Source organism: Oncorhynchus mykiss, chromosome 14 (assembly GCF_057628025.1).
Source record: "Oncorhynchus mykiss isolate SJ-2025 chromosome 14, ASM5762802v1, whole genome shotgun sequence".
NCBI classification, from domain to species: domain Eukaryota; kingdom Metazoa; phylum Chordata; class Actinopteri; order Salmoniformes; family Salmonidae; genus Oncorhynchus; species Oncorhynchus mykiss.
This window is the reverse complement of record NC_143035.1, coordinates 5,574,073-5,705,980: the sequence shown is the minus strand read 5'-3', so window position 1 is coordinate 5,705,980 and position 131,908 is coordinate 5,574,073. Positions and strand designations below refer to the sequence as shown.

The following is a 131,908-nucleotide window of genomic DNA, read 5'->3' as shown; positions in this document are numbered from 1 at the left end:
CTGGCCTGACTTAGACGTCACCGTGTCAATTGACACTCAGTTCCCCTTCTCATGTGGCGACAGGTCAAAAATCTTGCTGCTGTGGTTGCACACTGTGGTATTTCACCCAATAGATATGGTAGTTTCTTTATCTCAGTCAATCTGTTTCTACTTCCGTTTGTTTATCTCTCTTTCCCCTCCCCCTTTCTCTCTCCCACACTCTCTTGGTTTATGGCACCTGTCCATGCTAATGCTGTGGGATGCAGTGAACCAAGTGTCAGTCGCATTTAACAGTGTGAGAAGAGTGATGGTGGTCAGTCACCCCACAGTTTAGCCCAGGCCATTCAGCTGATCTATGGAGAGTACTCACACGCACGCACGCTCACACAGAGCATACTCAGAACCAGTGGGCAGCTACCAACCTACCTTACAGGAAACGAATCATAGTCTCACAACTCCTAGACTGTAGCTAGAGTACACAGTGGGAGAGGGAGAATTTAGACTGAGAGGTTGGCTCACTGTATAGTGAAAGTGTGATAACCTCTTCTTATTTTACAGTTTGTTTAACCACAGAGAGAGATGGAGGTTGGAGACAGAGGCAGGGAGATACAGCTTCCCTATTCTGAGTCACTTAAACATTGGCAAAGAGAAACATTTAATTAGAGCTGAAAGCTTTTAGTAAAGTTTGTGTTTAATGCACCTTACTCACTGCAGGCTAGAGAGCTGACTTCTGGAGGTAAGCCATAGCCACACACACACACACACACACACACACACACACACACACACACACACAGAGATGTTGCTATTGAACATTTGACCACCAGATGGGGCTATTAGCTATTTTATATGGTAAGTGTGTTTTCAATGGGTGGTGTACCTTGTCATCAGCAAAAATGTAACAGGCAGGAATTGCTTCCATCATCTTCCAAACCTTATCTGAATCATAGTATCCTTTTTCTAGCACTGTACATGAAATGTAGGTGCTCGGTTTGTTTCTTTTTTTTTAAATCCATGAATGGTTGATAGGACCCTACTTGTCCAATGAAGGACAAAGAGCTATCAGGACACATTCTCTCTTTAACCACCAGCTTCTGCCTTCCCTCCGATTTAGGGTTAAAACACGGTTTCCAGCATCAGATCACAGCTATCGATCCAGTATTGATCAGTGATCCAGTGTTAGATCCTCCTCTGCTTCAGCTGCAGGGCAGGAACAACCCAGTCTTTATCAGGGACACTGATCCTAGATCACAGGAAACAGCCATATAATGGATCTATATTTTCCCTTAACTCACCTCAGCTCAACTCAGGTCAGGTCAGCTGTAATGATCAGATAATTTGCAGTGCAGTGCAGTAGTGAGAGGAATCATGGGTGGACTAGAATGCTTTATAGAATTAGGACTTTGGAATAGATCTGCAAGATTCTATCGATGTGGCTATGGGATAGATGGGATCTACTTTGGAGTCTCCTCAGTAATTTAGTCAACTTGTGTTGTTCCTTGGTAGAACTGTAGACTTATCTGTCCTATGTAAATTACCCTTTGGCCTGCACATCGAAGCATAGTCTTCAGTCACTTCAATTACTGTAGAAAAACAGAGGGGATACATTCTGGTCTTGGTGGCTCAGCTCAGAGTCCAGCAAAGCACATAGCCCTGTCCAAGGTTCTGAACTGGCCTGTCACTTAGAGACCAGCGACTTCGGAAGGAAACGTGCAGCTAGAATGACAGAAATGTTAATCTTAACCCTTATCACTGCTTCTGACATGTCTTTTAAACAATATTTAAAGCTGACCTCTCTTCTTTAACCTCTTATTCAGAGGCCAGTGACTTCTTTATGAAGATGGAAAGTTCAGCCCTGCAGAGGTTAACCTCTCTCCGAGGCCCTCGAGCACCTCCTCAACCCGTCCTCCTGCTCCTTACATCTACGCAGTTGTTTGTAGCCATGACGACTAAGGGGCCTCTATGGCAAATCGGATCCTCGTGTTTTAAATAATAAAGCGTCAGGGTGGGGGGGAGGGGAGAGCTCAGTGGTTAGTGCAGACTGTTGCTTGATGGAGTGTGATTGAGGAGGGCTCTTGTTAGCATGGAAGCAGGCCCTGTTAACGCAAGAGGCCTTGGAGGGAGAGAGGAGACGTATTCTGTAAGAGCTGTCTGGGCATCTTTCTACTGAGTAGCATATAGAGAAGAACCGTACTGTAGCTAGGGAAAACCATATGAGGTGATTTACCGCAGCTGCAGCTCCTTCCACAGGATAGAGAGAGAGAAGGGTAGAAAGAGAGGGTGAGTGAGAAGAGAAGGCGATCAAACGCAGTGAGAGAGACTTGTGTGTGATTATGATATGTATGTCTATGCACGGTTACATTTCTGCTAGATTACACCCCCCCCCCCCCACCACCTCTTCTGCTGTTTCCTCTTTAGCCTGTGTACCCTGATGTGCCGTTCTGTATTGTAGCAGCAGATTCCATTGAATTCCCCCCAGTTCTGTTTACTCATGTTTTATTAAGCCTTTCTGTCCATTTGAAGATTCCTCTGAATACTTCTCATCCTAGAAATGAAAGCTCAACGGGGTTTTCAGGCTGCATCCTTTGACGTCAGAAATGTGGCTTTCTATTCACAAGGCTTTTAGAGTTCTAGGTAGAGAGAGGCCTATCACCAATGTCAGTCAGACATAAAGCGTCAACCGATAATACCATCCACAGTATAGGAAGTGTTATTTGTCACTGTTGTGCCATATGCCGCTGTGCCAAACCTTATCTGCTGGGTTTCTGTTGACTGTCATCCAAACCTTATCTAGAGTGTTCATTGTCGGGAAACAAAAAAATATCATCCTTCACTCTTCACACAGGATTATCCCTCAGAACAAGACATCCCCTGTCAGAGCGTTGGCATGAATGCACACACATACACACAAACACGCACGCACACACACACGGGATGTGGTATATGCATTGTAGGAGATATGAGTTATGCTTCCCCATGTGTGGGTAGCTGCTTATTATCACGCCGTAGGTTAATTAGATTAGCAGCTAGATTCAACACTGCTTATAGATACATCCGTAGGTGTCTCTCCAGTATGATATAAATAAACCATATATTTCTGTGTCACTTTGCATTTAGAATTGATCAGTATTTCATTATTATCTCTTGAGATTATAGCGTTCCTTTGTCCTAATGTAAAAAGGTATTTTTAAAAAAATACATTTTCGTTACGTTTTTATTTGTTTTAAGTTATAAAACATGCATCTGACAGTATAGTGACAGATCCGGCTGTGTTACCATGGGAACATCTTTTAGAAAGAATATGATTGGCGACTGGGGAATAGAGAAATTCCGACCTGGTGCTTTAAGCGAATGTAATCTGTATTCCTGACAGGTTTGACATCTTACTCAAATTAGCACATCACTGAACATGACTGAATGAGACGTTCATCTTATATAAGAAAGAGAGAGCATTAAATGGAATTCCTATAGCTGGAATTCCCAGGGCCGGATTATTATTATTTTTATATAAAAAATGCATTTCATGCAATTCTACAAAATTTAAATGATAGAAGGCATTAGCTGAATCTCTTTTAATACCACACAAATTATAGAATTGAGTGGCTACTGACACTGACATACTGAGATCAATCTTCTCTTGAATTCAAACAAACAATAGCGCAGGCCAATGAAGCGACACACAGATGGTATTATATTAGGAGGCAATATATATACTGTTGAAGTTGGAAGTTTACATGCACCTCAGCCAAAAACATTTAAACTCAGTTTTTCACAATTCCTGACATTTAATCCTAGTAATAATTCCTTGTCTTAGGTCAGTTAGGATCACCACTTTATTTTAAGAATGTGAAATGTCAGAATAGTGGTAGAGAGAATGATTTATTTCAGCTTTTGTTTCTTTCATCACATTCCCAGTGGGTCAGAAGTTTACATGCTAGCAAATACTAATTGAGTGTATTGCCTTTAAATTGTTTAACTTGGGTCAAATGTTTTGGGTATCCTTCCACAAGCTTCCCACAATAAGTTGAGTGAATTTTGGCCCATTCCTCCTGACAGAGCTGGTGTAACTGAGTCAGGTTTGTAGGCCTCCTTGCTCGCAAACACTTTCAGTTCTGCCCACAAATTTTCTATAGAATTGAGGTCAAGACTTTGTGATGGCCACTCCAATACCTTAACTTTGTTGTCCTTAAGCCCTTTTGCTACAACTTTGGAAGTATGCTTATTGTCATTGTCCATTTGGAAGACCCATTTGCAACCAAGCTTTAAATTCCTGACTAATGTCTTGAGATGTTGCATCAATATATCCACGTAATTTTCCTGCCTCATGATGCCATCTATTTTGTGAAGTGCACCAGTCCCTCCTGCAGCAAAGCACCCCCACAACATAATGCTGCCACCCCCGTGCTTCACGGTTGGGATGGTGTTCTTCGGCTTGCAAGCATCCCCCTTTTTCCTCCAAACATAATGATAGTCATTATGGCCAAAAAGTTATATTTTTGTTTCATCAGACCAAAGGACATTTCTCCAAAAATGATGATTATTGTCCCCATGTGCAGTTGCAAACTGTAGTCTGGCTTTTTTTATGGCGATTTTGGAGCAGTGGCTTCTTCCTTGCTGAGCGGCCTTTCAGGTTATGTCGATGTAGGACTCGTTTTACTGTGGATACAGATACCTTTGTACCGGTTTCCTCCAGCATCTTCACAAGGTCCTTTGCTGTTGTTCTGTGATTGATTTTCACTTTCCGCACCAAAGTACGTTCATCTCTAGGAGACAGAACACATCTCCTTCCTGAGTGGTATGATGGCTGCGTGGTCCCATGGTGTTCATACTTGCATACTATTGTTTGGACAGATGAACGTGGTACCTTCAGCCATTTGGAAATTGCTCCCAAGGATGAACCAGATTTGTGGAGGTCTACAATTGTTTTTCTGAGGTCTTGGCTGATTTCTTTTGATTTTCCCATGATGTCAAGCAAAGAGGCACTGAGTTTGAAGGTAGGCCTTGAAATACATCCACAGGTGCACCTCCAATTGACTCAAATTATGTCAATTAGCCTATCAGAAGCTTCTAAAGCCATGACGTCATTTTCTGGAATTTTCCAAGCTGTTTAAAGGCACAGTCAACATACACTATGTAAACTTCTGACGCACTGGAATTGTGATACAGTGATAATAAGTGAACTAATCTGTCTGTAAACAATTGTTGGAAAAATGACTTGTGTCATGCGCAAAGAAGATGTCCTAAACGACTTACAAAAACTATAGTTTGTTAACAAGAAATTTGTGGAGTGGTTGAAAAATGAGTTTTAATGACTCCAACCTAAGTGTATGTAAACTTCCGACTTCAACTGTGTACAGTTCATTCTGAAAGTATTCAGACCTCTTTACTTCTTCCACACTTTGTTACATTACAGCCTTATTCTAAAATGGATTAAATAGCTTTTTTTCCTCCCACCAATCTACACACAATGCCACAGAATGAAAAAGCAAAAACTGTTTTTTAGACATTTTTGGAAATGTATTAAAAATAAAAAACTGAGATATCACATTAACATAAGTATTCAGAAAATTGACTCAGTACTTTACTCAGTACACCTTTGGAAGTGATGACAGCCTCGTCTTCTGGGTATGACGCTATAAGCTTGACACACATGTATAGACAGGTGTGTGCCTTTCCAAATCATGTCCAATCAATTGATTGGAGTCCATCTCAAGGATGATCAGTGGAAACAGGATGCACCTGAGCTCAATTTTGAGTCTCAAAACAAAGGGTCTGAATGCTTATTTACATAAGATTTTGAAAATAAAAACAGAAATATCTTATTTACATAAGCATTCAGACCCTTTGCTTGAAAACTCAAAATTGAGCTCAGGTGCATCATGTTTCCATATTATGTAAGAGCTGTCTGGGCATCTTTCTACTGAATAGCATATAGAGAAGAACCATACTGTAGCTAGGAAAACCATATGAGGTGATTTACCGCAGCTGCAGCTCCTTCCACAGGATAGAGAGAGAGAAATGCAGAAAGAGAGAGTGAGTGAGTGAGAAGAGAAGGCGATCAACGCCAGTGAGAGAGGTTTGGACACACCTACTCATTCGAGGGTCTTTCTTTATTTTTTTGAATTTTCTTCATTGTACAATAATAGTGAAGACATTAAAACTATGAAATAATACATACGGAATCATGCAGTCACCAAAAAAGTGTTCAACAAATCAAAATATATCTTGTATTTGAGCTTCTTTAAAGTACCCACCCTTTGCCTTGATGACAGCTTTGCACACTCTTGGCCTTCTCTCAACCAGCTTCACTTCAAGACTGTTGCTTTTCCAACTGTCTTGAAGGAGTTCCCACATATGCTGAGCACTTGTTGGCTGCTTTTCCTTCACTCTGCGGTCCAACTCATCCCAAACCATCTCAATTGGGTTGAGGTTGGGTGATTGTGAAGGCCAGGTCATCTGATGCAGTACTCCATCACTCTCCTTCTTGGTCAAATAGCCCTTACACAACCTGGAGGTGTGTTGGGTCATTGTCCTGTTGACAAACAAATTATACTCCCACTAAGCACAAACCAGATTGGATTGTGTATCGCTACAGAATGCTGTGGTAGCCATGCTGGTTAAGTGTCCCTCTACATTTGGACTCATCAGACCAAAGGACAGATTTCCAATGTCCATTGCTCGTGTTTCTTGGCCCAAACAAGTCTCTTCTTCTAATTGGTGTCCTTTAGTAGTGGTTTCTTTGCATCAAATTGACCATGAAGGCCATTTCTCTCTGCTTATTTGAGCTGTTCTTGCCATAATATGGACTTGGTCTTTTACCAAATAGGGCTATCTTCTGTGTACTACCCCTACCTTGTCACAACACAACTGATTGGCTCAAATGCATTAAGACAGAAAGAAATTCCACAAATTAACTTTTAACAAGGCACACTGTAATTGAAATGCATTCCAAGTGACTGCCTCATGAAGCTGGTTGAGAGAATGCCAAGAGTGTGCAAAGCTATCATCAAGGCAAAGGGTGGGTACTTTGAAGAAGCTCAAATACAAGATATATTTAGATTTGTTTAACACTTTTTGGGTTACTAAAGTTTTCAATTTGTGTTATACATTGTTTTGATGTCTTCACTATTATTCTACAATGTAGAAAATAGTAAAAATAAAGTAAACCCTTTGAAAACACTCAACCTTTGTCTGGTACTGTGTATTATAGGAAACAGCAGACTACTAAATAATATTTCCAGTGGCACACTGACTCACCTAATAATGAAGATGAAGCCATAGGCAAGGCACACTGTGTTGGCTGATGCACGTGTCTTGGCAATAGACTTCCTCAAGATGAGCCCCTTTGAAAAACAATGCTGCTGTTCACAAAAAATTGGGAGTCGTCAGGGTAAGATGTTTCATAACCCTTCTATGGATATGTCTACGGCCACAGTTCAACAAGCTGTATGTTTGGCGTGCATGTTGGCCAAATTGCGGCCTTACCAACTGTCAGTGGTGTAAAGTACTTAAGTAAAAATACTTTAAAGTACCATTTAAGTCGTTTTTTGGGGTATCTGTACTTGACTTTACTATTTATATTATTGACTACTTTTACTTTACTACATTCCTTAAGAAAATATTGTACTTTTTACTCCATACATTTTCCTTGACACCCAAAAGTACTCGTCACATTTTAAATGCTTAGCAGGACAGGGAAATAGTCCAATTCACAAACTTATCATCCCTACTGCCTCTGATCTGGCGGACTCACTAAACACACATGCTTCGTTTGTAAATGATGTCTGAATGTTGGAGTGTGTCTGTGGCTTTCCCTAAATAAATACATAACTAGAAAATGGTGCCATCTGGTTTGCTTAATATGAGGAATTTGAAATGATTTATTATTTTTTACTTTTAATACTTAAGTTTGTTTTAAACCAAATACTTTTAGACTTTTACTCAAGTAGAATTTTACTGGGTGACTTTTCTGTTAACGTACTTTTACTCTTATTCAAGGTATGACAGTTGGGTACTTTTTCAACCACTGCCAACACCCGGCAAATTAAAGGAAACACTTGAGTAAATGGGGGAAACAAATCAAACGTTATGGTGTAGGGTGCATTTTCCTGGCATGGTTTAGGTCCACTTGTAGAATCTATGCCAAGGTGCATTGAAGCTGTTCTGGCACCTTGTGGTGGCCAAACACACCTTTTCAAACCTTTTACTGCAGTTGGCTAAACCAGGGTCAAACTACGTTTTTATTGGTAGTGTTAAACAAATCTACTTTGAAAAAAAAAAGTATACACCTCACGCACATGGTTATGAACAGAAAAAAGAAGACATGTACCATGTCAGATATAGAGTTGAAATATATTCAATTTTGAGTTTGCACTCCAATTTGACACTTTTTATACATCACAGAAGACGGAAATATAACAAAACAATTGACAGAGAAACACCAGATTTTCTGCTTTTTAAAATAATAATGTTTACGAATTATGAAATTGTGAAAAAGATTCATAACGTTCCACCCATGAGGCCACTAGAGGGTGCTTTGGGCATTTGACTGCCAGTGCAGGAAAGGGTTCATTTATTTTGGCAGTTACCTGTATACTTGTGATATGATTGATCTGTGGCTAGATGATGCTTTCTGGTGTATTTTGAACATTGAGATCTGTCTCCTATGGTTGTATATAAAAAGGGCGTAGCACCTGACTCACACAATTGACCAGTCACATTTATTTATTATGCAGTTTCTTTTTTCTTTTTTCTTAATCAATTACCCAAACAAGACAGGCCCCGAACCCCAGTTACCAAAATGTGCCCCCTACTTCCTCTGTTATTGGTGTGTCCAGCAATCGGGAGAATAACTTCCCAATGAGACCAGGGAATGTTCCAGATGAAGAACTCTAGGAGACACACGGGGGAGACCAATTATAACACATACCCTGGACAGAGAGAAGGGAGAGAAGGGTTGAAAGAAGGAGCATGAGAAACAACAAGGTAGAGAGAGAGAAAAAGAAAGTGAGAGAGAGAGAGAGAGAGAGACCCTGGCCGTGCCCCACTTTCCGAGGGTGCCTCGGGGAGAGTTGTGATTTGCAAAAAACACATTTCCAATTCATGCATGCGTACAATACACACTTGTACATGTGTGAAATAGGACATACAGTTGAATTCAGAAGTTTACATACACTTAGGCTGGAGTCATTAAAACTTGTTTTTCAACCACTCCACAAATTTCTTGTTAATTAACAAACGATAGTTTTGGCAAGTCAGTTAGGACATCTACTTTGTGCATGACACAAGTCATTTTTCCAACAATTGTTTATTTCACTTATAATTCACTGTATAACACTTCCAGTGGGTCAGAAGTTAACATACACTAAGTTGACTGTGCCTTTATAACTTGGAAAATTACAGAAAATTATGTCATGGATTTTGAAACATCTGTTATGCTAATTTACATTTTAGTCATTTGGAGTTGTACCTATGGATGTATTTCAAGGCCTACCTTCAAACTCATTGCCTCTTTGCTTGATATCATGGGAAAACAGCCAAGACCTCGGAAAAAATGTAGACCTGTGTCATCCTTGGAAGCAATTTCCAAATGCCTGAAGGTACCACGTTCATCTGTCCAAACAATAGTATGCAAGTATGAACACCATGGGACCACGCAGCCGTCATACCACTCAGGAAGGAGACGCGTTCTTTCTCCTAGAGATGAACGTACTTTGGTGCGAAAAGTGCAAATCAATCCCAGAACAACAGCAAAGGACCTGGTGAAGATGCTGGAGGTAACAGGTACAAAAGTATCTAACTCAGCAAAAAAAGATATTTTCTTTTTCAGGACCCTGTCTTTCAAAGATAATTCCTAAAAATCCAAATAACTGTCCTTCCAATGGCACATGTTCAAAGTGGATGGCCCTTGATAATGTCTCTCACCTGAGCCACCACTGTCCTTTACAGTCCATTATGTCTTGTCCATTTTCCTACAAGTACACCAGCAAGTTTGGATGGGATCTTTCTCCATGCTCACTCCAAGTGGACCCGTGTCTCACTCCTGAGAGAAAAGGCAGTTGATCGCTTCGACTGGATGCTGTGTACATGCTGGCTCGGACTCAGGTCTCAACGGTAGAAGTGGTGAAGGACCAAACTGAACACCATTGCTTCAGCTGGTTAGTGGGGATGAAGTTCACACTGTTCTTGGTCAAATTATCCCTTCCATGCATCTAGACACCATCTGTGGTCACTTTCGCCATAGAGAGAGGAGAGACCAGAAAGACAGTTTAGTTTAGGGCATTTCTGATTCAGGAAATCCAGACACAATAAATAATTTATGATAAACTATTACTGCTACCAATATTCTTAATACAGATTTCTTAAACAAAGGTCAGAGAATAACAACACAGTTGAAACCATTATATATAAACTCAGCATAAAAATAAACTTCCCTTTTTCAGGACCCTGTCTTTCTAAGATAATTAGAAAGAATCCAAATAACTTCACAGATCTTCATTGTAAAGGGTTTAAACATTGTTTCCCATACTTGTTCAACGAACCATAAACAATTAATGAACATGCACATGTGGAAGGGTCATTAAGAACTGCTTACAGAAATTTAGGTCACAGTTATGAAAACTTAGAACACTAAAGAGGCATTTCTACTGACTCTGAAAGAAACTAAAAGAAAGATGCCCAGGGTCCCTGCTCATCTGAGCGAACGTGCCTTAGGCATGCTGCAAGGAAGCATTAGGACTGCAGATGTGGCCAGGGCAATACTGGACTGAGGGCTTGTAGGCCTGTTGTAAGGCAGGTCCTCACCAGACATCACTGGCAGCAACGTTGCCTATTGGCCTGTTGTATGTCTGGTCTCTGGACCAGACAGAACTGGCAAAAAGTGCTCTTCACTGACGAGTTGTGGTTTTGTCTCACCAGGGGTGATGGTCGGATTCGCGTTTATCGCCAAAGGAATGAGCGTTACACCGAGGCCTGTACTCTGGAGCGGGATCAATTTGGAGGTTGAGGGTCCGTCATGGTCTGGGGCAGTGTGTCACAGCATCATCGGACTGAGCTTGTTGTCATTGCCTGCAATATCAACACTGTGCGTTACAGGGAAGACATCCTCCTCCCTCATGTGGTACCCTTCCTGCAGGCTCATCCTGACATGACCCTCCAGCATGACAATGCCACCAGCCATACTGCTCGTTCTGTGGGTGATTTCCGGCAAGACAGGAATGTCAGTGTTTTGCCATGGCCAGCGAAGAGCCCGGATATCAATCCCATTGAGCACATCTGTTACCTGTTGGATCAGAGGGTGAGGGCTAGGGTCATTCCCCCCAGAAATGTCTGGGAACTTGCAGTTGCCTTGGTGGAAGAGTGGGGTAACATCTCACAACAAAAACTGCCAAATATGGTGCAGTCCATGAGGAGGAGATGCACTGCAGTACTTAATGCAGCTGGTGGCCACACCAGATACTGACTGTTACTTTTGATTTTGACCTCCCTTTGTTCAGGGACACATTATTCAATTTCTGTTAGTCACATGTCTGTGGAACTTGTTCAATTTATGTCTCAGTTGTTGAATCGTGAATTGTGAACAACTGAGTTGAAATGTATTTGGCTAAGGTGTATGTAAACTTCCAACTTCAACTGTATAAACACCCATCAAGTTATTCTGAATTATTATTAGATAGAGAAAGTGGGAAGTGGAGATGCACAAGGACCGAGCCAGCGAAATAAAAAGCCAAGTGCTCTCTCTCCCGTTCTCTCTTTGAAACAGGCTGTGTATGAATTTGAGGTGCTGTCTGCTGTTCTGCTCTGTTCTAGTCTGCTCTATTCTAGTCTGCTCTGCTATATTCTAGTCTGCTCTGTTCTATTCTAGTCTGCTCTGTTCTATTCTAGTCTGCTCTATTCTAGTCTGCTCCATTCTTTATTAGTCTGCTCTATTATTTTCTAGTCTGCTCTGCTCTGCTCTAGTCGGCTCTGCTCTGCTCTAGTCGGCTCTGCTCTGCTCTAGTCGGCTCTGCTCTGCTCTAGTCGGCTCTGCTCTGCTCTAGTCGGCTCTGTTCTGCTCTAGTCGACTCTGCTCTGCTCTAGTCGGCTCTGCTCTGCTCTAGTCGGCTCTGCTCTGTTCTAGTCGGCTCTGCTCTGCTCTAGTCGGCTCTGCTCTGTTCTAGTTGGCTCTGTTCTTTTCTAGTCGGCTCTGTTCTTTTCTAGTCTGCTCTGATGTAGTCTGATCTGCTCTGATGTAGTCTGCTCTGTTCTGATGTAGTATGCTCTGTTCTGATGTAGTCTGTTCTGATGTAGTCTGCTCTGTTCTGATGTAGTCTGCTCTGTTCTGATGTAGTCCGCTCTGTTCTGATGTAGTCTGCTCTGTTCTAGTCTGCTCTGCTCTGTTCTAGTCTATTATGTTCTGTTCTATTCTGCTCCAGGCTGCTCTGCTCTGTTCCAATCTGCTCTGTATTTTCTAGTAGGCTCTGTTCTGCTCTGTTCTAGTCTGCTCTAGTCTGGTCTGTTTTAGTCGGCTCTGTTCTAGTCGGCTCTGTTAAGTCTGTTCTAGCCTGCTCTGTTCTGTTCTAGTCTGCTCTGTTTAGTCTGTTCTGTTCTAGTCTGCTTTGTTCTAGTTGGCTCTGTTAAGTCTGTTCTAGCCTGCTCTGTTCTGTTCTAGTCTGCTCTGTTTAGTCTGTTCTGTTCTAGTCTGTTCTGTTCTAGTCGGCTCTGTTCTAGTCTGCTCTGCTTTGCACTGTTCTTCTCTGTTCTTCTCTGTTCTGCTCTGTTTTGCTCTGATCTGCACTGCTCTGCCATCTGAAGGGAAGGAGAAGTGGAGCTGATATACAGACTCCCCTCTACTTCACAGCACACTAGGCAGCACTCAACAGTAAGAGCCAGAGCACAAAGACACTATCAACTCTAGTTACTTTGGGCTATCACTGATCTATCACGCTGGGCGGATAAAAGGAGGGAAGGAAAAAAGAATGAAACAGAAGAACGAAATAACAATAAACAAAGAAGGAAAATGGAAGGAAGGAAACTGTATTTTGGATCTGTCTTTTGAATTCAGGCTCCCATACTGTCAGTGTGTGTGGTTAAGCATATTTGAAACCTGGCCAATTTTATTTGCCCATAACTGCACTGTCTGAGCTGTGGTTGCCAACCGAGACAGACCCGGGATTGTTGATTGACTCTGGGAAAGTAAACACAGTGCTGTGATAAACGATGCGATTGGCCACTGCTCAGGTTAGGGGTCAGCTGTGTGTATTACATATCTGAGAGGTATCGCCTTCCCCAATCTCCACAGCTCCACACACACACACGCATAAATGAAAACACCATCAGCAAGCAGTCATGTCCTCCCCCAACCCTGTTCCTGGCCGACTGCAGTGTGTGTAGCTACTGTACTTATAATTGAGTCATTATATGTATGTAGAACATTATAGACAAGGATAAATCTGGAGCTCATATTTATTTATACTGTAGATATCCATTGAGACACTGGGCTCTATGCATTCTAAAGGAACAAACAAAGATGTGTGTATCGATGAGGATGTAAGGTGGTTTGTGAGTGTATTATAAAGAGGGTTGGCGGGTTTTTATGGAAGGTAGAGACTTTAGCGTATCTCACAGAGTGATAATGGAACTGTGTGTATGATATATTTACATTGTATTTCAGGCCTGGGACAGGAAGAGGATAAAGGGGGATTTGGGGACAATGAGAGTGGTGCTGCTGAATGTGCTATTGTGCAGTTGTGTATATATTGTCCCCAGAATAGACTAATCCCATCTCCCAGTGAGAGACAGTAGGTCAGGACATTACTCTGTGTTTACACTGTACACAGAACCAGACCACAATCTATATGTCAGTATTGACACAGGGACAGAGAACTCGGATGATCTCACACATCCAACACACAGACCCAAATCTTCTCTCACAGGGAGACAAATATGCTAGAGAATGTGAGAAGGAGGAATAGGTGGATAGTAGAAAAGAAAGTGAAAAAGAGTAAATGAGGGAGGGAGAGAACAAGAGCGAGAGTGTGGGAGGGGGATGGAGTGTGTGTGTGTGTGTGTGTGTGTGTGTGTGTGTGTGTGTGTGTGTGTGTGTGTGTGTGTGTGTGTGTGTGTGTGTGTGTGTGTGTGTGTGTGTGTATGTAAGAGAGATAGTGTAGGCCCTCTATCTGGGAGGTGAGCAAGGCCACGTCAGCACAAAACAAACCTGCAAAGAGGGAGAGGGAGAGTGTAACGCTCATCTTCGGTGGAAAGAAGAGTGGACCAAAGCGTGGAAAGTGTTCATGATATTATTACAAGAAACACTCAAACAAAAATAACAAATCCGGCCGCGAGCAGTTCCATCAGGCACAGACACTAAACAGAAAATAAGATCCCACGAAACCCAAAAGGAAAATTACAACTTATATGTGATCCCCAATCAGAGACACGATAGACAGCTGCCTCTTATTGGGAACCACACACACACATACACACACACACACATACACACACACACACACACACACACGGCCAAAAACAAAGAAATAGAAAACTTAGACTTTCCCACCCAAGTCACACTCTGACCTAACCAAACATAGAGAATAAAAAGGATCTCTAAGGTCAGGGCGTGACAGAGAGAGAGAGAGGTCATATTTATAATTTAATATCACACATGCGGCCGTTAATAAGACTATGCAATTAATATGAATAAAATCTATTAAAATTTGTATCTGACTCCATAACGATGATTTAGCAGTGTGGAATCAGGACTATTGTTGAGTTACAGGAGCAAAACAAGAAAGGTCTAAAGAGTGGAATACTAAAAGCAAATAGATTCCATCTCTTTGTAAAATGAACGCTTCACATTATACAAGGTTTACATTACAGGGCAATACTTCTATTAACAAAGCATTCATAATCTAGGCATGATCAGAGAGGGAGAGAGAGAGAGACGTTTCTAGCCATGTCCCAAAACTCTTGGGAGTGGAGGGAAAGAGACAGAGAGAGTGTCGGTATCGCACTAGAGCAGGTCAGGACCAAAAGAAAAAGACAAAATGACTCGGAGACCCTTGTCTAACATCTGACTGTTTAGATTCAAAATCTGAGTTGTTAACCAATAGAATAGTGTAAAAATGAACTTCCAATCTCATCATCATACCTACAGGATGTCATCACAACAGCAGCTACGGCGTCACAGATGTGACAGAAAGGGGGTGGGGAGAACAACACAGCGAAGGTTGCATTCCTGAGAAGACAATAAAACCTTTTGCATTGAGCATTAACAAAGGTGACACTGGGGGTTGGGCCGGCCTACATAATCCTCCCTTTTTATGATGCAAACTGTATTAGACAGGAGTGTTCAAAACCGGACTGGACAGCCAGCACTCTCGACACTGTCGGCATCTTCAGACCAGCAGTTCATTGTCCCAGCAGCATCACCTCCAGGAGTGTCCTTTCGGGGGTAGCATTGTAATTCTGCTTTAGACATGCAAATGCCCTTAGGTAACACCTTTCTGCGAGCAAGCCAGAAAGGAACGCTCCATTCCCCTTTGTAAGAGCAAAACACAGAGATTGAAGGAAATGACGACATCACGGATTACTTCAACATTTCACTGAACACAAAATAATCTGTTGAACTGATTGGTCAATAGCAACAGATGTGGTTTTATTATGTGGGTCAGATGAATACAGAAAAGATCAATGCGTCATAAAATACAGTATATTTTAAATAAAGCTCTCCTCCCTTTGAGAGAAAATGGATTCACCCCCCCCCCTCCAAAAAAACAAAAACATTTTTGAAATAATCAAGAAAAATGCTTGAAGATAAATCAAAAGCAAGTTTCAAGCTACAAAAAATGTTGAAGATACACGTTGAATAGCCACACATTTTCTACTCCTACCCTATGTGTGAAAGTTACTCAATGTAGGCTAAGAGTGGTTTCAAGCCATTTGAAAATGAGGTTTATTAACATTCCAGTTTACAGCACCCAACAGTAGCAGACCAATGGTGAAGTCTCTAATGCCATTTTGTAAGAAATGAGGCAATTACTTTACTCATAGCACACCCACGTCTATAAATTCAGATGGACTTATGCCTTATGGAGCACACATAGGAAAACAAATTATTCTTGGTGCAACAGGAGTCATTTGTCTAGCAATCTGTATACAAAGTACACACATTCACAAATGTAACATAGCCATCACGAATGGATATAGTAACCATTTTGTTGTAAAGGCAAGAAATAGTTACCTGTGTTTTCAGCAGAAAGCTCCAAATTTAACTGGATAGTCGGTCCTACTCTGTGGGCCGTCAGGCTGCCTGAAATACGCAGGAGGGTTGCCTCTGCCAAGGTTCTAATAGCGCCTGACGGTATGCCCTTCCCTTTTACAGAAATCACAACAACGCTTTGTGGGCTGTTTGGGATTAGCCTCTGTACCTGTTCCAATGGCGGCAATGTGGGCTTGGCCTGCCCACACACACTAGAAGAGGAGCGTGGTGCACACCACACCCGTAGGTGGGATTGATTGTGCGCCCATCCCGCTATCTGTGTCTGAGTCAGTGTGCAAGCCGGAGAGTATTTTAACTTTTTGTATTGTTTGTTGGTTTGGTAATGCCACTGTCAGCCAGAAAAAAATATACTGAGAATAATGATCACCTACAGTGTGATTAACCTATAGTTTATATGGCCATGACACAAGTCAAACAGCCCTCGGTTCACTAAATGATTTCACACTTTCCAGTACAGAGTACAGAATGTTTAACACCCGTTTACAGTATATAGGGCATTGGTGTGTGCAATATATTGTAAATGAGTTCAGTACTTTTGAAGGTAGAGTGGGATATTGTTGCGCTGTAGAGTTCCGCCTGCTGCAGTGTAGATGTTGTTTCTCACTGCGATGCCTCTGGCTTTAGCTCAGCTTCCATGTAAAACTGCTGTTATACACAGAGATGTGAACGCATTGTAGACAGCAACACTTTATGCCCAGGAGGTCGATGGTACAAACGGTAAGACCTTATGCCTCCCTTCTCCTCCCATCCCCTCTCTCCACACAAGCAGAGCCCAGAAATAGCAGAATGCTTCCATCCTTATTATGCCTCAGACCCACTTTATCAAACGTGTTTGCAGCACTGTAGCTGGAGGGGGAAGCAGCCTCAGTTTGGTGATTTTGAGAACCTGAGAAGCATACTAATCAACCTAGATCTCTTCCCAGAGTGGCCAAAGCACTCAGTGTCGATGCATAAGGATCTCAACTCCTCTGAATGCAAATTCAAATGTTTACTTTCATACCACCAGATAAGATGTATTTTTTTCCACTGGCACGTTACGTAATGTGGCATTCATGTATGCTTTGAATTCTGGTTGTGATTCCTGGTGGGATGTGTTCAGTTTGTATCTCGCCCTCCCACTGACTCTGACTCACTTTGAAAGACGGCGAGAACAAGAAAAAGACGAGGGAAAAGATGGGGGATAGAAAGGTAAAGGGAAGACTGGCTCGAGGCAGAGCGGGTGAGAGGAACACAAGATGCCCAGAGGCTGCGTTCGCTGTGTGTCTGTGATTTAACACTCACACTCACACACACATGAACTCTCTCTCTCTCTCTCTCTCTCTCTCTCTCTTTCTCTCTCTCTCTCTCTCTCTCTCTCTCCCCCCCTCTCTCTCTCTCTATCTCTCTCTCTCTATCTCTCTCTCTCTCTCTCTCTCTCTCTCTCTCTCTCTCTCTCTCTCTCTCTCTCTCTCTCTTTCTCTCTCTCACGCGCGCGCCTTTTTGGCAATGAGATGCTGAACCTCTCCTCAATATTATTCCACACCTTCTTATTTAAGCTTCAGGCCCAGAGCTACTATATCCATGGGCCTAAGCAAAGATCCACAGTTGATTTCTAACTCAGAGATACCCTACTCTGCCCAGTCTGGAGGATGTCATTTGCATATACAGAATGTAGGGGAAGATAAAGAGATAGGAGCAAGGCACATCTAAAGATATTTCCAATCTGCCTTTTTATCACTTGCATGTTCCAGTAGTCATCCAAGGTCTCCTTTCCACCTTCCCTTTTCATTCAAACTGATCAGGCATGATTCGGTAAGTGGAAGCAACATGCTGGAAACCCATTCAGTCCTTACTCTCATTAGTGGTTCGAAAGTAGAGGGGACAAGTAGAGGAAGCCATTTGAAAAGTGTTTGACAGTGTCCTTTCTTCCCACGCTAGCTGGCTCTGTAGTGGCTGAGAGGAATCTTCCTCTGACGATCTGAGAACCAGCTCTATTCACTCAAACAAAGACAGGGAGATTGGCTGTAACACACACACACACACACACACACAATGTGTGTCTGTTTAATACTGTATTTCTGCTCAATTGTATATCGCCCTTAAAAAAATTATCTCTCTCCCCCTCTTTTTTCACTTTCCTTTGATGCTCTGAGAGGGCTGTTTGAAGATGTAGACATTTCATTTCCATTGGAGAATCTGTCAGATATTACAATTGAAACATGAAGCAGTATCAATTCTACATGAACACGACGAAGAAGAACATACGAGTAAGATCCGTTGATCAGTTGGAGGAACGTAGTAGAATCGCTCAGATTTGTGACCCTTCTCTGTCATAAGGGAGAGACTGAACCAAGATTGATAGACATCTTTAATCTATTTTTAGTTTTGTGTGTCCTCGTTTTTCTTACAGAGAGGCATTGTTCCATAAAGTGGTGCAGTGACAGGAGAAATGGAACACTTAAAGTGTGTTCCAATTCACATCTGTTTCTATACAATGATTTCGACTCTACGCTCACAATTTGCTCTGCACATTAGAATAACCTACCAATACTAAGACAACCCTTTGCTCGCATTCCACTGAAATTCATTCAACGGGGGTGTCCGTAGGGCCACATTCAGAACACTTTCTTTAAAGCACATTGTAATACTTTACTAAGCCACGACCACGTCTTTCCTTTAATAGACTTTAAGCTCTCTGGTTTCCGCTGGGTTGTTACAGGGGCTAACTCATAATCATTAGAAACGTGTGAAGGCACACACTGCGAATTCTCTTCAAACCCTTTGGGTATTACTCTACATAAACCTTTCCTCATTCGGACTCATCCAGTCTCAATCCCCGTACACTCCTCACTTCAGCGATAGCATCATCTGTCGGGAGGCTTGTTTTAACCGATCTGTGGAGGTATTTTTGTTTCCTTGAATGTAATTCTCTCTCTCGCTCTCACTCTCTCTCTCTCTCTCTCTCTCCACCCCTTTAATCGAGGCCCTTGTTAGAGGGTGAGGCAACACCCATTTGAGTGAGCCAAGCCCCATAATGACTATTCCCCCAGATCTTTTTAGGCCTGCGTTGCTACGCCGTATCCAGGAAATCAAATAGAAGAGACTTAGAAGAGATTAGAAGAGACTCTCACCAGTTAAAGGAGCAGCGTTGTCATTATTCATTATTTAGCCATTAGACTACAATCCACAGACACACAGAGAGAGAGAGAGAGAGAGAGAGAGAGAGAGAGAGAGAGAGAGAGAGAGAGAGAGAGAGAGAGAGAGAGAGAGAGAGAGAGAGAGAGAGAGAGAGAGAGAGAGAGAGAGAGAGAGAGAGAGAGAGAGAGAGAGAGAGAGAGAGAGAGAGAGAGAGAGAGAGAGAGAGAGAGAGAGAGAGAGACTGTACATGCATTTGGACCACATCTGTCACCAAAGGTTCCTGTCATTTTAGGGAAGGCTATGTTATTTGCATCCTTGCTATCTCAAAGGGTAAGGCAGCAGGCTTAACTATGATGTCATATTTAAATTTAGATTAATATCTTTTATATCCACCGATTAACCCATATTCAGACGGATATATCCCCCACATATCCCAGCATGAGAATATGTGTGAATATCAAAATGTGGCTCGCCACATCATTTCTAAATAACTCTTGATTTGATTTCCTCTGTCTCAAAATTCATCTTATTTTACAGACAAAGATGGAACCTCCCCTCTCCCGTCGCTCCTTGCTCATCCCTTCTCCCCCGCCCCGCCCCAAAGTCATTTTTCATCTTTCCATTAAGTTGACCAAATGGATGCCTGGAGGAGGAAAGGAGGAGAGGAAAAGGTTTCCACTCTGTTAAAGGGATTTACTCTTAGAGATGGAGGGCGTCTGAGGGAGGGAGAGAGAGAGAGAGAGAGAGAGAGAGAGAGAGAGAGAGAGAGAGAGAGTGAGAGAGAGAGAGAGAGAGAGGTATTCTCGTGAGAGTGGCAGAGAGACGGGGCGACAGACAAAAAGGGGAAGGATGGGAAGAAAGAAGAGATGAGCAGAGAGAGGGGGAAGGAGAGACGTCTATCTATATAGTAAAATTAGATGTACTAAAGCCCTGTATGCCGTGACCTACTTTAAGCAAGTCAGCCATTACTTCCTCTTCCTCTCTTATTTCCCCTGCACTGGTCACTCATTAAATCTCTGTCTGTCCCATTGCTCATCATTATATGAGGAAGAGACACCAATCAATCAAAGTAGGAACAAAGAATGGATTTTCTTGGTGTAATAGATAGTGTGGATGCCCTTTCAGTGGAACCAATAGACTTTTTGTGGGAGGTGTGTGGATTGTATGAGAGGGATGTGTGTTTGGGGTTAGTTTAAGTACAGGAGATGCTTCCCTCCGCAGCAGGAAGTGAATTTACAGATCAGTCACACCTCAGAAACTGGGCCGCACGCCACCGCAGTGCTCTGTGGGTATTCTATGCAGCTCAAACGGCCATTACCCATGGGAAGAAGCGAAGATGTGACATCTAATGCTATCTAATGGAGAAACAGGGTTGACACACGTACACACACACAAACGCTCTCTTAGTTACGCTAACACTAACAGACATAGACACTCCCACGTGGCTCATGAAGAATCATACATAGTTTCCCAAAACACACACACTCTCCCACACACACTGTGTTGATATTTATTTGTTATTTCAATAAGCAGCCAGGTCGATAAGATTGACGTCTAAATTGCATGTAATCCAACACGTAATGACTTCTGTAATATCCCAGTCATTGACACAGTTATTATTATTTATTTTTTTACCGTATCATAAACCTTAACCCTTACCTTAAAGCCAGACTCAGTAAGTCCCAAATAAAATATTAGTTACTTTAATATATCTCAAAATGTACAGATGAAAGGTGAATTTGCCATTTGGATCAATTCAAAGTGATACAAATGAAGGTTTTACGAATTATAAGTACAGCAGCTTTGCAGGTCAGATTTCTCTAAGTAATTATGATGCATAGGCCTATTGATAATTTCTCTCATGCACGTTCTATCTGTCCCTCTGATCAATCCATGACTACAGCAATACATCAACAACACATACCTACAGTACCAGTCAAAAGTTTGGACACACCTTCTCATTCAAGGGTTTTCCTTTATTTTTACTATTTTCTACATTGTGTAATAATAGTGAAGATATCAAAACTATGAAATAAAACATATGGAATCATGTTGTAACCAAAAAAGTGATAAACAAATCAAAATATATTTTATATTTTAGACCGCAAAGTGAAGGAAAAGCAGCCAATAAGTGCTCAGCATATGTGGGAACTCCTTCAAGAGGGTTGGAAAAAGTGTTCCAGGTGGTTGAGAAAATGCCAAGAGTGTGCAAGGCTGTCAAGGCAAAGGGTGGCCACTTTGAATAATCTCAACAACAAAAAAATATATATCGCTATTATTCTACAACGAAGAAAATAGGAAATATAAATAAAAACCCTGGAATGAGTAGGTGTGTCAACTTTTAACTGGTACCATATATCCCTCTCAATACAAACGAGACTCATCAATGAGAGTTGAGTGATGCAGAATAAACGTGTAATTTAGCTGCCAAATGCATGTCGTAAATACGGTTATTTAACATCGGCTCCTAGCTGTCAGTCCGTCAGTGCGTCTGCCTGTCTGTGCGACAGCTGACGATGTGCAGGAGAGCAAATTTGAAAACACTTGTGAGTCTGTCGTTACAAAGTTTCTTTGATATTGCTAGCTCTTGAATGAAAACTTTAGTTGTGGGCAATTTTCATTCAGCAAGGGATTAAGAATATCTTCCTCGAGCAACAATTGCTAGTTGGCCCATATTTCAGACTTCTCAGCATGACCAGTGCCTGCAGCATGCTGGACACTATGGATAATAATCATTAAAGCCAGCTTTGTCTACTGGTAAGTGAAGTAAGCTGGCTAGCTCATTTAGCTGGCTAGCAAACAGTTAGATCCACTCACACATTGCTTGCAAATCTGGATAGCCTACCGGTGGGTGATTAACCTACAGCCAAATAAACGCTCATTCACATGCAAGCTTTGGCTGGAGTTGCTAGCCAGCTAATCATTTTCCTCTTGGATGTTGAGTTTACTATTGCAACGTTTTAATAGCAAATGTATTCAACCCTATAGTTGTTGCTGTCCGACTTTTCCAGGCAAGTGTTTGTACTGCAAGAGATCAAGCACACAACGGCGCTACCGTTGCACTCCAGTAGGTGGCCTATGTTGTTGAATTACATTTCACTGCTATAACATTCATAGCTGACTCCACTTGTAGTGTAACCTACATGCTTGTTGTAGGCTACAAGCAAACATGAACACCAGCTGTCTGATACTGACTGATCGACAGGTGGGTGGCCCAGCAGCGCTTGAGAACTCTCAGATAGAGCACGTGACATGACATCTTGCCTGGGTTTGTTTTGTCGTCCCGACAATTTGGTATTTCATAATCACAAATGATGTAAATGCAGTGGTGGGAAAAGTATCCAATTGTCATACCTGAGTAAAAGTAAAGAAGCTTAGTAGAAAATGACACATGTAAAAGTCACCCAGTAAAATTCTACTAAAGTATTTGGTTTAAAATATACTTAAATATCAAATGTAAATGTAATTGCTAAAATGTACTTGAGTATCAAAAGTAAAAGAAAAAGTATAAATTATTTCCAATTCCATATTTTAAGCAAACCAGATGGCACTATTTTCTTGTTTTTTAAATTTACGTAAAGCCAGGGGCACACTCCAACATTCAGACATCATTAACAAATGAAGCATATGTGTTTAGTGAGTCTACCAGCTCAGAGGCAGTAGGGATTACCAGGGATGTTCGGTTGATAAGTGTGTGAATTTCACTATTTTCCTGTAACGAGTACTTTAGGATGTCAAGGAAAATTTTTGCTAGCACAGACTGGAACATGTTCCAGGATTCTTCCTATGGCTTTGAAGAGTGCACCAAATCAGTCACTGGCTTCATCAATAAGTGCCTTGATGACGTTGTCTCCACAGTGACTGTACGTACATACCCCAACCAGAAGCCATGGATTATAGGCAACATCCGCACTGAACTAAAGGGTAAAGCTTCCGCTTTCAAGGAGTGGGACTTAGAAGAAGCTTAGAAGAAATCCCACTATGCCCTCTGACAAACCATCAAACAGGCAAAGCGTGAATACAGGACTATGATCGAATCATACTACACCGGCTCTGACGCTCGTCGGATGTGGCAGGGCTTGCAAACTACTACAGACTACAAAGGGGCGGACAGTCGAGAGCTGTCCAGTGACACGAGCCTACCAGACGAGCTAAATAACTTCTATGCCCACTTCGAGGCAAGTAACACTGAAATATGCATGAGAATATCAGCTGCTCCAGACGACTGTGTGATCACACTCTCCGAAGCTGATGTGAGCTGATGTGAGTAAGATCTTTAAACAGGTCAACATTCACAAGTGCGCAGTGCCAGATGGATTACCAGGACGTGTACTCCGAGCATGCGCTGAACAACTGGCAAGTGTCTTCACTGACATTTTCAACCTCTCCCTGTCTGAGTCTGTAATACCAACATGTTTCAAGCAGACCACCATAGTCCCTGTGCCCAAGAACACTAAGGTAACCTGCCTAAATGGCTACCGAACCGTAGCACTCACGTCTGTAGCCATGAAATGCTTTGAAAGGCTGGTCATGGCTCACATCAACATCATTATTCCAGAAACCCTAGACCCACTCCAATCTGCATACCGCCCTAACAGATTCACAGATGATGATTCTCTATTGCACTCCCCACTGCCCTTTCACACCTAGACAAAAGGACCACCTATGTGAGAATGCTATTCATTGATTACAGCTGAGCATTCAACACCATAGTGCCCTCAAAGCTCATCACTAAGCTAAGGACCCTGGGACTAAACACCTCCCTCTGCAACTAGATCCTGGACTTCCTGACGAGCCACCCCCAGGTGTTAAGGGTAACAACACATCAGCCACGCTGATCCTCAACACGGGGGCCCCTCAGGGGTGTGTGCTCAGTCCCCTCCTGTACTCCCTGTTTACTCATGACTGCACGGCCAGGCACAACTCAAACACCATCATTAAGTTTGCTTAGGACACAACCGTGGTAGGACTGATCACCGACAATGATGAGACAGCCTATAGGGTGGAGGTCAGAGACCTGACCGTGTGGTGCAAGGATAACAGCCTCTCACTCAACTTGATCAAGACAAAGGAGATGATTGTGGACTACAGGAAAAGGAGGACTGAGCACGCCCCCATTCTCATCGACGGGGCTGTAGTGGAGCAGGTTGAGAGCTTCAAGTTTCTTGGCATCCACATCACCAACAAAATAACTTGGTCGAAGCACACCAAGACAGTCGTGAAGAGGACACAACCAAACCTATTCCCCCTCAGGAGACTGAAAAGATTTCTCATGGGTCCTCAGATCCTCAAATGGTTTTACAGCTGCACCATCGAGAGCATACTGACGGGTTGCATCACTGCCTGGTATGGCAGCTGCTACTCTCTGTTATTATCTATGCATAGTCACTTTAATAACTCTACCTACATGTACATATTACCTCAATTACCTCGACACCGGTGCCCCCGCACAGTGACTCTGTACCGGTACCCCCTGTATGTAGCCCCGCTATTGTTATTTACTGCTGCTCTTTAATTACTCTTACTTTTTTAGGTATTTTCTTAAAACTGCATTGTTGGTTAAGGGCTTGTAAGTAGGCATTTCACCGTAAGGTCTATACCCATTGCATTCAGCGCATGTGACAAATACAATTTGAGTAAAAATATTTTCTTAAGGAATGTATGGAAGCAAAAGTAAAAGTTGCCAAAAATATAAATAGTAATGTAAAGTACAGATACCTAAAAATATTACTTAAGTAGTACTTTAAAGAATTTTATCTTAAGTACTTTACACCACTGCATAAATGAGACTTACTGAGTATGGCTTTAACCATTTGAAATGAGTGCCTAAACTTAACCCTTAACTTTGAAATGTGATGTTTGAGAAATTGGACGATACAGAGCAGCAGGAGCAACAAAAACACTATGAAATTTGACGTTTGGAGAACGTGGAATCAATGTCTAATTCTGCAGTGAGACTGTGAGAGCTTGTTGATATGAGAGCATCTATGGTTGTCTCCAGCCGGGATGATAGCTCTCTCGTGGCGGGCTGCCAGACAGACAGATAGACCTATTGCCCTGGGTCCAGGTCTGGACCTGAACATTGTCTAGCTTAGAATATGGATGTGGATCTAGAAATGGACTGGCCTTCAGTGTACTCTGAGAGATGAGCCCTCACCCACCTCTTTCTTCAAATAGAAATAATAGAATGCAAATAATGCAAAGTACATAAAGACAAAATGTCAAGCACACAGCCACACCTTGCCCCTGCTCTGTGAGAAAGAGTTGCTATGGCAACAGCCTACATAGTTGAGGGCCTATTGAACGAAGGGCATTTTCAGTTTGCCTTATTCAAAGGAACACAATGTGACAAACAGACACAGATTCAGACTGAAGCCTTGGGTAAAGTATGTTTGTGCCCCAAATAACAGGTTTGACTCACTTCAGATTTGGAAAAGAATGCCAGAAAATGGCTTTGGCTGTACTGTATATGTTAGCCGTACTGATGAAATGCTGAATTAGTGCACGTTAACTTGTGAATTTGGATGTACTGTATTCTGTGTGTGACAGAGGGATGGGGAGGGAAGGGAATAATGGGTTACAATAGAATAGGCGGGAAGGCCATATCAATCAATATAGTAAGGAGAGATAAGAGTCAGCAGACCCCATGTGCATTTCTCCATGTTCTAATAATTACAACATGCTCTGTGGGACCACTGTAACATATGAGACTCTACTTCATTTCCCATCTGACTTTTTATTGTTTATTCTAGTAGCTGATGAATGACTGTGTGTGTTCCTGTGTGTGTCGGCTCCCGTGTGTATAGCGTGCATGAAAGTGTGTGTATGTGTGTTCTGTATAGAATCGCCACAAAATCAGAATCTGGGGAACATAAAGGTTAAGCCTGAGGATATTGACCTGTTCTGTAACAGGATCTCCTGGATTAGAAATCCCCCATCCCTCTTTCACACTTCGATTATCTCACATCTGCTGTCTTTATTACAGCAATAACTTGCCAAATGATCATAGACACGTGCTCAGTTCTCTCCATTGTTGAAGGAAGAAGTTGTTGTTGAGGCTAGGGATATGGTTGAACCGAGATGTGAACATGAAGCTAGGCTTAGGGTTAAAGTTGTGGTTTGGCATTCTGAGCAGGTCTTTCATTGTTAATTCTGTGTGGCTGGCTGAGTCTGTAGCAACTGATTGTTCCAAGAGCAGAGGATCTAATGAGCTTTAAGTCATTCTGGTGAATGGCCAGAGACAGCCTGCTTAATGACTAGTAGCTTTTTACACACACACGTCAGCTTTAGCACGAAGGCTAATTCATCAAGTGGCACACTGACATTTCCATAGCCATGGGCTAAAGCTAAGCTAAAATAAGCTAAGGGTATTTACACACACAAGTCAGCTTTAGCACGAAGGCTAATTCATCAAGTGGCACACTGACATTTCCATAGCCACGGGCTAAAGCTAAGCTAAAATAAGCTAAGGGTATTTACACACACAAGTCAGCTTTAGCATGAAGGCTAATTCATCAAGTGTCACACTGACATTTCCATTTCCATTTCCATAGTCAAGGGCTAAAACTAAGCTAAGATAAACATCCCTATGGCACTTTGAAGCCATGTCTGGTCCAGTTGTGTATATGGAAAGAGGTGTATCACTAAGACAGACACACTATTTTTCTGTGGCGTCTGCATCATAAACAATGGGAGATCTACGCTGATGCCATCCTGCTCTAGGCAGTGTGTCTATGACCACACACCGGTAATTTCTCCCTAATAAACCCCCTAGTCGGATTATGACTGATGACGAACCACAACAAGACCCCAGAAATGAGATTACTGATGCATTATGGGTGAAGTCATTGCCCAGACAGGGGAGGTGTAGGTGACTAGAGAGGAAGTCCATTATGGACTGTGATGGCTTAACACACACACACACACACACACACACACACACACACACACACACACACACACACACACACACACACACACACACACACACACACACACACACACACACACACACACACACACACACACACACACACACACACACACACCCAAGTGCCTCAGCTATTGTAACGCTAATCATACGCTACATCAGGTACAGAGCATCAACAGAAAACACACTGGATTTATTCCATTAGCAAAAACAATTGATTTATTTCAATCTATTTAATACAACCACTGGACAGAAACCCTCCCTCTAACAATACATGATAAACAATTATCTTTGTATAATGTACTTTTCATCTACTGTGCCCAAGACATCAAATAAAGAATGAGAAAAGCATAGAAACACTAAACAGTAGAAAACTCAAAAGCAAATGCTATTTAGTGGCAATGATACTGCAAAAAAATAAAATAATACATTGATAAAAGAGTAGTCGTTCGTTGTCCTCTGTTGTACTCATGTATGATTTATTCCATGGCTTTGTGTTTCCCTTGCCCAGTTAAGGGGATTCCTACTCAGTGCTCTGGGTGGAGGGATGGAGTCGTTTCTCACACTGGAGACCTTTGCAATTCCCTCCGATGGGGGAGACCTTGTAGAGCAGAACATGGAATTAATCACATAGGACCACAATCAGCCTAAAACACAGGCTATAAATCACACACACACACACACACACACACACACACACACACACACACACACACACACACACACACACACAGACACACACACACACACACACACACACACACACACACACACACACACACACACACACACACACACACACACACACACACACACACACACACACACACACACACACACACACACACACACACACAGTTACATGAGGGCTTTTTCTGGTCAATAATGGAGGGCCTGAGTATAACAGGCATGTAGAGTGAGCTCCATATATCACCCACTGCAGTCTGCCAGGGACAAGCCTGGGGTGTATGCTTGCTGCTGGCCTTGTGTTTTCATGTATGTGTGTGTGCGTGTGTGTTTGATGTTTCTCTGTCGGAGTCTGTGTGATGCATCTCATGAGAGTAGTCTCAGTGTGCTCAAATTTGTCTCTGTATGCACTTGCTCAATTTTGTGCATGTGTGTATATACAGTATATATGCATATGTTTGTGTGTATTTGCATGTGTGTATGTGTGCGGTGTGTAGCCTATGTGTTCTTGCTGATGCATTGGTTTGAATGGGTCAGTGCTATCAGTCCTATGGGGCTATCTGAATGTCCCTTCCCATATTGAATAGGGGTTACCCTAATGAAATGGCTTTCTCATTTAACAAGATAGAGAATGGGCTGGGCTGCAGTGGTAGAAACTGGGGAGGAATCACTCATACCCTATTCCCAGAGCCCTGGTCAAAAGTAGTGCATTATGAAGGGAATAGGGTGCCATTTGGGACGCAGTCCAAGCTTTAGTGATGAGGGATCCTGTGTAGGGCGCTGAACATGCTAGAACTAATCTCTTACTCTAATAGAGCACTAAGAACACAGCTGCCTCCCTCTTAAATCCTGCTTCTGTCAATGACAACAGATGATAGTCAACTGCTATGATCAGCAGCTACTGGGAATTCATTTTAGGAGCACAGGCGTGTTTGTAAGTGTGTATGTGTGTGCGTGCATGCGGGTGTGTGTAGCCTAATGTACTCTTATACTGTATACTCGTCTCTATCAGCAACAGAGCAATGATAGAGAAGAGTATTTTTTCCTGTTTTCACAGATCATTTCCCTTGAACTGCAGTTCAGTTTTGGAAAAAAAAGGATCTGGTAAAATTGTTGTGCAACACAATGCAACACAAAACCAGCCAGGTCACCTGTGATACAAGTCAGTATTCGACGTCAATCCATGTCTGAGGACGTCGGGAGATGACCAAGAAACCGGCCACTACACTATCCCGAACCTTAACCACTTGGAGTTAAGGCTTAACCTTAAAAAAATCGGAGTGAACGCCTAAACTTAACCTTAAACACTTCAAGATGTGACGTTTGGAACAACTTCTAGATTTGATGTTTGAGAAACATGGATAAACGTCTAATTCTGACGAGAGGCTGTGAGAGCTGGTAGCACAAAACACCTGGCATTGAATGGAATGTTGAATGTGACTGGAATGTTGAATAGCAAGTTGCATAGATCCAACTCTAGACTGCAGTTGTCTGTTTACTTCTCTACAGTAAGACGGCTGCTCCAGTGTCTGTTGGCTGAAGAGATTCCAGTGGTACCTGTCTTGGGAAGTGCTGGATTGTTTCTCTCCCACTCCCAAATTCCAACTGGAGAAGTCTGACAGGCAGGACACAGTGGATAAGATGGTGCAGACTTACGGCGCTGATGATGCTGTGAAAATCCCACTAGAGATGAACCTGAACCATCTCAGAGATGACCTTCATAACAGACCTTCCCAACCTACCACAGCTTTAACTCGAGCCTAGGAGATGTAATCCTTGATCACTGTGAAATGATAGACAGACAGATGGCGAATGCAGCAAGATGTATTTCATCACAATATGACATCTAGCTCACGCTACACCCAAACACAGTCCACAGGTTGCTCTCTCGGTCTGAAGTCAACAGAATGGTGGCGCGCGGGACAGTAGCCCTACCACACCCTAAACATCCAGAGAGATTCAGTAACAGGAAATATGTGCTATGTGGAGACGGTCTGACCGGGCGCTGTTACTGGGAGGCAGAGTGGACTGCATCAGTATTCGTAGGACTGACCTATAAAAGAATCAGGAGAAACGGATGGGATGGGCTTTCAAAATTGGGTGATAATCACCTATCCTGGAGTATTCACTGTGCAGAAAACAAGCAGGCCTGAGAAATCCGCTTCATTTCAGTGCACAATAAGAGAAAGACCTACATTGTTTTTCCCTTTCTTTGCTCCTGCACAGTAGGAGTGCATCTGGACTGGCTGGCACTGAGTCCTTCTACAGTGTCTCCTCTGACACACTGACCCACCTTCCACGCCACCTTCACTGAGCCTCTCTACCCAGGGTTTGGAGTCTTGGGTACAGTCAGATTGTGTCAGCTGTCCATCAGAAATGCCGAGTCCAGTTTTAGAATATGACATAGTGTATAATATAAACGTATATAGGACTAATCTCTCACTCTAATACAGTACTAAGAACATAGCTGCCTCCCTCCCAAATCCTGCTCCTGGCAATGAAAACAGCTGATCAGCGGCTATTGGGAATTGTGTGTGTGTTGTGACGGCCCTGATCAAAACCGTTACAGTGTGTGTGTGTGCGTGCGTGTGTGTGAGCGTGCGTGTGCGCGTGCGTGTGTGTGTGCATCCTAATGTTCTGTATCAACAGAGCAATGAAAGAGAGGAGTATTCCCTCCTGTTTTCACAGACCATTTCCCTTGAGCTGCAGTTTAGCTTTGATAAAAAAAGGTCTGGACAAATTGTTGCGCAATAAAATATAACACCAGGCATTTAATAGAACGTTTAATGTCAATGCAAGGTTTAATGGCACGATGCACAGATCCAGATCCTGTAAGATGGCCGCTCCAGTATCTCTGTTGGCCATTCTAGATGGCATGGTCGTGGATAAGCTGAAGAGATTCCAGTGGTGCCTGTCTTGGGAAGTACTGGATGGTTTCTCTCCCATTCCCAAATGCCAACTGCCCAAAATATGTTTCTGTTTTGTTTTCTCAATTGTTTTTCACTGCCATATGAACGTATGTTTACATACACTGAGTATACCAAATATTAAGAACACCTGCTCTTTCCATGACAGACTGACTAGTTGAATCCAGGTGAAAGCCATGATCCCTTATAGACGAAGGGGAGGAGACAGGCTAAAGAAGGTATTTCTAAGCCTTCAGACAATTGAGACAAGGATTGTGTATGAGTGCCATTCAAAGGTTGAATGGGAAAGACAAAAGATTGGGGGGGGGGGGGGGGGGCGGGGGGGGGGGGACTCAATGTTAGAAAGGTGTTCCTAATGTTTGGTATACTCATATGTGTGCATATATTTACATTATTATCTTATTTTGCTACAGGAAATACAGTGTATTATAAGCCCATGTGGGCTTGGCATGCTGATACAGGAAACTATAATAATACAATTCATCAAATCAAATCATGGAGAAGTCTGGCGGACAGGACACAGTCCAGTTTCAGGATATTACAGAGTATTTAATATAAACATGTATAATAACGTGTTGTGTAGACTTACATATATTTAGAAAAACTACCTGTACATTACATATTTTCTAGAACTTCTAGAATACAGTCGTGGCCTAAAGTTTTGAGAATGACACAAATATTACTTTTCACAAAGCCTCAAGTCTTTAGATATTATTGTCAGATGTTACTATGGAATACTGAAGCATAATTACAGGCATTTCATAAGTGTCAAAGGCTTTTATTGACAATTACATTGATGCAAAGTGTCAATATTTGCAGTGTTGACCCTTCTTTTTCAAGACCTCTGCAATCGGCCCTGGCCTGCTGTCAATTAACTTCTGGGCCACATCCTAACTGATTGCAGCCCATTCTTGCATAATCAAAGCTTGGAGCTTGTCAGAATTTGTGGGGTTTTGTTTGTCCACCCGCCTCTTGAGGATTGACCACAAGTTCTCAATGGGATTAAGGTCTAGGGAGTTTCCTGGCCATGGACCCAAAAAATTGATGTCTTGTTCCCCAAGCCACTTAGTTATCACTTTTGCCTTATGACAAGGTGCTCCATCATGCTGGAAAAGGCATTGTTGCTGGATGGTTGGGAGAAGTTGCTCTCTGAGGATGTGTTGGTACCATTCTTTATTCATGGCTGTGTTATTAGGCAAAATTGTGAGTGAGCCCACTCCCTTGGCTGAGAAGCAACCCCACACATGAATGGTCTCAGGATGCTTTACTGTTGGCATGACACATTACTGATGGTAGCACTCACCTTGTCTTCTCCGGACAAGCTTTTTTCCCGGATGCCCCAAACAATCGGAAAGGGGATTCATCAGAGAAAATGACTTTACCCCAGTCATCATCAGTCCAATCCCTGTACCTTTTGCAGAATATCAGTACGTCCCTGATGTTTTTCCTGGAGAGAAGTGGCTTCTTTGCTGCCCTTCTTGACACCAGGTCATCCTCCAAAAGTCTTCACCTCACTGTGTGTGCAGATGCACTCACACCTGCCTGCTGCCATTCCTGAGCAAGCTCTGTACTGGTGTTGCCCCAATCCCGCAACTGAATCAACTTTAGGAGACAGCACTTGCTGGACTTTCTTGGGTGCCCTGAAGCCTTCTTCACAAGAATTGAACCGCTCTCCTTGAAGTTCTTGATGATCCGATAAATGGTTGATTTAGGTGCAATCTTACTGGCAGCAATATCCTTGCCTGTGAAGCCCTTTTTGTGCAAAGCAATGATGACGGCACGTGTTTCCTTGCAGGTAACTATGGTTGACAGAAGAAGAACAATGATTCCAAGCACCACCCTCCTTTTGAAGCTTCCAGTCTGTTATTCGAACTCAATCAGCATGACAGAGTGATCTCCAGCCTTGTCCTCGTCAACACTCACACCTGTGTTAATGAGAGAATTAATGACATGATGTCAACTGGTCCTTTTGTGGCAGGGCTGAAATGCAGTGGAAATGTATTTTTAGCGATTCAGTTGATTTGCATGGCAAAGAGGGACTTTGCAATTAATTGCAATTCATCTGATCACTCTTCTTAACATTCTGGAGTATATGCAAATTGCCATCATACAAACTGAGGCAGCAGACTTTGTGAAAATGAATAGTTGTGTCATTCTCAAAACTTTTGGCCATGACTGTACAAAGAGAAGTAAAGGTGAATATGACCTGACCAAAAGCAATGGTTTTTGGTATTTGTCTTAGAGTTGACCCAAGTGACATTTCATGTCATTTTCATATTTTGCTGACTCATAGTAGATTGGCTGATAGCAGAGAGTATGCTTTGATCCAGTGCCCCTGCCCATTCCCTTCCTGCATCACAGTTCTCCTCTTTCACAGCCTCAAATCAAATAGAGCAGCAGACAGGGAACAACACAAAAGCAATTTTGCTCCCAGTTAGCTGTGGAAGTGGTGAGCTATCATCAAATAACTGGCTCTGGAACAATCTGACACCTCAGAGCCTGTTCACTGCAGCAGCACTGTCACACACACATGCACACGTGTAGACATGCACCTACGCACACACACGCAGTCACGTGGACATGAACACACGCATGCGCACACACACGCACACACAAACACACCTCGACGACTGCAGTTTTGGAAGTCTTCTACTTCCCCTGAACCCTTGCATATCTTGATCTTGCACCTTCATAGGCCCTTGAGTTGAATTGACTGACTATAAGGTGGACATGTTCATATATCTCAAATCATAGGATTTGCTGTTGTATTGAGATTGAGTGGGAGTGAAGAGGAAGTCACCAGAGTGGAAATCTAAGCCCTTGGATTCCACCCACCCACATACTCTACATTATATTATAGTTACATAAGTACTAACATGGGAAGAGACTGTCAGAATGTTCAGCTATGGATATGCAGACATCTCTATATACTGTACATAGTCGACCCTCTCCCTCTTAACCCTACAGGCCTATACACAGTGACTCACTCTCAGCCCAATAAATAGTCATTATTGTGTCCAAAAGAAACACATACAGTGCCTTCAGAAAGTATTCAGATCACTTGACTTTTCCCACATTTTGTTGTTACATCCTGAATTTCAAATGGATTAAATTGAGATTGTGTGTCATTGGCCTACACACAATACCCCATGATGTCAAAGTGGAATTATGTTTTTAGAAATGTTTACAAAAAAAATGAAAAGCTGAAATGTCTTGAGTATTCAACAAATGTGCTTAACAAGTCATATAAAAAGTTACATGGATTCACTCTGTGTGCAATAATAGTGTTTAACATGATTTTTGAATGACAACCTCATCTCTGTAACCCCACACATACAATTTTCTGCACGGTCTCTCAGTCGAGTGGTGAATTTCGAACCCAGATTCAACCACAAAGATCAGGGAGGTTTTCCAATGCCTTGCAAAGAAGGGCACCTATTGGTAGATGGATAAAACATTAAAAAAAGCAGGCATTGAATATCCTTTGAGCATGGTGACGTTATTCATTACACTTTGGATGATGTGTCAATGTGGGGAGGCAGGTAGCCTAGTGTTGGGCCAGTAACCGAAAGGTTGCTGAATCGAATCCCCAAGCTGTTGTTCTTCCCCTGAACAAGGAAGCCACGGTTCCCTGGTAGGCTGTCATTGTAAAGAATAATTTGTTCTTAACTGATTTGCCTAGTTAAATAAAGGTAACATTTAAAATTTAAAAATCAATACATCCAGTCACTACAAAGATACAGGTGTCCTTACTAATTCAGTTGCCGGCAAGGAAGGAAACCACTCAGTGGTATCACCATGAGGCAAGGGTTAATCAGCTATTGTAATGAGGAGCACAGTACACATCCTCTCTCTCCACCGTCTCTGTGTTTAATTATACATTTGGTTTGCTAAGTGCTGATCCTCTTGTCTGTGTGAATCCCGAGGGTGGCAGACCACTGTAGCTCTTTGTGTTTCTCTCTCAGCGAGAGCAGCTGCATCACCACATAGCGCATGTTAGCATACAGTATCTTCACAGGTCTCAGAACAACGCATCACCTCTGAGTTTCACACGTTCTTACACATCATCTGACATCTCACACCTTGTATGAATTTAGATTGTACAGCTGGGACAGAGAGAGAGCAAGAAGAGAAATATGGAGAGAGAGAGAGAACATTCAAGATGAAAAAGAGTCAATAATTCAATGAATGACTGGGTAATTTGAGAAGGTGAAATGTGTAGAATCTGTGTCGACTGTCAATACATGTCATGGTAGCCCTTTCTTGCAGTCAAATGACCTAGTGGCCCCATGGGTGGAATGTTCTACATATTTTTCATAATTTCATATTAATAAACATCACTTTAAAAACGTGTTTAAATCTGGTGTTTCTATGTTAAACAGTTTTGTTATTTTTCAGTCTTCTGTGATATTTGGATGCAAACTAAAAGGGAATACATTTCAATATCTGACATCTCCTCCTCTATGTGAATTTCTTTTACCTTTATTTAACGAGGCAAGTCAGTTAAGAACAAATTCTTATTTTCAATGACGGCCTAGGAACAGTGGGTTAACTTCCTTGTTCAGGACGATAGATTTTTACCTTGTCAGCTCGGGGATTCGATTTTGCAACCTTTCGGTTACTTGTCCAACACTCTAACCACTAGGCTACCTGCTGTACATGTCAAACCATCAGGCCATCAGAGCAGGAGAGTAGCCTATATTGTACAGCCTAATGAGATTGTGTCTTATCGTTCAACACAGTGGGAGTAGATTACAGTTGATCAAATGTTCTTTAAACTGGATAAGTTAATTGAGAACAAATTCTCATTTACAATACATTTGCATGCATGTTTGTCATTTAGCAGACACTCTTATCCAGAGCGACTTACAGTAGTGATTGCATACATTTTTCAGTTTTTTTCATACTGGTCCCCTGTGGTAAAAGAACCCACAAACTTCCTCTCCCCTTCCTCTAGCCACACGGGTCAATAACGACATCACCTAGACAACAATGTTTCTCCCATGATTGTTTAGATTAGGTTTGAGAGGAGGGTGAGTTGATCATGTGTTAGCTGTTGTGTCTCGCACAGAGCAATTTCCCCAGAGGATATGAGTCTTTCAAATATCGGATGTGTCTTACAGCGGGGTAGCTATGACAACAGCTGGACACACCACATGTGCTGTGACACAGACAAGGTGACAGTATAGACACACACACACACACACGTACATACAGTATAGACGAGCACACAGGCACATCCACACTACCTTGAAGAAATCTCCTTTGAAGAATGTCTTTCACAGCTGTATTAGATGTCCCTGCTAGAGCATTGACTTGGTGATGGTGCAGTACAGAGCAGAGCAGAGTCCAGAGCCCTGCAGTGATGTAAAGCTACAGTTGTGTCAGAGAAGACACGAAGGCCTGGGAGAACTGCTAATGGGCCTCTACATCTTCATGACATGTATTAGATATAATGACTTTAATGGAGTGTGTGTGGTGTGTAAGGGTGTGTGTGTGCGTGCGTGCGTGTGTGTGTGTTTTAGCATGTCAGAATATAGCTCTATTGCACGTATGAATGAATAAATTGCCTGATTGTCCCCCATGATGAAATCGGGCACACGGCTGTGGATCGGTCTCTTTAGTACCTACATACGTTAATCACGCGCAAAATCTCAGACAGCACCAACCCGATTCTGATGAAACTTGGGCGAATGCTACGTCTTGCCATAGAGATCCGGCATTTACAAAATTACACTGATTGACCGAAGGCAGGGGATTTAGTAATTAACTGAAAATGTGCGAGTCACACCAGACAGGAAGAGGCAAAGCGAGAGGGATAACTGGGACCCAAATCTGTCTAATCCATCACGTGGCGTTTTTTGTTGTTTTTTGCTCATCAAGTAAGGACTTTTTGTATGGAGGTCAATCGCTCAAACGCGTATTTGCCCTCTCATTGGCTAGAATGGTCCCACCTGATCTTGCCTCATCTCGACCGCCTTCCATTGTTGAAGACATTTCGTTTCATTGTTAGAGCAGACACTTGAGTACCTGGTCAATATAATGGACAATCTGTGGTCACACACGATAACTGAATTTTGTTAGTCACACGTGATATCTCAATTGGTCCAAGGGAGGGGCGCTGCATCGTTCGTGGGGGGCGACATTTTTACTGTTGCCTTGTTTTTGTGTGTAAGTGCATGTATCATTTTGAGTGTACGTGTGTGTGGGTTGCAAACATTTCTATTGGATCGTGACAATACCGATCCACATTTTCTGTGCAAAGCACACATTTCTGCCAAGCCTACGGAATGAGATGTTCACAGTGTTACTGGTGTGATATGTTATCTTGACAAGGGGCAACATGAAAGCTCATCCGTTGGGTGAGTGGGTTGGTAGTTCTTCTGGATGTACTAAAGCAACCTCCATGCTTCCCACAACTTCCTTCCTCCATAATGCAGTGTTCCTCCTCACATGGCCGGGGGTTGGTCCCTGTCTGAATCTTTTCCAGGCCTTGCAGCCAAATGTCTATGAGGATGAAGAAGACGCCGATACAGAGAGCATAATCTTCCACACTCCCACATTAACAATGATAAATTCCTTACATAAACCATGATTCACACGTCTGTGTGAATGTGTGTGTGTGTGTGTGTGCGGAGAGAGCGAAAAAGAAAGAAAGAAAAAAAAGAAAAAGAAAGATGAAAAAAAGAAAAGAAAGAAAGGACAAAAGAAAGGGAGTGAGTATATATCTGAGAGTGTGTCTGGCTGACCTCCTGTGACTAATCTCTGTTCTGTCTGTCTCACACCTGTCTCTTCCCACAGGGAAGGAAGGTAATACTTACCTCAGAGTTACTAATACACTTTCACTCCACCTATCAGAGGAGAAGGGGGAGAGGAGGAGAGAGAGAATGGGAAAAAAAGAGAGAACAAGATGGAAGTGATATAGTGGAAGAAAGAGATAGAGATAAGGAGGGAGAGAAAGAGGGACTGACAGAATAAAAGAGAGCGAGGGCAGAGAGAACAATGAAAGGGAGAACGAGAAAGAGTGACTGAGGGAAATGGAGGTGGAAAGAGAGGGGGAGGGTAGAAAGCAAAGAAGAGAGAAACAGCTTTTGGCTAGTGTTGTGTGCATGTTGCATGTCACAGTGCTGGTCGTCACCTGCAGCCAGAGTTCAGCGGTAATGGGGGCTGTCGCACACACACAACTAGTTCTATCCTGTCCCCTGTGGTCCAATCATCAACAGCTGTAGTTATGTTTGAGTCACACAGGAGGTCACAACCTCTCACTTACCAGTGAACTCGGCAGGGAGGGGGAATGATAAATACTGTACTGTGTGTGTGTGTGTGTGTGTGTGTGTGTGTGTGTGTGTGTGTGTGTGTGTGTGTGTGTGTGTGTGTGTGTGTGTGTGTGTGTGTGTGTGTGTGTGTGCGTACATTCGTGTGCATGCGTGAATTATTTTGTTCATTTGTGTGTGTGCCTTGCATAAGTCTACTTTGTTTTGTCTGTTTCATTATTTGGAGATTTCCAACACACTCCATGGGAACTCTCTCCACTTTCCATGAATCTTTTAAACGTTTTCTATATCTTTCTTTTAGTGGAACAACTCCCCCTTTCAAAGGCAGGCAGAATCAATGTTGCCTTTACTGTACTAAACATGTCGTGCTGAGGGGGAAATTTGGTAATTGGCTACATAAGATCGGAAACACTAATCCACACTGAGCTATTAGCGTAAAACCCACGCACACACACACGCCCACACGTCCCCTCTATCTGTGTAATATCAACAAAGTAAGATCTCCTCTCCATGCACGGTCCCGCTCTGTTTAGCACTGGTGACTGCCTCGCCCTGGCATCATATCCCAGGATACAGACACAAACACACACGTGTGACTAGTTCTATCCTGTCCCCTGTGGACCAGTCATCAACAGCTGCAGTTAGGATTGAGTCTCACAGGAGGTCTCAGGAGGTCTCCAACCTGGCCTCCAGCCTGGCCTCAAGGGTAAACGTAACATAGTAAACGAAAATACGTGAAGCTCAAATTAGTATGTTACGTTTGGTATGGTATGTATTCATTTGTGGATGGCCATCATCCAATTCTTATGAGATGTTACAAAATGCAATTCATATGATATGTTACGAACTACAATTTGGATGATATGTTTAAGAATTGCAATTTGTACAATATGCTAGGAATTTACAATATGTATGATATGTTACGAATTTGCAATACGTATGATATGTTACAATTATAATTTGTTGTGGTTAATATTAGCTTGGTGGCTAACATCAGCACCATCATCTCAGAAACCCTAGACCCACTCCAATTTGCATACTGCCCCAAAACATCTACAGATGACGCAATCTCAATCGCACTCCACACTGCCCTTTCCCATATGGACAAAAGAAACACCTATGTGAGAATGCTATTCACAGCTCAGCGTTCAACACCATAGTGCCCTCAAAGCTCATCACTAAGCTAAGGACCCTGGGACTAAACACCTCCCTCTGCAACTGGATCCTGGACTTTCTGATGGGACACCCCCAGGTGGTAAGGGTAGGCAACAACACTTCTGCCACGCTGATCCTAAACACTGTGGCCCCTCAGGGATGCGTACTTAGTCCCTTCATGTACTCCCTGTTCACCCAAGACTGCGTGGCCAAGCACGACTCCAACACCATCATTAAGTTTGCTGACGACACAACACTGATCACCGACAACAATGAGACAGCCTATAGGGAGGAGGTCAGAGACATGGCATTGTCGTGCCAGGGCAACAACCTCTCCCTCAACGTAAGCAAGACAAAGGAGATGATCGTGGACTACAGGAAAAGGAGGACCGAGCATGCCCCATTCACATCGACGGGGCTGTAGTGGGCAAGATTGAGAGTTTCTTGTTCCTTGGTATCAACATCACCAACAAACGATCATGGTCCAAACACACCAAGACAGTGGTGAAGAGGGCACTGTCCCCCTCAGGAGACTGAAAATATTTGTCATGGGTCCCCAGATCCTCAAAAGTTATACGTCTGGTATGGCAACTGCTCGGCATCCGACCGTAAGGTGCTACAGAGGGTAGTGCGTACGACCCAGTACATCACTGGGGCCAGGCTTCCTGCCATCCAGGACCTATATAATAGGCGGTGTCAGAGGAAGGCCCAAAATACTCCAGTCACCCAAGTCATAGACTGTTCTCTTCGAAACTGCACGGCAAGTGGTACCAGAACACCAAGTCTAGGTCCAAAAGTCTCCTTAATAACAGCTTCTACTCCTAAGCCATAAGACTGCTGAACAATGAATCAAATGGCCACCAGGATTATTTACAGTGAACCCCCCCCCCCCCCCCCTTGATTTTACACTGTTGCCAATTGGTGTTTGTTATGTTTATTATATATGCATAGTCACTTTACCCCCACCGACATGTACAAATTACCTCAACGAACCTGTACTCCCACACATTGACCCTGTATTTATTTGTATTTATGTATTTAACCTGTATTTAACAGTATACAGCCTCAGTATTGTTATTTTATTGTGTTACTTTTATTGAACTGCATTGTTGGATAAGGGCTTGTAAGTAAGCATTTCACTGTAAGGTCTACACATGTTGTATTCGTGCATGTGTCAAATAACATTTTATTTGATATCATACTAATGTGATTGTCTATGATTTTAGTACGTCTAGTCTATGAGACTGGGCTGCAACCTCTCACTTGCCAGTGATCTCAGCATGAAGGAGAATGATAAATACTGTACTACTGTGTGTGTGTGCGTGCGTGTGTGTGTGAGTTTGTGTGTGTGCGCTGCAACAAGCTCTCAGTCTCAGTTAGACGTTTGGTCCACGTTTCTCCAAATGTCAAATTTTGAAGTTGCTCTAACCATCAAATTTCGAAATGTTTGTTGACACCGCACTGCCTATCACTAGAATTGAACACGCGACCCTCCATGCAATCTCACAGCCAGACCCAAACCTGACTACAGACACTTGCTAGAAGACAGCGCTCTGTGGGTTACTCTTAATTAACCTAGCTGTGTGTGTGTGTGTGTGTGTGTGTGTGTGTGTATTTTCCTACTAGCACTGACTTTGCTAATACCTGAGGGAAAATTACTTGCTAAGATTGTGATATGTTGTTGTCTCACCCAGCTATCTTAAGATGAATGCACTAATTGTAAGTCACTCTGGTTAAGAGCATCTGCTAAAGTACTCAAATGTAAAAAATAAAATACAAAAAATGTGTGCATGTGTGCTCGCGAGTGTGTGTGCGAATGAAACGTGTTCGGGTTTGAGTCATTCTCTACACACCTGGTTCTGAGTACATGTGTTAGATATGTACAGATGTGTAAGGACAATTAAGATTGCTATACTTACTCTTACGGACTCAGACATGATGTAATTGAATCCATACTAATGATGTCAATGATGTCATCGTTTCAGTGCCTCTGGTTAGGTTGACTCAAAAGCTGATGTCGTTGATGCACAGCATATTATGTCATCAACTGGAAGCTTAGAATGTAATTATGTCAATGCTGGGGATATCATAGTCTGTCTATGGTTATCATCCTGATTGAAGGACCGTCAACCATGTATGATGTCATCTCCTGTGATGTCATGTCATTGGGAGCTAATGAGCCTAATGTTTCATAAGTACTGCGTGTCTGAGTGATGAGTTTTGCTAATAGCATCACACTAAATGTGATGAGTGAGAGAAAGAGGAGAGAGAGGGAAGGAAAGCATGGCAAAGAAAAAGACAGAGAAGAGACACAGACAATTGTTGTTGTTTTTTTAACACCCATGACCTCATTCCCAGAACCATCTTTTGGCCCTTGAAGCACATGGCCCTTAGCCATTGTGCCTAATTATCCCCCTCCTCCGCTCCACTCCTTCTCTGCTACTTAGCAGAAGAAAGATATCCCACTGGGCACAGACGTCAGTTCAACATCTAGTTTTGATTTACATTTGAGTTGTCAAACGATGTGAATTTGGATTTAGGTAAAACGTTAGGTGGAAAAAAAATACGAAATACACTTATGTTGATGACTTTTTGCAAGATCCAATCAGTTTTCCACATCGATTCAACATCACCACATAGATTTTGGGGGGGTTGTAATTGATTCAACCAGTTTTAGCCCAGTGGGATGGGTCTCTTTTGATACAGTCGCTATAGTTCTGATATTGTTCTATGAAAGCTTCCTGGATGTTACTAGAGGAAGGTGTCTCCAGTCTAAACATTGTCAGAGCCGGAGGGAGGAGGTGGATGTTTGTGTTGTCAGTGACGAGTCCATACAGGCCCTAACCTGGCGCTCTCTCTCTCTCTCTCTCTCTCTCTCTCTCTCTCTCTCTCTCTCTCTCTCTCTCTCTCTCTCTCTCTCTCTCTCTCTCTCTCTCTCTCTCTCTCTCTCTCTCTCTCTCTCTCTCTCTCTCTCTCTCTCTCTCTCTCTCTCTCTCTCTCTCTCTCTCTCTCTCTCTCTCTCTCTCTCTCTCTCATATATATACAGTGCCTTGCGAAAGTATTCGGCCCCCTTGAACTTTGCGACCTTTTGCCACATGTCAGGCTTCAAACATAAAGATATAAAACTGTATTTTTTTGTGAAGAATCAACAACAAGTGGGACACAATCATGAAATGGAACGACATTTATTGGATATTTCAAACTTTATTAACAAATAAAAACAGAAAAATTGGGCGTGCAAAATTATTCAGCCCCTTTACTTTCAGTGCAGCAAACTCTCTCCAGAAGTTCAGTGAGGATCTCTGAATGATCCAATGTTGACCTAAATGACTAAATTATGATAAATACAATCCACCTGTGTGTAATCAAGTCTCCGTATAAATGCACCTGCACTGTGATAGTCTCAGAGGTCCGTTAAAAGCGCAGAGAGCATCACGAAGAACAAGGAACACACCAGGCAAGTCCGAGATACTGTTGTGAAGAAGTTTAAAGCCGGATTTGGATACAAAAAGATTTCCCAAGCTTTAAACATCCCAAGGAGCATTGTGCAAGCGATAATATTGAAATGGAAGGAGTATCAGACCACTGCAAATCTACCAAGACCTGGCCGTCCCTCTAAACTTTCAGCTCATACAAGGAGAAGACTGATCAGAGATGCAGCCAAGAGGCCCATGATCACTCTGGATGAACTGCAGAGATCTACAGCTGAGGTGGGAGACTCTGTCCATAGGACAACAATCAGTCGTATATTGCACAAATCTGGCCTTTATGGAAGAGTGGCAAGAAGAAAGCCATTTCTTAAAGATATCCATAAAAAGTGTCGTTTAAAGTTTGCCACAAGCCACCTGGGAGACACACCAAACATGTGGAAGAAGGTGCTCTGGTCAGATGAAACCAAAATTGAACTTTTTGGCAACAATGCAAAACGTTATGTTTGGCGTAAAAGCAACACAGCTCATCACCCTGAACACACCATCCCCACTGTCAAACATGGTGGTGGCAGCATCATGGTTTGGGCCTGCTTTTCTTCAGCAGGGACAGGGAAGATGGTTAAAATTTATGGGAAGATGGATGGAGCCAAATACAGGACCATTCTGGAAGAAGACCTGAGACTGTCTTCCAACAAGACAATGATCCAAAACATAAAGCAAAATCTACAATGGAATGGTTCAAAAATAAACATATCCAGGTGTTAGAATGGCCAAGTCAAAGTCCAGACCTGAATCCAATCGAGAATCTGTGGAAAGAACTGAAAACTGCTGTTCACAAATCCAACTCTCAACGCTCTCCATCCAACCTCACTGAGCTCGAGCTGTTTTGCAAGGAGGAATGGGAAAAAATTCTCTCGATGTGCAAAACTGATAGAGACATACCCCAAGCGACTTACAGCTGTAATCACAGCAAAAGGTGGCGCTACAAAGTATTAACTTAAGGGGGCTGAATAATTTTGCACGCCCAATTTTTCAGTTTTTGATTTGTTAAAAAAAGTTTGAAATATCCAATAAATGTCGTTCCACTTCATGATTGTGTCCCACTTGTTGTTGATTCTTCACAAAAAAATACAGTTTTATATCTTTATGTTTGAAGCCTGACATGTGGCAAAAGGTCGCAAAGTTCAAGGGGGCCGAATACTTTCGCAAGGCACTGTGTATAGCTTTCGCTCTCTCTCTGCCACTGAGAGGTGACGGAGATGGAGACTGAACATTTCAGCAGAGAGAACCCATCCGTCACCCTGGCAACCGGTAGGTGGGGGGACCATATCCAGCAAGAACAGAGAACAAGACTGTCACTCAAACTCTCTCTCCTGCAGTCTCTCATGGAGAGGTGAGAGAGAGGTGCAAGAGAGCAAGAGTACACACAGGGCAGAGAGAACAGAGAAGACAGAGGACAGAGAGGTCAGCGGAAGAGAGGAGGTAGCTGGGAAGGATGGAGAACCGAGAGATTGAGGTGGGAGGAATCAATGGAGGAGAGGCAAAGGAGCCAGTAAGAGAGGAGAGAGAAAGAGGAAAGATGGAGAAAATAGAGATTGAGGTGAGAGGATTAATGAATAGGGGAAGTATGGAAATTAGAGAGGCAGAGGACTGAGAGGAGGTAAAGAGAGGAAACAAAGAGGGTAGAGGGAGACAGAGAGGAGAGATACAGTATGAATAAACAAATAGAGAAGAGGGATAGAGAGGAGAGTCTGAGCAAAGGAGTCGCCGTCCAGCCCAATGATTGGAAGAGCTAGAAGAAATTGCCATCATGCAGTATGATAGAAGAGGAGGATGGAGAAAACTATATATATGGAGGGATGATGAAGTGCAGGAGTGAACAAGTGAACGAGTGAGACATTGATGGAGCATGGCATGAAGGGGTGAATAATGAATAACACCCCTACTGAGAGGCAGACATTAAATGAGAGACATGATAGCTTTTAGATCAACACTAGTCTCTCACATTTAATAAGCAACTCTCTTTCTGAAGACCTCTTCCTCTGACAGCCTATAGAGACAGCACTTAACCTGGGTAGACCTCTCTGGATCACACAAATAAAAAATGAACAAAAGATAACTACGCCGTCTCTCAAATGATACCCTATTCCCTATAGAATGGCTTTTGACCTGAGCCCCTAGGGCCCAGTGCAATACTTGACCAAAGCCCATACCCTGGCCTACGGTCTAGTGTACTTCTTTTGACTAGAGCCCATACCCTGGCCTATAGTCTAGTATACTTATTTTGACCAGAGCCCCATGTGGATTGAAAGGGGATCGGCATTGAAAAAAACAAAGCTGTCAATGCTTATTCCTAGAAGGTCACAGAAACTGTGCATGAACCTGCCATCACGTAGCCCATCTCTACTTATCAGTTTCATGACTGAAGACATGACATTGACGGATGTCATGAGATGTCAAACCCAACAATGTCATCTGATGATCATGGAATTCTGCTCTCTCTCATTGTTTCCATCTCTGTCCAATGTAATATATTTATGTTGTTGGATTAGAAATCAGACATAATAAATATTACATCATGAATATGCATACTTGCGTGCCTGAGTGTGTGCATGCTTGCACGTATGTGTGCACTCTGAGACACAGATGTAGCACATGTAGACATTAACAGAGGCCATATCTTATGGGACAGGGATACCGTCTGCAGACGAGTCCATCTGAGATTCCAGTCTGCATTCCAATCTAATGGCCATTTAATTTCCTAATTCTATAATTCTATAATTCCATAATTCCGGCCCTCTCCAAGCCTCTTCGAAGGCCTTGGGAACAAATCCTAAAACCCAATCCTGACTGCGTCCTTGAGTGGGGAGCACAGCAACAGTCTGTGTGACTGTGTAATCCCCTATCCTGCTGTGTGGAGCTCAACAGGGGGAGCAGCGGAGGCCTGTTGCCCAGCACAAGAGCCTAATCCTGGGCAGACTAATCGCAGACAGACCCCACCTCCCTGGGTGTCCTATGGCAGACAAGAAGAGGGTGGAGCCAGTGGGGAGAGTGGGAATTCTATCAGGCTTCTGATCTTGGTGTAAAATCCAAATTGATATGAGAAAAGAGAGAAAGAGGCAGGGTATTGTACACAACAGTGTTTAAAGATGAAGAACAGTAGGCTCATTTTTACGTGTGACAAAATTGAATCTGCTGGGCATGATTAGGTCTGTGGCGGTCATGAAATTTAGTCAGCCGGTGATTGTCAAGCAAATAACTGTCGGTCTCACAGTAATTGACCGCAAGTTAGCATAAACACATTAAGCATCTCCTGGCTTCCACACATACAATCCACTGATAAAGACCTTTGGAACATCTACATTTTAAAAAGTCACAATAAATACATGATGTATTTTAGACAGGTCTAAAGAAGCATGACATGAAGAAAATGTGGTCTATTTCAGAAGAACAGAAGAGCATACTCTGACTTGTCCTGATGTTGGGTCCTGATCGGGCTATGCCAAATGGCTGTGGGCTACACTAGTTCATTTAGCAGACAAGATTTGCTTAGCATTCCGTGGCATTATTTTATAGTATGAAGAATACAATTGAACAAAGCGGAATAAAATAGAAAGGAAATTTCCTCCAAACAATTTGAGGGAGTGCGCACATATGGCTATTCGGTGATGAGAGGTTAACAATGAAATAGATATTCCTATAAGCTTAATTTAGAGTTATTAATGTAACTTTAGTTGTTCTACAAACATTGGGCTATATGTTTTGATTTTTAATAAATTGTAAGGCTGCATGATGCAACTCTAATGATGATTTGAAAAAAGTTGCTGGAAAGGCTTTGTTTTTTGCTCAGCCTGTACACACTACATCAGTCACTCATTCACAATTTGACAAGCACTTATAAATGTCTAGAATTTCACGTCGGCATTCCCTTTGTGTGGCCGTAATGCACCTCAGAAAAATCCATGCGTTTTGAGGCCAGTGGCCATAGAGTGCTCCCAATCACCTCTCACTCATGACTCTCCATCACTTGATCGGGTCTTTCTCACAGGCTACAAGTGAAGACATATCGGGGATGCAACTGCGAGCTTCCTTATCCAATTCCGAGGCGCATATTGAAGATATTGGAAGAACTGTCCACATTTACTTTTTGTCAGCCAACAAGATGAGCAGGCCTAAAGAACAGCACTAGCCTATGTGAATCTACTATCCCCCATAGTCAGGGTTGGGGAGTAACAGATTAAATGTAATTTTATACATGTAAGGGATTACAAAAAACGGTAACTGTAATCTGTTACGTTACCAGCAAAAATATTGTAATCAGATTACAGATACTTTTGAAACACTAGAAAGGATGTTTTCAAAAAAACATCTTTGATACTTCACTGTTTTCTCAATGACATTCAAATCAGCATTCAAAAAAGTTGCAAGTTTAAGTTTGTTCCACCTGAGTGGGTCTGACCACAAGTCAGAGACCACTATGATGACACACAAAATGTGTTTGATGGATCGCGGGAAAAAATAAGGAATAGGCTTTTGTAGGCTACAGTCCAAGCTATTTCTTCCAATGGTGCGACTGCTGTCGGCATCTAAAGATAATCCAATTTGAATAAACACTTGGAGGTAAGGATGACAGCAGTGGTGTAGTCTACGACGATACGGATATCACTTATTTATGATATCTACAGTTGAAGTTGGAAGTTTACATACACTTAGGATGGAGTCATTAAAAATAGTTTTTCAACCACTCCACAAATTTCTTGTTAAGAAACTATAGTTTTAGCAAGTCAATTAGGACATCTACTTTGTGCATGACACAAGTAATTTTTCCAACAAATATTTACAGACAGATTATTTCACTCATAATTCACTGTATCACAATTCCAGTGGGTCAGAAGTTAACATACACAAAGTTGACTGTGCCTTTAAACAGCTTGGAAAATTCCAGAAAATCAATGTTGTGGCTTTAGAAGCTTCTGATAGGCTAATTGACATCATTTGAGTCAATTGGAGGTGTACCTATGGATGTATTTTAAGGCCTACCTTCAAACTCAGTACCTCTTTGCTTGATATCATGGGAAAATCAAAAGAAATCAGCCAAGACCTCATTAAAAAAGTTGAAGACCTTCACAAGTCTGGATCATCCTTGTTAGCAATTTATAAATGCCTGAAGGTACCACGTTCATCTGTGCAAACAATAGTATGCAAGTATAAACACCATGGGACCATGCATCTGTCATACCGCTGAGGAAGGAGACGAGTTCTGTCTCCTAGAGATGAACGTTCTTTGGTGTGAAAAGTGCAAATCAATCCCAGAACAGGACCTTGTGAAGATGCTGGAGGAAACAGTTACAAAAGTATCTGTATCCACAGTAAAACATGTCCTATATCGACATAACCTGAAAGACCGCTCAGCAAGGAAGAAGCCACTGCTCCAAAACCACCATAAAAAAAGCCAGACTACAGTTTGCAACTGCACATGGGGACAATAATCATACTTTTTGGAGAAATGTTCTCTGGTCTGACGAAACAAAAATAGAACTGTTTGGCCATAATGACTATCATTATGTTTGGAGGAAAAATGGAGAGGCTTGCAAGCCGAAGAACACCATCCCAACCGTGAAGCACGGGGGTGGCAGCATCATGTTGTGGGGGTGCTTTTCTGCAGGAGGGACTGGTGCACTTTACAAAATAGATGGCATCATGAGGGAGGAAAATTACGTGGATATATTGAAGCAACATCTCAAGACATCAGTCAGGAAGTTAAAGCTTGGTTGCGAATGTGTCCTCCAAACGGACAATGACCCCAAGCATACTTCCAAAGTTGTTACAAAATGGCTTAAGGACAACAAAGTCAAGGTATTGGAGTGGCCATCACAAAGCCCTGACCTCAATCCAATAGAACATTTGTGGGCAGAACTGAAAAAGCGTGTGCGAGCAAGGAGGCTCCAAACCTGATTCAGTTACACCAGCTCTGTCAGGAGGACTGGGCCCAAATTCACCCAACTTATTGTGGGAAGCTTGTGGAAGGCTACCTGAAACGTTTGACCCAAGTTAAACAATTTAAAGGCAATGCTATCAAATACTAATTCAGTGTATGTAAACTTCTGATCCACTGGGAATGTGATGAAAGAAATAAAAACTGAAATAAATCATTCTCTCTACCATTATTCTGGCATTTCACATTCTTAAAATAAAGTGGTGATCCTAACTGACCTTAGACAGGGAATTTTTACTAGGATTAATTGTCAGGAATTGTGAAAAACTGAGTTTAAATGTATTTGGCTGAGGTGTTTGTAGAATACCTGCTGTTAACTTTTAAATGATTGGAATGAATTATCCAAAGAGAGTGTAAAGATTTTCAAACTTCTGACTTCAACTGTATATAGCGCATTGATGTGAAACACGCTGCTGTTCTCTCAATTAGCCATTTGCGCCTTATGGATTGTGGTTGCTGTGGATGGCTGTTCAGAAATCTAAATGTGTATTTGAACCCATTAATGGTTGAATTCGAGAAGTTTAAGCTGCCTATCAATAATTGTTTTTGAAACTAGTGGATAGCCAGTTAAAAATGCCCTCTTGCAACAGCTGCGTAGTGTAGATCCAAGCCTAATGGAATAAAAGTGGGGCTTTAATTGCTCAATCTAATTCACGCTGATAAAAAAAAGTCATAGGTCTAATGGACACATGCTCAAACTTGCATACTTTTGATAGACTTAAAAGGAACAATCTGTAGTTGCTACATTCATAAATGATAAAAATACACACACACACACTGTTCAAAAGTTTGCGGTCACTTAGAAATGTCCTTGTTTTTGAAAGAAAAGCACATTAATTCCATTTAAATAACAGCAAATTAATCAGAAATACAGTGTAGACATTGTTATTCAACGGTAGTTTGAGAAACAGATGCCTCAAAAGTTCTCAACTGGCAGCTTTATTAAATAGTACCCGCAAAACACCAGTTCAACGTCAACAGTGAAGAGGCGAGTCTGGAATGCTGGCCTTTTAGGCAGAGTTCCTCTGTGCAGTCTGGGTTATTTTGCCCATCTTAATCTTTTATTTTTATTGGCCAGTCTGAGATATGGCTTTTTCTTAGGAACTATTCCCAGAAGGCCAGCATCCCAGAGTCGCCTCTTCACGGTTGACATTGAGACTGGTGTTTTGTGGGTAATATCTAATGAAGCTGCCAGTTGAGGACTTGTAAGGCGTCTGTTTCTCAAACTAGACACTCTAACATACTTGTTCTCTTGCTCAGTTGTGCACCGGGGCCTCCCACTCCTCTTTCTATTCCTCTTTCTGTTCTGTGAAGGGAGTAGTACACAGCGTTGTACGAGATCTTCAGGTTCTTGGCAATATCTCGCAAAGAAGAGCCTTCATTTCTCAGAACAAGAATAGACTGATGAGTTTCAGAAGAAAGATCTTTGTTTCCCACAAATGCTGAAGCTCCAGATACTCAACTAGTCTGTTGAAGGACAGTTTTATTGCTTCTTTGATCAGAACAACAGTTTTCAGCTGTGCTAACATGATTGCAAAAGGGTTTACAAATGATCAATTAGCCTTTTAAAATGATAAACTTGGATTAGCTAACACAAAGTGCCATTGGAACACAGGTGTGATGGTTGCTGACAATGGGCCTCTGTACGCCTATGTTGATATTCCATAAAAAAATGTAAATGTTTCCAGCTACAATAGTCATTTACAACATTAACAATGTCTACACTGTATTTATGATCAATTTGATGTTATTTTAATAGATAGAAATGTCCTTGTTTTTGAAAGAAAAACACATTTTTTAAGTGACCCCAAACTTTTGAACGGTAGTGTGTGTGTGTGTGTGTATGTGTGTGTGTGTGTGTGTGTGTGTGTGTGTGTGTGTGTGTGTGTGTGTGTGTGTGTGTGTACGTGTTTAATATTTATGCAGGTGCAACCCAACAGGCAGAAAATGTACTTGGCAGCAACTAAAGATGAAATATAAAAATATACTTCAAACAGGTAAGGTACAATTTCATTACAAGCTATTGTGGTGTTGTTTATCCACCCTACCTAATTAAACAGCATTCAGTGGTTACATTCAACACGTGATATATTTAAGTGGTAACTGAACATTTTTAAGCAAAAAAAGTACATTTTTCAGCCTTCCCAACACTGCCAGTATTTAATAGTGTCTATTTGAAAGTAACACCTAAATTCGTTTATACATACTATTCTTACTGGAGATATTTGGCCATATTTTCAACTTATTTTCAACTTGGCACACTGATTGTCTTGTAGCGGTACAATTCTTTGTAATTGACTGCTGTTACTTTTTCAGATTCTAAGTTGTCCTTCAGACATGATCATCTATTTTAAGGTGACTCAGAGTTATATATTTGAAACATTTGATGTGGCCTGCACACCTTTGTAAAAACAAAATTCAAATTAGGTGGGGCACTTTTCTGGATAAAGGTATAATTCATCTGTCTGATCTTAATCTTCTACCAGTTACTGATGGTGTAATCTGTTGGTGGAGCCTTCTGCTATAACAAACCTCCATGCAGGTAGGTGTTAGTACTCTTAATACTCCAGATATTTCATAATGGGTTAGAGTAGAACACCAAAATTGTACATTTTCATCACAGGAAGATGATGAAGACAGCTTGTCAGCTGCCACAGAGAGGGACGTTACAGAGAGGGACGTTACAGAGAGGAAAGTTACAGAGAGGGACGTTACAGAGAGGGAAGTTACAGAGAGGGACGTTACAGAGAGGGACGTTACAGAGGGAAGTTACAGAGAGGGAAGTTACAGAGAGGGACGTTACAGAGAGGGACGTTACAGAGAGGGACGTTACAGAGAGGGACGTTACAGAGGGACGTTACAGAGAGGGAAGTTACAGAGAGGAACATTACAGAGAGGGACGTTACAGAGAGGGAAGTTACAGAGAGGGACGTTACAGAGAGGGACGTTACAGAGAGGGAAGTTACAGAGAGTGACGTTACAGAGAGGGACGTTACAGAGAGGGACGTTACAGAGAGGGGACGTTACAGAGAGGGACGTTACAGAGAGACCTATTGAGGTTCACACCTTAAAAATAACATCTAGCAGTTGATGATAGTGTTGCACCATAATAAAACTTGCACTTTATTTTTCTCTGGCAGATCAATGCTGGAAATTACGAGGAAGAGGGTCCATCCACCTCCACAGCACAACTTACCTCAGTAAGATGTTGTTCAGCATTGGCCCATGAAACTAAGTAGACCTGGCACTATGAAATGAAATGTCTTTTTTTTTGTTCCTATAGCTCCCTGTGAAACAGCTGTACAAGGTGTACTTAGAGAAACACATTGAAGAATGTCATTTAGACATTGACCACATAAGGCTGCAGATGCAAAAGATAAAATAGAAATACAACTGCTAGAACATCACTTAAAAGGTGGGTGAGGTGCCCACAGGTAGAACATCACTTAAAGGTGGGTGAGGTGCCCTCAGGTAGAACATCACTTAAAGGTGGGTGAGGTGCCCACAGGTAGAACATCACTTAAAGGTGGGTGAGGTGCCCACAGGTAGAACATCACTTAAAGGTGGGTGAGGTGCCCTCAGGTAGAACATCACTTAAAGGTGGGTGAGGTGCCCACAGGTAGAACATCACTTAAAGGTGGGTGAGGTGCCCTCAGGTGGATGATTTTACTTGTTTGAACAACATAACCAATATGAACGACTGTACTGATTTGTACTTGCAGGAAATAAAGAAGACTTCATAAAAAGAAAGGCATATTGTCTCTATTTGACACTGGGGAGGTAATAGGTCAATCAGAAATGATGGTAGCATATTATGTCTCTGACTGTTCTTCCATCTCTGTTTAGGGCCAAATAGCATTCTAGTTTGCTCAGTTTTTTTTGTTAATTCTATCTAATGTGTCATGTAATTATCTTTTTGTTTTCTAATGATTTGGTTGGGTCTAATTGTGTTGCTGTCTTGGAGTTCTGTGGGGTCTGTGAACAAAACCCCAGGACCAGCTTGCTTAGGGGACTCTCTCTCTGTTTTTTTTTCTCTCTCTCTCTTTCTTTCTCTCTCTCTCTCTCTCTGTGTGTGTGCTGAAAACACTACTCTCTGGCAATCCTCAAATCCATCAAGACTTTTGTCTCTGTGCTCTGATCAGCTTGGAGTCTCTCCCAGACAAGCCAATACTCTTTACTCTCTGTCCAGTGAACAGAACATTGGTCAAGGCCTGACGCCTACAGCGCTGTGCCAGAGAGGTCTGTCTGTACTGCCTGTACTCTGCAGTCACTTCTCTCCACAAAGAGAACTCTTGTTTTCCTCTGCTCTCTCTGGTTGTTCCCCCTCTTCTCTATGAGGGCTGAGGGGTGCAGACTCATCGATTCCGCAGAGGGGAGAAGACAGAGAGGCGCCTGGGGGAAACATTGGAACACTGGTCGGGTCAGGAGGATGACGAGAGCCTGGCAGGGGCACAAATCCCTCATAGCTGACCCCCATGCCTCTACCCCTGTACCCCTGCCATCACCAGCTCCCAGCCATTACGTTGACCAATACGGTGTGACAGCTAGTCCTCACGAATGTGGACCCTCCCAGAATCATGTGTCAAGTAATTATCTTTTTGTTTTCACATGATTTGGTTGGGTCTAATTGTGTCGCTGTCCTGGAGTTCTGTGGGGTCTTTTGGTGTTTGTAAACAAAGTCCCAGGACCAGCTTGCTTAAGTGACTCTTCTCCAGGTTCATCTCTCTCTCTCATCTTCCCCCAAATCCCAGTGCTGAAAACACTACTCCCTGACAATCCTCAAATCCATCAAGACTTTTGTCTCTGTGCTCTGATCAGCTTGGAGTCTCTCCCAGACAAACCAATACTCTTTACTCTCTGTCCAGTGAACAGAACATTGGTCAAGGCCTGATGCCTACAGCGCTCTGCCAGAGGTCTGTCTGTACCCTTCAGACACTTTTCTCCACAAAGAGAACTCTTGTTTTCCTCTGCTCTCTCTGGTTGTTCCCCCTCTTCTCTATAAGGGTTGAGGGGTGCAGACTCATCGATTCCGCAGAGGGGAGAAGACAGAGAGGCGCCTGGGGGAAACATTGGAACACTGGTCGGGTCAGGAGGATGACGAGAGCCTGGCAGGGGCACAAACCCCTCATAGCTGAGCCCCATGCCTCTACCCCTGTACCCCTGCCATCAACACCTCCCGGCCATTACGCTGACCAATGCTGTGTGACAGCTAGTCTTCACAAATGAGGACCCCCCCCCAGAATCTGTTATCCTAAGCTGTCTTGGACTCTGCCCATTCTCTTGTCTGACAGGGTAGGCATTGTGTGGTGTAGTATAGCTTTCTGTAGTAGTTGCTGTGCATCTCACGAGTGGGTGCTACACATTAGTAAAGGATGGAGTAAAATACCTAGAAGTGCTTTGAGACTATAAATTCAACCCATTATCAACACGCTTAGAATGATGTCATAGACTCAGTCACAGATACACAAAAGGAAGGAGTGAGTCTACTGCAGTCAAACCAAGGCCAAGGGCATCAATAAGGAGGAGAAAATGGCTGCCCTTGGAAGAGGGGAATTCAAGTGAGAAAGTCAAAGTCCATTTAGAAAGCACTAGGCCGGGAATTGTGCTGCCTGGAGAAGACTTAGTGATGGGGAAAATCTCTCTCTGAGGTCACCTCTAGGACTGTGTCCCAAAATGGCACCCTGCACAGGAATCCATGTGTATTTGTGTGGTTGTAAAATGGTTGTGCAGTTCTGTCTGTCAGAAAAGCAGTGATATTTGTATGGTCGTAAAATGAAATGATTGTGGTGGTGGTTGTGTTTGGGAAAGTAGCACTCATTCTGATTAAATTGGTTACTTCCTATGACAATGTCAAGCTTATTCACAACACATAGAGCAATCTGTAAGACTGTACATGGCACAGTATTTACAAGTATAGATCTAGATGAATGTGCTAAATGCCAATGTGACATTGTAGTACAAAACATTGTATGTCAAGCTTGAAATTACTGAAAACGTAAATCTATGAATATGGATCAGATAATGATCATAGCGTACAATATGCGCCACCCAGTTCGATTCATTTCTTTATGACATTCATATCAACGCTGTTCCTAAAACCTAGTGACACTGTCAGGTGATGATGTGGCCAAATAGAGCTGTCGGCAGCAATGACACAACTGTGAATCTGCCTTCTTCTGCTATTTTCAACACGCTATATGGAAAGAGCGAGGAGAGCCCTGTCATGTTGAGATGGGGAGAGTGAGAGAGGAGAGTAAGAAAGAAAGAAGGAGAGTGAAAGAGAGAGCGAGAGAGAAAGTGAAAGAGAGAGAGAGAGAGAGAGGGAAGGATAGAGAAAGAAAGAAAAAAGAAAGAACGTGAAAGAGAGAGAAATGTTGTACTTTAACCATTTGTACATCGTTACAAACACTTAAATACATAATATGGCATTTGTAATGTCTTTATTATTTTGTAACTTCTGTGAGTGTGATGTTTACTGTTCATTTGTATTGTTTATTTCACTTTTGTATATGATCTACTTCACTTGCTTTGGCAATGAAGCCCCTTAGAGAGAGAGAGAGAGAGTCGTGTTGTGTAATCAGCATTTTTGCCTCTCCTTTTTTACAGGGAGACTGACAGACAGACACACACACACACACACACACTAACACACACACACTGAGATAGGGAAGTGGCAGTGAGCTGGGTTCAGAATGCTGATGCAGGGAGGAATAACAGGGTTGTAACTGTGATAGACATGCTAACCGTCAAAACAATATATTTCAACAAGCCTCACCAACCATTACTTAAATGCTGACAGAGAGATACATTAGACAGATAGACAGACACAATGCATGTGCACAAGCAATCGAGGGAGTGTGGCTCTGTTTTTGTGCTCAAATCTTTCAAATGTCAGACATGCACTCCTCTGGCCCAACCAATAGCCCCAGAAGTCCAGAGCTTTAAAACTCCTGAGAGAGCATCTCAATCCAATGACTGTGTTCTCACCCTGCCTGTGTCCTCCGTTACAACAGCAAGGACCTTTTCATGGATAGCTATTGTTTTAATTACAGTCTCTGTCCTCTTCTCCCCCAAGCCATTAGACTGCTGAACAGCTAATCAAATGGCTACCTGGACTATTTGCATTGACCCCCCCCCCCCTTTTTTTTACGCTGCTGCTACTTGCTGTTTATTATCTATTATCTATGCATAGTCCCTTTACCCCTACCTACATGTACATATTACCTTGACTAACCTGTAGCCCCGCACATTGACTCGGTACCGGTACCCTTGTATATAGCCTCGTTATTGTTATTTTATTGATGCTCTTTCATTTTTTTGTTTAGTAAATATTTTTCTTAACTTATTTTTCTTAAAACTTCATTGTTGGTTAAGGGCTTGTAAGTAAGCATTTCACGGTAAGTCTACACCTGTTGTATTCGGCGCATGTGACAAATCTAATTTGATTTGATTTCTTTATTTTCCATCTGTGCCTCCTTCCCTTGTTCTCTCCTTCCCTCCCTCCTCCCCTCCTCTCTCTCTCTCTATGGTTAAATGAAAACAATCAGAAGTAAAAGTGCCTCCCTCTCTCCCTCTGCTCCTTAATATTCTGGAAACATGCCCCAACTTGTGTGTCTCAAACTTGCTAAAATCAGTTCCAATGGCATCAATAGAGATCGCCAACTTGTAGTCCTAAACACTGGAGATGAATTACCTCTGGTTCGTTCAGCCATTTCTATGGCGAAAATTAATGGGAAAAGGATAGCGTTTTGGGAGGAATGCCAAAAATAAGGTCTGAAGGGCCTTCCGAGTGGCGCAGCAGTAGAAGGCACTGCATTGCAGTGTTGTGGTATCACTACAACCTGGGGTGCGATCCCATAAATAGGCGCACAATTGGCCCATCGTCGTCCGGGTTAGGAGAGGGTTTGACCGGGGGGGCTTTACTTGGCTCATCAAGCTTTAGTGACTCAGTCGTCAGTCGAAAGGTGTTTCTTCCGACACATTGGTGCAGCTTGACTTAACCTTAGCCTTTCCCAAGCCCGTTGGGAAGTTGCAGCGATGAGACAAGATCGTAATCACGTTAAAGGGGGTAAAAAATTCAACAAAAAGGTCTGAGGTTAACACAGGCTTAGGGGATATTTTACGTTAAGCTCTATGAGATAGTATCAGTCAGTTAACAAGGCTGTTACAATAAAGCTGTTTACCACAGCCTTATTTTTGGTGTTTATTCAAAAACCCGACAAAGATTCCATTCATTTCCCCATAGGCTTTTTATAACGAACCATGGCATAGTTATTTTTATTTCACCTTTATTTAACCAGGTAGGCTAGTTGAGAACAAGTTCTCATTTGCAACTGCAACCTGGCCAAGATAAAGCATAGCAGTTTGACATATACAACACCACAGAGTTACAATGGAATAAATAAAACATACAGTCAGTAATACAGTAGAAGAAAAAAATCTATATACAGTAAGTGCAAATGAGGTAAGAAAGGATTTAAGGCAATAAATAGGCCATGGTGGCGAAGCAATAACAATATTGCAATTAAACACTGGAATGGTAGTTGTGCAGAAGATGAATGTGCAAGTAGAGAAACTGGGGTGCAAAGGAGCAAGATAAATAAATAAATAAATACAGTATGGGGATGAGGTAGTTGGATGGGCTGTTTACAGATTGGCCAATTACAGGTGCAGTGATCTGCTCTGACAGCTGGTGCTTAAAGCTAGTGAGGGAGATATGGGTCTCCAGCTTCAGTCATTTTTGCAGTTCGTTCCAGTCATTGGCATCAGAGAACTGGAAGGAAAGGCGGCCAAAGTATGAATTGGCTTTGGAGGTGACCAGTGAGATATACCTGCTGGAGCGCGTGCTACGTGTGGGTGCTGCTATGGTGACCTGTGAGCTGAGGTAAGGCGGAGCTTTACCTAGCAGGAACTTGTAGATGACCTGGAGCCAATGGGGTTGGCGACGAGAGTGAATCGAGGGCCAGCCAACGAGAGCGTACAGGTCACAGTGGTTGGGTAGTATATGGGGCTTTGGTGACAAAACGGATGGCACTGTGATAGACTGCATCCAATTTGTTGAGTAGAGTATTGGAGGCTATTTTGTAAATGACATCGCCGAAGTCGGAGATCGGTAGGATGGTCAGTTTTACGAGGGTATGTTTGGCAGCATGAGTGAAGGATACTTTGTTGCGAAATAGGAAGCCAATTCTAGATTTAATTTTGGATTGGAGATGCTTAATGTGAGTCTGGAAGGAGGGTTTCAGTCTAACCAGACACCTAGGTATTTGTAGTTATCCACATATTCTAAGTCAGAGCCGTCCTGAGTAGTGATGCTGGACGGGTGGGCAGGTGCGGGCAGTGATCGGTTGAAGAGCATGCATTTAGTTTTACTTGCATTTAAGAGCGGTTGGAGGCCAGGGAAGAAGAGTTGTATGGCATTGAAGCTCGTCTGGAGGTTAGTTAACACAGTGTCCAACAAAGGGCCAGAAGTATACAGAATGGTATCGTCTGCGTAGAGGTGGATCAGAGAATCACCAGCAGCAGGAGCGACATCATTGATGTATACAGAGAAGAGAGTCGGCCCGAGAATTGAACCCTTCGGCACCCCCATAGAGACTGCCAGAGGTCCGGACAACAGGCCCTCCAATTTGACACACTGAATTCTATCAGAGAAGTAGTTGGTAGACCAGGCGAGGCAATCATTTGAGAAACCAAGACTGTTGAGTCTGCCAATAAGAACGTGGTGATTGACAGAGACTAAAGCCTAGGCCAGGTCGATGAATACGGCTGCACAGTAATGTCTCTTATCGATGGCGGTTATGATATCATTTAGGACCTTGAGCGTGGCTGAGGTGCACCCATGACCAGCTCTGAAACCAGATTGCATAGCGGAGAAGGTACGGTGGGATTCGAAATGGTCGGTAATCTGTTAACTTGGCTTTCGAAGACCTTAGAAAGGCAGGGTAGGATAGATATAGGTCTGTAGCAGTTTGGGTCTTAGAAAGAGGGGGTCCAGATTGTCTAGCCCAGCTGATTTGTAGGGTTGTCCAGATTTTGCAGCTCTTTCAGAACTTATCTGGATTTGGGTGAAGTAGAAATCGGGGAGGCTTGGGTGAGGGTGAGTTGCTGTGGGGAGTGCAGGGCTGTTGACCGGGGTAGGGGTAGCCAGGTGGAACGCATGGACAGCCGTAGAAAAATGCTTATTGAAATTCTCAATTATAGTTGATTTATCAGTGGTGACAGTGTTTCCTAGCCTCAGTGCAGTGGGCAGCTGGGAGGAGGTGCTCATATTCTCCATGGACTTTACAGTGTCCCAAAAACATTTTTGAGTTTGTGCTATAGGATTCACATTTCTGCTTGAAAAAGCTAGCCTTAGTTTTCCTAACTTCCCTGAAAAGTTGTATATCACGGGGGCTATTCAATGCTAATGCAGAATGCCACAGGATGTTTTTGTGCTGGTCAAGGGCAGACAGGTCTGGAGAGAACCAAGGGCTATATCTGTTCCTGGTTCTAAATGTTTTGAAAGGGGCATGCTTATTTAAGATGGTGAGGAAGGCACTTTTAAAGAATGATCAGGCATCCTCTACTGACCGGATGAGGTCAATATCCTTCCAGGATACCCGGACCAGGTCGATTAGAAAGGCCTGCTCGCTGAAGTGTTTTAGGGAGCGTTTGATAGTCATGAGGGGTGGATGCAGGCAATGAGGCAGTGATCGCTGAGATCTTGGTTGAAAACAGCAGAGGTGTATTTGGGGGGCAAGTTGGTTAGGATGATATCTATGAGGGTGCCCATCTTAATAGATTTGGGGTTGTTCCTGGTAGGTTCATTGATAATTTGTGTGAGATTGAGGGCATCAAGCCCCCTAGATTGTAGGATGGCCGGGGTGTTAAGCATGTCCCAGTTTAGGTCACCTAGCAGCACGAGCTCTGAAGATAGATGAGGGGCAATCAGTTCACATATGGTGTCCAGGGCACAGCTGGGGGCAGAGGGTGGCTTATAGCAAGTGGCAACGGTGAGAGACTTGTTTCTGGAAAGGTGGATTTTTAAAAGTAGACACTTGAATTGTTTGGGAACAGACCTGGATAGTAAGACAGAACTCTGCAGGCTATATCTGCAGTAGATTGCAACTGCACCCCCCTTTGACAGTTCTATCTTGTCGGAAAACGTTATAGTTAGGAATAGAAATGTCAGGAGTTTTGGTAGTCTTCCTGAGCCAGGATTCAGACACTGCTAGGACATCCGGGTTGGCAGACTGTGCTAGGGCAGTGAATAAAACAAACTTAGGGAGGAGGCTTCTAATGTTAACATGCATGAAACCAAGGCTTTTACGGTTACAGAAGTCAACAAATGATAGCGCCTGGGGAATGGGAGTGGAGCTAGGCACTGCAGGGCCTGGGTTAACCTCCACATCACCAGAGGAACAGAGGAGTAGGATAAGGGTACGGCTAAAGGCTAAAAGAACTGGACGCCTAGTACGTTCAGAACAGAGAGTAAAAGGAACAGATTTCTGGGCACAGTAGAAAAGATTCAAGGCATAATGTACAGACAAAGGTATGGTAGGATGTGAATACATTGGGGGTAAACCTGTGCATAGAGTGACGATGAAAGAGTTATTGTCTCTAGGAATATCATTTAAACCAGGTGATGTCACCGAATGTGTTGGAGGTGGAATTAAAGTGTTCACTAGAGGCTCTAAAGTGAAATAAGGCAATAAATACTAACCAAAACAGCAATGGACAAGGCATATTGACGTTAGGGAGAGGCATGCGTAGCCGAGTAATCACCGGAGTCCAGTGAGTGGCTTCGGGCAGCTAAAGGGCCGGGGCTAGCAGCAGAGCCTTAGAACGACATCGCGACGGAAGAAAGTTTGTTGTGGCCCCCTCGTGCTGAGTATGTCGGCAGACGGATCAGCAGGGCTCCGGGTGGTAAACCAGGCCAACTGGCAAATAGGAATAGTGGCCGAAGTATTTGTCCGAAGGGCCTCTTAAGCCAACAGTCCGGTGTGCTCTAGACAGCTAACGTTAGCGGGCCGCAGCTAGCGGTGCCACAGAGCCAGTTTGAGTACCCCCTCGAGCAGATTTCGTCAGTAGTCCAGTTGTGAAGGATCAACAGGGTTCCGTGCCCCGTACCTGCAGTAGAAGGGGGTCAAGGCCAGTTGGCAAAAAGGTGTCATAGCCTAGGAGTGGCTGTTGGGCTTCTTCTGCTAGCCGGGATATGGGCCTAGCTCCAGGCTAATTGATGCTAGCTTTGGGACAGGGACGTGATGTTAAACCAGGAATAGTCACTCAGGTTGCAGCTAGCTAGCTGTGGTAATCCAGGTGAAAAGGTTCCGAGCTTGCGGTAGGAATCCAGGGATATGGAGAGAAGATAGGTCCGGTATGCTCTGTTTTGAATAGCGTTGTACAAACTGGCTAGAGCTTTCCAAGCTAAAGGTTAGCTGATGACCGCTAGCAGTGGTTAGATGACTAATTAGCTAGTAGCTAGTTAGCTGGTTAGCTTCTGTTGGGGAATACCGGTTCGGAGGTGGATAAGAATACTTTAGAAGAGACAGATCCACACTACATTGGATTAGGTGGGTTGCATGAGAGTATTTAGAAGTTGAGGTTTGGAAAAATATAAAAGATATGCAAAGAAAAAAGAAAAATATAAAACAAGATATATACAAGACGAAGAACAAAGATGTCTGACTGCTACGCCATCTTTGTTTTGATCTGTTACAGTGCATTCGGAAAGTATTCAGACCTCTTCCCTTTTTTCTAATTATTTTACATTACCAACTTGTTCTAAAATGGATTCAATTCAATGTTTTCCTCAGCAATCTACTCACAATGCCCCATGATGACAAAGCAAAAACAGAAATACCTTAATTACATAACTATTCAGAGCCTTTGCTATGAGACTTGAGCTCTGGTGCATTCTGTTTCCATTGCTCATCCTTGAGATGTTTCTACAACTTGATTGGAGTCCACCTGTGGTAAATACAATTGATTGGACATGATTTGGAAAGGTACACACCTGTCTATATAAGGTCCCATAGTTGACAGTGCATGTCAGAGCAAAAACCAAGCCATGAGGTTGAAGGAATTGTACGTAGAGCTCCGAGACAGGACTGTGTCGAGGCACAGATCTGGAGAAGGGTACCAAAAAAATGTCTGCAGCACTGAAGGTCTCCAAGAACACAGAATCCCCCATCATTCTTAAATGAAAGAAGTTTGGAACCACCAAACCGCCTGGCAAAACGGAGCAATCGGGGGAGAAGGGCCTTGGTCAGGGAGGTGACCAAGAACCTGATCAAACATCTCTGGAGAGACCTGAAAATACAGTTGAAGTCGGAAGTTTACAAGCACCTTAGACAAATACATTTAAACTCAGTTTTTCACAATTCCTCACATTTAACCCTCGTAAATATTCTCTGTCTTAGGTCAGTTAGGAACACCACTTTATTTGAAGAATGTGAAATGTCAGAATAATAGTAGAGAGAATGATTTAATTCAGCTTTTATTTCTTTCATCACATTCCCAGTGGGTCAGAAGTTTACATACACTCAATTAGTATTTGGTAGCATTGCCTTTAAATTATTTAACTTGGGTCAAACGTTACGCATAGCCTTCCACAAGCTTCCCAAAATAAGTTGGGTGAAATTTGGCCCACTCCTCCTGACAGGGCTGGTGTAACTGAGTCTGGGTTGTAGGCCTCCTTGCTCGCACACGCTTTTTCAGTTCTGCCCACAAATGTTCTATAGGAATTGAGGTCAGGGCTTTGTCATGGCCACTCCAATACCTTGACTTTGTTGTCCTTAAGCCATTTTGCCACAACTCTGGAAGTATGCTTGGGGTCATTGTCCATTTGGAAGACCCATTAGCGACCAAGCTTTAACTTCCTGTCTGATGTCTTGAGATGTTGCTTCAATATATCCCCAACATTTTCCTACCTCATGATGCCATCTATTTTGTGAAGTGCACCAGTCCCTCCTGCAGCAAAACACCCCCACAACATGATGCTGCCAACCCCATGCTTCACGGATGGGATGGTGTTCTTCGGCTTGCAAGCCTCCCATTTTTCCTCCAAACATAACATTGGTCATTATGGCCAAACAGTTTTATTTTTGTTTCATCAGACCAGAGGACATTTCTCCAAAAAGTATGATCATTGTCCTCATGCAAACCGTAGTCTGGTTTTGGAGCAGTGGCATCTACCTTGCTGATCGGCCTTTCAGGTTATGTCGATATAGGACTCGTTTTACTGTGGATGTAGACATTTTTGGACCGGTTTCCTCCAGCATCTTCACAAGGTCCTTTGCTGTTGTTCTGGGATTGATTTGCACTTTTCGCACCAAAGTATGTTCATTTCGCGTCTCCTTCCAGAGTGGTATGATGGCTGCGTGGTCCCATGGTTTTATACTTGCGTATTATTGTTTGTACAGATGAACGTGGGATGAACGTGGGACCTTCAGGCGTTTGGAAATTGCTCCCAAGGATGAATCAGACTTGTGGAGGTCAACAATTTTTTCCCTGAGGTCTTTCCGGATTTCATTTGATTTTCCAATGATGTCAAGCAAAGAGGCACAGAGTTTGAAGGTAGGCCTTCAAATACATCCACAGGTACTTCTCCAATTGACTCAAATGATGTCAATTATCCTATCAGAAGCTTCTAAAGCCATGACATCGATTTTCTGGAATTTTCCAAGCTGTTTAAAGGCACAGTCAACTTAGTGTATGTAAACTTCTGACCCACTGGAATTGTGATAGAGTGAATTATTACTGAAATAATCTGCCTGCAAACTATTTTTGGAAAAATTACTTGTGCCATTGTCAGAGTCGTGTGTATAAGTGGCAGGGAAGTCAGGCGCAGGAGAATCAAACTTAGTGGAATGGAGATGTTTAATTACTTGAAAACAAACATAACTCCAAAACCATGAATACAATAAAACAACGTGGGACGAGGACCCGTCGCGCACGAATACTGAACAAACAATCTCTTACAAGGACATGAGGGGAAACAGAGGGTTAAATACACAACAGGTAATGAATGGGATTGAAACCAGGTGTGTAGGAAGACAAGAAAAAACCAATGGAACATGAAAAATGGATCAATGATGGCTAGAAGGCCGGTGACGTCGACCGCCGAGCACCGCCCGAACAAGGAGAGGCATCGACTTCGGCATAAGTCGTGACAGTCATGCACAAAGTAGATGTCCTAACCGACTTGCCAAAACTATAGTTTATTCACAAGAAGTTTGTGGAGTGGTTGAAAAACAAGTTTTAATTTCTCCAACCTAAGTGTATGTAAACTTCAGACTTCAACTGTAGCTGTGCAGAAAAGCCTGCTCATCCAACCTGACAGAGCTTGAGAGAATCTGCAGAGAAGAATGGGAGAAACTCCCCAAATACAGGTGTGACAATACAGGTGTGCCAAGCAGACTCAATGCTGTAACCGCTGCCAAAGGTGCTTCAACGAAGTACTGAGTAAACAGTCTGAATATTGACGTAAATGTGATATTTCTGTTTTTTATTTTAATAATTTTGCACAAAATTTAGAAAACCTGTATTTGCTTTGTCATTATGGGGTATTGAGTGTCGATTAATGAGGGGGGATTATTTTATTTTTATTTTAGAATAAGGCTGTAACATAACATGTAGAAAAATTCAAGGGGTCTGAACACTTTTTGATGTTACTGTAGTGCCTACAAAAAGATACCATTACTATTGCTCTCTATGACAACATCCAACAATACCATTACAACCAAACCCAAGCCCTGGCACAGGAGAGGGGTTTTAACCATCATACATACCGTTGTCATCCATAATTGGGTTAATGTTATTAATTAACTTTTCCTTTCTCAGCAGCATCTTTAAATGTCAAAGGCATATTAACATATTAAGGAGCTAGCATAGTGGGCTTCTCTGAGGGGTCATGGGTAGAGAGCTATGTATTAATTAATTGCACTGAGCCCTGCTCTGCTCTGCCATTGACATGGGAGTCGATGATGATTAGGAGAGGCCATCTTTTTATATATTAGAACATTAGTCTGGGATAACCTTGTTGACTTGTAGTCTGAACTCAAAGATAAGCATGAAACAGAAGATATTGAAATAGTAGTACTGCTTTTCTCGCACTTGCTCTCTCTCTCTCTTCAATAGGCTAGATGTGGAGGCTTATTTTACGTGACTTATTGGAGAGAAACAATGCCCTCTATTGAATCTTTTCCTCTTTATTATTGGGTGTTTTTTTTCTACTGACTCAGTGGCAATATCAACACACTCATGAACTCAATTTGACAACAGTTAATAATTGTCGAATCTGTAAATGATTCACGTGAAAATTAATTGTCAGTAATTTATTAAAATAACTGTTCACAAATACAATGACAAACTAATATTAAAGTGAATGTTTTTTTATTAATGTGTTATGGTACATTTGAATTACAAAAATATATTGAATTTGACCTATCCAATAGCATAATGCACAATATCAAGAGGATGAAAGAATTTGCTTTAGGCTGCATAGGCTACTGTAAAGAGAGGCGGAGATGAGGACTGGAGCATGTGGGTGTGTGTATTGAAAGAGAAAGACAGAGCGAGAGAGAGAGAGAGAGAGACTTGCAGGCGACTTGTTTGCTGAGGATATTAGATTTCTCTATTCATCGTCGTTAGTTCTTTCTCCTCTCTTCCAGCTCTCAGAGGACGTCTGATGTGCTGTCAATCCCCGTTGTAGCCTCTCACTCTCGTTTTGTATGGCCGTGGACACCGACTGGACAGCCGTGATCTGTTCGAAACGGGGCCGGTACATTACCACACCTTTATTGTACGTTGAAGCCACTGTCTGAATAGCGAAGGGACTACCCGCGAACCGAATTATTTCTGAATGGTTCAGTTGGGACTGTTTTTTTACGAGTATTTTCGTTCGTATTTTTATGTTCGGCATTTTGCTCCAGAATAAGTATGTTTTAGAAGATCAAGACAAGTGAATGGCTATACCAATATCAGTGGTACTGTAAACCAAGTCATAGCCCAGAGGAGACCCTAACATCATTCGATTGTGGCTTTCTTGGACCTTACTTTTTGTGAGTAGATTGTGGGATAATATATTTTTTTTCCCACGGATCTTTGGATTAGCAGAACTGTTGAATTGAAACAGGCTAATACACGTAATACTCACCAAGAAGAAAGATGGGGAAGAGTGTCTAGTATCGGTAAGTGAAACGAGGTTACTACACCATAAGCAGAATAATCGATTGAAATTTCACTCACGCCCACGTGCGTCTGTGCCTCATTGCGCGCGTGCGTGTGTTTGATAATGACTTCACCTGAGTAAAAATAGCTTTTGACATATTTCAATCTTTATGTTTATCCAATCATCGAATGAGCATTAAAAACGTCAACATGCTGTCCGATTGTTTAAACATTTTATTGACGGAAGCTTAAATCCACTTGTCATTGTTGGTTGTAGGCTAATCTATATTGTTCATCTCCACACACAAACCCATGGTCATATAATTGTATTTGTAGGATTATGTAAATTACAAGTTATTCTATAACCTACAGAACTATATTTTCTGTAGAGTGCTGTAAAAAGTTTACCAAAGGGGATATCGTTCTAAGCAGCATCCCATTGGAGGTAGGTTTCACTGGTCACGTTGCCTCTACTACGATATGGGCTTAAAAAACCCCTGACAGCATGAGTCAGCGGTGTGTTTTAGCCAGAACCAGTGGGGCTATAAGGCCAGAACTCAGGAAAAACCTTGGTACAGGCTTATATGCTTACAAAACCAGCCTACTAGGGGGATTTTAGGGGCTTTATTGCGCCAAATTTAGTCAGCTGTCATATGCTAATCTAACCCAACTCCAACGTGCGCACCATACTAATTCAGAGAGAGAGAGTTAGGCAGGCGACACAGGCCAGGCATGAAACCAACCAGGATTCTGTGTCGCAGTCAGGAATACACAGCTATCCTAAATAATATAAATTAATTCCATTTAAATTACATGGCTTGTAGGCTAAATTTAACTTTCTTATCTAGCCTTTGTGTAATCATTAACCCACATGGGGAATGTAGACTCAGGACAGGACTACTTCCCCAAACAGGGTGTTGCTGTTTTTCTCTCTCTTGTTTCACAGCCTGGATATGCACTAGTAGTAGGCTAAATGCTAAGTGCCAGTTCCTGGACTGACATGATTATTTAGTTCGAATTATAGTCTTTCAGTGTAGTGCAATGGGTTTGAGGTCTGTTCTAGTGATGTGCGGGTTGAGAGTCATGAAATATTGTGTGGATGATATGGTGGATTGAATAAAAAGAAAACAGTGCATAAAAAAAATCTATAAATGTATAATTTTTGTGCAATTCATATCTATAGGCTACATTGAGGTTTTTCTTTCATTATTGGCCCCCACAATGAAAATGGGGGGGGGGGGGGGGGGGGGGGGGGACTGTGGATGTCCATTAGTTCATACCGTCACATGCGATATCTCAGAAAGCACTGGCCGATTTTGAGGAAATTTAGGTGAATGATGCGTCTTGCCATAGAGATCCGGCATTTACAAAATTACACTGACTGGCCCAAGGCAGGAGCTTGAGTAATTATCAAACATTTGTGAGTCACACTAGAGAGGAAAAGGCGAAGCGAGAGGGATCTTCTCCAGCAGGTGCTGTTATTTGTTGTTGTTTTTGTATGGAGGTCAATCAGAATGTCGAATTTGGTTAACAACAAATGTCTTATTTCCTACGTGTGGCTTATTTGTTTGAATAGAAGTTTTGTAATACTTAGATTATTACAAGTGTACTGATATGTTGGACACGTGACATCCCGGCAACAAAACAAAACAAAAAATGTATATCGGAGTTGGGCCTGTTGTTCACATGCGTATCTGCCCTCATTGGCTAGACTGGTCCCACCTAGAGCTGTCATAGTGTCTGTATTACTGCCACACTGGTGGTCACGAGTCATGACGGCAGTCAAATTCCACGTGACCATTTAGCCACGGTAACTAGGTTTCTCCAAGCTCTGAGGCCATTCATGGTCATCAGTATACTATCAAACTTGCTAACTGCCTGGTACCTCACCCTATATTGTCCCTCTAATCAAACTGACATCAATGCAAACATAATCGAAAATCTAATCAAACACTTAATGAGAGCCGATGAGCTGATGTTGCGCAACATTTCTATAGGCAATGCAATTGCGTGAGAAAACAGAGTGATGGCTTCTATTAAAAAGAGGAGGATCCCATCAGCTTTCTATAGGCTAGGCCTACTATATTTAGTTCTCAACTTTCCTAATATTAAGCACATTGCTTCTCTTTAAAACAGGACTGTAGCCTACCTGGTTGCCATGAAAATGAACCACGGAAAAGCGTCCTCCATTCGCTATTTAAGTGCAAAGATGACATGTATTTTTTTCCGCTGCCCCTGTTTCGAAACAGGTCCATTCTAAAATAAAAACAAATTTCACACATATATTATTTAGTATATGTAAAGACAAGATTAAATTAAGAATAGTGTGATAGTATTAGCCTATCATTTGTGAATTGTATATTAAAACCGAATGATGCTCAGCTTAAGGGCAAACAGCGCATGCTTTTTTTTCACACCTCATGTAGCCTAGCCCATAGGCCTACATGTTTTGATAAGGTTTGTATTACAACTAAAGTGGACAAATAACTTCTTAAAATGAAGCACATTAATCCTCTTTACAATGGGTGTAGAGCCTAACTGGTATACAGTACATACGCAGCGCAGGAATTTCAAGTTTGGGGAAATAATTTTCACCATAGAAAAGCACCTTTATAATAAAAGCATTACATGCATAATCACATTTGTGGTCCCTTTTGTTTTGGGAATGATGTTTTCCTGCTAATGGAACATACGTGCTTATAGCCTACTGCCTTGTGCACATTGCTGTGCTTATAATGTGAAGAAATTGCCTAATATTTTATCAACATTTTAAGCTAAACGTTCTCATCTGTTGGACCAGGCTCATTGCTTTAACAGGTTTTTGGTTGCTAGTGGTTATATTAATTTGGGATCTATCGTATCCCACATCTATCTCAGAATATGTTTGGTATCTATACTATGAGGGATAGTAGAGTTACATAGGCTAGTGCTTTTGCTGTTCTTCAGGTCTACTCATCTTGTTGGCAAATTAAATGTAAATGTGGACAGTTCTTCCAATATCTTCAATATGCGCCTCGGAATTGGAGAAAGACTCGTGCAGTTGCGTCCCAGATGTATCGGTCTTCACTTGTAGGCTGTGAGAAAGACCAGATCAGGTGACTGAGAGGTGGTTCGGCATGCAGCCGGGAGAAGGGAATTCCTAATTATTATATTCAGTCCAAGGGCACAACGGCCACAAAAGTCATGGATTATTTTAGGGGGCATTACCTTCACACAGAGAGAGACTGATGAAGTGTGTACAGCATTGCGCAAAAAAACAAAGCAGAGTTTATGCCTTTCATGCAACTTTTTTCAAATCATCATTAGAGTCATATCATGTAACCTTAGAAAGTATTACAAACCGAAAACATAGAGCCTAACATTTGTATCACAACTAAAGTTACATAAATAACTTAAAATTAAGCATATAGGAGAACCTATTTCTTTGTTAACCGCTCAACACAGAATAGCCGCATGTGCGCACTCCCTCAAATTGTTTGGAGAAAATACCCTTTCTATTTTATTCAGCTATGTTCAATTGCATTCTTCATACTAGAAAATAATATAAAATAATGCCATGTAATTCTAAGAAATTTGTTTCTACTAAATGAACTAGTGCAGCCCACAGCCATATGGCATAGCCAGATCAGGGCCTAACATAAGGACAACTCAAGAGTATGCTATTCTGTTCTTCTGAAAAAAACTACATCTTCTTCATATCATGTTTCTTTAGACGTGTCTAAAATAAATAATGGGTTTATTGTTATGGTGTAGGCTATATTACATGGATTTATTAGGCCTTTTCAAATCTAGATGTTCCGTAGGTCTGCATCAGTGCCTTGTAGGCTATGCGTGGAAGCCAGGAGATGCTACCGGCAGTTATTTGCTAGACAATCACCTGCTGACAAAATTTCATGACCGCCACAGCCCTAGACTCCACCTAATCTTGCCTCCTCCCGACTTCCTTCTAGTCTGAGTACCAGTCTCTTTAGCTAACATTCCACTCCTTGACTCTCCTTGTCATTATGGAGTACAGGGAGAGAATTAGCTAAACAGACTGGTACCTAGGCTAACTGCCTTCCATTTTTATAGACATTTATTTTCACTTCAGTATCTGGTCAATGTAATGTATAATATGTGGTCACACACAATAATTGAAATGTGTTAGTCACATGCAATATCTCAATTGGCCCGGGGGGGTGGGGGGGCTGCATAATTTGTGCTGGACGACATGTTTACTGTTGCCTTGTTTTTATTTGGCATTTGTGCATAAGCCTAAACTTTAGGGCCTTACTGTACATGCGCCCATGGCCGGATTAAAAAATGTTTGTTTTTTTACTCACGGTGATGGCCGTTGCACTCGTCGTGGCAATCTATATCAAGATGAGCTACTTGGAAAAACAGTGATGCTGTTAGCTACAAATTGGGAGTTGTTGAGAAAAAAAAATGTATTGGTGCTACAGACCGATTACTCTTCTCTTTCCAGTAGTAGTAGGCATTTGTTTTCCAAACTACGTTTTTCCCGCAATTGTATTTTGAAATCCGCAATATGCAAATAAGAACAGTCTCTGAATGTCCTTGCGTGGCCCAGCCAGAGCCCAGACTTGAACCCACTCTAACGTCTCTGGAGAGACCTGAAAATAGCTGTGCAGAGATACTCGGCATCCAACCTGACAGAGGATCTGCAGAAAAGAATAGGAGAAACTTCCCAAATACAGTTGTGCCAAGCTTGTAGCATCTTACCCAAGAAGACTCGAGGCTGTAATCGCTGCCAAAGGTACTTCAACAAAGTACTGAGTAAATTTCCCAAAACTTGTTTTTGCTTTGTCATTATAGGGCATTGCATATAGATTGATGAAGAAAAAAAACAATTTAATCTATTTTAGAATAAGGCTGTAATGTAATAACATAAGGAAAATTCAAGGGGTTTGAATACTTTCCAAATGCACTGTATATACAGTATACAGTATATTTTCTTCATATTGTTTGTAATTATTATATATTTTTTCTATATATATTTGTTTTTGCTGCCTCTTGGACCCCCCCAGGCTCTGGGCCCAGTGGCGTCAGCCCCGGTAATCCCCTGCGTTATCCTGCGCCCTGCACGCACTGACTGAAACATGGCACATCAGATGCTATTCGGTTTCTTAACACAGTGCTGCAAAAGAAAGGAAGACAAAGTAGGCAATTATAGCTTCATAACTGGACAGTGGGTACTTTGATTTTCCAAATGTTGTCTTATTGTCTATTATTATTGTTTTCTATGTCTATTTTTTATTTAATTTGATTCTTTGTTATTCATCTGAAAGCATAGGCTATTAGCCCACACAGGCCGTTGTCCTACAAGATGTCCATTTATTGGGGCGGCAGGGTAGCCTAGCGGTTAGAGCATTGGACTAGTAACCGAAAGGTTGCAAGTTCAAATCCCCGAGCTGACAAGGTACAAATCTGTCGTTCTGCCCCTGAACAGGCAGTTAACCCACTGTTCCTAGGCCGTCATTGAAAATAAGAATGTGTTCTTAACTGACTTGCCTAGTAAAATAAAGGTAAAAAAAAAAATTGTTTGTCATTTTGTTTCATTTCAGCAAAGTCAATAAGCCTTTTCAAATGAATAGGCCTAAATGCTCAAGAAAAACATAGTTGTTCAATTAATTGTTCAAGGGAAAGGTAGCCTAATTGTAGAGCGCAATTTCACAAAAGCATGTGCATGGTGTAACGGTCGTCGTGGGAAGAAGGTGAGGACCAATGTGCAGCGTGGTACGTGTTCATCTTTTTAATAAAGTAAACTTTACACTGAATAACAAAACAAGAAAGAAACACCCGAAACAGTTCTGTCTGGTGCAGACACACAAAGACAGAAAACAACCACCCACAAAACACAATAGAAAACAGGCTACCTAAATATGGTTCTCAATCAGGGACAACGATTGACAGCTGCCTTTGATTGAGAACCATACCAGGCCAAACACAGAAATAGAAAATCATAGAAAAACTAACATAGACAACCCACCCAACTCACGTCCTGACCATACTAAAACAAAGACATAACAAAAGAACTAAGGTCAGAACGTGACACATGGGGTCAATTTAGGCTATTGTTTTACAATTTCTGTTCAAGCAAAATATCAGGCTTCTATTCAATTGGCTTAAATATTTAATGAATAAATGTTGACGAAAAATTAACATGTTCGATAAATTTTTTTAAACCGCACAGCATATTTTCTAAATTTGCGGATTAGGATCAGGTCCGGGTTCTCAGATTTCCACTTTATCACATATCGTCGGATGGTTGCGGACGGGTTATTAGCAAGCGGGTGAACAAACAGCTGACCCGCACATCAGTAGTCTGTGGATCATCCTATCATCTTCATCCTGAAGATTCCGTAGCGAGCTTCCTAGGGACGTGTGTATCCCAGCTAGGCTATTCTATTCTCGTATCTCATTATCTTGATGGTCATAAATCAACCTTATTTAATATTCAGACAAAAACTGAGAGTCGTAAAGCGAGAAACATAGTGGAGGTGGTGTGGCACCATTTTGCAGCGAATGTGTTCCTTAACAATTTGATTTCAGTGTGAATGCAAACAGTATCCCAACCTTTGACTCTGTAAACAAACAGTACCCCAGCACATTATCTGTCACAATCTATAAATGATAGATTCCTTGTTACAAGAGTTTGCAGTGCATGATGGTTCCGCCATGAGGTAGTCTGATGATAGTAGGCTCTTGGGAAACCTCTTAGGTGGGCAGAGAGACACTCAAGACATTGTGGCTGCTGCAACTTTCCCACTTTCCCCTCAGCTCCAGTCCCCTCCTCACTCACTGATCCTTCGAACTCCCCATGATCTGAGGAGGGGCTCAGATTTCCCACCCCACCTACCCACTACTCCAGCCTCAGAGATCCTTCCCAGTGGGCCTAATCCTAGCTGCTCCTTTCACAGAGATGCAGCCTTCACTAACCACCAGACACCTGCATGCAGCCCTAAGCTTTTTCTGTGCTCACTCACTCAATCTCTCTCTTTCTCTCTAATGACACCTTGGGAAAAGGACTGAAGCCCAACATCTGTGTCCCCTTTCACACTGGTTCACGTTTACTGAAGAACGTGCTGCTGTGTACCTAGCGGGGTGAAAAACAAACTTTCTTCCACTCCACGGTTAAGGGTGACATCATGGGGAATGGGAAAATACTGTATGTCTTCTGAGGCTCGTCTCCTTTCATTCCCTAGAACTTGAGCTTAATTTCATTGAAATGACGTGGAGACAACATTGATTCAACCAGTGTGTGCCCAGTGGGAATGCACTCTCTACAGATCTACTGGTGCAACAAGCCTAGTTCCCATGGGCACACTGGTGATACAGTTGTCAAGTGAAACCTGGGCATATCCACAAAGCGTCTCAGAGTAAGAATATAATGAAAAAGATTATATGGACAGATTCTAGATCTGTCTTCCTACTCTGAGAAGCTTTGTGGATCAGGACGCTCGCTCAAGAGTGACTTTGAAATTGGACGTCTATCCATTTTGGGGCAGCAGGTAGCCTAGTGGTTAGAGCGTTGGGCTAGTAACCGAAAGGTTGCAAGATCAAATCCCCGAGCTGACAAGGTAAAAATTTTTGGCCATCATTGAAAATAAGAATTTGTTCTTAACTGACTTGCCTAGTTAAATACAAATAAAAATGTCCTAAGGACATCGGGAGATGCCTTCCAAACCGGCCACTAGGAGCAACAATGAGGGTTATTACCGTCAAGTAGGCTTGGGTTTCGCTAGGGCATGGCGCTAATCCCATGACTCTGGATCAGAAGGTTGTGTGTTTATAAAAATAATTGTATTAATCCTATCCCAAACCCTATCCCAAATTCCAAACCCTTAAATTTCAAAATTTGACGTTTTGAGGAACTTCTACATTTTATGTTTGAAGAAACGGAACAATACTGAGCAGGAAGAGTCATTCTAGGGTGTCAAAACACTTGACGTTTGGAATAACTTCGGAATTTGATGTTTAGAGAAAAGCTTTGTAGTGTGGATAAGGGCTCTGAGGGCTCAAGTTCCTCTTAGATAAGAGTTGCTGTGAGTCACCAATGCAAGGGCAGTCATTCAACCTCTCCCATGTGCCCCAATCCAGGCCCAGCCTAGAGAGAGAAACAGGTGTGCGTTTTAACAAGGGCATCATTTATGTTGACATGGAGTGAAATGGAAAGGGGCATCTCACAGCCTAGAACATGAGGTCACGGTGGGTAGTAGTGTACACTCAGGGTCTGAGTGTGTGTCTGAGGGGTAACAGTCTGGCTGCTATGACAGGTTTAGCACCTCTGAATGTTTATGGGTCTGTGTTGCCCTGTGTTGATGTCATGGCAATTTGGATGGTTCAGTCTTCAGAGAACAACTTCTAGACAGGTTTTTTTTTAATTTGACAAACATGTTTTCAGATAAACAATCGTGGATTGAAATTGAAAAAGACAATGTGATGGTGTTGAAGGTTTTCATACATGACAGATCTACCCATCCCCTCAGGGGGGCCTCGGGACAAGTCCACCAGAATCCTATACTCGGATGATTGTCGTTTTAGTAGCGACCGTCCAAATATATGTCATGAGTGAATCTTAAAGGACACCCAATTCTACATTCGTGCACTACATGGGGAGTATTTGTGATTTGGCGATACGGACATGGTCCTGCAGTGGAATACGAACGTAATGGCCGTGAATGTTCTGCGTCCAGAGAAAGAGTGAAGAGAGGAAAGAAAGAAAGAAAAATAAAGAAAGACAAGAGGGATGGAGTAATGATAGTAAGGTAATGACGGAGGAAGAGTGTGTCACTGTCGGGAATCAACAGACTTTTTGAATTACCTCACAACAAGTTAGACAGGACACCATGGCAACGCTCGGCACTCCACACTCTTCAATTTAGCTCTCTCGGATTCCACACGGGTGTCGTGGTGTCATTCAAGCAGAGCTTGTAAAACGTGATAGTTGCCTGTAGGTTACATTCAAGAAGTACTACACAAGGCTACGCCTGGTTAGATGTAGGTATTTACATCCTACATGTTCATAAAGTTCTATGAATTGGCCCAATTCAATTCATACCTAATCACATACATACTTCCCCTATGGTTACCATAAAACAAAAAGCAAGCCTTCCCGAAAGGCCATAGCTGTATATGCAGAGCTCCTATCTGTCTGCCTGTCTCTGATCCTGTCACAACACATGACGCATGATATCACAGTAGACAGAGCCAAGGCCTAAGAAAAGTTATTATCTCACCCTTCCTTCTTCAGTAACAATGACAGATCATGTATCTGTCTCTCCGTACAGTAGGGGTAATAAAGGATGCTGTAATATATATTCAAAATCGTAACAGCCATTATGAAATTAGTAATGCAGTGATATTACATTTGCATCGGTTACCAATCACTCGTAACTGATTGGGTTGTATGTCAATTATGTCGCATGGTCGTGCAAAATCAATGCAACGTAAAGGACATTTGACAAGCCTGTTTGAATCGCGCCTAAAGAGCTCGTATTAACTAGAAAGGTCACCTATTGCCATTGGGTAGAATCTGGTTGAATCAACGTTGTTCCCATGTCATTTCCCCCAAAAATAATCTACGTGTAAAACTGATTGAATTTGAAATAAAATCATCAACGTAAGGGAATTTAGTTTATTTTTCACATAACTTTTAACCTAAATCAATGACATGGTGATTTGTTTAGTTGATTTCACGTTTAATTCACAACTCAACCAAATGTGAATCAAAACTAGATGTTGAACTGACATCTGTGCCCAGTAGGTTTATTCAAATCATTTCAGTGACATTTGATTCATCCGTTCTATTATCCCTTCCCTCCCTCCATTTGATACATTTCTGAGTATCGTCTTCCAACCACCTTTTTAAAAGATGATAATTCCCCTGTAAGTGCCTCCTTAGAATGATGTCTGTTCGGAGAAAACCTCTCCCCCTCCCTTCTCTTCAGTGCACCATTGCATCATGTGGCCGTGATGAATCTGAATGTATGAATAATTCAACACTTTTTTAAAGTAACATGACCCTTCTGAATGACAGATTGAGGGCATGTGTAGCTCAGGCATGTGCCGGTGCCGTTCATTCGGAGAGCCATTTTGTATACTCCCCTCCAATTACCTCTAAGTAACACCAGAGAGTACCTATTCATCTCAATGATGGATTACCAGGACGTGTACTCCAAGCATGCGCTGAACTGGCAGGTGTCTTCACTGACATTTTCAACCTGTCCCTGACTGAGTCTCACTCAACACTGCCCTTTCCCACCTGGACAACATGAACACTTGTAGTTGAAGTCATTCAAACTAGTTTTTCAACCACTCCACAGATTTCTTGTTAACAAACTAGTTTTGGCAATTCGGTTAGGACATCTACTTTGTGCATGACACAAGTAATTTTTCCAGCAGTTGTTTACAGACAGATTATTTCACTTATAATTCACTGTATCCCACTTCCAGTGGGTCAGGAGTTTACATACACGAAGTTGACTGTGTCTTTAAACAGCTTGGAAAATTCCTGTTAATTATGTCATGGCTTTAGAAGCTTCTGATAGGCTAATTGATATCATTTGAGTCAATTGGAGGTGTACCTGTGGATGTATTTCAAGGCCTACCTTCAAACTCAGTTCATCTTGGCTTGACAGCATGGGAAAATCAAAATAAATCAGCCAAGACTGCTGAAAAAAATTTGAAGACCTCCACAAGTCTGGTTCATCCTTGGGAGCAATTTGGGAGCAATTTCCAAATGCCTGAAGGTATCTGTACAAACAATAGTATGCAAGTACAAACACCATGGAACCATGCAGCCATCATTCCGCTCAGGAAGGAGACGCGTTCTGTCTCCTATAGATTAACTTACTTTGGTGCGAAAAGTGCAAATCAATCACAGAACAACAGCAAAGAACCTTGTGAAGATGTTGGAGAAAACAGGTACAAAAGTATCTATATCCACAGTAAAATGAGTCCTATATCGACATTAGCAAGGAAGAAGCCACTGCTCCAAAACGGCCATAAAAAAGCCAGACTACGGTTTGCAACTGCACATGAGGACAATGATCGTACTTTTTGGAGAAATGTCCTCTGGTCTGATGAAACAAAAATAGAACTGTTTGGCCATAATGACCATCGTTATGTTTGGAGGAAAAGGGGGATGCTTGCAAGCCGAAGAACACCATCCCAACCGTGAAGCACGAGGGTGGCAGCATCATGTTGTGGGGGTGCTTTTCTGCAGGAGGGACTGGTGCACTTCACAAAATAGATGGCATCATGAGGATGGAACATTATGTGGATGTATTGAAGCAACATCTCAAGACAGTAGTCCGGAAGTTAAAGCTTGGTCGCAAATGGCTCTTCCAAATGGACAATGACCCCAAGCATACTTCCAAAGTTGTGGCAAAATGGCTTAAGGACAACAAGGTCAAGGTTTTTGAGTGGCCATCACAAAGCCCTGGCCTCAATCCCATAGAAAAAATTGTGGGCAGAACTGAAAAAATGTGTGCGAGCAAGGAGGCCTACAAACCAGCCCTAATCAGGAGGAATGGGCCGAAATTCACCCAAGTTATTGTGGGACCCACTGGGAATGTGATGAAAGAAATAAAATATGAAATAAATCATTCTCTCTACCATTATTCTGACATTTCACATTCTTAAAATAAAGTGGTGATCCTAACTGACCTAAAACAGGGAATTTTTACTAGGATTAAATGTCAGGATTTGTGAAAAACTGAGTTTAAAACTATTTGGCTAAGGTGTATCTAAACTTCTGACTTCAACTGTATGTGAGAATGCTATTCATTGACTACAGCTCAGCGTTCAACACCATTGTGCCCCCAAAGCTCATCAGCAAGCGAAGGACCCTGGGACTAAACACCTCCCTCTGCAAATGGATCCTGGATTTCCTGACGGGCCGCCTCAGGTGGTAAAGTTAGGGAACAACACATCTGCCCCGCTGATACTCAACACGGGGGCCCATCAGGGGTGCGTGCTCAGTCACCTCCTGTACTCCCTATTATTTCATGACTGCATGGCCAGGCATGACTCCAACACCATCATCAAGTTTGCTTTTGACACAACAGTGGTAGGCCTGATCACCGTCAACAATGAGACAGCCTATAGGAGGAGGTCAGAGACCTGGTCGTGTGGTGCCAGGACAACAACCTATCCCTCAACGTGATCAAGGCAAAGGAGATGATTATGGACTATAGGAAAAGGAGGACCGAGCACGCCCCCATTCTCATCGACTGGGCTGTTGTGGGACAGGTTGAGAGCTTCAAGTTCCTTGGTGTCCACATCACCAACAAACTCTCATGGTCCAAACACATTTAAGACAGTCGTGAAGAGGGTACGACAAAGCCTATTCCCCCTCAGGAGACTGAAAAGATTTTGCATGGGTCCTCAGATCCTCAAAAAGTTCTACAGCTGCACCATCGAGAGCATCCTGACCGGTTGCATCACTGCCTGGTATGGCAACTGCTCGGCCTCCAACCGCAAGGCACGACAGAGGGTAGTGCGTACAACCCAGTACATCACTGGGGCCAAGCTTCCTGCCATCCATGACCTATATATCAGGCACTGTCAGAGGAAGGCCCTAAAACTTGTCAAAGACTCCAACCACCCTAGTCATAGGCTGTTCTCTCTGCTACCGCACAGCAAGCGGTACCGGAGCTCCAAGTCTAGGTCCAAAAGGCTTAACAGCTTCTACTCCCAAGCCATAAGACTCCTCATCGGCTAATCAAATGGCTACCCAGAGCCCCCTTTTACACTGCTGCTACTCTCTGTTTATAATCTATGCATAGTCACTTTAACTCAACCTACCAACATGTTACCTCAATTACATCGACTAACCGGTGACCCTGCACATTGACTCTGTACCGGTATCCCCTGTGTATAGCCTCGCTTGTTATTTTACTGCTGCTGTTTAATTATTTGTTACTTTTATTTTCTATTTTCTACATGTCTATTTTTTACTTAACACTTATTATTATTTTTCTTAACTTCTTCGAGCATTGTATGTTAAGGGCTTGTAAGTAAGCATTTCACTGTAAGGTCTACCTACACCTGTTGTTTTCGGCGCATGTGACAAATAACATTTGATTTGATTTGTGTCGTGGTGGAACTCAAGTGCAAGCTAATGTTTCTTCCTCTTTCAACCTAGACATGTATTTTGGTATATATTTATAATGTAAACGTTGTCAGCTTTTACTAGTTGCTTAAGTAAAATAATATGTTTTTAATGGTGAGCAAGCATTGTGCCTTTTCCTTTTCAATTATGTAAAAGTGGGAGAATTGGTGTAAAATGTGGTGTGTTGCAGGAGACGATGTTAACCACCCTACGACCATCCTTTTTAACTAATCCTTTTTAACTAAAGCTACATCTGATAAGAAGCTGTAGGTGTAATGTGTCACGTCCTGACCTCAGTTCCTTTTTTATGTCTCTGTTTTAGTTTGGTCAGGGCGTGAGTTGGGGTGGGCATTCTATGTTTTGTAGTCTAGGTTTTGTATTTCTATGTGTTTGGCCTGGTATGGTTCCCAATCAGAGGCAGCTGGCAATTGTTGTCTCTGATTGAGGACCATACTTAGGCAGCCTGTTTTCCCACTATGGGGGTTGGTAGTTGTTTTCTGTTTTGTGTGTCTGCACCAGCCAGAACTGTTTTGGTCGTTGGCGTTGTTATTTTTGTGATTTCAGTGTTCATGAAATAAATATGGACACATACCACGCTGCACCTTGGTCCTCTTCTTCCAACAGCCGTTACATAATGGGAGTGAACGAGAGAATAAACTGGAAAATTAATACTCTACACAGAGTGTGTTTGATAGACACTAAGGTTTCACTGTGTGACCTTATGCTTTGCAAGTTGATCATTTCTTGAAACATTCATCTTGAATTAATCTAAATGTAAATTATAATAAAGTGGTAGTGTGGGCCGTGGAGCGTTTCTTTACAGATTGAGAGAGTGTGCTGCTTTTGTCCTCCCAAGAGCCTTTCTCTCCCTCTCCTTCATCCCTCTCCCTCCACCTCTCTCTCTCCTTCGTCCTGCTCTCTCTCTGTCCCTCTGTCCCTCTCTCTCCTTTGTCTCCCTCTCTCCCTCGTTCCTCTCTCTTTCCCTCTCCTTCGTCCCTCCTTCATCCGTCTCTCTGTCCTTCGTTCCTCTCTCCCCTTCTCCCCTCTCTGTCTCTCACTCTCTCTGGCTGATAGACAGGGCCTATGGGAATACAACCACACCTCTTGCTGATGAGAGAACTACTTTGTTTTCTCCTCTCTGGGATGACTTCATTGGGCTCCGCTGTGTCGAGGCAGTCAACAGCCTCAGTCCCCTCACTCACTCACACACACACACACACGTACGCTCACACACACAATGTCCAAACTCGCTCAGGAATGAGGCCGGCTGGCTGCCGCTCACACACACACTCCCAGGATAGGGTGTGTTTATCGGCAGATAATTCCCAAAGAGGTTTACGTTGGGGATTGATGAAGCTGATCCGGCATGGGAACAGGTGCCGGGATATGATTCAAACACTGTCCATATGCCATGGTGGTGGCTGTTCAACAGAGGGATTTAGGGTACATGTTCATGTTTAGCTTGAAAGTCTCTGCCTCTCCTCTCTCACTGTCATGCCATACCACAGAAAGAGGGTGGAGTATGGATGGAGAAATGGAAAACCGCAATGGTAACTCGATAGTCGGTGTGTGTGTGTGTGCGCGTGCATGAGCTTGTGTGTGTGTGTGCCTGCACGTGTGAATGTGTGTAACACAATGCACTCATTTGTTTGCAACTGAACCCCCCCCCCCCCACACACACACACACACACATACACACACGCACCACAAACAAAGAAAGGCGGTTTACGGTTTGTTAGAAAGCATGCTGAGACATATGATTGCTATTTTTCACATTCTGTTGGAATTGACTCCACTCAGCTTGGCAGAAGCGACCCTAGCCTTGCTCTTTTTCCTCGGGCATAGTGCTGGACGCCAGTAGACTTTTGGGGTCCTGTTGTGACTGGGGAGGGTGGAAAGCCAAAAGGGCTCCTATGCCAGCAGTCCCCACTGGGATGACAGGCTGTTGCAGGGCCATCTGTATAGGCATCCTGACATAGTGGGTTGGGAAGTAGGGCGTGGGCTCGTGGAGAGGAATGGATGGACTAGTGGAGGGGAAAGAGGAGAGGTAATGGATACATTTTTGTTTAATTGTGAGGATCAATAACTACTGTGCTCAGGTGACATCTGATTTCAAAGACACTTTTATCCTGGGCTCAAATTGAGATAAAGCCCACAGAATCATTACAAAGCAAACAGCTTTCAAAGTATATCTCCAATATAGGCCAGCAGTGCTACAACTCTGTGAAGTCTCAGTCTCAGTCTCATTACACCCAAAACAGTGTCAGCACTAAAAATACATCAATGTTTTTTTAGAGCAGTTCCTAAAAATGGAAAAGGCACTAAAATAAAGAGCTTCCTAATAGAGTTCAAAAGCAGAGCTGGAGGAGAGGAGGGGAGTGGAGGAGAGAGGAGAAGTTTCTAGTTCAGTCCGAGACAGAGAAGAGTTTGTCTGCCCTCTGCCCTTGGTTGGAATATCTCCTCCTCACCCTTTCTCACCCACCAAAGGCATGGTAAGGGTCACATTTGACCTCTCCTTGTCCTGGGAGAGTGACCCTGAATGACCTTTGAACCAGGAAATGAAAACAACACCAAAAACAACGCCTACTGACATACCCATGAACTATGTTTAAAAACCAGGCGTTAAGTGTCAACTGGATTTTTAGTGTCACCGTTGGCATCTGAGAGGAGACTCTCACAACCCACTTGCATATAAGGATATTGTCCATCCAATTGGCTGTCAGTAATACATACAGTCTCTATAACTTCCCTCAATCAAACTCGGCTGTTCTTAGGATGCTGATATGGCAGGCTATATAATAAATTCTCTGTCCCCTCCCTGGTAGATACTGTGTTCCAGCCAGAGGATAACAGCTAGGATCTCTGCCTGCTGTACAGACACACAACTGGTCTTGTCCTCGTGTTACTGACTTTGGGAGGGATAAATTGACAAGGAGAACATAGGCTAGTGAATTAATCACTGTAAAACAGTCCAGGTGTTTTTGTGCTGCCTCAGTCTATTGTTATGTTCAGCCACTCTAGGCTTTTCTAAAGCCTCCACAGTCTCTGAATAAGACCCACTAAAACATCCTGGCCCAGGCTGAATAAAAGAGGTGGAAGAGGGGCTCTGATACTTAGATTGACCCTGGTGTAAACAAAGCCCTGGCTGTACTCAGGAAGCACTGGATCTAACCCCCTGAACTCTAACCCCTGACCCCTGTGTCTGAGAGTTCAGACAGAGATTTTCTACCTCACCGATCCGTCTGACTCTCCCCCTCTCCTCTTCAGCCTCATTGTGGATCCTCAATGGCCCTGAATCCTGCCCCCTTAACCCTTTAACCCTAATAGACTCATTAATCCTGTATGTCTGGGAAGTCAGACAGAGATTTGCTACTTCACTGATTCAGCCAGCTGCTCCCACTCCTCTCCCCACTACACTACAGTCTGATTTTAGTGTTGTCTCCAATGCCCCTGACCTCTAACCCCTGTCTCTGAGAGAGCAGACTAGTAGCTGTGTCTCTCCATCCCTTCCTTTCTGCCTCACTGACAGCCAAGCAAATGTGAGTAATCCAGGTTTATCCCTGTGTAAACGAGACAAAGCAAGAAAGACGGATAGAGAACAGGTAAAGGAGAGAACGAGATGTAGTCTGACAGCTTCAGCACCCCAGTCATGCTAACAATGGCTTTGTTTCATCGCCACGGTGACAATGCTCTCCAAGCTCTCCCTTCACACACACACACACACACACACTGTGTGTTAATCCTGGCAGAACAAAGCAAGCAGATCCGCTTGATGGTAACGATACCATAGCAGCCCCACAGGAACAAAAGGCAGTGTGCACAACCAGTGTTTAATTTCAGCTGGATCCTGCCTGAACAGGATCCTGCACCTCTCCATTTTGGCTGGATCCGGTACCTCTCATGGAATGAAAAATAATTTTCATAATAATAAAAGCCATGAACGTTCATTTGAGTTCTCCTGCCCTGGTTTTTTGGGGGGGATATGCTAACATTAAAGTTCTGCTTTCTGTTAATTCAGAATAGGCTACTACACTATGAGTAGGCCTATAAATTAGCCACAGAGGATCTATAATGATTTTTTTTGCCTAGCTGTGGATTGATTGTGTGTAGCCCAATAACAAGGCCTAGCCTACGGTCGGGAGCGCGTGGCAAATCTGTCAGTGAACACTATGCAGGCAAATCCTTTTTTTCTCCTCCAACAATTGTATTTGAAGACACAGGTTGGAAAGCAAATAGCTCCTGCTGAAAAGAGAAGCCTAATCTGTCTTCTGTAGGCTACCAAAATATTTGATCCACTTCCAAATATTGTTTTGCAAAGAAGTAGCACTTTGTGACATCTGGTGATGTAAAAAAAGGCTTTTATAAGTACATTTGATTGATAGACTTTCGACACTAATGCATCGAACATCGCCGGCGAGCGAGTCATTGGGTGAGTAAGTGTAAGACTATAATTTCCTCAAATTGTAGCCTACAACACACCTAGGCCTAGGCTATTGATGGATTCAAGACAATGTTGTTTTTATTGACCTCAGATTCTCAGTGCCATTTCAATCATTTGTTTATTTATTTATTTTTTACCCCCATTTATCCCCAATTCCGTCCAATCCAATTGGTAGTTACAGTCTTGCCCCATTGCTGCAACTACCATCTAGACTCTCGGGAGAGGCGAAGGTCGAGAGCCGTGCGTCCTCCGAAACACAACCCCGCCAATCCGCACTTCTTCTTGACACAATGCTCGCTTAACCCAGAAGCCAGCCGCACTAACGTGTCGTAGGAACACCGGTACACCTTGTCAGCGTGCATGCGCCCGGCCCGCCACAGGAGTCGCTAGAGCGAGATGGGACACAGCTGGCCAAACCCTCCCTATCCCGGACGACGCTGGGCCAATTGTGCGTCGCCTGCGACACAGCCAGGTATCGAACCAGGATCTGTAGTAACGCAGCTAGAACTTCGATGCAGTGCCTTAGACCGCTGCGCCACTCAGGAGGCCCCATTTCGATCATTTGTGCGGTATTAAAAAAAGATTCTGCTAAAGTCTCCAGTCTTGTAAAATTACATAGAATTGCATGAAATGCGTTTATAAAAGGACACATTTCACCCGGACCCTAGGCTACTAAAAATGTTCTCCATGTGTGCAACCTCTGTTAGTGCCTCTACTCTACTGCTCTATGAAACTACCAAATGCGATGATATGCATGCAATGCTTTATTATAAAGGTGATTATTTTTTTGGTACCTCTGAGTTCCCCAGGTTACCCCCCTCTCACGCTCATTTTTCGTTCCAGCACCTCCTGATTTACCAACAATAGCAGCTGAAACCCCTAGCTGTGTGTCTTGACAGATGTGTGACTAGTGTCATTGTGTAAGAGAGCATGCAGACAGCCACCTACAGTTTGACAGTGTGTGTGTGCTTTGTATATCAAGATTTGTAAATTAAGCACACACACATTTGTAAATTAAGCACACACTGTCAAACTGTAGGTGACTGTCTGCGTGCTCTCTTACACAATTACACGAGTCACACATCTGTCAAGACACACAGCCAGGGGTTTCAGCTGCTATTGTTGGTCTCGGGCAAGTAGTTTGATAAACATCACCTACTATGTTTTAGTTGATGTGATGATCAAGGCTCTATACTAGGAAAGGGAATGTGGGTGAAGAAAACCTGATCGTACAGAAGGTTACGGCTTATGGGTGTGTCTGCATTGCAACTAGATCTCACACCTATGTCACACGAAATCCTGCCCATAATCCTGCATTGCAGCATAATTCACCATCATTTTTGTGCAACCTCAGCTAAACGTGTCTGATACTGTTGGTTGACGTAAGCACTACCGTAATACACAGGCTGAGACAGGATGTCTATATTATTGTTTCCTGACCGCTCTATTCTTCTTGACCATGATGCATTAACTGATGATGATGATGATGATGATGATGGTGTGTGTGTGTGTGTGTGTGTGTGTGTGTGTGTGTGTGTGTGTGTGTGTGTGTGTGTGAAGGGGGGATACAACTAGAGTGAAAGCGGAAGCAAATCACACGTGTGTGTGTGTGAATGAGCGAGGTACCCACTGGGTACACACACGCTCATCCGTCTCTGGAGTAGTGCAGGGGCTTAGAGTGTGTGTACACACAGAGTGGTGACTCATGGTTGAACTCAAATGTTCTCCCAGACTCACCATGGCCCTAGAGCTGTACAGCCTTAACTACACAGCCAGTCAGCCAGTAGCCAGCCAATCAGCCAGTAAGTCAGCAAGACAGTCAGCCAGTAAGTCAGCCAGTCATCCAGTCAACCAACCAGTCAACCAACTAATCAGTCAGCCAGTAAGTCAGCCAGACAGTCAGCCAGTAAGTCAGCCAGTCAACCAACCAGTCAACCAACTAATCAGTCAGCCAGTAAGTCAGCCAGTAAGTCAGCCAGACAGTCAACCAGTAAGTCAGCCAGTCAGCCAGTCAACCAACCAGTCAGCCAGCCAGTCAGCCAGCCAGTCATCCAACCAATCAGTCAGCCAGTCAGCCCTGCCTTACAGAGGAAATGCTTCCTTTAGGAATCCCTGTGTACTGTATCTCTAGGACAGCATCATAGATGTGGCAGTGCCAGAGTAATCTACACCACAGCAGGGGTATTACAAGGACACACTGGGCTTTCCCTAACATTGTCACATCTAGACCATTATATACAGTGCCTTGCGAAAGTATTCGGCCCCCTTGAACTTTGCGACCTTTTGCCACATTTCAGGCTTCAAACATAAAGATATAAAACTGTATTTTTTTGTGAAGAATCAACAACAAGTGGGACACAATCATGAAGTGGAACGACATTTATTGGATATTTCAAACTTTTTTAACAAATCAAAAACTGAAAAATTGGGCGTGCAAAATTATTCAGCCCCCTTAAGTTAATACTTTGTAGCGCCACCTTTTGCTGCGATTACAGCTGTAAGTCGCTTGGGGTATGTCTCTATCAGTTTTGCACATCGAGAGACTGAAATTTTTTCCCATTCCTCCTTGCAAAACAGCTCGAGCTCAGTGAGGTTCGATGGAGAGCATTTGTGAACAGCAGTTTTCAGTTCTTTCCACAGATTCTCGATTGGATTCAGGTCTGGACTTTGACTTGGCCATTCTAACACCTGGATATGTTTATTTTTGAACCATTCCATTGTAGATTTTGCTTTATGTTTTGGATCATTGTCATGTTGGAAGACAAATCTCCGTCCTAGTCTCAGGTCTTTTGCAGACTCCATCAGGTTTTCTTCCAGAATGGTCCTGTATTTGGCTCCATCCATCTTCCCATCAATTTTAACCATCTTCCCTGTCCCTGCTGAAGAAAAGCAGGCCCAAACCATGATGCTGCCACCACCATGTTTGACAGTGGGGATGGTGTGTTCAGGGTGATGAGCTGTGTTGCTTTTACGCCAAACATAACGTTTTGCATTGTTGCCAAAAAGTTCAATTTTGGTTTCATCTGACCAGAGCACCTTCTTCCACATGTTTGGTGTGTCTCCCAGGTGGCTTGTGGCAAACTTTAAACACTTTTTATGGATATCTTTAAGAAATGGCTTTCTTCTTGCCACTCTTCCATAAAGGCCAGATTTGTGCAATATACGACTGATTGTTGTCCTATGGACAGAGTCTCCCACCTCAGCTGTAGATCTCTGCAGTTCATCCAGAGTGATCATGGGCCTCTTGGCTGCATCTCTGATCAGTCTTCTCCTTGTATGAGCTGAAAGTTTAGAGGGACGGCCAGGTCTTGGTAGATTTGCAGTGGTCTGATACTCCTTCCATTTCAATATTATCGCTTGCACAGTGCTCCTTGGGATGTTTAAAGCTTGGGAAATCTTTTTGTATCCAAATCCGGCTTTAAACTTCTTCACAACAGTATCTCGGACTTGCCTGGTGTGTTCCTTGTTCTTCGTGATGCTCTCTGCGCTTTTAACGGACCTCTGAGACTATCACAGTGCAGGTGCATTTATACGGAGACTTGATTACACACAGGTGGATTGTATTTATCATCATTAGTCATTTAGGTCAACATTGGATCATTCAGAGATCCTCACTGAACTTCTGGAGAGAGTTTGCTGCACTGAAAGTAAAGGGGCTGAATAATTTTGCACGCCCAATTTTTCAGTTTTTGATTTGTTAAAAAAGTTTGAAATATCCAATAAATGTCGTTCCACTTCATGATTGTGTCCCACTTGTTGTTGATTCTTCACAAAAAAATACAGTTTTATATCTTTATGTTTGAAGCCTGAAATGTGGCAAAAGGTCGCAAAGTTCAAGGGGGCCGAATACTTTCGCAAGGCACTGTACATAAGAAACTGAGTGAAATAAATGGCTTCTTATTATGTACATTCTCATTATAATTGTCACGTTCTGACCTCTATTTCCGTTGTTTTGTATTTATTTAGTATGGTCAGGGCGTGAGTTGGGTGGGCAGTCTGTTTGTTTTTCTATGTTTTCGGCCTAGTATGGTTCTCAATCAGAGGCAGGTGTCATTAGTTGTCTCTGATTGAGAATCATACTTAGGTAGCCTGGGTTGCACTGTTTGTTTGTGGGTGATTGTCTATGTTGATGGCTTGTTTCAGCACAGTCCATATGATTAGCGTCACAGTTGTTATTTTGTTTACTGGTTTTGTATAGTGTTCAGTGTTCACTACTTTCTTTATTTAAGATTGACCATGGACACTTACCACACCGCGTATTGGTCCTCAGATCCATCTCGCCTCTCCTCTTCAGATGAAGAGGAGGACGGCCGTGACAATAATAGAATCAAACCTCACAATACATGTTTTGTTTAATTCAATTTGATTCACCTTGTTTGCTCAGTCCAGCTGCTTTTTCATCAAATTAGTCGCCAAACAATCAAAAAGGTCGGAGACTGAAGTGGTGACAGTGGCGGTCACAGTGTGTGTGTGTGTGTGTGTGCGTGCATTCATGTGTGTGCTCGTTTCTGCGTGCGTGCCCGCATATGTGTGTGAGTGTACATGCTGTGAAATAGACGCATCCCTGTCAGAGGAGGTGAGTTATGGCATTAGAGGACTAAAATGTTTTCTGTCTGGTCAGGTCTTAGACAGTATAAGTGGACTGTGACAGCGTAATGAAAGGACCGGGGTGTTAACTACTGTGCTAAATGCTTAATATCTCCTCTCGATGGATACTGTTATTTATGTGACTGTGTCACAGTTGGATCACACTGGCCTGCTATGACAACCAAAGACAAGGAAATGTCATCTGCTTTCCAGCTGTTTTTTTTTATCACAGATGTAGCTCGACAGCTGCTGAGGGTGTAACGGTTTTCTGTATGTGAAGGAGAGTCGGACCAAAATGCGGCGTGTCTATTGCAATCCATGTTTAATGAAGAAACACACTAAACACAAACACTACCAAAACAATAAACTTAACGAAAACCGAAACAGCCTATACTTGTGTAACCTAACACAGAACAATGACATCAGGACACTAAGGACAATCACCCACGACAAACTCAAAGAATATGGCTGCCTAAATATGGTTCCCAATCAGAGACAACGATAAACACCTGCCTCTGATTGAGAACCACTTCAGACAGCCATAGACTTAGCTAGAACACCCCACTAGCTACAATCCCCATACATACACACCACATACAAAAACCCATGCCACACCCTGGCCTGACCAAATAAATAAAGATAAACACAAAATACTTTGACCAGGGTGTGACAGAACCCCCCCCCCCCCCCTAAGGTGCGGACTCCCGAACGCACCTCAAAACAATAGGGAGGGTCCGGGTGGGCGTCTGTCCATGGTGGCGGCTCCGGCGCGGGACGTGGACCCCACTCAATCAATGTCTTAGTCCCTTCTCCTCGCGTCCCTGGATAGTCCACCCTCGCCGCCGACCATGGCCTAGTAGTCCTCACCCAGAACCCCACTGGACTGAGGAGCAGATCGGGACTGAGGGGCAGCTCGGGACTGAGGCAGCTCGGAACTGAGGGGAAGCTCAGGAGTGAGAGGAAGCTCAGGAGTGAGAGGAAGCTCAGGAGTGAGAGGAAGCTCAGGAGTGAGAGGAAGCTCAGGAGTGAGAGGAAGCTCAGGCAGGTTGATGAATCTACCAGATCCTGGCTGGCTGGTGGTTTCGGCAGATCCTGGCTGACTGGCAGATCTGGAAGAGTCTGGTCGACTGGCAGATCTGGAAGAGTCTGGTCGACTGGCAGATCTGGAAGAGTCTGGTCGACTGGCAGATCTGGAAGAGTCTGGTCGACTGGCAGATCTGGAAGAGTCTGGTCGACTGGCAGATCTGGAAGAGTCTGGTCGACTGGCAGATCTGGAAGAGTCTGGTCGACTGGCAGATCTGGAAGAGTCTGGTCGACTGGCAGATCTGGAAGAGTCTGGTCGACTGGCAGATCTGGAAGAGTCTGGTCGACTGGCAGATCTGGAAGAGTCTGGTCGACTGGCAGATCTGGAAGAGTCTGGTCGACTGGCAGATCTGGAAGAGTCTGGTCGACTGGCAGCTCTGGCTGCTCCATGCTGACTGGCTGCTCCATGCTGACTGACAGCTCTGGCTGCTCCATGCTGACTGGCAGCTCTGGCTGCTCCATGCTGACTGGCAGCTCTGGCTGCTCCATGCTGACTGGCAGCTCTGGCTGCTCCATGCTGACTGGCAGCTCTGGCTGCTCCATGCTGACTGGCTGCTCTGGCTGCTCCATGCTGACTGGCTGCTCTGGCTGCTCCATTCTGACTGGCTGCTCCATGCTGACTGGCTGCTCCATGCTGACTGGCAGCTCTGGCTGCTCCATGCTGACTGACTGCCCTGGCTGCTCCATGCTGACTGGCGGCCCTGGCTGCTCCATGCTGACTGGCGGCCCTGGCTGCTCCATGCTGACTGGCGGCCCTGGCTGCTCCATGCTGACTGGCGGCTCTGGCTGCTCCATGCTAATTGGCAGCTCTGGCGGCTCCTTGCAGACTGGCAGCTCTGGCGGCTCCTTGCAGACTGGCAGCTCTGGCGGCTCCTTGCAGACTGGCAGCTTTGGCGGCTCCTTGCAGACTGGCAGCTCCTTGCAGACTGGCAGCTCCTTGCAGACTGGCAGCTCCTTGCAGACTGGCAGCTCCTTGCAGACTGGCAGCTCCTTGCAGACTGGCAGCTCTATGCAGACTGGCAGCTCCTTGCAAACTGGCAGCTCTATGCAGACTGGCAGTTCTGAACAGGCGGGAGACTCCGGCAGCGCTGTAGAGAAGGAAGGCTCTAACAGCGCTAAACAGGCGGGAGACTCCGACAGCGCTGGAGAGGCGAGGCGCACTGTAGGCCTGATGCGTGGTGCTGGCACTGGTGGTACTGGGACGAGGACACGCACAGGAAGCCTGGTGCGGGGAGCTGCTACCGGAGGGCTGGGGTGTGGAGGTGGCACAGGATGGGTTAGACCGTGAAGGCGTACTGGAGATCTTGAGAGCGGTGCTGGCACAGGACGTGCAAGGCTAGGGAGGTGCACAGGAGGCCTGGTACGTGAGACTGGCACCATCTTCACCAGCCGACTAACACGCACCTCAGGACGAGTATGGAGCGCTGACCCAGGTGCCATCAAATCCCCGACACGCTCCGTCGGGCGAATTCCATGTTTAAAACACCAACACAGCAACTCCCTCATTTCTCTCTCCCCCAATTTCCCCATTAACAGTCTGTTTCGCTCACCTCCAACACCGGCTCTGGTTCTTGTCTCCTCCATGGCTCCTCACGATAAACAGGGAGAGTTGGCTCAGGTCTGGCTCCTGACTCTGCCACACTCTCCCTGAGCCCCCCCCCCCAAGAAATTTTTGGGGCTGACTCTGGGGCCTCCGTCCGCGCCGCCTTGCTTGCTTCGCAAACTCCATTCTCCTATATCCTTCCGCGCACTGCTCCATCGAATCCCAGGCGGGCTCCGGCACTCTCCCTGGGTCGACCGCCCACCTGTCTATCTCCTCCCAAGAAGTATAGTCCATACTGTACTCCACTTTGGGCTGTTCCTGCCTGTTGACACGCTGCTTGGTCCCTTTGTGGTGGGTGATTCTGTAACGGTTTTCTGTATGTGAAGGAGAGTCGGACCAAAATGCGGCGTGTCTATTGCAATCCATGTTTAATGAAGAAACACACTAAACACAAACACTACCAAAACAATAAACTTAACGAAAACCGAAACAGCCTATACTTGTGTAACCTAACACAGAACAATGACATCAGGACACTAAGGACAATCACCCACGACAAACTCAAAGAATATGGCTGCCTAAATATGGTTCCCAATCAGAGACAACGATAAACACCTGCCTCTGATTGAGAACCACTTCAGACAGCCATAGACTTAGCTAGAACACCCCACTAGCTACAATCCCCATACATACACACCACATACAAAAACCCATGCCACACCCTGGCCTGACCAAATAAATAAAGATAAACACAAAATACTTTGACCAGGGTGTGACAGAGGGATACAGGGTGGAGTGACAGCCACCCTCTTCCGCCTCCACTATTCCCCAACAAGATCTCACAGTTTAACGAATTTGACTTTTATTTATTTATTTGTAATAATGACAATTACAACAATACTGAATGAACACTTATTTTAACTTGATATAATACATCAATAAAATCAATTTAGCCTCAAGTAAATAATGAAACATTCAATTTGGTTTAAATAATGCAAAAACAAAGTGTTGGAGAAGAAAGTAAAAGTGCAATATGTGCTATGTAAGAAAGCTAACGTTTCAGTTCCTTGCTCACAACATGAGAACATTAGAAAGCTGGTGGTTCCTTTTAACATGAGTCTTCAGTATTCCCAGGTAAGAAGTTTTCGGTTGTAGTTATTATAGGAATTATAGGACTATTTTCCTCTATACCATTTGTATTTCATTAACCTTTGACTATTGGATGTTCTTATAGGCACTTTAGTATTGCCAGTGTAACAGTATAGCTTCCGTCCCTCTCCTCGCTCCTCCCTGAGCTTGAACCAGCAACACAATGACAATTAACGCGCGCTAACTAGCTAGCCATTTCACTTCGGTTACACGAGCCTCATCTCGGGAGTTGATAGGCTTGAAGTCATAAACAGCGCAATGCTTGACGCACAAAGAAGAGCTGCTGGCAAAACGCACGAAAGTGCTGTTTGAATGAATGTTTACGTGCCTGCTTCTGCCTACCACCGCTCAGTCAGATACTTTGATACTTGTATGCTCAGTCAGAATATATGCAACGTAGGACACGCTAGATAATATCTAGGAATATCATCAACCATGTGTAGTTAACTAGTGATTATGATTGATTGTTTTTTATAAGATAAGTTTAATGCTAGCTAACAACTTACCTTGGCTTACTGCATTCGAGTAACAGGCAGTCTCCTTGTGGAGTGCAACGAGAGAGAGGCAGGTCTTATTGCATTGGACTAGTTAACTGTAAGGTTGCAAGATTGGATCCCCCGAGCTGACAAGGTGAAATCTGTCGTTCTGCCCCTGAACAAGGCAGTTAATCCACCGTTCCTAGGCGTCATTGAAAATAAGAATGGGTTCTTAACTGATTTGCCTAGTTAAATAAAGGTATAAAAATAAAAAAAACGCCAAATCGGCGCCCAAAAATACCGATTTCCGATTGTTATGAAAACGGCAAATCGGCCCTAATTAATCGGCCATTCCGATTTAATTGGTCGACCTCTAGTTCACACCCTCTTAAGCCTTAGCCCCTCCATTCTCTTTAAGGATTCACATGTGAGTCCATGTGCTCAACAACCAAATATTTCAAGACGAAAGGCTTGTTTGTACCAACGGTGTATTTGTAAATTCAATCTGGAGTGCCAGAGTGCGCTCTGGGCGTTTGTAAACTCAGAGAGTAGTCAGATTGTCAGTTCGTAAATTCAGAGCGTTTCACTCTCTGAGCATTCAGAGCTCACATCGGATGCTCTGGCTGAGAAGTAGGGTCGATCTGAGTGTTCTGACCCTAACAACAGCAATCAAGCACCCAAGCTAACTGGCTAACTTGCTAGCTACTGCCAGGAAAAAAATTGAGAACAGCTCACTCTGACCATTTTACTCACCCTAGCAGAGCTGGTTAGGCTGTTTTCATGTTATCCAGAGCATTGGTGACTGTAACTGTGCTGCTGGCTACAATTTAATTTAGTTTTTTTGACAATGTGTACTGACACCGGCCATATTCAACGGGTGTTGAGCATTCATGAATTCGTCAGTTATTCTGTGCTCTGGCACACTGATGACAAGAGTGCTCTGAAATTGGAGTAGATAGCCAGAGCGAATTTACCAGCTATGTCTATCGACAGTTGTCACAGTTGCATCATGAACATTCCATTGAAATGGTTAATTTCATAGTGGAGTCTTTTGTTTAGACATGTAGCTAGCTAGAACCATATTCCCAATTCAAAACGTTATTGCCCTGCATGAATCTGCAGGTAGCTAACCAACCAGGTTCATTGTTAGATAGCTAGCTAACATTAGGATATAACTAGCAATGCAAATGAGTTACAAATAATATTACTATACAGATCACACACATAACGTTAGCTAGCGAGCCAGAAACATAACTTTAGCTAGCTAGCTAACAGTACGCTTTAACTTGAAATTAAAATGACTTTTTGATCAAATTAGAAACGTGTAATATCTGAAAATTTAGCTAGCTAGACTATTTTACCCGTATACATGGATGGACGCTTCTCCCTCTCTGTCATGGATGCCATGGTTGCCCTTTACACAATAGCCTTCTGTGTGTTCTCTTTTCGACTCCCTCTGCATATTGGCAATCAAATGTCAGAATTTTCTCCATCTCCTTAGCTATCATACTCTAATTCCACAGGGCATTCCACTGATTTCAGAACTCGATCCTCCAGAAAGCGGTGAGCAATATTTTTTGAAGTTCTACTATGTGATATCTTTAAAAAAAAAGATGTGTTAGAAAGGATTACCTACAAATACTGACCAGCTCATGTTATAGACAGAAATGTGCTACATGGCAGACCAATCCAAACTCATCTCATGGGATGTCTAGCCCAACCAATATCTCACCAAATCATGGCTAACGGGAAGTTTTTTTTTCCCGTGGATAAACCAACTAGGCTCGTAATTTGGCAATCGTATCAGTATTTACATATGGCATACAAGTTTGTTATTGAGGCACATTAAAGTTCACATGTTCCAAAAGGCATTCATGCCAAAAACACATTTTTTAGCTCTCCTGTGATGTAGTGACGCGTGACATACGCCTGGTTTCCTGAAACGAGTCACATATGAACACATCTTAAGCCATGCAAAAAATCATTTAGAATGTAGAATGACAGGAAATTTGCTTTAAAACTGAAAGATGTAAAGAATAGCAGGACATTTATATCAGGAAATGTACATTTAGGGGTATTTTATAAGGGAACGTTTTTTGGGTGGGAATTTCCAAAATACTTTCAATATTATTAATTTCCATGTCGGCTTTATGTCTGGAAATGCCATTGTCCGCAGCAAAGGAACCCAATTTCAAATTCCCGAAAAAGGCGTTTAAAATAAAGAAAACTTGCAAAAATGGATATTAATATCCCTTTCAATATCCCTTTGTAACTTTAAAGAATATTTCTTTCAAAATGTTGATTCCTGCGACCGGGAGACGCATGAGGCGGCACACAATTGGCCCAACGTCGTCCAGGTTAGGGTAGGGTTCGGCCGGGATGCCCAATTGCGCTCTGGCGACTCCTGTGGTGGGCTGGGCGCATGCACGCTGACACGGTCACCAGGTGTACATTGTTTCGTCCGACACATTGGTGCGGCTGGCTTCCAGTTTAAGCGGGCATTGTGTCAAGAAGCAGTGCGGCTTGGCAGGGTTGTGTTATGGAGGACACACGGCTCTCGACCTTTGCCTCTCCCGAGTCCGTACGGGAGTTGCAGCGATGGGAAAAGACTGAAACTACCAATTGGATACCACAAAATTGTGGAGAAAAAGGAGTATAAAAAAATGGATTCCTAAAGGATATGTCTAGAGATTTGGTTTACTCCATCAGATTTGTCTAAAATCTTAAATAAGTTAGGAATGAGCAGGGTTAGCTGTACCACAAGGACTCCTTGTTCATGTCCTCATTACATGTAGTGTAACAAGACCACTCATGGTCTGTAAAGTTATCTACTTTTGATTGTTTGTTTAAATCTATGTTGTCATCACCATCACAACCAGGAAGTCAACTCCATCTGCCTGATAGATTCAAATATAATATGAATTGTGTTTCAAATATGTTACATTTATTTAGGTTTCCGAGTCATGAAGCAACTGAGGAAAAACTAAATTGCTATTCTGTACACCACTTAAATGAAGAAAAACGCAATTTTTGTCAACTCCGTAAAAAATCTACTCTGTCAGATTTTTGTCTAACGTCAACTCCGTCAGAGGGGTAAAAGATCTGATAGAATTGTAATCATTTTATTGGAGATTTCAAAGTGAAACATTTTCTAAATTTGAATTTTGTTTGTATTGAACTTTTATTTTTAGAGGCAGATACAGTTGAAGTCGGAAGTTTACATACACCTTAGCCAATTACATTTAAACTCTGTTTTTTACAATTCCTGACATTTAATCCTAGTAGAAATCCCATGTTTTAGGTCAGTTAGGATCACCACTTTATTTTTAGAATGTGAAATGTCAGAATAATAATAGAGAGAATAATTTATTTCAGCTTTTATGTCTTTCATCACATTCCCAGTGGGTCAGAAGTTTACATGCACTCAATTAGTATTTGGTAGCATTGCCTTTAAATTGTTTAACTTGGGTCAAATGTTTCAGGTAGCCTTCCACAAGCTTCCCACAATAAGTTGGGTGAATTTTGGCCCATTCCTCCTGACAGAGCTGATGTAACTGAGTCCGGTTTGTAGGCCTCCTTGCTCACACACGCTTTTTCAGTTCTGCCCACAATTTTTCTATGGGATTGAGATCAGAGCTTTGTGATGGCCACTCCAATACCTTGACTTTGTTGTCCTTAAGCCATTTTGCCACAACTTTGGAAGTATGCTTGGGGTCATTGTCCATTTGGAAGAGCCATTTGCGACCAAGCTTTAACTTCCTGACTGATGTCTTGAGATGTTGCTTCAATATATCCACATCATTTTCCTACCTCTTGATGCCATCTATTTTGTGAAGTGCACCAGTTCCTCCTGCAGCAAAGCACCCCCACTGCTTCATGGTTGGGATGGTCTTCTTCGTCTTGCAAGCCTCCCCCTTTTTCCTCCAAACATAACAATGGTCATTATGGCCATCAGACCAGAGGACATTTCTCCAAAAAGTACGATCTTTGTCCCTATGTGCAGTTGCAAACCGTTGTCTGGCTTTTTTATGGCGGTTTTGGAGCAGTGGCTTCTTCCTTACTGAGCGGCCTTTCAGGTTATGTCGATATAGGACTTGTTGTACTGTGCATATAGATACTTTTGACTCCAAAATGACACAATACATTGTTTACCATTAATTTTTATTGGGCACAAAATAATCTGTATAGTCACCAAGCTTGATGTAATCATTGCATGCTATAAATACGGTACCAAATACTAAACTTTTGTCTACTTTTAATACATAAGTTTGGACACACCTACTCATCCCATGGTTTGTCTTTATTTTACTCATAGAGACGGATGATGAATTTTATGAATGGTGAACGTTTGATCTCCGTATGTGTGGTTCCCACTGTGAAGCATGGAGGAGGTGTGATGGTGTGTGTACTTTGCTGGTGACACTGTCAGTGATTTATTTAGAATTCAGGTCACACTTAACCAGCATGGTTACCATAGCATTTTGCAGTGATACGCCATCCCATCTGATTTGGGCTTAGTGGGATTATCATTTGTTCTTCAACAGGACAATGACCCAACACACCTTCAGGCTGTGTAAGGGCAACGTTACCAAGCAGGAGAGTGATGTAAGTATTGCATCAGATGACCAGGCCTCCACAATCACCCGACCTCAACCCAATTGATATGGTTTGGGATGAGTTGGACCGCAGACTTTTTAATTGTTTTATTTTACCGTTATTTAACTATGCAAATCAGTTAAGAACAAATTCTTCTTTTCAATGACGGCCTAGGAACAGTGGGTTAACTGCCTTGTTCAGGGGCAGAATGACAGATTTGTACCTTGTCAGCTCGGGGATTCGATCTTGCAACCTTTCGGATACTAGTCCAACGCTCTATCCACTAGGCTACGCTGAGTGGAGATAAAGCATCCAACAAGTGCTCAGCATATGTGGGAACTCCTTCAAGACTGTTGGAAAAGCATCCCATGTGAAACTGGTTAAAAGAATGCCAAGAGTGTGCCATGCTGTCATCAATGCAAAGGATGGCTACTTTGAAGAATCTTAAATATAAAATATATGTTTAAATATTAAACATATTTTAATGTTTTTTTTATTACATTATTCCATATGTGATATTTCATAGTTGTGATGTCTTCACTCGTATTCAACAATGTAGAAAATAGTAAAAATACAGAAAAACCCTTGAATGAGTACGTGTGTCCAAACGTTTGACTGGTACAATATATACAGCACATTTGGAAAGTATTCAGATCCCTTGACTTTTTCCACATTTTGTTACATTACAGCCTTATGGATACATTTTTTTTCCGCTCTTCAATCTACACACAATACCCCATAATGACAAAGAAAACCTGTTTAAAAATATATATAATTTAATCACATTTACGTATGTATTCAGACCCTTTACTCAGTACTTTGTTGAAGCACCTTTGGCAGCAATTACAGTCTTCTTGTGTATGACGCTACACTCTTGGCACACCTGTATTTGGGGAGTTTCTCTCATTCTTCTAAGCAGATCCTCTCATGCGCTGTCATGTTGGATGAGGAACATCGCTGCACAGCTATTTTCAGGTCTCTCCAGAGATGTTTGTTCGGGTTCAAGTCCGGGCTCTGGCTGGGCCACTCAAAGACATTCAGAGACTTGTCCCGAAGCCACTCCTGCGTTTTCTTAGCTGTGTGCTTAGGGTCGTTGTCCTGTTGGAAGGTGAGTCAGGTCCTGAGTGCTCTGGAGCAGGTTTTTATCAAGGATCTCTCTGTACTTTGCTCCATTCATCTTTCCCTTTCTCCCAGTCCCTGCCATTAAAATGATCCCCACAGCTGCCCTCACCATGCTTTAACCGTAGGGAGTTGGGGGGGCCCCTTGCGAGGTGTGTGTGTGTGTCTGTGTGTGTGTGTGTGTCGGTAGAGGAACAAAGGGAAGCTGAAGACTTGGAGTGGAAACTTCAGACACCCGTCACGATCTCGCACGGCGGTGTCTGCTTGACCTCTCACCTCCGAGGCAGTAGTGACACCAGTCAGTCAAGAAGATCCGGTGGGAGAGAGGGCAGCCAGTTAAACATGACCTTAGTTTTCAGTATATTGTGATAGGAATCCTACCACTCCATTGCTCCCAAATGATTTTGCACAGTCGTTCATATTGCCACTCAACGCTCAGAATACGCTCAGATGTGTACTTTTCTAGTCAATGATCTACATGGGAAAGTGAATGGATTTGGATGCTTTTGAACAGTCCCTGCCCTGAAGGGCCATTTTGAGTGTGTAGGCTAGCTATGCTATGCTTCATTTATACTGTAAGTATTGGTCTCTCCCTTCTCCTATGAATGTCAATAGGACAAGAGATCTGCTTTGTCTTCTCCTGAACACAGTGAAAATCCTTGTCACACCCAGTCCAGCCTCGTCTCTCTCTCACTCACTCACTCACTCACTCACTCACTCACTCACTCACTCACTCACTCACTCACTCACTCTCCTATGGAGATTGCTGCTGTTGTGGCACTGGCACTGTAGCTCTGCCTCTGTTTGTTTAGGCTGCTTGTATACATTTTGAAATTGGGTAGGCAAAGCAGGAAGACCAAGCAATGTTTACATCTGAAAGAGAGTCCTCTTCTTTGCTCTGCACTGCGTGTTTACTGACTTTCTCTCTCACCACTGCTGGGGAACAAGACACTGGCTGTGGGTTTGTTTTTCAAACAGTCTAAAGACATTCTTTTTCATAAGAAAGCCCATGGTCATGGGTCAGGGAGAGACTGCAGATAGGCTTGCTCGGTCGGCCGCACCTTTTTGTTACCTGATGCCAGTGATTCACAATAAATACCTGGAATTGGCATGCTATTGTTCTTCCTTCTTTGGAGGCTGCTTAGTTTATAGCTAACACTGACTAAATCAGTGTCATACCACCATCTATTATCTCAATATAATATTATTCATTAGTGTCTATTGTGGGCTAAGAAGTCCCATGGTGCCATAATGCAGTCTTGATGTGGGCCTCTATCTCTATAACACCTCACTTTAATATATCTGCTCCAGTGTAAGTGCTTATTCACACTACAACTACCTTGTTGGCCCATTGAGAGGGATGTGTTTAATTTTTTAAAACGTGTAACGGAGCACGGTCTAAGAGCAGACAGAGAGAGAGAGATGAGGGTTGAGAGAGAGAGAGATGAGGGGTAGAAAGAGGACACGGAACGCTTTCTCACGGCAACGGTCTCCACGGCGACGGTGTGACCCACATATCCCTTCTCTCTCGTTGTCCTCGGAGACGGGGCAGCTGTTTTGGGGCGGGGGGAGACGAAGACTGCGGCTGTGGCGGGGCGGGTTGTAACGGAAGGAGTGTGTAGTGGAGACTGAACTAGAGATAATGCTCTGACCGAGAGGGTAAACATCTTGCCTGCTCAATGTGATATAGCAAAAGGAGAGAGAAAGAAAGTCGGCGTGTGCATGGTGTGTGTATGCATGCCTGTGTTTGTGGTTGTGTGTAGTTGAGTGGGTTTGTGCGGTATCTGTCTATATGTATATATCTGCCATGCATGTGTGTTTTTAAATAGCCCTCATCCATTACACGTTCACTCTCAAGCCAGGAGAGGAATGCCCCAGACTGTGTGCCCAGCAGCAGGCACCATGTTCACCCCCAGTGGCTTCAGCCCCCACCTGGCCTCCACCTGCTCTGAGGCTGACCCGGTGATCGAGGATGAAGGGGGCCCTCAGGAGGCCCGGGGGCCTGGTGCTTGCCTGGCCGAAGGACCCCCCATCACCTCCGCCTCCCTGGACACCCTCATCCAGCACCTTGTGCCCACCACAGACTACTACCCAGAGGTAAACAACTATTAGAGGGCCAGAAATCTATCCTGGTTGTACTGGCTACAGCATCAGTAGTAGAAATAGGAATAGTAACAGCAATAGTAATGTTAATGATAATGTAAATACTTTATGTGTTGCCTTCCACAGAAAGCCTATGTGTTTACATTCCTGCTGAGTGCTCGTCTGTTCATCTCTCCTCCTGAGCTACTGGCCAGACTCTGTGAGACCTGCATTAAACAACAGCAGCTGGACCAGAGTCCACTGGACATGGTCAGTACACACACACCTACTGACCACTTATACACAGAGTCCTCTCAACACGTTCAGTACTGCTTACACACACATGCACAGTCCCTCAACACACACAGCTACTGCTGATCACTTCGACACGCCTACTGAAAGCTGTCCTTCCCAGTGTCTCTGACTGTGTCTTCTTCTCCTGCGCCCCCCCCCCCCCCCCCCCCCAGGCTAAAGTGAGGAAGTTTGGTCCCAAGATCCTGCAGCTGCTAACAGAGTGGACAGAGACGTTCCCCACAGACTTCAGAGAGGAGAAGATGGTGGGCCTGTTCAAAGACATTATCCACAGGATAGCACCCTGTGATGAGGTGAGGAGGAGAGAGGGAGGGAGGGAGGGAGGGAGGGAGGGAGGGAGGCTACCCTCCATAGTCTCAAAGATGAGACTGAGAGCAGGGGGAAGGGGTGTGGTGCTCTGAATGTACAAACAGTGCAATGTTATACAATCCTGTTCCACTGCATTACAGGTGAGAGAGTGGGATAGGGCGAGAGTGAAGTGAAAGAGAGGAGGGACAGAGAGAAAGAGAGAGGAGAAGAGAGAACAAGGGGAGGGGTTTTGGCATTGCCTCTGCAGCCTCAGGGAAAGAGAGAGAAGAGATGGATGATGATGATGGAGGTAGAAAAAGGGATGGAGGATGGAGAGCAGGAAGGGGGGGAAGTGAAGGGAGGTTGGATGCGAGGGAGGAACAGGGATGTAGAGAGAGAGAGTGTGAGGAGGCTAATGGTGATGAATGTGCAGTTATTTGTGGCTGCAGAGCAGAGCTGGGCCCAGGCAGTGTTCTCACTCTGGGTCATTTAGGGCACACTGTGGGTGATTTACTGAGACCCGACCTGTTGGCCCCAACCAACAGCCTACAGCCACACAGCTCAGTGGGGGCTGGACACACATACACACACTGGGGGAACACACACATGTCCATGCACACAGAAGAAACAATGGTGTGAAAGAGGTCTGGGAAGATGATGATGATGATGATGATTTTTGTTATCTCCTGATGATGATACTAATGTTGAACATCCTTAATATGTTTATGATCATTATTAGTTGTCTAATCATTATAATGTCCTCCCCAGGCGTACTGGAAGACACTGAGTCAGGTCCTGCAGACCCTGAACCAGAAGCTTGCAGCCATCGCCCAGGGAGAGGAGTGCATCGTCAAAGTGAATGCCTCCTCTGTATCCTCAATCTCTGACAAGCTGGTGGCCTTCAAGACCAAGTCTCCACCCATCCAGAAGGAAATGCTGTCTATCTGCAACGACCCTTACACACTTGCACAGCAACTCACCTATATAGAACTGGTAAGGAGAGGGGGGGTGAAGGATAGGATGGGAGGCGGGGGTTAAATAGAGGTCATGGAGGGAGAGCGAGAGAGAGAGAGAGAGAAAGAGATGAAGGGAAGTGGAAGGGGAAAAGAAGGAGAGAGAGAAGCAGAGATGAAAGATAATGAGAGAAGGGTGTGATGTAAGGGAGAGAGATGATGAGAAGGGTAGGGAGAGATGACACTAAGAGAGAGAGAGAGCAGAGGGGAGAAAAGAACAGACACAGCAATAAAGCCTAGATTAAGATAGCTGGAGAGAGAAAGAGGGAGAGGAGAAAGAGAGAGAGAGAGAGAGCACTGAAATCTTCCAAACAGCCCAGAGGACAGCTAGTTCTCCCATTGGCTTGATTACCTGCTAACTATTCCAGTATTAGTTTTAAATGCTCCCCTGTTAGCTCTAGCCTACAACTGACTAATAGGCATAGGAAAGGGTGCTCTAAAGACACATGAACAGACAGGGCTGAGCAACAAATGATCGGAGGAGGACGACCCACTCTCACTGATTGAGTGACGTGTGTTCATGTGTATTGGTGTGTGGGGGTGTTTTTATGCGTTTATGTGATTCTGTGTCTGTGTGGGGGGAAGGGAGGCGGGGGTTGTGTGTCTGTTTGTCCGCCCTTCCATGTGGGTCGGTGTGTGTGTGTGTGTGTGTGTGTGTGGGGGCGGGGTGTGTGTGATTGTAAGGGCCGTCTTCCGCAGGCCTGAGTAAGCATGTGCTCTCATCTGATAAGTATGACATCATCTCAGAAGTCAGTGGATTGCCCGAGGCATTTAACAAAGGGAATAAAACCGCAGTGGATATATGCGACCTGACAGCGTTACAATCCACAGCACACACACACACAAACGCACACGCGCACACACACACACACACACACCCTGGCTAATATGCAATCTCTCAGACGTACTGTAAAACTGACAAACTGTAAAGTGCTTATCACAGTACCGAAATGCCTGCATTCTGGCATTCACTGAGTCCTGGCTGACAGAGCAGGATCGAGACGCTGATTTAGAAATCGACGACTTTGGGGTTCCTGTGCTCCAGGACCGTGATGCCTAAACAATGTGCGAAGCACAAGGTGGAAAGGTCTGCCGCTACAATTAATAAACGATGGGCGAAGCACAAGGTGGAAAGGTCTGCCGCTACAATTAATAAACGATGGCTCAACACGGTGGAAAGGTCTGCCGCTACAATTAATAAACGATGGCTCAACACGGTGGAAAGGTCTGCCGCTACATTAATAAACGATGGCTCAACACGGTGGAAAGGTCTGCCGCGACATTAATAAACGATGGCTCAACACGGTGGAAAGGTCTGCCGCTACATTAATAAACGATGGCTCAACACGGTGGAAAGGTCTGCCGCTACATTAATAAACGATGGCTCAACACGGTGGAAAGGTCTCCGCTACATTAATAAACGATGGCTCAACACGGTGGAAAGGTCTGCCGCTACATTAATAAACGATGGCTCAACACGGTGGAAAGGTCTCCGCTACATTAATAAACGATGGCTCAACACGGTGGAAAGGTCTGCTGCTACATTAATAAACGATGGCTCAACACGGTGGAAAGGTCTGCCGCTACATTAATAAACGATGGCTCAACACGGTGGAAAGGTCTCCGCTACATTAATAAACGATGGCTCAACACGGTGGAAAGGTCTGCCGCTACATTAATAAACGATGGCTCAACACGGTGGAAAGGTCTCCGCTACATTAATAAACGATGGCTCAACACGGTGGAAAGGTCTGCCGCTACATTAATAAACGATGGCTCAACACGGTGGAAAGGTCTGCCGCTACATTAATAAACGATGGCTCAACACGGTGGAAAGGTCTCCGCTACATTAATAAACGATGGCTCAACACGGTGGAAAGGTCTCCGCTACATTAATAAACGATGGCTCAACACGGTGGAAAGGTCTGCCGCTACATTAATAAACGATGGCTCAACACGGTGGAAAGGTCTCCGCTACATTAATAAACGATGGCTCAACACGGTGGAAAGGTCTGCCGCTACATTAATAAGCGATGGCTCAACACGGTGGAAAGGTCTCCGCTACATTAATAAACGATGGCTCAACACGGTGGAAAGGTCTGCCGCTACATTAATAAACGATGGCTCAACACGGTGGAAAGGTCTGCCGCTACATTAATAAACGATGGCTCAACACGGTGGAAAGGTCTCCGCTACAATTAATAAACGATGGCTCAACACGGTGGAAAGGTCTCCGCTACATTAATAAACGATGGCTCAACACGGTGGAAAGGTCTCCGCTACATTAATAAACGATGGCTCAACACGGTGGAAAGGTCTGCCGCTACATTAATAAACGATGGCTCAACACGGTGGAAAGGTCTGCCGCTACATTAATAAACGATGGCTCAACACGGTGGAAAGGTCTGCCGCTACATTAATAAACGATGGCTCAACACGGTGGAAAGGTCTGCCGCGACATTAATAAACGATGGCTCAACACGGTGGAAAGGTCTGCCGCGACATTAATAAACGATGGCTCAACACGGTGGAAAGGTCTGCCGCTACATTAATAAGCGATGGCTCAACACGGTGGAAAGGTCTCCGCTACATTAATAAACGATGGCTCAACACGGTGGAAAGGTCTGCTGCTACATTAATAAACGATGGCTCAACACGGTGGAAAGGTCTGCCGCGACATTAATAAACGATGGCTCAACACGGTGGAAAGGTCTGCTGCTACATTAATAAACGATGGCTCAACACGGTGGAAAGGTCTGCTGCTACATTAATAAACGATGGCTCAACACGGTGGAAAGGTCTGCCGCTACATTAATAAACGATGGCTCAACACGGTGGAAAGGTCTGCCGCTACATTAATAAACGATGGCTCAACACGGTGGAAAGGTCTGCCGCGACATTAATAAACGATGGCTCAACACGGTGGAAAGGTCTCCGCTACATTAATAAACGATGGCTCAACACGGTGGAAAGGTCTGCTGCTACATTAATAAACGATGGCTCAACACGGTGGAAAGGTCTGCCGCTACATTAATAAACGATGGCTCAACACGGTGGTCATACGTGTGACCCAGATATTTTACTTTGATCGGTCTCACTTCGGACCGTTTTCTTACCATGGGAGTTCCCCCAGATAGTTGTCACGCCGGTCTCCATCCATTCTAGAGCTAACGGGGACAAGGCGACGGACACCATCTCCCGGACCGTACAAAGGTTACAGTACAACTCCCTGACGCTCTGAACCTCTTTATTGGTGACTTTAATCACTGTTTGCTGAAAAAGTATCTCAATCGCTACCAATTCGTCGCCTGCCTTAGAAGACATGGCAACGCGTTGGATTTGTGTTATGGGACAGTAAAGGGGGCATATAAATCCATTGCCAGAGCGCCACCGGGCTCGTCTGACCATAGCACTGTTTAACTCGTTCCCACCTTAAAAACCGGTCATGAAGAGAGGCAAAGTTGAACGAAGAAATGTTCAGGTGTGGACGGCTACTGAGCGTCTTCAGGACTGCTTTGATAGTACATGTTTCCTAGCTCCTGCACTGACCTGTGAAAATGAGGAAATACCCCGGAAATCAGGCTAAATATTTACTAATAACAAACCTTTGGTAACCGAACGTGTTAGCAGAGAGGCTTTTGTAAAGTTTAGCATAGTCAGCTGGTTGATGGACTTTTTAAACCAATAGAACTCAAAGGGTGAGAGTCAACAGTTCCCGATCCTCCACTGGTTCACCACAAGGGTGCGTCCTTTCCCCTCTGTTTGTACTGTACAGTAATGATTGTCAGAGTAATCACGACTCTGGACACATCATTAGGTTTGCAGACAACTTGGTTATGGTGAGTCTTTTACAGGATGGGGAGGTGAGCCACGGCCCAGTGGTGGAGGAGTTCTTGCTTATAATAACTTAATGTCACGAAAACCAAGGGTATGGTTAAATGAGATCCAGAAGCTCTCACTGCCACCAAATGCAGACTCTTATAGATGGTGAGCTAGTGGAGACCGATGGTCGATACAAATATATCTTGGCCCTTTCCTTGACAGCAAACTTGAGTTTTGAGCCCAATATGTATGCTATCTTCCCGGGGGAACTCTTTTACAGATCGTTCATTGCATCCATATTTACATTCAATATGATCTGCTGTTTCGGTGATCTAAACTTCAGGCTGGGTAACATTGTGAAACAAAGTAGTAGGATCGTTGGCATGAACTTAACCCACCTTTTTTTTTACCTGTATCAGTCATAAGTCGTATGTAAGGCGCAATCCATTCTGAGGGACCCCCAGCATCCCTTGTTTGTTGAATTTATGTTGCTTCTCAGGGCACCGATGCAGGCTCCCTAAGTTTAGGTCTAAACTCTCCTTCCTGCCAGCTGCTATCAGCTTTCTCAATAAGCTGTAGTAGTACTGGTAGTTGTGTATTGCTGTATATTGTTTTTGTGTATATTTATTGTCATGTGTTCAATGTGTTTTTAACCACGTGCTGCGAAATGAATAACCCCCCCGGGGATAATAAAGACGACTCTACACGCACATGTGCACAGCTATCTGTGCTGTGGACTACCACGCCATGCTTGGATTCTTTATGAATTTTTCCCTGTGTCTATGCCCCTATGGCTGCATTTACACAGGAAGCCCAATTCGGATCTTTTTGCCACTAACTGGTCTTTTGACCAATCAGATCAGATATTTTGTCAAAAACATTTCAGAAATGGGCTGCCTGTGAAAATGCAGCCAAAGTAAACGGGTGAGCTAATGTAGCTGCATACCAGGGGTCATCTGTTAATTCAAGGACATGTGATATCTTGTCGATGATTCATGACTTCCTGTATTGATTGGCTACCATTACTGATATTAATTTAATATCCATGGCCATGTCGCTATGCTCTGCTCTGTGTGTTTCAGGAACACCTGAGTCACATCGGCCCTGAAGAGTTTGTACAAGCCTTTGTTCAGAAAGACAAACTGGATAGCACTCAGGTATAGTATACGGCACTTTGTCAGTGGAAATAACATTACAATATACTGCTGTGTGAATCATTTTTTTGCCTTTTGAAAAGAGTGTGAGAGAGAGAGAGAGAGAGAGTGTTTCAGCATCACTAATTGGAAGGCAGTTCTATAGGGCCACTCAGGGGCCAGCAGGTCACTAAGGCCCCGCTCTGCCTGGGGCTCACTTTAATGATGATGACTGGACACAACACACAGTCACATACACACAGTTGCACGCACGCACATACACACACACACTAAGTTATTTTTATCTCTCCATCTCTCTTGCACACGCTCCTTTGCAACTTCTCTCTCTTTATTTGCCTGTCTTTTGATGCTTTCTTGCTCTCTGTGTGCTCTCTTTTTCTCTCCCTCTCTCTCTCGCTGCAGTAATTGCCCTATTTCCATTGTCTCTGCCAGCTGCTGATGACATTAACACAGGGAGGGGGTGGGTCGGTGGGTCTGTCTGTCTGTCTGTCTGTCTGTAGTTAGATAGATGCCTCCATAACATCAGACAAAACCCCTATAGCACCTATAGCTTCAACCCAGTCAGCCCACTGGGCAAACACACTGGTTGAATCAACTTTTCCACGCCATTTCAATGAAATGACATTGGACCAACATGGAATAGATGTTGAATTGAGATCTGGGTCCAGCTATAACTTATATTATCATGGTGAAATCGTTTACACTTTCAATCCACATAAAATGACAACAATGTACTCCTTTAATGATCATTGAGGGTCTGATTCAGACTCAATAGTGGAATTGAAAAAGGAAGAAACCCATTGAGACACAGCGTAAACCGAGCCCGTGCACTTGGGCAGATACTGTGTGTGACTGTGTGAGAGCAAAGTCTAGCATGACGCTCATCTCAATATCTGCGGCGCTGCTCATGGCAACACCATTTCGCAAGAGTCTACCTTTAAACATACAATGAAAACAGCAACAAACAACAACAAAAAACACATCATTGAGAGATGATCGGCCCACAGAAAACATTTACACCTCTCGTCAACAGTTGTGCGACACACTTTTAAACTCACTAAGGGGCACTAGTACATCTAGGTGAAGCATTTTTTTTACAGACTGTTCCATGTCTCCGGTGCACATTGGGAAAAGGCAGTCTTGCCTAACTCGGTAAGGACCCTGGGGACTTTAAGTAGCTACCACCTAGTAGACCAAGTCTGGTAACTGCTAGTGGTGAAGGAGAGCAGGCTACCAAGGTAGAGAGGGGGCCTTGTAGATAAACACATACAAATGTAGCTGCGCATGTAAAGCGAGGTCCAGCCCACCATTTGATACAAGATGCAATGGTGGGTTTGCAACTTGGCATTTGAAACAAAACGCAAAGATGCATGATAAGCTCAGTTCAGTCTCTTTAACACAGAAGAGGCTGCATGCATATACAATAAGTCACCATAATCAAGCTTGAACAAGCTTCCTTCTAGCCTCAAAACTGTTCCGAAAATAAAAAAAACTATTCCAGTTTAAGCTTCCTCACAAGATTATCTACATGAACTTTGTAAGACAGCTTATCGTCCAACCAAAGACCAAGGTATTTGTATGATGACACCTTTTCAATGGGTGTGCCACAGGCATCAAAATGCTAACCTTCTCTGGCTGAGAGGGAGCTCTGGTAAAGGTCATGAAGTGGACTTAACATGGACTTATTGTAAGTCAATAAAACACAGACTTAAGTCCATGTTAAGTCTACTTATCTCAAGTCTGGATAGGTGGCCTAGTAAGGTGGCCCTCTGTGGTCCTGATTGTGTGCTTGTGTCTCTTGCAGCCGTGTTTCAGTGAGCAGAAGAAGAAGACCACTAACTTGGAGGCTTATGTCAGGTGGTTCAACAGGCTGTGCTACCTGGTGGCCACTGAGATCTGCATGGTAAATGATTTCACATGTTATTCTCATCTTTGTTGTGCAATGTGGCATTACTACCCTCAGATCATCCCCATTGTGAGTAGCATTACTACCCTCAGATCATCCCCATTGTGAGTAGCATTACTACCCTCAGATCCCCATTGTAAGTAGCATTACTACCCTCAGATCCTAATTGTGAGTAGCATTACTACCCTCAGAACCCCATTGTGAGTAACAGTACTACTCTCAGATCCCCATTGTGAGTAACAGTACCACCCTCAGATCCCCATTGTGAGTAACATTACCACTCTCAGATCCCAATTGTGAGTAACAGTACCACCCTCAGATCCCAATTATGAGTAACATTACCACTCTCAGATCCCAATTGTGAGTAACATTACTACCCTTAGATCCCAATTGTGAGTAACATTACCACTCTCAGATCCCCATTGTGAGTAACATTACTACCCTCAGATCCCCATTGTGAGTAACATTACCACTTTCAGATCCCAATTGTGAGTAACATTACTACCCTCAGATCCCCATTCAAATCAAATGTATTTATAAAGCCCTTCTTACATCAGCTGATATCTCAAAGTGCTGTACAGACACCGAGCCTAAAACCCCAAACAGCAAGCAATGCAGGTGTAGAAGCACGGTGGCTAGGAAAAACTCCCTAGCAAGGCCAAAACCTAGGAAGAAACCTAGAGAGGAACCAGGCTATGAGGGGTGGCCAGTCTTCTTCTGGCTGTGCCAGGTGGAGATTATAACAGAACATGGCCAAGATGTTCAAATGTTCATAAATGACCAGCATGGTTAAATAATAATAATAATAATCACAGTAGTTGTCAAGGGTGCAACAAGTCAGCACCTCAGGAGTAAATGTCAAGTTGGCTTTTTATAACCGATCATTGAGAGTATCTCTACCACTCCTGCTGTCTCTAGAGAGTTGAAAACAGCAGGTCTGGGACAGGTAGCACGTCCGGTGAACAGGTCAGGGTTCCATAGCCGCAGGCAGAACAGTTGAAACTGGAGAAGGAGATTGTGAGTAGCATTACTACCCTCAGATCCCCATTGTGAGTAACATTACTACCCTCAGATCCCCATTGTGAGTAGCATTACTACCCTCCAATCCCCATTGTGAGTAGCATTACTACCCTCAGATCCCCATTGTGAGTAGCATTACTACCCTCAGATCCCCATTGTGAGTAGCATTACTACCCTCAGATCCCCATTGTGAGTAGCATTACTACCCTCAGATCCCCATTGTGAGTAACATTACTACCCTCAGATCCCCATTGAGAGTAGCATTACTACCCTCAGATCCCCATTGAGAGTAGCATTACTACCCTCAGATCCCCATTGTGAGTAACATTACTACCCTCAGATCCCCATTGTTAGTAGCATTACTACCCTCCAATCCCCATTGTTAGTAGCATTACTACCCTCAGATCCCCATTGTGAGTAGCATTACTACCCTCAGATCCCCATTGTGAGTAGCATTACTACCCTCAGATCCCCATTGTGAGTAGCATTACTACCCTCATATCCCCATTGTTAGTAGCATTACTACCCTCATATCCCCATTGTGAGTAGCATTACTACCCTCATATCCCCATTGTGAGTAGCATTACTACCCTCATATCCCCATTGTTAGTAGCATTACTACCCTCAGATCCCCATTGTGAGTAGCATTACTACCCTCATATCCCCATTGTTAGTAGCATTACTACCCTCCAATCCCCATTGTTAGTAGCATTACTACCCTCAGATCCCCATTGTGAGTAGCATTACTACCCTCATATCCCCATTGTGAGTAGCATTTTCTACTCTCAGATCCCCATTGTGAGTAGCATTACTACCCTCAGATCCCCATTGTGAGTAACATTACTACCCTCAGATCCCCATTGTGAGTAACATTACTACCCTCAGATCCCCATTGTGAGTAACATTACTACCCTCAGATCCCCATTGTGAGTAACATTACTACCCTCAGATCCCCATTGTGAGTAGCATTACTACCCTCAGATCCCCATTGTGAGTAACATTACTACCCTCAGATCCCCATTGTGAGTAACATTACTACCCTCTGATCCCCATTGTGAGTAACATTACTACCCTCAGATCCCCATTGTGAGTAGCATTACTACCCTCAGATCCCTATTGTGAGTAGCATTACTACCCTCCGATCCACATTTTGACTGAGGCAGTATACTTTCTTCCCAGAACTGGGCCAAGTATATTTAGTTTTGCATCTAATTTACATCCAGTATATCTCACTACCAGCTTGTTTATGTATCCTCTCAGCCTGCTAAGAAGAAGCAGAGGGCCCAGGTGATTGAGTTCTTCATCGATGTGGCCAGAGAGTGCTTCAACATCGGCAACTTCAACTCCCTCATGGCCATCATCTGTGAGTGTCTCGGCTGTATCCCACACGATACAAGATCATACACTGATATTTGGCAATATACTGACATTTGACATGTGTCTGCTACTCTAGCTGGTATGAATATGAGTCCTGTGTCTCGGCTGAAGAAGACCTGGGGGAAAGCCAAGACTGCCAAGTTCTTCATTCTGGAGGTACAACTCACTAATATAGAACAGTATGTCCTTGGTAGAATATGGAGAAAACACTTTACCTGCCTATTAAATTAGAATTGAATGCGGGCTGAACTTCCTGATTTGGCCTCGTTTTTAGGCTTGGTCATTAAGAAATGCAGCAGCTATGACTGAAGCTAAACGAGAGTTGTCTTGGGGTTGGGTGGTTTAATATGCTTGTCTCTTGTGTGTTTGTTTGCACGTGGTAAGCGTTTGTACACTCACTCTAACAAAACAGTACACAATTAAGGTCACTCACCCCTCTAAATAACTTGAAATAGTCTAACCAGGTCTTGTCTTGAAGTTGCCTAGGCTAGTTAGTACCAGCCAACCTCTTTCGCCAATTAGCTTCAGCCAGCTGGTGTGCGACCAGGGCAAAGGGAGTTTGACATTGGAAAGTCTATCCCTGGGGCTAGTTATGGACTATCAATAAATTACACAATTTAAATGGGACAATATTTTCATGTTTCTCATGTTTTAGTTGTCATATTAAATGTTTTCAATATTTGTATATGAATTTTTACAATTCATAGTTGGTTTGAGGTTTTTAAGTCATTGAAATGTGGACCTATTGACCTTTTAACATATTGTCCCATGTGCATTGTGTAATTTAATGATAGTCCCTAACTAACCCCATAGGGATATCAAATGTCATACCAAATTGACCATGGGCATTACGTTCAGGTCACACACTGTGTTACAAATGGATGATTACTTGGATGCTGCCAGTCGTAAGCATGTGGGCATGTGGCCATGCCAAGGAAAACTGTTACGGTACTCTTCATTCCGTGACATACCATTTTTTTTAAATAATCTTACAAATCTCTGTTTTGGACGAGACTGTCTTTACAACCAAAATCATCCGATTTACACTGTGTAGTCAATTTGGACACTAGAATAAATGTTTCTGATATAGATGCCACATAGGCCGTTTTCAAAATGAGAAGTTTCTTTTTAAGGGCAGTCAGTCTTTAAAAACATGGTTTTAGTGCCACAATAAGGTGGGGCCAATGCTTATCATGGACATCTTTGTAATGCTATGTTGTTCTCCCATACAGCATCAGATGGACCCTACTGGAAACTTCTACAACTACAGAACAGCACTGAGGGGAGCTGCCCACAGGTCCCAGACTGCTAATAGCAACAGGGAGAAGGTAGCCTACAGTTCAACCCAGTATTCTCTATTTCATCTAACTCTGACCTAAACTATTGGACTCACCTGACCCAGTTTCTTGTATCAAAACCCAGTGCACTAAACTTTAAATGAATTATTTTTCTATATATCTCTCTTTCTATCTCTCTTTTTTTTAGATTGTGATTCCCTTCTTCAGCCTACTGATCAAAGATATCTACTTCCTGAATGAGGGATGTGCCAACCGCTTGCCCAATGGCCATGTTCATTTTGCGGTAAGGCTACAAATATTATACTGATACTTAAAAATGTAGGATTTTCTTTTATTCTCTCTCGCTCTCTCTAATGGGGCGTGTCCTTTGTTAATTTTGTTTTCAGAAATTTGTGGAGTTGGCTCGTCAGGTGGGCGAGTTTATGACGTGGAAACAGATGGAGTGTCCATTTGAGACAGACAGGAGCATCCTACACTACCTCCACACTGCTCCCATCTTCAGTGAGGATGGTAAGACACACAGTCGCACCTAACAAAAAAAACGTGTTTTTGCAGCACGAGCAATCATTGCTTCAACATTTCTCTATTGAAAATGAGATACTTTTTCTAAGCTGGGGAATTTTGATTGGCAGCACCACCTAGTGGGAATTTTTTTGTAATCCTCCACTCAGAGCACAGATATTGGTAATGTGATCAGTCTGCCGTTCAAATTTTTTTGGGGAAAACATGGTGGCTGTTTTGAGATGTAGTGAGAGAAAATCATCTCCCGTTATGAAATTAAATGTTGGCCATGCACGTCTAAAATGTTTCTTCACTATAATATTTGATCATGATACATTAATACATACATACAGTGTTCAGTTTCATGTTTATCTGACAAGAATATCCACGCTGGGGTGCATGCTAATCGATTAGCATGCTAATCATAGCCCATGTATATTCAATGTGACAAACTGTCTAAATTAGCTAGCCACATACATTGTTACCTAGCTATACCCATTTACATTTTGTTTTTCATTTGAGTTTTTTGTATGTTTAAGTAGCTGGCTAGCTAGTTTAACCGGTGCTGTACTGCACCGCTGTAACTCTGCGTTGTGTGTGGTTGAGACTATAGACGTGGACTTTGGAGATCAGATAGTTTTAATTAAGCAGAACTCACTCTCTGCATCCTGCATCTGCATCCAAAAGTAAATAAAACATTTGTAGAGCACATATGTTCTGAGAATCGTTGCCTCTTTCTACAACAGATGCACAATAGGAGGGACTGGGATCATTCGAGGAGCTAGCCATCGTTCACACATACAATAGCCTGCTAATACCTTAGCTAGCTATTAACCACATGTTGAATTCAGAATGTTGATATCATCCTAAAAAGTACAATTACAAGTGCATCTTAACAATACCATCCACTTATGAGTAACCTCTAAATATACAACATTATTCATGAACAAAACACTGTGTGTATGACTTTGTACTTAAAAGAATCAAACTTTTCTGAAGAAAACAGAAAAAGCGTGCCTACCTCTCATAGTGCATCAAAATGATTTGAACACGAGCACGCAGGGCAAAACGTGAGTACACACTCCCCTTCTCCCAGGATGCAGGCATGCATAATAACAAATCAACACGACATATTAATATATGAACCTGGTGAAATTCACAGAGTACTTTAACAACTGTTACACTAGCTTAATACCATTCACATCTTTCTAGCTTATGATTATGAAGTTAAGACTGCTAAATCTAGTCTTTATCTTTATGTCTGCATTGCCATTTACTTGACTGGCAGCAGGTTGAGTGGATGAACAGGGCAGAGACAACATCTCTTTGTTGCTTGATTGTGGGGCGGCAGGGTAGCCTAGTGGTTAGAGCGTTGAACTAGTAACCGGAAGGTTGTGAGTTCAAACCCCTGAGCTGACAAGGTACAAATCTGTCGTTCTGCCCCTGAACAGGCAGTTAACCCACTGTTCCCAGGCCGTCATTGAAAATAAGAATTTGTTCTTAACTGACTTGCCTGGTTAAATAAAGGTAAAATAAAAAAAAAAATAAAATAAAAAATTGTTAGCTGATTATTTTTAGTACAGCTGTGGCAGTCAACAGGCAATAACAAACTATAGGAGATAAGCAAATAAATGGGGAGATAAAGATTGGAATTGATCTACAGTGACTTTGGTACCCTTCCCGAGATCTGTGCCTCAACACAGTCCTGTCTCGGAGCTCTACGGACAATTCCTTCGACCTCATGGATTGGTTTTTGCTCTGACATTAACTGTCAACTGTGGGACCTTATATAGACAGGTGTGTGCCTTTTCAAATCATGTCCAATCAATTGAATTTACCACAGGTAGACTCCAATGAAGTTGTAGAAACATCTCAAGGATGATCAATGGAAACAGGAGGCACCTGAGCTCAATTTTTGAGTCTCATAGCAAAGGGTCTGAATACTTATGTAAATAAGGTATTTGCAAAAATGTTTTCATTTTGTCATTCTGGGGTATTGTGTGCAGATTGCTGAGAAAAAAAATGTTATTTAATCCATTTTAGAATAAGGCTGTAATGTAACAAAATTTGGAAAAAGTCAAGGGGTCTGAATACATTCCGAAGGCACTGTACGCTTTATATGAAATATATTTTTCATGTCTATGTTACACATAGCTCATCAATGCTCCAATGTCTACAAAATTGCTCTGCAATATTTCCCCCCCAGAAATTCTAGTATCATAATTTTACAGTTCAAAATTATAGTCACACATCACAGTGAATACACGGCTGAAACTGATACAAAGTATCAGATTTGAATATGTAATTGATGCTTTCTTTTTCTGTCATCCCTAGGACTCTATCTGGCATCCTATGAGAGTGAGAGTCCAGAGAACCAGGTGGAGAAGGACAGATGGAAAGCACTCAGGTAAGACAGATATCTCTATTTATATACTGCATGTATATGTATATTATGTATATTTATATACTGTATGTGTATATTATATATATACACATACATATATATGTGTGTATGTATGTATATATAAATATGTATGTATATATATATACACACACACACACACACACACACACACACTGTATATATATATATATATATATATATATATATATATATATATATATACATACATACATACAGTGGGGCAAAAAAGTATTTAGTCAGCCACCAATTGTGCAAGTTCTCCCACTTAAAAAGATGAGAGAGGCCTGTAATTTTCATCATAGGTACACTTCAACTGTGACAGACAAAATGAGAGAAAATAATTCAGAAAATCACATTGTAGGATTTTTTATGAATTTATTTGCAAATTATGGTGGAAAATAAGTATTTATACATACATACATACATACACTGAGTGTATAAAACTAGGAATACCTGCTCTTTCCATGGCATAGACCAGGTGAATCGAGGTGAAAGGTATGAACCCTTATTGATGTCACACATCCACTTCAGTCATTGTAGATAAAGGTGAGGAGACAGGTTAAAGACATATTTTTAAGCCTTGAGACAATTGAGACATGGGCCGTGTATGTGTGCCATTCAGAGGGTGAACAAACAAGAAAAAACGGGGTATGGATGTAGGTCCCAGGCGCACCCGTTTGAATGTGTCAAGAACTGAAATGTTCCATGTGTATCAAGAATGGTCCACCACCCAAAGGACATCCAGCCAACTTGACACAACTGTAGGAAGCATTGGAGTTAATATGGGCCTAGGTCTGTTGCGGTGACTGTATTACCGCCATACCGGCAGTCAAATTCCACATGACCGTTTAGTCACGGTTAAGCACATTGCTTATATTTACCTTACCTCCCGTATCCTACCTCATTTGCACATACTGTATATAGACTTTTTCTACTGTATTATTTACTGTATGTTTGTTTATTCCATGTGTAACTCTGTGTTGTTGTCGAACTGCTTTGCTTTATCTTGGCCAGGTTGCAGTTGCAAATGAGAACTTGTTCTCAACTAGCATACCTGGCTAAATAAAGGTGAAATAAAAATAATAATATTCAACAGGAGTTTAACCTACCTGGCATGAAAATTAACCATGGGGAAAGCGTCCTCCATTCGCTATTTAAGTGCGTTTCGATACAAGTGCATTAAAATCGTCCATTCTAAATCAAAACAAATGTCACACATATATTATTTAGCATATGTAAAGAGAAGATTAATCAAGAAAAGTCTGATGTGTGACAATATTAGCCAATCACTTGTGAATTATATATTATCACTTGTGAATGATGCATAAGGAACAATGCCTTTTTTCCCCAACTTTTTCTAATCACAGTTACACACCTCATGTAGCCTAGCCCATAAAAAAAAGGTGTTTTGATGCTAGTGGTTGTATTAATTTGGGATCTATCGCATCCCACAACTGTCCCAGACTATGTTTGGAATATTTATTTCTCGCACAGAATAGAATAGGTCAACTTTTGTATTATGGGGGATAGTAGATTGACATATGCTACTGCTTTTGCTGTTTGTTAGGCCTACTCATAAATGTGGACTGTTCTTCCAATTTGCACCTCGGAATTGGATAAGGACGCAAGCAGTTGTGTCCCCGATGTGTCTGGCTTCATTTGAAGCCTGTGAGAAAGACCAGCTCACGTGACTTAGAGCCATGCGAGTGAGAGGGTTTCCGATTGCGCAGCGCACTCCGGGAAACAAAAGGAATGGATTTTTTAAGGGTGCATTACAGCCACAAAGGGGATGCCGCCGCCGTGAAATTCGAGGCATTATCAAGTGCTTGTCAAATTGTGAATGAGAGATTATTGGAGTGTGTACAGCCTGCGCAAAACACAAAGCAGAACTCATGCCTTTCAAGATACCTTTTTTCAAATCATCATTACAATCTCATCATGCAGCCATACAATGTATAAAAAAAATCTAAACATATAGCCCAACGTTTGTAAAGTTACATTAGCAACTCTAAATTAAGCATATAGGAGAACCTATTTATTTGTTAACCGCTCACAGGCATGTGTGCACTCCCTCAAATCGTTTGGAGACAATATTTCTAGTTTATTCAGCTTTGTTCAATTGTATTCTTCATACTATAAAATAATATAAAATAATGCCACGGATTGACAAGCAAATTTGTCTGCTAAATTAACTAGTGTAGCCCACAGCCATTTGGCATAGCCAGATCAGGTCCTAACATAAGGACAACTCAAGAGTATGCTATTCTGTTCTTCTGAAATAGACTACATTTTCTTCATGTCATGTTTCTTTAGACGTGTCTAAAATACATCATGGATTTATTGTGAATGTGTAGGCTATATTACATGGGTTTATTAGACTTCAAGCTATCTCCTGAAGTCAGGAGATGCTAAATATGTTTATGTTAATTACCGGTCGATTACCATGAGACCGACCGTTATTTGCTTGACAATCATCGACTGACGAAATTTCATGACCGCCACAGCACTACACGGGCCAGCGTTCCTGTGGAATGCTTTCAACACCGTGTAGTCCATGCCCCAACGAATTGAGGCTGTTCTGAGGGCAAAAGTGGCACCCTTCCCTCCCCCCTTTTGAGGCATGGAATCTACAAGGTGTCAAAAGCGTTCCACAGGGATAATCGCCTGGCATCTACTACCATGCCCCATACAAAGGCGCTGGTCAGTCGATGTCATGGAAAGAGCAGGTGGACCACTTCTAAGATGCTTTTTTAAAATTGTGAAACAAACAAGAAATAACAACAAAAATAAAACAGAACTTTAGCGTGCATAACTATTCACCCCCCCCCCCCCCCCCCCCCCCCCCAAAGACAATACTTTGTAGAGCCACCTTTTGCAGCAATTATAGCTGCACGTCTCTTGGGGTATGTCTCTCTAAGCTTGGCACATCTAGCCACTGGGATTTTTGCCCATTCTTCTTGGCAAAACTGCTCCAGCTCCTTCAAGTTGGATGGGTTCCGCTGGTGTACCGCAATCTTTAAGTCATACCACCGATTCTCAATTGGATTGAGGTCTGACCTTTGACTAGGCCATTTCAAGACATTTAAATGTTTCCCCTAAACCACTCAAGTGTTGCTTTAGCAGTATTCTTAGGGTCATTGTCCTGCTGGAAGGTGAACCTCCATCCCAGTCTCAAATCTCTGGAAGACTGAACAGGTTTCCCTCAACAATTTCCCTGTATTTAGCGCCATCCATCATTCCTTAAATTCTGACCAGTTTCCCAGTCCCCGCCGATAGAAAACATCCCCACAGCGTGATGCTTCCACCACAATGCTGGATGGTGTTCTCGGGGTGATGGGAGGTGTTGGGTTTGCACCAGGCAACGTTTTCCTTGATGGCCAAAAAGCTCAATTTTAGTCTCATCTGACCAGAGTACCTTCTTCCATATGTTTGGGGAGTCTCTCAGATGACTTTTTGCGAACACCAAATGTGTTTGCTTATTTTTCTCTTTAAGCAATGCCTTTTTTCTGGCCATTCTTCCGTAAAGCCCAGCTCTGTGGAATGTACGGCTTAAAACGGTCCTATGGACAGATACTCCAGTCTCCGCTGTGGAGCTTTGCAGCTCCTTCAGGGTTATCTTTGGTCTCTTTGTTGCCTCTCTGGTTAATTCCCTCCTTGCCTGGTCCATGAGTTTTGGTGGGCAGCCCTCTCTTGGCAGGTTTGTTGTGGTGCCATATTCGTTCAATTTTTTTATAATGGATTTAATGGTGCTCCGTGGGATGTTCAAAGTACCTGATATTTTTTTATAACCCAGCCCTGATCTGTACTTCTCCACAACTTTGTCTCTGACCTGTTTGGAGAGTTCCTTGGTCTTCATGGTGCCGCTTGCTTAGTGGTGTTGCAGATTCTGGGGCCTTTCAGAACAGGTGTATATATACTGAGATCATGTGAAAGATCATGTGGCACATAGGTTACACACAGGTGGACTTTATTTAACTCATTAATAAGTTGACTTCCGAAGGTAATTGGATGCACCAGATCTTATTTAGGGGCTTCATAGCAAAGGGGGTGAATACATATGCACGCACCACTTTTATGTTTTTATTATAGTTTCGTTTTTAAAGCAAGTCATTTTTTTCATTTCACTTCACCAGTTTGGACTATTTTGTGTATGTCCATTACATGAAATCCAAATAAAAATCTATTTCAATTACAGGTTGTAATGCAACAAAATAGGAAAAACGCCAAGGGGGATGAATACTTTTGCCAGGCACTGTATATAAAATACATGTATTATTATTATATAGCCTAATGAGTGACATAGTCAGCTCAATCAAATGTGAAATGAAAAGCTGCAGTTGTAAAATCTTATTTTGTCGTACCTTATTTAAACCACCTGTGTCTTTCCTCCTGTCTTTCTCCAGATCTAATATTCTGGGGAAGACAAAAGAGTTAAAAGAGCTAAGAGAGCACCATGGCAGCTAACCCTCAGGCCAGCCCAGCGAGGGAGGGAGTCGGTGTACTGCACTACAACAAACTGTGAAGGAGCCTAGCTGGTACTTAGGTGTTTTTCTACACATGAAGAATAGAAATGAGGAAACAATCATGATGAACGGGATTCATCACCAACATGACCAGTAAAAACAAGAAAAGAAGAACAAACGTCAACAAGCGGTGAAAAGTGAAGCTATCATGGACACTGACTGGAGTATAAGGCCATGGTTTGACTATTGTACATTGGCTACATTGGGTACTGTATGTTAGTGAGGGATAGATCTATCCCTCCATCTTGTTGCATATTTACTCTTTGGGCTCATGTTTGCTACCAGAGTGTTCAGTTACAGGGACAGGGAAATCTACTGCTTTTTTAAATGAAATTCCTACTGAAATTGTTGTTATATTATCGTATTTCTCTATCCTTTCTTTCACTCCCCCACTTCCTCACTCCCCTTCTCTCTCACACCTACACCTTATTTTTGTTGTGAATGTTTTCTATTGTACTGTAAGAATCTGGTAAAAGTAAGAGTTACTATGATGGGAAGGGCACTGGCTTGCCCACTTACTGGCTTGCCCACTTACTGGCTTGCCCACTTGTGTTTGTTCCTCGAAAGACTACTAATGATGACTACTATTGAGTACTTGCATTGACTGGAGAAGCCTACAGCATTATATCATTCCACATACAGTACATAAATACATAGACAATATAGTGTGTGTCTGCAGGGCTGGCTCCAGGCATAAGCGCTTAGGGCACGCGGTCGCTAGGGGGCCCCTGGCCAAAACATTTAAAACATTTTTGGGGGAACTCCATCGGGGTCTCAACTTTCTATTGAGAGTTAAACTAGTATAATACACCAGGTGCAATTTAGAAATGTGGTTGTGCATCAACAGTGTTTCTCTTGTTATGTCAGTCACTCAATTACCTGACAATTAGCCATCCCAATGTTTTGATTGGTAGTAAGTCTAGCCAGCTATCTAAACGTGTAATAATCATGGCTGAATAATGACCGGGCATGTGCCCAGAGGCCCTGATCTCCAGGGGACATCCACTGATTTTGTTAGTCATTATCACTCAGATATCATATTAACATGTCATAAGTCATGGCAAAATATGTAGAATTGCAGGAAATTTGCTTTAAAACTGCTAACCTTTCTCTCCACCCCATTGGAAAATGGGTAGAATTGCATGAAATTAGGTGTAAAACTGTAAATGTTTTCACTGCGCCATACTCAAAATGAGTATAATTGCATTAAATGTGTTGTAAAATTGCACAATTTTCTCTCCGCCCCATGGTAAAATGTGTATAATTGCAGGAAATGAAATTCAAAGCAGACATTTTCTCTCTGCCATCAAGAGGGGAGCCACTAAAATGTTTTGCCTCTCTCTTAGGGCCCCCAAAAGGCTAGATTCAGTCGTGTGTGTGTGCGTGTGCGTGTGTATAATTCCCTCATCTCATTACATTTGGATGAGTTGTCAACTATTGTGAAATCAACAAAAAATGTCACCATGTCATTGGATTTAGGTTAAAGGTCAGGAGAAAAAAATACGAAATGCCCTAACGTTGATTACTTCCAATGAGTTTTCCACGTTGATTCAACATCATCACATAGATTTTTTTGGATTGAAATGCTATGGAAACAACGTTGATTCAACCAGTTTTTGCACAGTGGGCAGGGTATTCTCATCGCCATGTATTAATCTACTGTACCTGTACATTTTAGGATTGGGGGCTTGGGATATCAGTGTTGTTTACTCCTATGTGAAAATGAATTGTGCCATGAAAACGACAGCAAAACAATCAATCATGTCCAGAGCCAGGCCTGTGTATAGATTGTGTATATATGACTACTTTTCCCATGTAGCCCCTGACATCTTTCTGCTCTCCAGGAAGTAGTCTCTCTCTGACTGATGTTCAGTTGTCTGATATTTATGGAGATTTCTGTAATGACAGATGTATTTGGTTTTGTTTTGTTATTATTTTATTGTATTCCTCTATTGAAAACAAAGTCTTCTAAATGGCATGCTAAAGACAGTGTTTTAAAGGGGCATTATATGTAGGGTTCCACAAATGAAATACTGGAGGGATTATAGACCACTTTGGAATATGAGCGATGTGATTACATGTTGTTAAGAGACAGTTCTGATTCATTTTCATATGATGTTCAAGTGATGCATTTATAGCCCTTTCCTTCTTTAAACAACAATCTCTCGCTCACTCCTCTCTCTCTCTCTCTCTCTCTCTCTCTCTCTCTCTCTCTCTCTCTCTCTCTCTCTCTCTCAAAGCAGTTTTGAAATTGTTTTGAAATAGTCATTTAACTCTTCCCCTACCCAGTTGCCTACACCCATGTCATGCCACACTGTGTGCTGTCCTGTAGGATCAGGAGTTATCCAAGGTAGTTGTTTTCAGTGCAGTGTTTTCAGTGAAGTGTGTGTGCGTGTGACACCCTGAAGCAGGCAGATCACTGATACCATTTTATTTACTGGTCAGATTACAAGATTCTGACTTAAATAAATGGCTTTTAATCAAATGTAACCCTGCTCAATGTGTTGATTTCATAGTACTGTAGGTCCATAGGCCTCGCCTACATTGACGTCTTATAAAAATCTAAATGTTCAACGTGTTATGCACCCAGATCTACAGGAGGGCATGTTGTGATGAGACCATTTTAGTAGCTACTATTGCCCATGGAGTGAAATAATGTTAATCACTTCACACATATGTTCAAAATAAGGAACTTGAGTTGACCATGCCAGAGACGACGAGGGTAAGAATTCGGTAAACCATAGAAAGGAGGAAGTAGTAAAGCTCTTGTGTTCATTTTAGTGACTCTGTATGTGCATGTACTCTTGACTGTGTGAAAAAGGAATGTATATTATCACCTTTTGGCTGAATGACAAATAGCATCTAGTAGTGTTTACCTTTGCTCTTCTCACGTCTTCCTCTCCACCACCATTGGTTGTTTGCACTGTTGTTATGGAGTGGTAACAGTTTTCAGCTCTTTACACCTTCTACTGTACTGCATGTGGCTCTTTATAAAGGGGCCAATGTGTAACTTCTGGGTGAAAATTTCAAAATGGTTTAATATACATTTAAATATAATGTTCTTGCAGCTTCACATCTGTAGTTACAAAGGTCGGCACAATGAGACCATAACTCCATCCAGCAATAACAAAACCCTCTCAATGTAATTCAAAATATCACTAGAAACATGGACATGTCATTTGGTATTTGGTATTTTATGAGGATCCCCAGTAGCTTTTGCAAAAGCATCAGCTTCTCTTCCTGGGGTCCACACAAAACATGAAACATGATACAGAACATCAATAGACAAGAACAGCTCAAGGACAAAACTGCATACATTTTTTTTTAAAGGCACACGCAGTTTACATATCAATGCACACACACAAACTATCTAGGTCAAATACTGGCGAGGCGTTGAGCAGTGAGGTGTTGCTTTATCTGTTTTTTGAAACCAGGTTTGCTGATTAGTTGAGCAATATGAGATGGAAGGAAGTTCCATGCAATAAGGGCTTTCTATAAAACTGTACGCTTTCTTGAATTTGTTACGGATTTGGGGACTGTGAAAAGACCTCTGGTGGCATGTTTGATGGGATAAGTGTGTGTGTCAGAGCTGTGTGTAAGTTGACTATGCAAACCATTTGGGATTTTCAACACATTAATGTTCCTTATAAAAAGAAGAAGTGATGTGGTCAGTCTCTCCACAACTCTTAGCCAAGAGAGACTGGCCTGCATAGTATTTATATCAGCCCTCTGATTACAATTAAGAGCAAAACGTGCCGCTCTGTTCTGGGCCAGCTGCAGCTTAACTAGGTCTTTCCTTGCAGCAGTGGACCACACGACTGGACAGTAATCAAGATTAGACAAAACTAGAGCCTGCAGAACTTGCTTTTTGGAGTGTGGTGTCAAAAAAACAGCATCTCTTTACTACGGCTAGACCTCTCCCCATTTTTACAACCATTATGTTTTGACCATGACAGTTTACAATCTAAGGTAACGCTAAGTAATTTAGTCTCCTCAACTTGTTCAACAGCCACACCATTCATTACCAGATTCAGCTGAGGTCTAGCACTTAAGGAATGATTTGTACCAAATACAATGCTCTTAGTTTTAGAGATGTTCAGGACCAGTTTATTACTGGCCACCCATTCCAAAACAGACTGCAACTCTTTGTTAATTAAGGGTTTCAGTGACTTCATCAGCTGTGGTTGCTGATGCGTATAGGGTTGAATCATCAGCATACATGGACACACATGCTTTGTTTAATGCCAATGGCAGGTCATTGGAAAAAATAGAAAAGAGTAGAGGGCCTAGAGAGCTGCCCTGCGGTACAACACACGTTACATGTTTGACATTAGAGAAGCTTCCATTGAAGAAAACTCTTTGAGTTATATTAGATAGATAGCTCTGAATCCACATTATGGCAGAGGTTGAAAAGTCATAGCACAGGTTATGGCCAATAATCAAAGGCTGCACTAAAATCTAACAGTACAGCTCCCACAATCTTCTTATTATTGATTTCTTTCAACAATTCATCAGTCATTTGGGTTTGCTAAGAGCTGGCAGAAAGCTTATAGGTCTGCTGTTAGGACCATTAAAGGCCTCTTTACCCCTCTTGGGTAACGGAATTACTTTGGCTTCCCTCCAGGCCTGAGGACAAAGACTCCTCTAGGCTCAGATTAAAGATATGACAGATAGTAGTGACTATAGAGTTAGCTACCATCCTCAGTAGCTTTCCATCTAAGTTGTCAATGCCAGGAGGTTTGTCATAATTGATCGATAACAATACATTTTCCACCTCTCCCACAGTAACTTTACAAAATTCAAACTTGCAATGGTTTCCTTTCATTATTATTTTTTTTGTGCATGAATACCAATTGCTCACTGTTCGTTATTTGGCATTTCCTGCCTAAGTAAGCCCACTTTGCCAGTGAAATAATCATTAAAATAATTGCCAACATCAAATGGTTTTGTGATGAAAAAGCCACCTGATTCGATGAAAGATGGCGTTGAATTTGTCTTTCTGCCCATCATTTCATTTAAAGTACTCAAAAATTGAGTTTAGTCACATAATTTCTCAATTTGCAATAAGTAAGTCAGTCAGATGTCAAGCCAGACTTATTAGCCACTTATTATTGCCCCATCTCTTTCAACCATACAGGTTTTCAATTCCTCATCAATCCATGGAGCCTTAAACAGTTATAACAGTCAGTTTCTTAACAGGTGCATTTTTATCTATAATTGGAAGAAGCAATTTCATAAATTAATCAAGTGCAGTGTCTGGATGCTACTCATTAATCACATCAGACCAACAACTATTTTTAACATCATCCACACAAGAGTCACAGCAAAATATTTTGTATGGTCTCTGAAACACTATTTTAGGCCCAGCTGTTAGAACTTTGGCTTTCCTGGATATAGCCACTATATTGTGATCACTGCATCCAATGGGTACGGATACAGCTTCAGAACAAGTTCTACAGTATTAGTAAAAATGTGATCGATACATGTGGATGATCTTGTTCCTGTATTGTTTGTAAACATCATTGGTAGGTTGATTAATAACCTGAACCAAATTACAGGCACTGGTTACAGTAAGAAGCTTCCTCTTGAGCGGACAGCTTGATGAAAACCAGTCAATATTCAGGTCCGTAAGGAAGTAGACCTCTGTGTTTACATCACATACTGTACACTATCATTTCACACATATTATTTAGATACTGACTGTTAGCACTTGGTGGCCTATAGCAACACCCCAAAAGAAAAGGCTTTAGATGTGCCAAGTGAACCTGCAACCACAACACTTCAATAACATTTGACATAAGATCTTCTCGAAGCATTACAAGGATATGGCTCTGAATATATACAGCAACAACTCCCCCATAAGTATTTCTGTCTCTTCTATAGATGTTATATCCTTGTATTGCTACTGACGTATCATCAAAGGAATTGTCTAAGTGAGTCTCAGAAATGGCTAATATAAGAATGTTATCTGATGTTAGCAAATTATTGATTTTAAGAACCTTATTTCTAAGGATACATATATTAATAAGGGCTATTTTCAGCCCCTTCCGGGGTAACTCATCAGAGACAGACATAATACTGAAAATAGCAAATAAAGCAAGAGAAAAAAAGATACATTCAGCAGTCCATTAATCAATTGGTGTGTGTGTGTGTGTGTGTGTGTGTGTGTGTGTGTGTGTGTGTGTGTGTGTGTGTGTGTGTGTGTGTGTGTGTGTGTGTGTGTGTGTGTGTGTGTGTGTGTGTGTGTGTGTGTGTGTGTGTGTGTGTGTGTGTGTAATAATAATAACCACCAATAAAATCATTATAATCAGTAAATTCTTCAATTATTGTATGTGCGTGTGCGAGTTTGTATCTGAAAACTAGCCTTCTAATTCTTGCTTCCTCTGTCCTTGTTTCCTCGACTCTTTGCCTCTCCTTGAAAGTGCATTGTAGCCTGAGGGGAGGAACCTTCACTCCTCTCCCCCAATGTGCTTTGAGAGGGAGGTGAGGAGTGGGGGAATTAAGGGGAGAATCCCAATTGCATTTCCTTGATTCCTCACGTCTTCTCTCCTCGCCTCCTTCTCAAAGCACATTGGGGGAGAGGAGTGAAGGTTCCTGAAAGGGGAAGGACCTCTGACCTTCTCATCCAATGGGTTTTGAGAAGGAGACGAGGAGAGAGGATGCGATGAATCAAGGAAATGCAATAAAGATTCTCCCAGGGACAGAGGAACCAAGTCTTTGACAGCTATTATAGCCCCCAAGCAGTCTTTGTAATTGTATTTTTAAATCATCACTGTATGTCTAATAAATTACTGTGTGCTTATTTAATGAAAATGACAGTCAACGGTCTATTAGAATCAGATCACATTGTGAAGTCATGATGTGTGCCAAAAGTTCCATTCCAACTGAACATGCTGAAATTCCAGGCATTTTATTAAAACAGCTCTTATACAAAAACGGCTTTATAATAATTTTCACAATTTTAGAGTGTTCTTTTGACCTCATAGTAGGGCCGGGATGATTACCAGTATTGCGATACTCATTAGTATTATGGTAAGGTAACAAAACACTTAGCTGATTTAACTTCTTTAGGAAAACAGCCCTAATGTTGGAAACAAACATCATTATGTTGTCATCCAGTCACATTTTCCAAGCTACAGCACATTTTACAGTGCCATTCCACATTTAACCCCACCCACATGTAAAAATATAAATATCAAGTTGTTGTTTTTTGGTTTTATATGCAAAAATGAAATATCGGCCATTTTCACGTCCCGATTGCTCCATTTTAACTCAGAAAACAAACGATCAAAACGTACATGGACAGTAATCTTTCCTTAGGAATCTTGGCATAACGTTGCTCATGACAATGGGCTAATTGTCTTGACCGGCATAACAACATAGACACCAAAATGTTCTGTATATTTTCCATTTATTCCTGCACTTTGTCTGTTGTTCAACCACATGCAGTATCACACCAGCTCTTTATCACTTGACTATCAATCAGAAAATTATTTCCTGAATCAGCGATAATTTCCCCATGTAACTAAACAGCTATTCATCAAATGCGTATCGAATAACTATTATGCATAATTATTGAAGAACTCGGTTAATGACAATATCGATTTTTGTTTGATTCATCTTGTTAACGATACTGTTTTCTGTTAGAAGCATTCGATTTCGCAATCCATACATTATTTTGGATATGTGCCAATTAAAACTGTTTTGACAGCTTAACATAGGGGGATAAATGTTACAAGGTTACAGTACACTTCCGTGATACAAAAAAAAAGAGTGACTGCAATATCCAGGAATTTTACAGGATCAAGTTCAATGTGTACTTCAATGGTTTAAACACTTAGTATTTGACTACCGTTCAAACGTTTGGGGTCACTTTGAAATGTCCTCGTTTTTGAAAGAAAATAATACTTTTTGTCCATTAAAATGTCATAAAATTGATCAGAAATACAGTGTAGTCATTGTTGATGTTGTAAATTACTATTGTAGCTGGAAACAGCAGATTTTTAATGGAATATCTAAATAGGCGTACAGAGGCTCATTATCAGCAACCATCACTCCTGTGTTCCAGTGGCACATTATGTTAGCTAATCCAAGTTTACCATTTTAAAAGGCTAATTGGTCATTAGAAAACCCTTTTCCAATTAAGTTAGCACAGCTGAAAACTGTTGTTCTGATTAAAGAAGCAATAAAATGGGCCTTCTAGTTGAGTAGACTAGTATGTAGATATATTCCATAAAACAATCTGCCATTTCCAGCTACAATAGTCGTTTACAACATTAACAATGTCTACACTGTATTTCTGATAAATTTTATGTTATTTTAATGGACAAAAATGTTTGCTTTTCTTTCAAAAACAAGGACATTTCTAAGTGACCCCAAACTTTTGAACGGCAGTGTAGGTTTTGATTTGGCTCATGAACTATATTGAATGTATCTATGCTCACCCTTTATATGTTAATGTATTCACGTGAAAAAAGGGACATTATTATAAGTGACTTTGTAACAGCTCCAAACAGTTGTCCACCACATGAAATGCTCACTGGTACGCTAGTTTATAGAAACACCCATGTGCAGAATAAGGAACTTGACCATACCAAGAGACGATGAGTATGAAGAATACAGTACAAAAGTGCTGACAATAGTCACAGGAGAGCCACACACATGTTGTACTTAGAAGTGATAAAAGTCTTAAACTGTAACAGTTAGAGAATATAATGTTCAGTGTTTTTGTGTATTCTTGCATGTTTGAAAATGAAAATATAGTTGGTTCTTTTTGGCTAACAAATCATATTGAATGGTGATAATCTATGCTCTTCTCGCTTATCTTTTTCACAATTAACTCAAAAATACTGTAATGTAAAGGGGCAAAAGTATCCTAAATGTATTTACAACATACATTAGCAAAGCATGCATGTGTTCCATTAATGTAGCAGGAGTAAATATAGACAGAATTGTACTGGAAGGCTATGATTCAACATAGAGGGGATTTGTTATAAGTCATAATGTCACGTGTGTTCCCTCTTTGGCCTCTAGGTCATGAGACTGCTCGTTATGGCACACACCTGTCACCATCGTTACGCGCACCTGCGCGTGTTCAGACTCACCATAACTCCCTCACTTCCCTGATTACCTTCCCTATATACAGTATGTCACTCCCTTTGGTTCCTTCTCGAAGCGTCATTGTTTCTGTTTCATGTCTGTGTGCAGTTAGTGTTTCTTATTTTGTATTATGTTCCATTTATTTAATTAAAACACTCACTCCCTGAACTTACTTCCCAACTCTCGGCCCATATCGTTACATAATCGTTACAGCCTCACCTAAGGAAGTATCAGAGAGTGTTTTTCTTTAATTTTTTTTGTTTCGTGGGAATAACATTGGGTCCGGGAGCCGCTACAGGCTGTCATGCCTTGTCCAGTTCGTCAGGCTCTAATGACTCAGCCGGATCGCCAGGCTCCCCTGCTACAGCCGGCTCATCGGGCTTTCATGCCTTCACCAGATCTCTAGACTCCCCTGCTTCCACCAGCTCGTCAGGCTCTCATGCCTCAGCCGGATTGCCAAGCTCCCCTGCCTCAGTCGGTCTGTCAGGTTCCCACGCCCCAGGCGGCGACAGGTTGCCGCGCATCAGCAGGGGTGACCGGTCCGCTCCTGATCCCCGGGATCGTCCCTTTGGTTGGCGTCCTGCGGCTGGAGCCGAATACGCTGGGGAGGGCCTACCATTATGTATGCTCTCTCCGGCGCTCTAGGTCGCCACTCTCCCACGTCTCAGCCGGACTGACAGGTTTCCCGCAGCTCAGCAGAGGTGACCACCCGGGATCATCATTTTGGTCTGCGTCCTGCGGAAGAGGCCACGCATCTGGGAGGGGGTACTGTCACGTGTGTTCCCTCTCTGGCCTCTAGGTCACCAGGCTGCTCGTTATGGCACACACCTGTCACCATCGTTACGCGCACCTGCGCGTTTTCAGACTCACCATAACTCCCTCACTTCCCTGATTACCTTCCCTATATACAGTATGTCACTCCCTTTGGTTCCTTCTCGAAGCGTCATTGTTTCTGTTTCATGTCTGTGTGCAGTTAGTGTTTCTTATTTTGTATTATGTTCCATTTATATAATTAAAACACTCACTCCCTGAACTTACTTCCCGACTCTCAGCGCATATCATTACACAAAGTGTCATCAGCAATGAAGTTAACTGTATTTCGAGGCGGATGTGTGTACCTGTAGGACACATGGTGTGTGAGTAGCTACGTTTTATACCAATACAATTGTGGTTATATGTAGAAACAGTCTCTAAACTTGACAAATCAACCTCCCCAAGCCATATAAATTGCAAAATAGTTGGGAAGAGATTTTCGATGTACCGAGTCCGTGGCACATGGTTAATGAATTAACACGCAAAATGATCCACAACTCCCCTATAAGTATTTCTGTCTCTTCTATAGATGTTATATCCTTGTATTGCTACTGACATATCATCAAAGGAATTGTCTAAGTGAGTCTCAGAAATGGCTAATATAAGAATGTTATCTGATGTTAGCAAATTATTGATTTTAAGAACCTTATTTCTAAGGCTACATATGTTAATAAGGGCTATTTTCAGCCCCTTCCGGGGTAACTCATCAGAGACAGACATAATACTGAAAAGAGCAAATAAAGCAAGAGAAAAAAAGATACATTCAGCAGTCCATTAATCAATTGGTGTGTGTGTGTGTGTGTGTGTGTGTGTGTGTGTGTGTGTGTGTGTGTGTGTGTGTGTGTGTGTGTGTGTGTGTGTGTGTGTGTGTGTGTGTGTGTGTGTGTAATAATAATAACCACCAATAAAATCATTATAATCAGTAAATTCTTCAATTATTGTATGTGCGTGTGCGAGTTTGTATCTGAAAACTAGCCTTCTAATTCTTGCTTCCTCTGTCCTTGTTTCCTCGACTCTTTGCCTCTCCTTGAAAGTGCATTGTAGCCTGAGGGGAGGAACCTTCACTCCTCTCCCCCAATGTGCTTTGAGAGGGAGGTGAGGAGTGGTGGAATTAAGGGGAGAATCCAAATTGCATTTCCTTGATTCCTCACGTCTTCTCTCCTCGCCTCCTTCTCAAAGCACATTGGGGGAGAGGAGTGAAGGTTCCTGAAAGGGGAAGGACCTCTGACCTTCTCATCCAATGGGTTTTGAGAAGGAGACGAGGAGAGAGGATGCGATGAATCAAGGAAATGCAATAAAGATTCTCCCAGGGACAGAGGAACCAAGTCTTTGACAGCTATTATAGCCCCCAAGCAGTCTTTGTAATTGTATTTTTAAATCATCACTGTATGTCTAATAAATCACTGTGTGCTTATTTAATGAAAATGACAGTCAACGGTCTATTAGAATCAGATCACATTGTGAAGTCATGATGTGTGCCAAAAGTTCCATTCCAACTGAACATGCTGAAATTCCAGGCATTTTATTAAAACAGCTCTTATACAAAAACGGCTTTATAATAATTTTCACAATTTTAGAGTGTTCTTTTGACCTCATAGTAGGGCCGGGATGATTACCAGTATTGCGATACTCATTAGTATTATGGTAAGGAAACAAAACACTTAGCTGATTTAACTTCCCTAAACAGCCCTAATGTTGGAAACAAACATCATTATGTTGTCATCCAGTCACATTTTCCAAGCTACAGCAGATAACATTTTACAGTGCCATTCCACATTTAACCCCACCCACATGTAAAAATATAAATATCAAGTTGTTGTTTTTTGGTTTTATATGCAAAAATGAAATATCGGCCATTTTCACGTCCCGATTGCTCCATTTTAACTCAGAAAACAAACGATCAAAACGTACATGGACAGTAATCTTTCCTTAGGAATCTTGGCATAACGTTGCTCATGACAATGGGCTAATTGTCTTGACCGGCATAACAACATAGACACCAAAATGTTCTGTATATTTTCCATTTATTCCTGCACTTTGTCTGTTGTTCAACCGCATGCAGTATCACACCAGCTCTTTATCACTTGACTATCAATCAGAAAATTATTTCCTGAATCAGCGACAATTTCCCCATGTAACTAAACAGCTATTCATCAAATGCGTATCGAATAACTATTATGCATAATTATTGAAGAACTCGGTTAATGACAATATCGATTTTTGTTTGATTCATCTTGTTAACGATACTGTTTTCTGT

General features: G+C 42.7%; 1 protein-coding gene and 1 long non-coding RNA gene across 2 annotated transcripts; one reads left to right on the top strand and one right to left on the bottom strand.

Moving 5' to 3' along the window:
- Window positions 1–8,698: 8,698 nt before the first annotated feature.
- LOC149978254 (uncharacterized) lies at window positions 8,699–16,453 on the bottom strand. Its single transcript, XR_016486245.1, has 2 exons — window positions 16,199–16,453; window positions 8,699–10,210 (listed from the first exon to the last, which is right to left on the bottom strand). It is a non-coding gene; the product is annotated as an uncharacterized LOC149978254 (long non-coding RNA).
- Window positions 16,454–65,231: 48,778 nt separating this feature from the next.
- On the top strand, window positions 65,232–122,229 carry LOC110488603 (ras-GEF domain-containing family member 1C). The gene is made up of 14 exons (XM_036942735.2): window positions 65,232–65,927; window positions 99,877–100,115; window positions 100,248–100,370; window positions 100,568–100,705; window positions 101,469–101,693; window positions 106,618–106,692; window positions 108,494–108,592; window positions 110,876–110,978; window positions 111,069–111,148; window positions 112,225–112,320; window positions 112,478–112,573; window positions 112,677–112,800; window positions 115,126–115,198; window positions 119,620–122,229. The coding sequence occupies exons 2-14, from the start codon at window positions 99,888–99,890 to the stop codon at window positions 119,678–119,680; spliced, it is 1,521 nt and encodes a 506-aa protein (XP_036798630.1). The 5' UTR covers window positions 65,232–65,927; window positions 99,877–99,887; the 3' UTR covers window positions 119,681–122,229.
- Window positions 122,230–131,908: the final 9,679 nt, after the last annotated feature.

Bases quoted from the DNA above. Each gene is read 5' to 3' on its own strand.
- LOC110488603 (XM_036942735.2), top strand. From the start codon at position 99,888: ATGCCCCAGACTGTGTGCCCAGCAGCAGGCACCATGTTCACCCCCAGT. The intron at 108,593-110,875 runs GTAAATGATTTC...GTATCCTCTCAG, and splicing joins TGGCCACTGAGATCTGCATG to CCTGCTAAGAAGAAGCAGAG. The intron at 112,321-112,477 runs GTAGCCTACAGT...TCTTTTTTTTAG, and splicing joins CTAATAGCAACAGGGAGAAG to ATTGTGATTCCCTTCTTCAG.